This window comes from Peromyscus leucopus, chromosome 9, assembly GCF_004664715.2.
Source record: "Peromyscus leucopus breed LL Stock chromosome 9, UCI_PerLeu_2.1, whole genome shotgun sequence".
NCBI lineage: Eukaryota > Metazoa > Chordata > Mammalia > Rodentia > Cricetidae > Peromyscus > Peromyscus leucopus.
Genome location: NC_051070.1, coordinates 55,978,506 through 56,122,684, shown reverse-complemented (window position 1 = coordinate 56,122,684; position 144,179 = coordinate 55,978,506). Strand labels below are relative to the sequence as shown.

Here is a 144,179-nt window from a genome sequence, read left to right as displayed (position 1 = left end):
CCACTGAACCATCTTCCTACCCCCATTACCAGTTTTTAGTGTTAAAAAAAAGAGACAGTAAAAGAACAAGAAACTAAATCAACAAATGGACAACGGCCTGACCACTTTTCAGAAGACACATAAAATGACCAGTAAATACATGGGGAAGGATGCTCACAAGGTTTAGCCAACTGGAAAATGAAGATCTGCTGAAGTGACATGAGGCCAGGACGTATTTCCTTGGCCAGATGTCATGTTCTTCACATTTATTTATTTATTGAAAAAAGGTTCAATTAGTAAAATGTAAAAAGCTGCTTTTCATCCAGTAGGAAAAAAGCAAACATTACAGACTGCTATCTTACACACTCTGTATTTTGTAATCAAAGCTGTAACAGTGTAAGGTGGCTAAGAATAAAGACTCTACGCCCTGCTTCCGGAACAAGCTGAGTCCTTTGCTGTTCCTCATTTTGGTCTCCGTGGTCTCCTCGACCCCAGTCTTTCACAGGGAGAAGCAAACCAGAACTACACCAAGATTCCAGCTCAACCCAGTCAGAATAACTGTCATAAAACTAAAGAAGCCTCCATATTTGAAGGGGACTGTGGGCTGCCCATGCCCTGACCATTGATACTGCAGGGAGAGAGGGTCAAAAGCTTTCCCCGTGTTTGGAATGTCTGCTCCAGTCCTCGCCAAACTCTTGTGATGTCTGTCTGTCTGTCTGTCTGTCTGTCTGTCTGAGACAGGATTTTTCTGGGTGTAGCCCTGACTGTCTGCAAACCCAGAGACCCACCACTTCTGGATTCCTCGTGCTGGGATTAAAGGCGGGAGCCACCACCGCCTGGCAACTCTGGTGTTTGAACACATCTTCCTTCTCACAACCACATCTGTATCCTGGTTGCTGACATCTGGCTAGGTGAGTGTTTTCTACCAGCGCTGGGCACTGTCCTCAGAAGCTTATGGAAGACATTTGTGGACACCATAGGGACAAAGAATGGACAGGGAAACCACCACACACAGTGAAACCGGAGAAGCTGCCCAGAGCATCATGGGTCAGCTTTTTACTCTACTTAGTAGTTGGCTCAGGGATGGGAGACTCAAGTCAAGATACCATAGCTTGACACCAGCACCTCAGAAGCTATGTCCTGACCCTGTGCCCATCTGCTAGTGCCTGGAATGACCTCAGTGACAAAAAGCTTTGCCACTGATTTTGTTGCTGACTTTTCTGCTACCTCCCCAACAACTGTGCAGTAAACCTTATAGCTAAAAACAAATAACAGCCAGGCAGTGGGGGTGCACGCCTTTAATCCCAGCACTCAGGAGGCAGAGCCAGGAGGATCTCTGTGAGTTTGAGGCCAGCCTGGTCTACAGAGAGAGATCCAGGACAGGCACCAAAACTACACAGAGAAACCCAGTCTCAAAAAAACAAAAGAAACCCCCCCCTTCTCTCTCTCTCTCTCTCTCTCTCTCTCTCTCTCTCTCTCTCTCTCTCTCACACACACACACACACACACACACACACACACACACACACACACACGAATATTATTCATCCCTAAAGAATGAAATTATGTCATATGCAGGAAAAATGGATGGACCTGGAAATCATCATGTTAAATAAGATTAGCCAGATTCAGAAGAACAGGTATTGCCAGGCACAGGGGCACACACTTTTAATGCCAGTATTCAGAAGGCAGGGGCAGGTGGATCTCTGTGAATCTGAGGCCAGCCTAGCTTACATAGTGAGTTTCAGGCCAGTCAGAATTATACAGTGAGAACCTGTCTCAAGATAAAAGAGAAAAATAAAGTGTCATGCTTCCCTTCACATGTGGAACCTGAGAGGGATGAAAGCAGAAGGGACTTGAGGAAGGAGAAGGATGGGAAGGGAAGGGCAGACAAGGAGAGGAAGACACCATCCAAGTCTGTTACAGACAAACAAACATGATCTGTCACACGGAACTCATTATTTTGTACATTTAATGTACACTAATAAAAACAAACTGGTAGTGAGACATGTATGACATTCGGTCTACCATTTTAAGCATGTTTAAGTGTACAATTCAGAGGCATTCAGAACTGTAGAGGGAAAAACAGCTTTCGCTCTACCTTTCACAGTTCTTTTAGTAACTGAGAGGAAAGCAAACAGAAGCTAAACAAGGTGCACCCCTCATGCACACAGGGAGGAGCCCAGTGAAGGAACTAATCACGAAGAGGTAGCTTAGAGGCTTGCCCTCTCGGGACTGAGATACAGCTCAGAGGACCCATTGGGCAGCTCACAACTGCCTAAAACTCCAACTCTAGGGGACACAGCGCCCTCTCCTGGCCTCCACTGGCACTGCACTCACATGTGCGTGCACATGCACACTTAAAAATAAAAAATAATCTTAAAAGAAGAAAATCAGGCTTGAATGGAAGTCAGGAAAGCATACAGAATAGTACAACAGCATGGGAGTCCTTGGTTTCGGTCATGCACACACCCCACTCTGACCTCACAACCTGCAAGCAACCCCACCCACCTTGGGCTGCATGCATGCCAACTGGGAGCAGCAGAGGGAAGGTTTCTCCTTCCCTAATGTCCAGCACTATTCTATTACATCATACTCTGCTTGTGTCTGGTAAGAACACAGGGAAGGGCTGCCATACCCTCTGCATCGGTGTTTTGACCAATTGTCTTTTAGTGATTACATCCCAGTGCATACAGCAGCAGCACCTGGCACATTAGGCACTTAATTATTTAAAAAAAAAAAAAAAAAAAAAAAGGCATGTGAAACTAGTGGTCTAGACTGTGTGAATGAAGGGCAAACCTACACCTGGGCACGACCTACACCTGCTCTACACCTGCCCCCCAGAGGCCGGGCTCCTACGCCAGGCTGGTGCATTGGGGAAGAGCCTGGTCTGTCTGGACCTGAGGAAATCAGACACTCCCTACTTGGGTGTGTCACTTACCTCAGCCTGCTGTGTCACTGGAGGCCAGGCCCTGCCATCCCTGGGTGAGTAACCAAACAGTAACCCGGGGAGGGGTAGCTGAGGAATGCCTTCCTCAGGGACACGTGAGGCCCACTCAGTGCATGCCAGACTGCCCTGCAGCAATGCCACCATCAGCTGCCCGTCTGCTGACTCTGCCAGGTGACCCCTGAGGAGCGCTGGGATGTGGCTGCTGCTTCGGAGCTTCTGCTTTTAGGGAGGGCTCACTGTGTAGCCCAGACAGACTCAAACTCTAGACTCTCCTTCAGCCTCCTCGATGCTGAGATGACAGTGGGTGACTGTGCCTATCCAGCGTAAGCTTTTCACATCACACAATCCCAGCAAAAGAGCCAAGCTACCAGAAACAACAGAATGCTTCCATCGGCTGCTGCTCCATCTTCATGTATTTAACTTGGTACAGTGACAGGTGGCTGTTTTGTTTGTTTGTTTGTTTGTTTGTTTGAGACAGGGTTTCTTTGTGTCGCCCTGACCATCCTGGAATTCATTCTGTAGACCAGGCTGGCCTAGAACCAGAGATTCGCCTGCTTCGAGTGCTGGGACTAAAGGTGTGCGCCACCATCAGCAGGCCAGATGGCAGCTTTCTTAAGAAAGAGCCATCACGGACATGTGACCCCAACACTCAAGAAGCTGAGGCGGGAGGATCATAAATTCTAGGCTAGCCTGAGCTACATAGTAAGACTCTACCCCAAAAAACAAAAACAAGGAGAAGGAAGAGGAGAGGGGAAAAGTGTGGTGCACACTGTAATTCTAGTTCTTGGGAGGCTGAGGGAAGAGGACCATGAGTTCCAGGCCTGCCTGGGCTACATGAGACCTTTCTCAAAAAAAAAAAAAAAAAAGACAAAAAGAAGAATGAGATGCTGACATTGGCTCTGACCTGTCTACAGCCCTGACTCACATCCATGTCTTCCCTATACTCCTGATCCCAGGAATGAATGCCACTCATGTTGGCAGTGGGGGCGCTGAGGAAACACTCCATAGACTACTTGTGGGGTCCTCACAGCCACTGTCCCCAGGGAGCCATCATGAGATGCCAGTCTCCTTTGGCCTGACCTGAGTGTCTCTCTCTTGTGCCACCTGCCAAGTCCTACAGAAGGAGGAATCCAGAGGGCTCTGGAGTGGATGCCAACGCCCTTCCTTTCCCCAAGAGGGTAAAAAGTATGTTTGTGTGGAGACAGAAGGCATGGCCACCTGTAAAGTGCCAGACCCCAGGCCAAGTACGGGGCAGTGTGAGGATCCCCAAGATCGGAACGCCAAGAGAGCAAGGACTGAGTCTGCAGCAGTGACAGGGTCCGGAAGTAAGCATCACAATGACAGCTACTATTTTCTTTTCTTCCTGAGAACCTTGAGTAACCACTTTGTGATAGTGTGATTTATAATGACACATACACCACCCATTCCCAGTACAGCGCTCATAAGATGCTTGGAATTCTCTAAATTATTCATAATAAGCCCTTTCAACCCCAGTGTATGCTAATGAGGTGACTCTTAGGAATATGGAGCTGGGTCCTGGGAAACAAAGTGTGACCAGAAGACTGGAAGGTCCAGCCCCACCCATGACTAGGGAGGTGGAGGCAGGCAGTTGGCGTCAACTTCCAGGGGCCAAGAAGCTCATGACTCATGCCCTGGGACTAAGTCTCCCCAAAGGAGGGGTTCAGCTTCCACAGAGATGAACACATGGGGTGCTGGCAGGGCGGATCCCCAGAGGAGAGGCAGTGCTGTGCCCCTCAACTGCTAAGTAATCATCTTACTGCTGAAGTGGTAATTCCCAGACCTTTCTGAAGAACGATTTTCCATTGTGTGCACACCAGTGGCAGCCAGAAGACAGCTTGTGGGAGTTAGGTCTCTCCTTCAATCATATGGGCCCCAGGACCGAACTCAGGTTGGTCAGCAGGTACCTTTCCTGATAAGCTACATCACCAGTGCCCCTCCCCCACACAGGGTATGAGAAAGAGAGGCAGAGGGGCAGAGAGAGGGGGGGCTTCTCTGAGTTCCGTGGGGGCTCTAGGAACCTCTGATTTGTAGCCAGTCAGTCCGGAGGTGAAACTGAGGCAGCCGTGAAGCTAGGGGCAGACTGCTGGGATCCATGTCAACTCTACGTAGTACGGAGCTGATCTCAATCACAAGTTGGCCACGTGGCACTGGAGAATGGCTCACTGTGGGGAAAACCACCCCACACGGTATCAGAAATTAACTACAGACAGTAGTTGGCACACGACAGAGAGAAACAGGATGTTTCTTCCACGACTTTAAGCACAGCTCTTCTGCAAAGGCTCTGTAAATAGGGCAACATCACCAGCATTACCCACATCACCACCCCCACGCCCCGTGCTGAGGACGGAGCCCATGGCTTCCTCCATGCTAGGCAAGTTCCACCACTGTGTTGCATGCTCAGCCCCACACGGACATCCCTACCCAGCATGTTTCTGAATGAGGTAGTTCGGGTTCACAATCAACCTCAGGAGCCCCTCCCACCTGCTCACCTCCTTTCAGAATGACTTTCGCCACTCCTAGACATCACCAGGATCAAGTCTTGGTTGGCCCAGCGGCTTGCTCAACTTAGGGCAGTGGTTCTCAACCTCTCTAATGCTGCGACCCTTTAATACAGTTCCTCATGTTGTGGTGACCCCCAGCCATAAAATTATTTTCATTGCTACTTGGTGACCGTAATTTTGCTACTGTTATGAATTGTAAATATCTGTGTTTTCTAGATGGTCTTAGGTGACCCCTGTGAAAGGGCCATTCAACACCCCAAAGGGGTCGTGACCCAGAGTTAGAGGACCACTGACTTAGTGGAGGCAGGAGTCAGAACCTTGTGTGACTCCAAATCCCTGGCAACAAGAGGCCTCTTGGTGTCTGGCTTATGCAGCCATGCTGAGGGAAGCGGACGGCATCTAAGGAGACCTGGGAGGCCTGGGGATCAGTGCTGAGGCTTCTGGTGATGACTGATATCTACCGCCAGGCCAGAGTCCTCACTTGTCTTCCCCAGCAGAGATCCCATTGGACAGAGTAGCAGCAAAAGGTCCCAGACCCCAGATATGTGACCACAACGGGGGCTGAGTCATCAAGACTTGGGGGAGGGACTTAGCAGATTGAAGATAAAAAGAATATTTGTTAAAACTGACCCTTCTGTCTACCCAGCTCTGATGAGTTCTTAATATCTTCTACCTGGAATCGCAATCCTTTTCTGCCTTACAATGACTTGTGATCCTTACAGGGCAGGGGCCAGGACCCTAGGAGAGGTGTTACCAGCCAAACTTGGAGAGGTGACAGAAGAAAATGAATCTCACTCACCATTACTATAGCTCTCGGTTCTGGGTGGGAGCCAGACCTACTTAGCATCATTTGGGGAACCTGAGGAGTAGAAAGATAGTGCTTGGTACCTCTGCCACCAGGAAACAGAGTCTCCAGATAAGATTCATAACCCTGGAATAATGATGGTGCACTCAAGACCGTATGCAAATGTATGGGCTGAGTGGATGCTCTATAGCTCACAGATATGCCTGGGGTTATTAGAGAAGGACTGGGGTGGGAGTGGGCCTGGAGCAGGACCCTGAAAATGGAAAGGACTCATTAGAGGGTGTGTGTGGGGGGGGGGTCCCTTAGCGTGGTCATGGAGAGGGCAGAGAAGTACATGTCAGCCTGGCACAAAGCGGGCAGGGCCAGGGTGGGCCCTCCACTGCCGTCTACTTCACCAGGGTGAGGACCTCCACTGCCGTCTACTTCACCAGGGTGGGCCCTCCACTGCCGTTTACTTCACCTGTCCACTGCCGTCTACTTCACCAGGGTGGGCCCTCCACTGCCGTCTACTTCACCAGGGTGAGGACCTCCACTGCCGTCTACTTCACCAGGGTGGGCCCTCCACTGCCGTCTACTTCACCAGGGTGGGGCCCTCCACTGCCGTCTACTTCACCAGGGTGGGCCCTCCACCGCCGTCTACTTCACCAGGGTGGGCCCTCCACTGCCGTCTACTTCACCAGGGTGAGGCCCTCCACTGCCGTCTACTTCACCTGTCCACTGCCGTCTACTTCACCAGGGTGGAGACTCCACTGCCATCTACTTCGCCAGGGTGGGTCCTCCACTGCTGTTTACGTCACCAGGGTGGGGACCTCCACTGCTGTTTACTTTGCCTAACGCTGCCTGGTTCCTGGGGGTGGTCAATGCCCTCAGATCTAACACTAGCAAGGGCTAGTTAAGCTCTAGGGGAAACACAAGACCTCTAGGGAAATGTGTCTGTCACCAAAGCAGGGCCATGAGAGGCAGGAATCAAGGTGAGGCCTGGTCCAGAAGGGCTTTGCCGATGCTTGGTTTAGGAGAAGGTGAACACTGCCACACTGGTGGCTCCATCAAGCAGGCTACCTACCGGCTTCTGTGCACAACTCCATGTCAGCCCCGTAGGAGGCATCTCTTAGCCAATGTGTTTGCTAGTTCACAGAGACACTCTGCTCTTAGGGAAGACCCATGTCAGAAGTTTTTCTGGGAAGCTACATTTCCCCAGTGCTCCTTCTCCACGCCCTTTGCGGGTGCCTGGTCCCCTGACAGCCTGCTCCCGGGTTCTTCCTGTCATTTCACAGTGCCCAGGGGTATGGTGGGGGTGTGCACCCATTACACTACACAGAAATAAAGAACACTCCCACCCACCAACTCTTCAACTCGGGAGGGGCTATTTTAGGCTGCACCTGCCCCAAGGAAAGATCAACAGCCAATGTCCTTATTTACATGTGGAAAGGCTGAGTCAAGGCACTGACTTATCAGGGCATCCTCAACACTCCAGTGACTCAGTGAGGTCAACATGCCACCAAACCCAACAGACAACTTTACGCCTTCAGGCCCTACTGTGTGCACAGTTATGGGGCTTAGCCAGAGCCAACACTTCCCGCTGTGATCCTACATGAATGCAGGCCAGCATCACGAGGTCAATAACGCTGGAATCCTAGCTAAGTGCGGTAGCTCAGGCCTGTAATTACAGTATACAGGTTTAGGCAAGAGGATCTGGAGTTCAGGCAAGCCAGGGCTACTTATCAAGTTCAACGCTAGCCTGAGTTATATGGAGAGACCCTATATTAAAACCAACAAACAAAAAACAGCAAGGGATATGATTTTGCCTGGGATGTTAAATCCTGTGGACACACTGAGAGGCAACCCATGCACGCATGCAGGCATACACACAAGAGGCAGATAGACAGATGATCAAAAGAAAGACAGACAGACAGACAGATACAGACTATATGCAAAGGACTTGCTAATACAAGTTTGTGGATTCTGTGGTTTTATTTCTCTGAGAGACACAGCACCAAGGGAGTCTGTCCATTTTGTTACAGCTGTTAAGTACAACCTTTTTTATGGTGAAGCATCCCTAACAGGGCTCTGTAGAGTTACAAGTGAGTGTTTGCCAAGCATGTAGGAGGCCCTAGCTTCAATCCAGAATATTCTTTTTTTAAAAAAAAAAAAAAAAAAAAAAAAGGTAATTCTGAAGTATCACCAGGTTGAAACTTCCAGTCTCACTGTAGATCCAGCCTGAGAAGGCCAGATCCCCAACCCTAGGTACTAAGGCCAGGCCCAACTCAGACTTGGACATCTGACTACTTGGCTTTCTCATCCCATCACCCAGGACACCACCCCATCCATCCATGTTCACTGCTCAACTCCAGCAGCAGCAGGAATTCAAGCAGCAGCTGTGAAGAGCACTTTAGGTCCCGCAGTGCCCAGAGGCATGCACTGCCCAACTCCCCATGCTTCCTACAAGTCTAGTGTGTGTGTACATCTGTTGAATCTTTCTAAGGCTCGTACTGAGGAATCAGCATTTACTCTTATTGCACGTTTTCTCCCATTCCTTTCCCTTCCATAAATATCTTTAATCTTTCTCTTCCATCTTAATCTGCTCTTTTCTCCCAGCCCCAGTGGGATTAGGGATCAAATGTAGCCTCGTGCATGCTAGGTAAGCACTATCCTGAGCCATATCTCTAGCCTGTCATGTTCATCTTTGCTAGTAGACATCAGGTCACTCTGGAAAGGAGGTAAGAAAGAAATCGAATGAGGGAAGGAAGGAGGGAGTCAGGGAGAGAGACAGAGAGAAAGAACACTATGGACACTGGAAACATACCTAACAATCAAATTACAAAGTTACATTTAACTTCACTCTGGGGTTCCTGCTGTGTAGTTACCAAAAACATTTACATTTTTGCTTTTTTAAAAATTATTATTAAAAACACATCCTGGCTAGTGAGATGGCTGAGCAGGTAAAGGTACCTGCTACCAGGCATGCTGACCCAAGTTCAATTCCCAGAACCCACATGGTTAGAAGGAGCGAACTGACTCCCTCAAGTTGTACACACACACACACACACACACACACACACACACACACACACACCACATAGATAAATGTAATAATAAAAACCTGGAGCATCTGGGTAAAACAGTGGACTGGAAGCTGCCTCCACAGGACCCAACGAAAAGTCACAATGAGTAAAAACAGACCATTCCAAAAAGAGGTGGGACTTTGGAAAAACCACAAAGGTGGCGCCCGAACAGCTGAGAAGTACAAAGAAAAAGATGGGCGAACCAAAGGACAGTGAGCAAGCCAAGCCCAACTCCAGACACAGCTCCCTGGCAGGGGAGAAGTAGAAGCCTCATCCAAGAGGAAAGCCAGGCAGCCCTGATGAAGAGGCTGGTAGTTCACCCTCAGGACAGCCAGCCCCACAAACCTCAGGGCCTATGTGAGTTTTGGTGAGACAATTCCAAATTCCCTCTGGCCAATGGAGCCACAAGTGAAGAGGAATCCCATTCTATGGCCTGGGGCCACCTTGAGAGGCAGTCTACTATTTAAAACTGAGGACCCTGGGGGCTGGAACAAGGAACCACCACAGGTCAGGGAGATGGACTCGAACCTGTCCTAGGGGTTGGGTCAAAAGCCCTGGGAGGCAGGTGTGTGGAGAATGCAGGGCTAGACACCGACAAGCCAACAAGTGCACGCAGCAGGCAGTTCAGCTCAGGCCAGGAAGAGGGAAAGGTGGCCTTGATCTCAGGGCCTGGGAGCATACTCCATCAACTGAGAAGAGCCCTGAGGCTCACAGCCTGAGCCCGAGGCCAGCAGGATTAACCTGTAGAGCCTGACCCCTCTAGCAGGAAGGCCGATATTCAGGAGGTTTGGATACAGGAAGTCAGGTCCTCCATGTGTACACATTACAACATTCTAGCTACCTCCCCCACTCTAAAAAACTTGACAGAGTCCTTCAGCTGTGACATTAGGAACCCAGCAGGTAGGATCCAGAGGTTCAGGACAGACTGATGAGAAGGGAAGCTACCACAGCGAAATCGGCTCTAGCAACCATCAGATGCTGGTCCAGCGCAGGCTCAGCACCACCACAGACCTTGAAAAGGCAAGCGTCCACACAACTTCCTGCCCTCCGTGCCCATCTAACTAGCAGTCTCCCAGTTTCGAGGGTCCAGAAACCTGCTCCAACAATATTAAAAGCTGCAAGAGAAAAACACTATGTCACTGACAAAAGAGAATATAATCTCAGATTTCTAATCAGCAATAATATAAATCAGGAAAGCACGAAGCAGTGGTGCAAGCCTTGAAAGTCAGTACCCATGAGCCACGGCTGACTGTCCAGCAAAGCTACTGCTTACAACGACATGAGACTGACACTCTGCTTGCTGTGCCCAGAGGACAATGATCTTTTTTTTTTTTTTTTTAATATTTTTACTTTTTAAATTTAATTTTGTTTTTTCTTTTTTAAAAAAATATCTATTTATTTATTATGTATACAGTGTTCTGTCTGCACATGAGAAGAGGGCACCAGATCTCATTACAGATGGTTTCGAGCCACTATGTGGTTGCTGGGAATTGAACTCAAGACCTCTGGAAGAACAGCCAGTGCTCTTAACCTCTGAGCCATCTCTCCAGCCCAGGCAATTAGCTTTTACCTGACAGAAGAATAAGGACATGTCAAGGCAAGCACAAACTATGGCAGTTCACGGCCACTAGGTCTGCACTTCAGAGGATACATAAAGGAACAATATACACAGAGGAGCACTATGTAAGGAATCCATCATGTCTAACACAGTAAATCAGCAAACCCTTAATACTAACAGGGAGAAAGAAAAACAAACTAACTAACTAAACCCAACCAACCAGGAAAACAATCAAGAAAATTAAAGCAACTAGTAAACATTTCTCAATAATAACCTTAAGTGTAAACGGCTCAACTTGCCAAGAGACACAGACACTGAGTGGATTGAAAAGCAAGGTCCACCTACTGGGCAGGTCATCCACAGTAAAAATCAACAAAGACCTCATAGTTAAATTACACCATAGGTCACATGGACTAACAGATCCACAAGATGTCCCATCTAACAGATATGGGATATCTATTCTCTAAACAGCCTACAGAACATTCTAAAACAGACCGCAAAGTAAGTTTCAACAAGCACACAACTCCCCCTAGCTTTAGCTACTTAACCTTTAGCAAGGAGTCAAAAACAAAGGGGCGGGGAGCTCTTCAACAAACGGTGCTGGGAGGCTGGGTATTCACCCGAGAAACAAGGAACTAACTAAGTCTGCATCTCTCACAGCGTACAAATATTACTTAAAAATGGATCCAAGACCTTTCTGTGAGATGGGAAACTGCTTGAGGAAGCATCCGTAAAACACAGGCACGGGGTGGGGTGGGAGGTGGGGGGTGGGGTGGGAGGTGGGGGGTAGGGATGGCCGCTCATGTGCTTTGAGGGGTCAGGCCTGGCCACGGGCAGGGAAAGCCACCCCATGAACAACCAGCATCCCCCCTTTTTTGTTCACTGATGAACAGCCAGGGGTCAGAAAGAGGGGCAATGCTATCATTAGACTACCTCCTGTTGAATGGGGGCATCCAAGTCCCCGGGGCAGGCGTGATCTTCAACGTCACGGTGTCACAGGGGGCACAGGCCTCTGGCTCTGTAATAGCAAGTGTTTAAAAGTCTGCCCAGCCTGGTACAAAGCTTCCAGTACAGCCAGACAGGGCTGTTACAAACACACACACACACACACACACACACACACACACACACACACACACACACACAAACTGTCTCCAAAAACCAAAAACCATAGAAGAAAAAAAAAGAAAGAAAAAAGAAAAAGAAAAAGCAAGAAAAGAGAAATCTTTTGGACGTGCTGTTGAAGACATCCAGACAGGAAGTTTATGAGGCAGGGTGAGACTAGTAGGATTAAGGAAAGGAGAATGGGGTTTAAGAAGGGTATGTCCAAGTCCATATTGGACTGCCAACGAGCCACTGGCCAGAGGCATCAAGCTGCTCCTTATGTTTTTGGAGATCCATCTGGAGATGTCAGATCTTGTCTTTTATTATACCTGACTGGTTAACACAGAAGCAACATCCCTCCCTGAGGAAGAGATGAAGACCACCTCTCTCTGTTGTTAGTGAATCCAATCCTCTAGGACTTTGTAGCTCTATGGCCAGTGAGTCTACTTGGCCCTGAAAGGTACGGATGGTCTGAACAACGCATTGGGAACCTGGATGAACTGAGAAGTAAATCAACAGTTTCGCTAGGGTAGTCATCCCGCTGTCCCAGTGTTGACACCAGCAGTTCTATCCAGGACTGCTAGAAAGGGTATGACCTCAACAGCTCATCTGTCACACCATGCTGCTATAAACTCTGTGATGGGAATCAGCAAGGGTTCTCACCTAATATCTAGGTACCACCTCTAGTTTTAGAAAAAGGAATACCAGGGCACAAGTCCCAGATCACCCAGGGGGTAGGAAGTGGTAAATTGAGTGCCATAGAGAATTCGAGGCATTGTGCATGCCTGGGCATAGGGTCTGGTGGTAGTACTAAGGGTTATGGTATTATTACAGTCTGTAGAATCCAGTGTGCCCGGAAGTGTGTTCGTGAAGAGTTAAAGCAGTCTGTGATACCAAAGAGAGAGATGTGGGAGAGATAAGGGATGGTAGTGCTATTTGGCTTAGAGCAATTATGAAGTGTCAAGAAGAGAGTCTACTAAGACAATGAGCAAGGCCACAAATGGTGGTTATGTGTTTGACCTGTAGGGACACACAACCAACATTCTCCAAAGTGACCAGGCAGAGTGTTACTCAATAGGTAATGCTTGGAGGTTAAAGGCTGAAACAAGAGATGGTGTGATGGGAGGTAGTATCAATATCATCTAAAATGGGTACTATGAGGGAGGTAAGGACCATTGAGGAGCTTTGGACCACTTCTACCGTGTCTATACCCAGGGGTTGAGAGTGGGGCATGTACCACCTTTATTTTGATGGTGCTTGATGGGAGGCCATGATAAATGCTATAGTAAAGTTTACCAACGATCCCCATCTCCCATCTGGGGTGCCATGAGTTCTTAATTAGGATATAAAAGATCCCTCACTTTGCATAAATGGTAGAATACTTTCCTGAATATGCATCATGTCTCCTACAGGACCAATAAGGACAGCCTCCACAAGTCTCTGCCAATGTTGACAGTAATCTCTAGACAGAAAGCAAGCGTAGGGGACAGGTGTTTTAGAAGTTGATGTAGATGCTACAGGGACAAGTATCTCCTTTTGGCAACCTGCTGGTGAGCAGTCTCCAGACCCCACCACACAAGCTGTCTGGTTGAACCATTAAATATATTTATGAAATTTTAATATAACAATAGCATAGAGGGTGAAAGAAATCTGAAACATTTTTCATTAACTTAGATCACTTTCTTATACCTTTACAACATACATACCTTAAAACACTAGCTTTTCCATCCTCGGACACTTCTGTAGTCTCCCATCGCTTACTTCAGCGTTCACTTCCCAGACCTTTGTGACCCTTTCTTAGACCCCCAGAGCTTATTTCTGCTTTCATGCTCTCTATCCAACCATTTACCACAGACAGGAGTAGTTATCACCGAGAACAGTCATGACAAAGCAAGTTCTTTCAGATCCTTCTGTCCTCCTCTTTTCTGTCAGTCTGGTGGCCCACGTGACACAGGACCGAGATTGTGCGGCAAACCTTGAAACAAACATGCTTGGGTCTAGAGGAGAGGGAGTCATAACCCAACTCCAGAGCTAGCTTCCCAATAAGGCAGAACAATTTTAATATCACCCTCACTCAAAAGGCATTTGAATCCCTGCGAAACTGAATCTAGTGGCCAGAAAGCCCAGAAGTAAATTTTAAGCCCTTGTCCTAAAAGTAGTCATGGCAAGTGGCATTAGCAGTGATGGCTGGCAGCTAGCAGCATCAGAGGGAAAAAAAAGAAAGAAAAACAATAAATACAGAAGACAGAAAGCTTACACACTCACAGGAGACCAGTCAGAAGCAAAACATGCAGTGGCCATCCATCATCACTCATACATTTAGCTGAGCCTGATCCATTTGCATCTCTGCCCCCCTATTTGTTCCAAGACTTATGGACACACCAGAAAACACAGATTCATTTGCACACACAGACAGACAGGAAAAACTTTGCAAACAACCAGGACCAAGTGGGTGGGTGGCGTCTGCTTTTGCACTGGATGGAGTGAAAAGATTTTGTAGTTGGATGATTTTGTTTGTCTACATGGGGGTGGGGTGGGGTGTCACATACTCGGGGATACACCTGGGAAGGCAGCAAAGGAAAAGGTGTGTTGGATTGTGTGATTTGGAGGAAGAGGAGGAGGGCAAGGGTCGGCAAGCCTGGGGTCCAGTGGAATGGGGGAGTAAAAGAAACAGAGGCTCCTATTTGGGCTGAGAGGTCCCTTTCCAGCAAGGGGACAGGACAGGTTGGCACTACTAGGAAGGAGCGGGTAAGGTGCCAATCCCTAAAGATACAAAACTAAGTGGTAGGATTTGGTGAGGTTGGTAAGCTGTCCCGCTAACCTGACGATAGAGGAACAAGTAGGAGAGGTGCATCCCTAAAACACTGTCAGGACAAGCAGGTGGCCCCAGTGTCCTGTCAGAAATGTCTGCAGTTGGGCCCAGACCCCGTCATCCATGGCCAGACCAGGAAGTTGGCTAAAGGGCGATCTAGGCTTGATGTCCTCACACCACAAGGGACATGGAGGCAGTCAACACCCCAGTGCCTTTCTTGATGTCAGCTTGGACATGGTTCAGGTGGTTAATGGGGGTTTGGTCAGGCCTGGGATCTGTGACACTTCTGACTGCATTTGAAACATGGACCCGGAGGGTCTCAGGTTTGGGCAGGCCAGGGAGCCTAGGCAGTTGCTATAGCCTATTAAAAGGCCTTTGCCAGCATCAGGTATTTTTGTTTGGGGGCTTTTTCATCTCCCCCATGGTACACTTTAAAGGCCACTGCTAAGACTTCTGCCTGTGGAGTGAGGGATCCTTTCTTTAGACATTTAGGTTTGCCCTAATATCAGGGAAACTCGGGGAGAAGTAGCAGGTCATGAGAAGTTCCTTTCCATCCGGGGTCTTGAGATTCAGTTTGATATATATTAAGAGGGCCTTTGTAACTCGGTCTAGGAATTGGATCCGTTTTTCGTGTTTGTCCTGGATGACCTCTTAGATTTTTTTTTTCATAATTAGCACATTAAGCACTGGCCAGGAGGCAAATTATAAATTGGTCTGCAGCTTGAATGCCCTCAGCAGTATTGTCGTTCCACTCCCGGTCCTGGTTGGGACCACCTCAGCAGCACTAGTTTGGCAGATTTCATCTGCGTGTGCCCTAGCCTGGTCCCAGACTCGCTCGCACTCCTTGGGGAGGTTACTGGTGAGAATCGCAGATTGGGAGATGTACTAGAACTCTTTAATGACAGTGATGAGAGAGATCGCCAGATAAGAAAGGAGTATGTACCCTGACCAAGTCGTCCACCCCATCAACACCACAAAGGGCCAGATTGGGGGGGGGGGTCCCATGGTGGGAGGGCTAAGGGCTGCCAGTGGGCTGAAGGTGGGGGCCAGGGAGATTGATTAGGGTGGCCTGTCTGAAGAGGGAGGGGCCGGAGAGAAAGAGCTGTGGTTGACGCAACAGCAAGGAGGCTGAATCCAGAGCGGGTTTGGGCTTCAAGCTGGGAAGTTAGTGGGAACAGGAAGAACAGAGCGGGGGACGTGAAGAGGGTTAAGAGGAAGCTGGAAACACAGGGAAGGGGACTCTTTCCATTTCCCCCACCGTTCACAGTATTTGTAAAGGTCCCAAGTAACACTAGGATCTAGCATGCCATTAGGTGGCCATTTGGATTGATTGTCTAAGGGGTCCTGAGGCCAAATTTGACTGGAAAGATGAGCAAATTTAGAGCCCTTCAGATCGGGTGCTACATGGAGAGGCTGAAAGTTTTCTAAAGGCATCCCAAGGGGGAATGAGAGGGCATGGAGAACCGTTCCCACGGATGAGAAGGGGAAAGAAAAATGTCACTGCAGCCTGTAGTCACTCACAGGTCTCCCCAGGACTCAAGGAGGACTGAAGGAGAACCAAGTTGTTCATGGGTCACCAACACTCAACAGGGGTCAGGAGCTTAGGCTGGCTAAGCCAGAGGAGAGACTCAGCTCCTGGTACCAGGGCTCTGTAGAGGACAGAAGGCCTGGCCAAAAACCAAGCTCTAGGAGGGCGTGTGTGTGCCATTCACAGGAAAGGGTTGGGGAATGGAGTCGCAAAAGCCCTAAGGGTCTGGAGGAGCTGGGGGATTGTGGCAGCTCTGAAGGGAAGGCAGAAAAGGGCAGGAAGGGGAGCAGTAGCTCAGTGAGGCCTAAGGAAACTAGGACTGCAGCTCCAAGGGTGGGGGATGGGGTCAGGTGAAGAGGACCAGCCAATTAACGCCTTCAAGATCTGGCTGGGCTGGGAGTATCTCTGCCCCCAAGAGTACCAGAGGGATGCTGTATGCTCACTGGTCACCTCCTTGGAAATGTTCACACTGACCAAAGTGGAAACTTACCTAATTGCCATTGGTGGATTGGGTGTCGAGTGATTGGTGAGCCAACTTTCTGTTGCAGTGGACTGGAGATGAGGGATAGGGTCCCGGTGCAGCTCAGACCCCAAGGGGGTGTACAAACTCCAGGAGAGCCCATCCAAGTCACAGCAGCAATGTAAGTGTTGCAGCTCTAAAGGGAAAGGTATCCTGGCAGTCGGGAGCCAAGGAATACCACAAAGTCACCACTGCATAACAAACCTCACATAAGAGATGTATTGTACTGAGAGGGGGAAAAAAAACCCAGGAGGGTGGCTGGGTTTGCTTGGGTGAGAAGAAGCAGAGGACTGAGCAGAAGACAGGGTTTATATAGGGTTTCTGGGGAGTGAGGAGTACTTTCCAGAGTGGCCTGAAATTGGAGGGATTATGTGGCCTAATCTTGGGGCAAGTTCAGAGATTGGTGGGACTTCTTTTCTGTAGCGCAGGGTCTGGTCACTCTCCCACCTCAGGGCAAGTGTGTGTGTGGGGGGGGTAGGAACGACCATCAGAGAAGTCTGGAGGGCAGGGCCTGGCCATTGTAGCTCTTCAGGGCAGGGCTGGGCTGCTCACTTTGAGGGGTCAGGCCTGGCCACCAGAGTAGTCTAGGGGTGGAGCCTGGTGGCCAGAGGTCTCTAGGGGCAGGGCTGACAACAGGAGTCTCTGAGCACACTGGCAGGGAAAGCTGTCCTGCTGCCAAGAGTTGTCATGAATAGCCAGCAGACACAGACACTGTCACGTGACCCCAGGAAAACTGATTCACAGTGCTTGCTCTTGAGAGGCTGGTGCCCAGAGAGCTTCTGCTTTCAGCTGCCATCTCAACTCTGACTGATGTGACAGGAGTCCGACAGTTTGAATACAAGTGGCCCCCAAGGCTCCTGGGGTGACTGCCTGGTCCCCAGCTGGCAGCACCGCTCTGGCTGGGGAGAAGTTCGGGCTGATCAAGCAGATCCCCGGGAGACGGCCTCTGAAGCACGATCCCCAGTCCCTTCCTGTCTGCCAGGAAGGGAGCCCCTCCTCTACCATCCTCCACTGGTGATCCCGACTTAATGAACCCAGTCCTGCTCTAGGTCCTTCAGCTGGGAAGCCACCATGCCTGTTACTAATTAACAGCTGCTCCAGTGCACAGGAGGGAGCTCCCCAGCAGGCAGGTTTCTCTCGGGGGCAGTGCAGGGATGCTGACCAACACAAAGTCTGATTCCTTCCACCCCGCACTGTTCACTGAATTCTGTGCAACTCCACACTGCAGGGTCAAAGTTTAGCCACAGGCCCATGCTTCTGTGGGGGTGAGGGAGTGCTGGGGGTTGAATTCAGGACTTTACAGGACCGGCAAATGCTCTCCAATGAGCTACATCTCCGGTTCCACAGTCCCAAGTTTAATGTCGGGCCAGCCCCAATCATATTACAAAAACCAAATGATCACCCACTACCATTTGGCTTGCTATCACTCAAATGCAAAATCCCCACCAGGAAGGCTTGGACAGCCCCACTCCTTGCATAGTCAGGTACTCTGGTCCTAGTGAGTTCTCCATGGGAAGGGTTTCACGTAGAAATTCCACATAGAAAGGCATTTCAGGCAATGAGAGTAACGTCAAAATGATCTACCAACAGGCAGGTTTTGTGAGAGCTTTAATGGCACAAAATGTTTATAGCTACAAGTTACACGTGTTCTGTAAACTGTAAGGAATGACGCAAGTGCTGACGAGACAGACGAAGGATGCTCATCACTCTGGCTCAGTTAACGCCAGGAGTTCCAACAACTGGTTCACGTGAGATCGTCTCACGGCTGAGTCTCCATCTCACTCTTTACTGTATTCGAGGGACTCTGTTGCGCCGTTCTCTGTGCCGCTTTCCTCTTGACTTACAAACATCTGAGCCAGTTTTCATCAAACTTAAAATGAAGCCTGCTTTTCATTCCAAATTGTAAACAGGAATAAAGCTTTTCAAACATTATCTTAAATTTCAACTCCTGGTTGAATTCTGCTTTGCAATAGGACAATCTGTTTTCCCTCAATGAGAATCTGTGTAGGAACAAAAACATCCTGTACGTCAGGGCTGCAAACCAACACCACACAAGCTCACTGGTGGACAATTGTACTGTGACGTGTTCCATGATCTTACTGGTACTGTCACACATGGTAAAACTAAACTCTGCTGTGATGTTGAAACAAAATCCTCAGTGTCCCCGCAGTCCGATGGCACTGCTGAGAAACTGCTACTGCACTCATGAAGAAGGTGACGTCTGCCTGTGAGATCACCTCCTGAGCGACTGTGCCGCTTGCTCACAGACAAGCACTGCCAGTTTAGCTTCAGCAGCCCTGCCAATCTGATCCAGGCTTTTCAAAGACAAACAAACAAACAGACAAACAGGCCACTTTCTTCCTAAAGAAATTCAAATACAAACACTTGAAATAAATAGGCGAGAAGGCAAATCAAGCGTCACCAGGTTTAAGAGCAAGACAGGAAAAGGGCAGAAGATGCCCACAATCCTTTAGACATTAAATGCCAGAAAGAAAATAACTCACAAAAACTATTTTGGATATATTATCTTTCTTAAAGATAAACAGCTATGTTCTTGAAAAACGATAGAAATGTCTTCCTAGCTGTGTTCCTTTCCATTTCCATATAACACACCAATCTTATAACCCTTTATGTGAAAGGGGAGTTAGTTTCTACATGCTAGCAAACCTGGTTGCCATATTGATTCAAGTCAACCTGGTGCACCATGTAGGTTGCTAGCTTTGAAATTCACAAAGGTTCTGCAACTACAGCAAGTCTCCATCATAGACAGTGATTAAGTATACAGAGAACAGACTCCTTCCGAGTCATGCTGTGTTCTGAAATCCAACAACGTCTACTTGAGATCATCTGCGATCCTGATGCTGCCTAACAGTTTGGTCCTAAAGCTTCACATTTTAGAAACAGACAGAAGAAAGTCTGCCATTCAAAGGATTTTCTGAGTACTGCAGAACATTAGAGCTTGACAGAACTGAAAAGACAACTCTGTGAGAAAGTCACCAGGGCCTGGGAGATCCTAGGGACGCATTGAGAAGACCGCAGCCAACGACAGGAAGTAAGGGGCCACAGAGAACGAATGGCATCTTTCCAGAACTTTGTCAACTGTTGCCAAAATCCAGGTCTGCTTTCTGAAGTTACACAAGTGCTTGGAGTACCTCTGAAGTTATTCTTCAGAGTGCAAAGGCTTCAGGGTGTAAGCAAAGCTTCCTAAGACAAGAAGCCTCTAGCAACACCACGAATCAGACTCGTTCCAAGTCTCTTCTTAGAAAAAAAAAGAGAGAGAGAAAAAAGAAACTAGAAAAACAAGTAAAGAAAGTCATGAGAAATTCACATGCAGATAACACATGAAAATACCAAACGCACAAAAATCTCAAAAGCAATTTCATGTATGTCTAGGCCTGAGGCATTCCTTAAAAATAAAGACTCTCTATCATAGAAAAGATAGCACTGCGACCTACTAATGTTAGAACCGGCCAGTATGTTCTAGCCTGCTTTTCCTATCAGTCACTCCTACAGGCGGACCAGGAGGCTAGGAAAACAGTGGCTCCAAAGCTGGTTGGAAGTCATTTTTATTGCCCAGGATATTTTTTCCTTGTGTCTTGCTTTTATTATTATTTTTTTTTTGGTTTTGTTTTCTTTTGTTTTTAATAACTATAAATTCAAGCTTAGGGAAGCTTGTTTTTGTCCTGGAAAACAAAAACTAAACAAAGCTTTTATAGTATTGTTTGCAAACCTGACCTCATTTAGAAAGAGATGTAGTTGCATGGCTAGAATCCAGTTTCTAGCATGGATGACGCAGGTGTGACTCTGGTGGTACTAGAGGAGACGATGGTATTGTTGACAAGATTATCATCTGCTGGTGGCATTGCTGAAAAAAGCCCTTGCAAATTTCTAAATGACAGTAAACTCTGTTAGGAATCTCTAAAGTGTCTGACAGGCCAAAAGGGAACAAGGTTAGTAAAATGCCTCACAGAGCCTGAGGAAAATACTGGATTTGAGAGTTACTGGAATTGGGTATGTAAAAATGGGGTTGTAGGTTGGGGATCATGCTTACAATAGGTCTCAAATTCAAACTACAATACAGCACTTCACAGGCCACGCGCATTTCCAGAGGCTTTTCGTTTCCCTCAGTAGGTGCTGCAGAAGGTGTGCTCAGTCGTTTTCCAATATAGATGCTGAAAGGAAGCAGAGCGTATCATGGCCCATCCATTCCCACAATTCCACCAGCCTGGCCCATAGGTCATCTCTATTGAAAGCCTCAGCCAACACTTCCCAGACTCCCTGAGCCTCCACGCCTCTTCTTCCTTCTATCTGTTAACCAAGCATGCTCCCACTGAGGTACAGCCCACTGACTAGCTCATCCCAGACGGCTTTACAGGGTTCCGTCTACTCATTAAGTCAGGACTGGAAATCACAAGGGCAGTGATGTTAGGACCAGGTCAAGCTAGGAAAAAGAGAGACCCCTTCAAAACCCAAAACAGTCTTCCCCAGCCCTCGGTGTTTCTGTTTGGATAACTGTTCTACTGCTATTTCAGATCTAGAGAGATGGTCATAGAGACAGTGCTTTTAAGATGGGACCTAACGTGTGAGTTTCCAACACCAAGCAAGAAAACGACCCCTTCCACAGCAAAAGCAGAGTGCCGAGGAAACAAGTGGCATAATCCTCAACGTAGTAACAGCAATTTTTAAGACCCTTAAAAACATTCACCTGTAGCAAGAGCTAAACTTAATTAAAGTAACAAAACAGCTTAAAGATACATGAAAGCAAGAAATCCTGCCAGGCTTCAAAACCAAGCTTTTTAAGGTAAATGAACTGAACAGTTGGTAGTAAGCAGGTATTAGTAAGAGTCCTCCCAAGCTCCACAGTGCTCCCACCCTGCTTCCTCCACAAGTGCTCCTACGGCACTGCCTGTAAATACTGGTCCTGTCTTTACCAGCAGATCCTCTACCGAGGAGACAGTAAAAGATGCACATGTGCCCAGGCTCCAGAGCGGGCACTTCCCTCTGCTATGCTGAGCCACTCAGAGCAAGATCAGGAATGATCCACTTTCCATGCATCAGACACAGAAAATGACTCACTGCGCATGCTCACAGTGCGGCAGGTAGGTCTTGGAAAATTAATTAAGCTAATGCTTACAAATTGAAATCCTTCAGAAGTATATTTTCTTAACTATTCAAATCAAGAGCAAAAGCCATTAATTGAAAAAACATGCCACAAGTTAATGAATTAAGGTAAACATGAGGCTGACCTTTGAATAAATGCCACAAAGTTAAAAGAAAAAGACAGTACCTACAGCAGTCTACCAGTGTATTCAAGAATCATCCTCCACAATGGTGTGTTTTACCATCTGGGGGAAAACCATTTTGCATTTACTCCTACATTTATATTGAATAACATAAATTACTCACAATTAGCTAAATTTTAAATAACTCAAAAAAGACAAGTAATCATGGAAGAACCCCCTGGGGCAGTACTACCCAGGGAAGGAAGGAGCGCAGATGGCTCTTTTGATCTGAGCACCTTACTGCCCATTACCAGTAAAGTACTGCACTGGCATCAGGGTACTTACCCCAGCCCCAAAGCCAACACGTGAGAGAGGAAGAGAGACGGGATGAAGACCTTTAGGAACTCGGCAGAGAAAATGCCCCCTTTCTTCATGGCTCCACTCTTCCTCATGCTTAGAGACACAGCACGCTTAGGGTGTCTGAAATGGAACTCTCTGGGGAAGAAGGTGAGACAGAGACTGGGTTCAAAACGCAAGTGCTGTAGATATCCTGGGGACTACCAGCCCCGAAAGACAAGCACATAAAACACACCACCAAGACGCATGCAGGACTTACTTGGGTGGGATGTTTTCAGGTCTACTGGACCAGTCTGATACCCAGTCTGCACTTTTCTTCAAAGCCTCAACTTCTTTCTCTCCTTCAACAACTTCTTCTTCTGACTAAAAGGAATTCAAATAGTGAGAGGAGAGGAACAAGAGAAAAACAGAAAAGGAAGACCAATTCCTTTAAATACAAAAACAAACTAAAAAGTTATGCATTAGTCATTTTTATGTAGGAAACAACCTGTTTTCTGAAAGGGCTCCGAACTGACTTAAGAGCATACCAGAAGAGCAAGTGAGCCTGACAGAGGCTGCACTGAAGGACAGACCGTGACCTGCAAAAGTCCTCATTAGGGGAGCTGACGGCGCCCTGGAGCTGGTGCTGTTGAACCTAACGATGCACACGTAGAGTTCACACTATCTTATTTTCAATTGCATTTAAATTTTTCAGAACTAGAAAAAAATAAAGAGAACACACCAAAAAAAAGATGTGGAAACAAAATAAATCGACGAGAAAGTTGGCAGAGATGTGGTAAATCACGATGCTGCCAAACACCTGAGAGAGGGCAACATCTACTTAAGCTGCTCACATGCACTAATCTTGACCTTGGTCAACCCCCAAACAGAAATTGTGCACTCCATTCTACTGAGGAGGGCAGGGCTTATGTGGAAAAAAAAATGTTTACATTTCCACAAGCTTTTTCTTGTTTTCATTTCTTTGAGAAAGTATCTTGTTCTGTAGCCTAGGCTGACCTGTAATTCATTATGTAGTCCAGGATGGCCTTTCACCTCCCAAGTGCTGGGATTATAGACTTGAGCTACCATGCCTGGAAAGCTCTCCTTTAACAGAAACTAAGGGGATGAGAAACTAAAAATGATACATTAGTTGTATTGACTCGTTTTAAGGAATGTGAGGCTGTGACTGCAAAGTGCAGTCTTAAAACTACTGAACACTCTGATTTTGACTAACAGGTGAAACCACCGGTCCACTCACAGACACTGTCCACAGCTCCACCTGGTCCACTCACAGACACTGTCCACAGCTCCACCCGGTCCACTCACAGACACTGTCCACAGCTCCACCCGGTCCACTCACAGACACTGTCCACAGCTCCCCCTGGTCCACTCAGACACTGTCCACAGCTCTCCCCCGGTCACTCACAGACACTGTCCACAGCTCCACCCCGGTCCACTCACAGACACTGTCCACAGCTCCCCTTCCCTGCGTCCACTCAGACACTGTCCACAGCTCCCCCTGGTCCACTCAGACACTGTCCACAGCTCCCCCTGGTCCACTCAGACACTGTCCACAGCTGCCCCTGGTCCACTCAGACACTGTCCACAGCTCCCCTGTCCACTCAGAACTCACTTGGTCCCAGACACGTCCAGCTCCCCTGTCCACTCAGACACTGTCCACAGCTCCACCCGGTCCACTCACAGACACTGTCCACAGCTCCACCTGGTCCACTCACATACACTGTCCACAGCTCCAGCTCCTAGTGACTCAGCAGTCTGGGAAAGGAGCTTAAGCCTGGCTCTACACATAACGCCAGTTGACCACCAAATCCAGGCCAAAGTGCAGGGATGTTTGCACCCCTTTGTCAGCTCTGTCCTTCTCTAGTCCTGCTGAAGCTGGCAGATTCCACTGAATAACACCACAATGCAGCATTTAGGACGGATGGATGGATGGACGGATGGACGGAGCTTTGTCCAGTAGGCACTGAGATTCCTCAGCATCATGAGCTGGCTCTCTGGAGTAACCCTGAAGTCATCCAGGCAAAAAACAAGTCAGCAGTCACAATGCAAGCACTGAGCAGTCTGGGCTCATCATTGTGAGTCTCCGGCCTGTTCTGATTTGACTTGTGTGGTGCTGTTTAGTTAGGAGGTGGTGCCTGTGCTAGAGCACACACGTGTAGAAGCTGCTTTCCTCCTTCCACCACGTGGGGGCTGGGGCTCCAGTGTGGGGTGGGACTGAGGTGGTCAGGCCATCTCGCTGCCCTCTTCTTACTTTGGTTTGATTTCAGCAATGCTGGAGACTTCAGCCTAGGACCTCCAGCATGCTAACAAGGGCTTTACCTCAGTAACTACTCTCCAGCCTTACAGCAGTTTGTTCTGCTCAGTTCCTCCTCGGGCATCCCAGGATTCTAACTGCTTGCTGGTTTAGTTTAGGAGTTTTTGAACAAATTAGTACTTTATCATTTTCAGAAAAAACAAAGTGAGATTTGTGCTGTGGATTTTCTCCAGGGGAATGAAACAAAGTTACTTTTGGACTCATACAGTTGTTTTAATCCATAGACATATTTCTCTCATTAAACTTACTTTAATGTTTACTAGAGCTCTGCATTTCCTTTATTAATCTTAAACTTGCCAGTCCCAGGTTTAGAGAGAGGGTGGGTGAGACAGCCTCACCAAACACTCAAGGCTAGCCTCAAACTTACTTATAGCCTTGGCTAGCCTTCAGACCTCATGATTCTCAGCTCTGAATTCAGAAACTACGATACAGATCTTAACATCATGTTTGGTCCATGATGTTTTGAGGTTTTGAATCATCTTCCTGTAATTAAAGAATATGGCAAAAGGGCACCTCATCTAACCACACAGGACTTGCTCTTTGCTCATCCCCTCAAACCGTCCTGGTGGGAGGGTTGGTCCTTATTTCATACTCATTTAATTCTGCATTCTCTGGCCCACCTCCAGCTCTCTTAAGGTCTCTAAACAAGGATATTAAACTTCATGCCTGTATCCACGTATAGATAAAGCAGTCTCACAAGACCAAAAAGGAGGCTATTTCCAAAGACAGCAACCCCATGCTGGACCATCCTAAAAAAATAACACAATGCCTTCATGAGACTGTGAGTCTGCATGAGACTGAGTAGATTTCTTGCTACACAATGGAGCCTCATCGATACCATCATCCTTTCAGTAAGAGGAGGAACACTTTGCCCTGGCTGTGCCTGCTTAGGAATCCCCACACAGGGTTCTGCAGACCTCTCAGCTCATGTGCATGCCTAGTCTCCTGGGACTGACTCCCTTCAGAGGTTAGTTTCAGTGGAAGGACTGGAACACAGGCTTAGATTTGCTTTCAGTCCTGGTTCTAACACTGACTTGCTTTGTCATCTTAGGTGATAACCACATGAAGACAAAGTGTCTCTCTCCCCATTTCCCCAGTAGAATAACATTACCCCCCAACCCCCCGACTGGACTAAGAATTTTAGCAACCAGGACAACACATCAGTAAGCACTGGTGTCTTTCCTCATTCTCTGGGTAAAGCTGGAACATGATATCTTATTTAGTCCTCGCAGGCACACATAAGAAAATGAACAGCCTTAGTCAACTGTTCTTAACTTTCTAGAAAAAAAACTTTCTCATTCATGAAATATCATTTGCCTAATCCCTGGTGACTAATTTTTCAATTATTTTTTTTAATCTTAAAACTATAAATGCTTTATATGCAATATAAAGCATCATCTACTAATATCGCTCCCCTATTTTAAAATTCTTACTCCACAGACCCAACACTGTCTTTATAGCATTACACTACCTTGCCAAAACCCATGCTTGTCCTCACTGGCCAGTCCATGGCTTGGCTTATCCCGTTTAAGGTCAATCTCACTGACAACCTATCAGAATCTTACAAGCTCTCTCTCTCTCTCTCTCTCTCTCTCTCTCTCTCTCTCTCTCTCTCTCTCTCTCTCTCTCTCACACACACACACACACACACACACACACACACACACACACACACACACAAAAACACAACAGATTTCTTTCCAGTTTTATGATGGCTGCATTCAGCCCTAAAATCGAAGTTAAACTCAGTGGCCACATGTGAGTCAGGGCTGTACACATCAGTGTTTCACTGAACTAGCAGAAATGCCCAGGAGGGTGGGGCTGGGGCGGGAGGACAGAGCTCTGAAGGCAAATGAGCTTGGGAAAGACTTGGCTTCAGCTGGTGTCTTTCTTTCTTTCTCTGGGCTCCACACAGCCTCCCAAGACAACTCATGGGGCAAGGATGCAGGACTGCCACTTGTTTGACTTCTGAGTGAGTTTATGGAGCTTCCGCACAGAGGACTACTCTTGAAGACACTTTTTGGAAAATGTCTAAGCAAAAGCTATCAGACTGAAGAACATTGTAGCAGAGTACCACTCCTCCCTCTTCTGCCCAGGGGTCTCTTTTTGCCATGAACTTCATGTGCTCTTTCCACACCAGTTACAACATCCTGCACATGGCCAAAAGAGAGTTAACTATTTCGGCCAATTACTACCAAGCTTCTTTATACAACAAAGTACATCACAGAGTAAACTGGTGTTGCAAGTTTCAGCATGTGAGCAGCTAAAGTGAGCTTAAGTAAGCCACTGCTGAGTGCATGGATTTTCCAGCCTCAGAAAATAGCTAAAGGTAGAGCAGTGAGGTGTGGAAAAGCTGTGCCGTCTTCTGGCAGAAGACTAGAACCATGGCACTAGGCACACAGCTCTAGCACAGGGGCCTGGGCTTGTGCAGTGAGAGAACACCACAAATAAGACATCTGCAGGCCTCCCTCAGTTCCACCAGTAACTTTCAGTTGAGCACAATAGAAAGTTCAAGAAACAAGGAATCCCTGCCCTCAGTTTACTGTCTTTATGCCTGCTGTAGCATCAAGGGTCAGCCTTATACAACTGGGACCAGGCCCAACAGTCAAAGGGACAGGTCCATGAGCTCAGAGGTGCTGTTTCCCTCTGTACTCTGGCTAGAAGCACCAATCCTGGTAGAGAAACACTCCAGAGGCTTCAGAATGCAATCAGGCTTGGAGCCCAGCTCCATATTTCAGTCAACAAACTTTAGAGACTCTTGTGTGCTTTCCAAATCCAAGTAGAACACACACCCACCTGAGAGCTATGGTCCCTGCTGGTGTGCATCTCAACATCAAACATGATCTGTCCATCTTCTTGTGGTGAAGGGCTAGGAGAGAGAGCACTCAGTCATTAGTTTGTATTTATTTTTTACACTTTACTTATTTTTCTGGACATGTGTGGCTGCAAATATGTCCTGGTGCACATGTGAAAGTCAGTGGACAACAATTGGGAGTCTATTCTCCCCTCCCACATGTGGGCTCCTGGAACTAGAACTCAGGTCATTGGGCTTGGCAACAATCACCTTTATCAACTGAGCCATCTGGCTAGCCTCATTCAGTAGTTTTAATTCTTGTTCTGTCATATCTTAAGACTTTACTGAAAAACAGAAAATGAAAGTCACAGCAAGATAGCTTTGAAACAGGAACAAATTTAGAGTCTATCTAACACCAAAGAAGCAAATCATATGTTGAGAGTAAGTGGCAAATGTAATGGGGTGATCTTGCAGAGAGCTCAGACTCTGTCGGGGTAATGAATGTCTTCATAGTGACAAGCCACAATACATGGCCTGAAGATGTAGAAGCACCATGCTTTCTTGTTGTGCCACTGTCCAATAATGGTAAAATCACCTCCGAAATCCAAACAGCCTGAGTTCTTTTGTAACACGCCCCCAGACCTTCGCACAACTGACTTCATGCAGGAGGCACCATTCTGACCTTAAAATCCAGCACACAGGCCCCAACACCTGCCAAAGCAGGAGCAAAGACCTAATCCATCAAAAACCCAAACCATAATTCCAGGAACCAAGAAAGCCCTAAATGTACTAACCTTGCTTTTTGGCTCCTGTAGTTTCACTTCTTGCTAACTGAAGTGTGCCAACCAGGATGTGGGTTTTGTGCATAAAAGACAAATGGTGAAGCTTGGGGATGCATGATTTAGGCTGGCTCCCTGTGCAGCTGCTGGCGGGCAATACGAGCTTCCTATTCGGCTTTAAGAGTGTCTATATGTGTTGTCTGATGGAACTACCTCACAGCACTTTCTCTCAACACTGTTGTGCATACACAACTCTTCAACATTTCTCAATCTCTTTAGAGCAGCGTTTCACATCTGGTGGGTTGCAGCCCCCTTCACAGGGGTCACATATCAAATATCCTACATATCAGATATTTACATTAAAAATCATAACATAGCAAAATTACAGTTATGAAGTGGAATAAAAACTATTCTATGGTTGGGGTCACCACAACACAAAGAAATGTGTTAAAGGGTTGCAGCATTAGGAAAGTTGAAAACCACTGCTTTAGAGAATTCTGTAAGGCATGACCTGCTTTCATGGTCCTATCAGATCAGGATTTGTCTTTTTCATTGCCACCCTCTTGTGAGTATACACTACAGCTTTTTATTACGGGGGGAGGGGGGGGACCACATGGAGGACAGAGGGAATATGGAGAGCGAGCTACACTACAGCTTTTAAAGACTACAAGACACACGTGTTGGCTAGTTTCATGTCACTTGACACAGCAAGAGTCATTTTTGAAGAGGGGCCTGTGCACAAGCCTATAGTGAATTTTCCTGATTAATGATCAATGTGGGAGGGCCCAGCTTACTGTGAGCAGTGCCATCCCTGGCTGCTGGTCCTGGATGCCTAAGAAAATAGGCTGAACAAGCCTGGAGGAGCAAGCCAGTAAGCAGCACCTCCTGGCCTCTGCTTTGGTCCATGCCTAGAGTCCTTGCCCTAACTTCCCTAGATGATGGACTATAAGCTGTAAGATGAAACAAACCCTTTCCTCAAATTGTTCTGGGTCATGGTGTTCATCATAGCACAGAAACCTTAAGACAGTATGTGATATCGCCAGATTGAACGAAAAAGTAGATGAGAATATAGATGTCTTGTTGAGCCAGAAATTAGAGATCTGCAAAATTGTAAAACAATTGCTATTATTCATAACATTTTTGGTGATGGAGCTGAGCATGGTGACACACACCTTTAATCCCAGCACCTGGGAGGCAGAGGCAGGTAGATCTCTGTGTGTTTGAGCCCAGCCTGGCCTACATCAATGTTCCAGGGTAGCCAATATTATGAAAACCCCATCTCAAACAAACAAGCAAACAAAAAACGCCAAAAACAAAACAAATCAAAATTTTGTTATAGGAAACAGTTGTTTTTCATCATGAAAGAATTATGTATGGGAGAAAGAATTATGTATGGATCGCTGAAATGGCTCCCGTGGGGAAAGGTACTTCTTACCCGGCAACCTGAGCTTGATTCCTAGAACTTATGTAAAGGTATAGGGAGAGAACCAAATTCAAGAAGTTGCCCTCTGACCTACACACAATAGACTGTAGCATGTATGCTCGAAAAAAAACATATGCATATATATAATCAATTTTTTTCAAAAGGAGTCTTAAATGGGAATAGAAAAGGTTCACATCAAACAAGCATTATGTAAATTTAGAAAATTTTTATCTTGAACAAGCACGTCCAGCTTCAGAAGCGGTAGCACAGAAAACACTCAGGACAAGGAATTCCTGTCTTCAGTTTACTGTCTTTGTGCTGCTAATACTATGGCATCAAGGGCCAGCCCCAGATACCTGTAACAGGCCCGGGGGTCAAAGAGACAGGTCGATGAGCCCACGGAAGTGCTGCTTTCCCTCCGCACTCTGTGCTGTTGACACTAATATTGTTAGAGAAATGCTCCCTTCTTCACTGGTCAGCTGTTCACATCTGGCGATTCAGAATGCCATCAAGCTGGGAGGCCAGCTCCTCTCAGGCTCAACTGGGAGCCTGTAAACACTGTGATGCACTTGTCCTGCACTGATAGCCGAGGGAGGAGCTCCTGGGATAGGTCCACACTGGCTTTTAGAAACTGCCTGGGATGGCAGAACAGAGCACAAGGCAAGGCATGCTGGGACATCTTCTAACCACCACTGCAGTGTCTGTCCTCGGACTCAAAGATCCACCTGCCTCTGTCTCTGGAATGCTGGGATTAAAGATTTGTACCTCCACACCGGCATGGGATAACTTTTAAACTAAACATTTGTAAAACAGGCTAGGCCTGGTGGTGTAGGCCTGAAATCACAGCTATTCTAGACTCTGGGGAAGGGAATTTTCAAGTTCAATGCTTGCCCAGGCTACAGAGCAAGTTTAATCCCAGCCTGTGCCACTCAGCAGGACAGTTCCAAAATCAGAGTCTCAAGAGGGCTAGGGATTCAGAGCAGCTCTTGCCCAGCATGCCAGAGGTACTAGGTTCAGTCCTCAGTACCAAGACAAGAAAGGGAAGAGAAGAGGAAGAAATGTACATCAGCTGAGATTACTATGCAACAATCCTAAGAACCCCTCCACCTCCAAGAAAACACTTCCTGATAACTTCAAGTCAAATGACAGGCATCTTGAAGGCACCTTTTCTGTTGCAGTGCAGTGCTGTGCATGTTTGCTGTACACATGTGTGTGCAGGTGCAAGTGTATGTCCTGTGGAAGCTGAAAGGGACTCTCGCTCCTGCCCTCTGTTGTTCTCTAGCTTACTGTGAGGCAGTGTCTAACTGGACCTGAACCCACTGTCTCAATGAGACCAGATGGCCAGGGAGCCCCTTTGCCCTTCTTCTTCTTCTTCACTCAGGAAGATGAGTTCACAGTCCATCACACATATCACTGCCATCATAAGCTAAACAGGATGCCCAACAAGCTAGTGACTTCTTTGCACCTTGTGAACAATGGGCTCATGGACACATGGTACCAACAATCAGGCTCATGCAGGCACACGTACAAAAATAGGCTACAGAGGACGAAAACCATCAGAAACCCAAACAGAAAGCTCTAGAAATCCTTCAGCAGGTCCCTGGATCTAAAACTTTATTCTGGCCAGGCACGGTGGCACACACCTTTAATCCCAGCACCCAAGAACTCTGTAAGTTCAAGGGCAGCCTGGTGTACATCGAGTTCTAGGACAGCCAGGGCTATGCAGAGACCCTGTCACAAAAACAAACAAAAACACTGAAAGACAGTTCTGCAGCCTCCAGAACTGATGGCAAGTGTTGAGAAAGAACCATGTGTTCACTTCTGCTTGTGACAGGAGAGAGAGACAACACGAAGGTGGCAGGGTGCTCACTGTGCCAAACAGCCAACCAACCTGTCCTCCAGCTGCCTTGGGGACAGAACTCGGTCATAAGACGTGCAGGAAGGTCAGCTGCAGTTTAACTTTCTCTTTTTCTCAAATATTAACCATGTGCTTTAGATAAATTTCCTCCTCCAGACACAACTACCCTGCTGCTCCCATTTTTAAATACCCTCAATCTCCTTCCTGCACACATGCATCTTCAACGTGGTGAATCATCAACTAGCTGCAAATGAACCAGATCATCGAGGCATCCAGCAGTCTATGAGGCTAACATCCTGCTGGGAACTTTTCCCCACTTTTGGAGATGGGTTATCACTATGTACTGTTATGTAGCCCAGGGCAGACCTTCAACTTGTGGCAATCCTCCTGCTCAGCCTCTTGTGTGACGAAGCCATACGTATGTCTTACCTATATCCAGCTTACAACTGTTAATGTTATTTAATACCTAGTCTCTCTGGAAGGGAAGGAAAAAAGGCTCAGATGCAAATGAAGTAACCGCCTGTTTTCCTCTCCTTCCCACATCTTTCTGTATGTTTACTCCTCACCCTAACAGTCCACAGTGACTGGAATCAGCTCTCCAGAAGGAAACAGTCATGCAGTGAGATGGAAGTAGCCGTTCCTCTGAGAGGATCTACGGCCTTCAGCACACTGTTTATTGAGTGCCACACAGACATGGCTGGAACCTCTATCAACTTGCAGGTGCTGTGAGCAGAGCATTTACTGAACGCCTCATGTGTGCCAGCCTGTTACTGTGAAGGGTGCAAAAAGGCCACATGGTCCCTGCCTCTGGCTGCCCAGAGAGATAGAATGTTACTGTGACTCATAACAGGCAAAAAAAAAAAAAAAAAAAAAAAGGAAAATAGAAAACTCACATTAACTCTGTAAGTTTACATCAATGGTGCTAAATTTTATTTTCATTTTAAAATTGCATTTAGTTTGTGTGTGTAGACACCTATACATGTGTGGCTGTGCATGTGGAGGCCAGAGGACAACTTGAGGAAATCCGTTCTTTCCTTCCACCACGTGGGACCCAAGATGAACTGCAGGTCAACAAAGCTTAGCAGCAAGTGCCTTCATCAGCTTGACCAGCTTGCTGGCCTGCTACTCAATTTGAAACACCTGAAAATAATTCAGTCTGAGAATAAAAATAACAATGCGGGGAGGGGACAACAGCGAGCACTCTGGTGCCAATCCATTAGCTTTTCAGTTTTTAATTTTTCTTGAGACACCATCTCACCATAAGCCACGACTAGCCTGGAACTCGAGATGTATGTAGACCATGCTGGCCTCAAACTCACAGGCTGCCTCTGCCTCCCAAGTGCTGAGATTAAAGGTGTGCACCACCATGCCTGGCTTAGCTGTCTAGTTTAAACATGTATGTTACAATAAATCTGGAGGCCTATTCTCTTAATGACTATTCAAGCAAACGAGCCCTCTCCTAATGAGAATTACCTTCATAACTATTCAACTCCTGACTTACAGCACACAGGGCCTTCACATACCTGTCACAGTGAGAACTGCCTCTTGAGCTGCTCTGTCCTGACTCATGCTGTGCATCCAGAAGGATCTTCTCCATGTCTCCATTGTGGATTGAGGATGAGGAAGGGACGTGCTCCAGCCCCCCATTCTTGCCGTTGCCATTCTCATTGCCATTGCTGCTGTTCATGGGGAGCTCCACCCAGGAACCTGTTGGACGGGTCAGATAACAAGTCAGAACCACAGTGGGGCTGAAATCCCTCCTGTGCACACAGATGGCCATATGCTGAGTTCAGATAAGAATTCTGACTTGGCTCAAACTGAAGCCAAAGTATTCTGAAGAAAATAAACACACAGAAAATCCGAATCCATGTTGTTCTGCTCCCAAAGGAACTCATTCATTAAATCCACTCGGAAGGTAGAAATCTAAAACTAAAGAAGACGTGCTTGCCGGCCACTTTCCTGTCTGGTTAAATCTTCATTTATGTCCACTCAATGCTTCAGTGAAAACTCAGGCTGTTCTTCAAACACTGTAGGCCTCTTCCTTTACTACACAGGCCATTACCTTCAACGTTTCAGTTACACACAAACATACTGCCATCGGTGCCACGGGGTCTGCACCAAATTAAACCAACACATGACTTAGAGACATCACACAGCTCATCTCAACAGGGTATCAGCTGTCTCCTAACTAACACAAACTGAAAAGCTCCTGGAGTAGAAATCTGAATGTAATCACAAAGCTCTCAATTTGTTCCCAAACCCAGAGCATGCATTAAAGCAGCTGGTCCTTAATAAACAAAATGAAATTAAAAACAGGGATGTGGGGAGCATCGGCTCCGTTCCACCGATGTGTGTCTCCTTTCCTTCCTGCCACACTTTCAAGTCTTTCTCTTCCACACTGAACGTACCTTATCAGGTGGTTCCTTCCCTTTTCTCTCCCAAGACCTCTACTTTCTAGGGTTTTCATTAAGTCCTGATTGTATGCAGGAGGGAGAAGCCACTGCAGATGGGCTACAGGCAGAGAAGTTTGGATAAATAGTTAAAGGAGGTGGGGCCACAGGAAAAGGGGATTGGCCTTTGTAATCTGCATGTTCTTGAAAATTCTTATTGGCCCAATAAGCTGAATGACTAAGGCGCTTAAATTTTAATAGGAATCAGTAACAGTGGCCAATCATTCAACTTCACAAAAAAGAAATGATCTACATTCCCTTCTGCACAGTACTTCGCTTTAGGAAATGTGACCAACAGCCAGATAGAGTGCTCACATCTGCACTCGGGAGCCTGAGGCAGGATGAGTGATGATCAAGAGTGAGTCTGAGCCTGGCTTGGACTACAGAGTAAAGCCCTATCTCAAAAGAAAATGAAAAAACAAACAAAATTCCCCAAAACTAAAACCCTACAACCTCCAAAATGTAACCAATCAGGTCAGCAGAGCCAAATCTCTAAATTTTTAGCAGATCAAACCAAATCACCCAAAGAATGCCTCAAACCCTAAAATGCACTCCAAATGAGGCAATGACACCAGATCCAGCATAAGGGTGAGCTCCCCTAAGGGAGAAGCTCATCTGCCTAGGAATGGGACTCCAGCACTTAACCCCTTCTGTCCTCCATCTCAACAGAGCTGGTGGCAGAGGGGACCTACTTCCCAGAGCTGCCAGAACTAACCAGCGACATCAACACCAGCAAACAGCTTCCACACTAAGGAGTTTGCATCTGTTACTAAAGAGTTAGCCTGTCCTCTCAATCAAAGGCAGCCTATCCCCCAGCAGTCCTGAAATCACCAATGAATCCCAAACAAGACAGGAACACAACAGCACCTGGCCTCATTCTACATCTATGTGAAGATGGGCATGGATGAGACCCCAGGAAGAGGAGCAAATAAAGCCAGTATCGCTAAGAGAGATCTAGTTTAATTAACTATTCAGAGTGCCGTGGAGTGGGGACAAACGTGCCAGAGCACGTCTAAATTTAGATCTCTGTAAACTATTCTAGAGGGAGGACGAAGAGAACAATCTTTCCCCTATTCCCACTGCTTGTAGGGTTTTCAAATGTCTGTTAAAACCAATGGGATTGGTTCTTGTAGACAGCCCAATGTGCAAAATAAACAAAAGCTTTAAACAAAGCCCAGGGCTGCTCTGGCAGGAGTACTAGGGACCCAGGGCTCCAGACAGGTCTTGAGACAATCACCATGTGCTCAGAGAATTTAATCAAAGAATGCCCACAGAACTGGGTTTCTGCTCTTCACTTTACTGAAGGACTTCTAAGCCACCAGTCAACTCTATTTTCTGCATTAAACACACATGGCCACTACCCTAACATTAGGAACTTGAGAAGACACACCTAGAAAAGCTTAAAAATGACCCCTGCTGTGGCCTCAACAGACTGGAGCACACTGCCTCCATTCCCATCTTAAGGTAGAAGGTATTCACATGGCATATACCAGCACCACAGTTAACAGCACAGACTGAAACCATACCCTGTGCTAACACAGCTTATACCAGGACAGGTGCCTTAACCTCTGTGTCTCAGTTTCCTTATCTGTAAACAGGGATAATAGCCATATCTATTTCAGAATTATTAGGAGAGCAAAAATAAAGCACACAGAAAATTACAGAGAAATGCCACATACAGGTCAGTCACTATGATAAGTATATTCTATATGTCTTCAAAATCATTGGATTGCAAAAGTATGTTCCTTGAATAGAGAAATGTCAGTACACAAAACTAAGAATCAGGACTAGAGAAATGGCTCAGCAGTTAAAAGCACTGGCTGCTCTTGCAGAAGACAAGGGTTTAATTCCCAGCACCCACATGGTGGTTCACAGCCATCTATTACTTCAGTTCCAAAGGATCCCCTACTTCCTTTCTGGAATCCTTGGACACTAGGCACATGCAAGCAAAACACTTACACATTTAATTTTTTTTTTTTAAATCTTAAAAACAAAGTCCTAATAATTCTTCTCTCCTCCCATCCTAGTGCTTAGTTTTGTTGTTTGTTTTTGTGGGACTGAGGACTGAACACAGGTACAACAGGCCTAGGACGCAGGTGCTCTACCTCTGTATAACCAAAGCTTTGATTTTTAGTTTCTGGAAACTGTTTCATTATAGCCCAGGTGTATCTCGGAATCTTAACATTTTATGTGCTAGGATTATAGGAATGTACACCACTACACCTAGGATTATAGGAATGCACACCACTACACCTGGGATTATAGGAATGCACACCACTACACCTGGTTCCCATTCCTACTTCCAGAGGAAATCACTTTAAATGGTTTCACATGGAAATTTCTCCAAGTTTATTGTTTTTCTTATGAAATATTTTTTTCAGAGCTGGAGAGATGGCTCAGCAAGTGGTTAAGAGCACTGGCTGCTCTTTCAGAGGATCTGGGTTCAATTCCCAGCACCCACCTGGCAGCTCGTAGTGTCTGTAACCCCAGTTCCAGGAGATCCAACACCCTCACACAAACATACATGTAGGCAGAACACCAATGTACATAAAATAAAAAAATAAAGAAAAATTATTTATTTTTCTTATCTTTTTTTTAGACAGGTCTTCTCTGTGTACCCCTGGCTGTCTTAGAACTTACTCTATAGACCAGACTGGCCTCAAAAGAAAAAAAAATTTTTTTTTTTTTTTTTTTTTTTTTGAGACAGGATTTCTCTGTGTAACAGTACTGGCTATCCTGGAACTCGATTTGTACATCAGGCTGGCCTGAAACTCATAGAGAATCACCTGCCTGTGGTGACATATTGTGTACCCTAGTAAAATTTTCCTGAAGGTCAGAAGACAGAGCAAGCCACCAGATTAAACATAGAAGCCAGGCAGTGGTGGCACACGCCTTTAATCCTAGCACTTGGGAAGCAGAGATCCATCTGGATCTCTGTGAGTTCAAAGCAACTCTGGACTACATGAGATTGATTCAGTCTAGAAGAGAAACAGAGTGAGGCAGTGGTGGCAGATAACTTTAACCCCAGTATTTGGGAACCACACCTTTAATCCCACCAAGAAAGGTATATAAGGCATGAGGAGACAGGAACCAGAAGCTTTTTCAGGCTGAGGAGTCCTAGAGATAAGAGGTGGCTGTGGCTTGTTCCTTTGTCTCTCTGATCTTTCAGCATTTACCCCAATATCTGGCCCCGGGTTTTTTATCAAAAGATCTTTTAGAATTTGTGTTACATCTGCCTCTGCCTCTGCCTCCGCCTCCTAAGTGCTGGGATTAAATGAATGTGCCACTGTTGCCCAGCTGAAAGACAAGTTTTTAAATAAAGAAATGGAACTGTATTTTATATATATATATTTCTTTAAGTCACAATTCTCAACCTGTGGTCATACCCCATTGGGGTCACATATCAGATATCCTGCATATCAGATATTTGCATTATGATTCATAATAGTAGCAAAATTACAATTATGAAGTAGCAAGGAAGTAATTTTATGGCTGGGTCACCACAACATGAGGAACTGTGTTAAAGGGTCACAGCATTAGGAAGGTTGAGAACCACTAGTCTAAGTACTGATTTTCAACTAAAACTCTGATATGTCTTTCAGTGCTAGTATGTGCTTTCTTTTGAATACCCTGAATCTCACTTTTAAAATTTATTTTACAACTTCATGCATATGAGTGTTTGGCCTGCATGATGTCTGTGTACCACATGGATGCCCAATGCCTGTGAAGGCCAGAAGAGAGGGTCAGAAGGCCTGGAACTGGAGTTATCAGTTATGAGCTGCCATGTGGGTGCTAGGAATAAAACCTGAGACCTTTTAAGAGCAGTCAGTGCTCTTAACCAATGAATACTCTCTCCAGCTACCTGGAACCTCACTTTTTATAAGGACACAGCACACTTTAACCATTATCCAATGACAATGGTTAGCAATTACCCAGAAGACTATATTCCCCATATTTTATTACACTGAGGGCTTCAGTAAACACTCTGAAAGGTTATCTGGCAATATGTAACAAGAGCCTTTAAAAGTTAGATTATTGCTGGGAAGTGGTGGTGCACGCCTTTAATCCCAGCACTCAGGAGGCAGAGCCAGGTGGATCTCTGTGAGTTCAAGGCCAGCCTGGTCTACAGAGTGAGATCCAGGACAGGCACCAAAACTACACGGTGAAACCCTGTCTCGGAGGAAAAAAAAAATATCCTTAACTCAGCAACTGTCTTTTCGAGATAATCTAAGTATGTGTACATGTGTATCTGTGTAACTACATGTGTGTATGGAGGTCAGAGGTCACCCTCAGGTAGTTCCTCAAGAGCCATCCTCATTTTCTGTGACAGGATGTCTCATTGGCCTGGAAGTTGGTAATGATGGTGGCTAGCCAGAGAGCCCTGGGGATCTCCCATCTCTGCTTCCCCAGTGCCAGGATTCCAATGTAGACTATGGCGCCTGGCTTTTTCTAGACCCCAGGAAACTCAAATCCTCATTTTGTAGGCATTTTAATGATGGCGCCATCTCCCCGACCCCAGAAATATTCTCTTTGGAAGCATGCAGTGCCACAGGGAAAGCTAGGCAACAATCCTTACAAGGAAACCCATCAGACAGGTGTGGTAGCTCACACCTGTAATCTTGGCCGTGGGAATCTGAGGCAGGAGGGCTGCTACAAACCCACGGTCATCCTGCGCCATACAATGAGACCAAGTCTTACAGCAAAACTAAATAATCTGGTGTCGATAAGAGAAATAGAAACTTTTAAAACACGAACTTTATCTCCTGAGTATGACTACAAGCCTAGGCTGCCCTGGACCTCACTCATTATGCCACCTAGGTTACCTCAGGCCACCATCTTGCCTCAGCCTTCCCAGTGCTAGAATTATGTCTTAACAGACAAACGCCCCACCTAAATCACTCATTTGCAGTCTCGGGTCCTCTTAATGTGCTAACTCTGCCAATCCTCACAAAGTCCCCTCTTACTTGGAAAGGAAACTCGGCAAAGATTTCATGTCATACCAGAAACACATGGAGAACCACCTCCAAGTCCGTTCTCTTCCTAACAAGCAAGCTTTCAAGAAAGAGCTGAAGCTGTTACTGTCAGGACTGTTTACATGTGGGAGTTGTTCCTTTGTGCTAGTTTGTACAAAGCCACGGTGACTTATCTTCTGGAATGGCAGGAGTGGGCATCCAAGTTCCGGCCCGTAACTGATCACACTTCTGCAGCTTACAGACCCTAAGCTTCCACCAACAATGAAATCCTCTAAAAGGTCACAGGAAACATTTCTTATTTCCTCCCAACTTTTCAGGGCTTCCCATCCTCAGAGTCTTTCTGTCTGCTTATGTACAGGTACTGGATGTAGTTGTGGGCAATGCTGGGACCCCAGATCACCCTGCAACAGTCCCTCGAACCCTTCTGCACAGTGGTCACAACACACTAGTGACTCCGAAGCAGTGGTATTTCGTGTGCCACAGCCAGAACCACTTACCAGTGGGGAAAGCAAGGGCACACACAGTCTGTGAAGAGCTGTCAAAAGGAAAGGCAGTAACTCCAATTACACAAGAGTTACGATACTCTGATCTTCCTTATGCCATTTCTGCAGTCTCCTATGCTTCTTATTCATCTCTTGAGAAACTTCGATTCCCAGCCCCCTTATTTGGTTGTATTCCAGGTCTCAAGGACCTAATGCCCTCTTCTGGCCTCTATGGGTATCTGCACTCAAGTGAACATATTCTGATAGATATAGATATTTAATTTAATAATCTTTAAGAATTTTGCTATTAAAACTCTGGTGTGGGGCTGGAGAGATGGCTCAACAGTTAAGCACAGAGTCTTAACTTCCAGAGGACCTGGGTTTGATTCCAGCATGACAGAGATGCTCACAATCACCTGTAACTCCAGTTCCAGGGGATCTAATGCCCTCTTCTGGCCCCGGTGGGCACTAGGCAAGAACACAGTGTACATACATACATGCAGGCACACACATACACAAACCTCTCTGCCATGATCCTTCAACTAAATATAAAAATCTCAAGCCCGAGATAATCCGCATTCATTTCGGCTCCTGTTTTCCAGTCAGTGTAACTGCAGCCAGCAAAGTACTTGGACTTATCAGGAATTCAGATAGTATTAGATGCCTGAATAAGTTGTTTTGCTCAGTGGGAAAAAAAAAATCACTTGGAGGAATCAATAAGGCTTGTTTTGTTCAACTCAGGGCTGTGTGAAGAGCTTTAGAAAGCAAACAAAGTAAGAGGCAAGGCCAGTAGTTAAACCTGGCATCATCTAACAGCTTTTCGGTGACTTTTCCAAGTGCAGCCTAGCCCAAGTACAATGCTTTCTATCTAGCAGACGTCCCAAAGCAACATCTGGTATCACATGTAGGCCGAAGGTTTGTCTGCTTCTGGAAGAGCCACTAAAAATGAAGCAGAAGTTGACTGGCCCATGACAAACACCTCGAAGATCTGTCAGACTTTGGGATAAAGAGTCCAAGGAATGTGAAAATCCCTTTGTATTCTGTGAAACCACATACCCACACCACACTGACCAGACATTTAAGTATAAGAAGACTCTGAACACAATTGACTCAGAAGGGACCAGGCAGAAAGTACACACATAAATAAGCATGCCCACCACAAGAGAAGGCTCCTGAAAGCACCATGGGAACTCAAAGCAGAACCACCGCATCTAGAAATAACACAGAACAGGTATCTCTTTAGTCTAATCATTTCTAAAAGTGTATGCTAAAGATGGACAAAAAAAAAATTTAATTCCGTATTATGTGATATGAGTAACATTTAAGGACATATTGACTAAATCTTTTTAAAAACCAGCGTCTAGAAACGTGGCTTATCAAAAGATAGGGCAGAGGCAGAGCACCTTAAAATATCTGAATTCTTTTTATTTACTTATTTTTTGGTTTTGTTGTTTTCTGAGACAGTCTTACTCTGGGGCCCAGGCTGGCCTCTACTTCGACAGTGCTGGGGAATGACAGGTATGTGCCACCACAACGGGCTAAAACACCCAAATGCCCTTCCCATCCGGGAGGCTGGGCAACAGCTCTTCACCAAACTGTTCTGGCCACGCTGGAAGCACACACACACACACACACACACCCCTTCTGAAAGACACCGCCTGACCTTAAGGCATCCAAATGGCCTTTAAAGAACTTCGACTCGCCATATGCCAACTGCCCCCACTACCTCTTTCATAAGACACGAAGTACATAGAGAAAGGTTGGGCAAGAATGTCGGTCGATCTCCCAACAGGGGACAGACACTGGGGACATGATGTCTGTTAGGAGTGCACTACATTTGACTGCAACTCTAACCTGACCATCAACTTCCAACTTCCAGTGCCTGTGCCCTGGATCTGTTGTGTTGTTTACTGCCTAGACTGGATGGTGGGTGTGATGTGAGGGGATGTGCTGGGCACTCGATCCATTTAACACAAGAAACAGCACTTGAAAAGCCCCGGGTATGGTGGCCTACGCCTGTCATCCCAGAACTTGGGAGGTGGAAGGCAGGAAGATCAGAGCATCATCAGCTAAGTTCGAGGCCAGCGTGGGCTACACGAGACTGTCTCAAAAAAGAAAAAGTAGAACAATAAAATAATTCAAGGTTAACACCAGCAATGAAAAACTCACTTAAGGAACTTGGAAATTTTTCAGAAAAAAAAAAAAAAAAAAGGTAGGTAAATGCCAGGAGCGGAACAAGCACCCCAGCACAAAACTCCAGTGATCCTGGACTGGCATGTGGTAGCAGGCGAGCCCCGCACACCTGCGCTGTTGCACGTCCACCCGCCACGCCCGGACGCCCGCGTCCATCTCCCGGCGTCCCCGCCGCACGTTCCCCTGTCCCGCTCCGCCCGCCAGCTCCGGCCCGCCGCCCCCAGCTGCGCGCGCCGCCGGCCTCGACGCCCGCCGCGACCCTAAGCCTCGGCGCCCAGAGCGCAGGCCGCGAGCCAGCGCCGAGCGCCCGCTCCTGACCGGAGCGCGCCGCTGTCAGTCACACGCGCAGCCTCGGCCCAGACCAATGGGCTGCCGTCTGCTCCCGCCCCCCCCGCCCGCACAGTGGCGGCGGCGGCGGCGGCGGCGGCCGAACGGCTCCACCTCCCCCATCCCTCCGCCGAGCCCGGCGGCCCCGCGCTCACTGTTGAGGCCGGCGGGCGGCGGCAGGGACTGCTCCCCTTCCTCGCAGTTGTTGTTGTTGTTGTGCAGGGGTGGCGGCGGCTCAACTAAGTGAGACATGGTCGGGAGACTGGGAGCGGCGCGGCCGCGGCACGACAGTATCCGGCTCTCGGGCAGCAACACAACAAGTCGAGTCCCCCCGCCCCCTTTTCTGCGCCTGCGCAGTCCCTCCCCGCGTGACATCAGGCCCCTCCCGAACCACGTGATGACAACACAGGCGGCAGGGGGTGGGGTCTGAGCGCAGAGGGGGCGTGCCCAGGCTGAGCTGGGGCGTGGCATTCGAGGGCTGGTCCGGACGTGCGGGTGTCAGAGCAGCGCTCTGACTCGGGAGCCAGGAACGAATTCCAGAGAGTCAATCGCACTAGCCAGAGTGCAGCCCGGAAGCGCGGGGCGTGAACGGAGCCCCTCCCACGCCTGCATCGTACACGTAAGAACTCAACCCTGGCTTTAAAGAAGCAGAAAACCCCAGTTCCTCCCCTTGGTGAAACATCCATCCGTGTGAGGACACCGTGTGAGGTACCTTGGAGCTAATCACCATGTCGGAATTTCTGAAATTTTGATTGCAAAGGTGACATGCAATCCCAGTGAAGAAGAATCAGTAATGGCTGGGCGTGGCGCACACCTGTCATCCCAGCTCTCCCGCAGGAGGATGAGTTCCCTGAATCCTAGGCTATAGAGCAAGCCTTTGCCTTCAAAGACAAATTTCAAAACAAAACAAAAAACGATTTACCCAAACCTTGACACTTATCTATCTCTTGAAATGACCTACCTCTTGTGTGCTTCTGACTCTGTTACTTAATGTTCCTAAATACTCCTACATCGTATCTTTGCCAAGTTTCCTTGACCTGATTTTGTATAGGGAAAGTCTCTCGATACGGTACTTGTCTTTTGTTTCAGTCTGCAGAAGCTGAAGATGTTCGTGTACTTGTCCTTTTTTTTTTTTTTTTCATATGGTCTGGGAGTGTCCACACACCGAGCCATTATTCTAGGACCAGCCAGTGAGATGGCTCAGCTGGTAAAAGTGCTTGCTGTGCAGACCTCGTGACTGAGTTCGTTCCCAGAACTCAGGCTAGATGGAAAGTTAACACCACAAAGTTGTCCTCTGACCTCCACATATGCACTGTGGCATGCACCTTCCCCCTATAGATAGATAGATCTCTCTCTCTCTCTCTCTCTCTCTCTCTCTCTCTCTCTCTCTCTCTCTCTCACACACACACACACACACACACAAAATTTAAGATTTATTTTTAATTAAACGCGTGTGGTGTCTGTGTGTGTGTTTCTGTGTGTCTGTGTCTGTGTGTGTTAGGGCCAAGGTGCCTTTACAGGCCAGAGGTATCAGATCGCTCTAGTGCTCCTTTTTGGAAGTTGTGAGCCACCCGAAATGGGTGCTGAAAATCGAATTCAGGTCCTTGGCAAGAGCAGTCACATGCTCTAAACTGCTCAACCATCTCTCCTGCCCACTAATAATAAACTTTTTAAAGATTATTAATTTATTGTAAAACTCTAATTCTCAGGCTTAGTTTCACATTAGATGCTCCCTTAATTCTCCTAAAATTAACTTTCATGTTGTAAACTGTCTTTGATTCTTTCCAACTTTGTACCAACCCAATGATATATATCTACTGATGTATTTCATTTACTGGCCTTTTTGAGACAGTCTCACTTTGTAACCCACGCTGGTCTGGAACGCACTACCAAGTCCAGTCTGATCTCCAGCCTGGGCGACTTTCCCTCAGCCTCCTATGTGTGAGCTTTTTCTCTCTCTTAGATACAAAAGACTGAATATGACACTCTGGCTTACCCTAACCACTCAGTTCTTCGCTATTTGAGATAACTCCATTACAATTCAATCTATATAAGAAAGCAAAATATCACCAGGTGTGGTGGCACATGCCTTTAAACCCCTAACTCAGGAGGCAGAGGCAGGTAGATGTCTGTGAGTTTGAAGCCATCCTGATCAATATAGTGAGTTCCAGGAAAGCCAGAGCTACATAGTGACACCCTGTCTCAAAACAAGCAAACACAAATGTTTGCATGAAGGCAAACATACAACCCCAGGTTTGTTCCTCAGCATTGTGGAAAAGAACTCAAAATAATGCTAATATACGTTTTCAAAAACTATATAAAGGTATATAAAGAAACTTACACAGTTGGATATATACTTTTCTGAGTGCCTCTCTTTGGTGTCTAAATCTACTGAAAACTATTTTTAAAAATTATGAATATATATACATGTCTGAGTATGGGTTTGTGCATGTGAGGGCAGTACCCATGGAAGCCAGAAGGCATCAGGCACCTTTGGATCTGGAATTACAGGCAGTTGCAAGCCATCCCTCCTAGGTGCTGAGAACTGAATGTGGATCCTCTACAAGAGCAACCAGTGTGCTTAACTCCTGAACCATCTCTCCAGCCTCCATGAGAAAAAAAAAAAATCTATGAATAACCCCCAACTCTGCAAAGAAAAAAAAGGGAGCCTAAACTAGCAAAACAACTTTAAAAAAATTATTCACATATACTACTTTATTTCCAGATTTATTTACTATAGTAATCAAGGCAATATAATGCTGGGGAAAACAAAGACCTGTATATTAATGGAATATACATTAGTTCAGAATATATATTAGTTCAGAAATAGACTCACAGGCAGATAGTCAATTGAATTTCAAGAACATTGTGAAGAAAATTATTCTCTACAACTTTCCTCAAACTTTTTGTTTTATACAACACCTCAAAAAAAAAAAAAAAAAAAAACTCAAATGAGTCCTAGACCTAAATATAAACCTAAAAAGTACTAAAAATTGGTCTTTACCGCTTTGAATTCGGCAAATTTTTAAATTAAAAGACAGCAAAAAACACAGTCCATAAGAAAAAAATGCATATAAACCATGAAATTTAAGAACTACTTTCAGGGCCTGGAGGGATGGCTCAGGAGTTAAGCACAACAGATGCCCTAGCAGAGGACTCAATTTGTTTTAAAACACCCACAGGATGGCTCAGAGGGGATTCAATGCTGGCTTCTGGCTTCTGCGGGCATGAGACACACACATGGTGCACAGACATACTTGCAAACACTTACATGCATTTAAAAACAAAACCAAACCCTGCTCGGAGGGTAAAGATGCTTGCTACCTAGACTTATTACCCGAGTGCAATCCCCAGGGTCCACATAGTAAATGGAGAGAACCCACTCCCACAGCATCCTTAGTCCTCCACATGTCCACATGTCCACTGTGATGTTCACATACACAAACAAAGTGCAATAAAAATCAACTCCAAGGTCTCTTTTCTAGATAGTGTTATATTTATAAAAGAATTATTCCGGTATAAAAACATTCCTTTGGGTTTTCTCGTTGTGGACAAATTTCATTTTGTTTAAAATTTGTATGCATCTGAGACTTACTTAACATATATTTCAGAACAGCCACCCTCACCTTGTTTTCTGACCTCCACAGGCATGTGCTTCCCTCAAATAAATAAATGTAATAAATTAGAATAAAGGCCTACTTTTTTTTTTTTTTTTTTGGTTTTGGTTTTTCGAGGTAGGGTTTTTCTGTGTAACAGTCCTGGCTGTCATGGAACTCACTTTGTAGACCAGGCTGGCTTCGAACTCACAGAGATCCGCCTGCCTCTGCCTCCCAAGTGCTGGGATTAAAGGCAAGGCCCACTCTTCAAAAGACCCCATTAGGAATAAAAACAAACAAGACTTGGGTGGAGAGATGGCCCAGTGGTTAAGAGCACTGGCTGTTCTTCCAGAGGACCCGGGTTCAATTCCCAGCACCCACATGGCAGCTCACAACTGTCTGTAACTCCAGTTCCAGGGGATCTGACGCTGTCACACAGACATACATGTGGACAAAACACCAACACATAAAGTAAAAATAAATTCTTTAAAAAAAAAAAAAAACAAGCCTCATACTGAGAGAATGTACTTTACGAAGCACACCCTATAAAGGTCTTACGTCTAGACTGCAGACACTGGGAATACACAAAGAGAGTTACATTGTTTTCTTTCTTTCTTTTGAAAGATTTTGTGAACAAGTGTTTTGCTTATATGTATGTATATATAGCATGTGTATGCTTTGCTCCCTCCAAGGCAAGAAGAGGGCATTGGATTCCTCTGGAACTGGGATCACAGATGGTTATGATACACTATGTAGGTGCCAGAAGCTGAACCAAGTCCTCTGGAAGAGCAACAAATACTCTTAACAGCTGAGCCATCACTCCAGCCCTCACCCCACCCCTTTTCTGATAGTGTCTCCTGTAGTCCAGCCTGGCCTGGAACCTATATAAGATGAGGATGACTTTGAACTCCTGATCATCCTTCCTCTTTCCAAGGCTGCTGTGATTACAGGTGTGCACCACTACACCCAATTTAGGTCACCATTTTATTTTTTCAAATTGATAAAAATGAAAACACAGGTGTTTGTGCAGTTAATGGATATGAAAACACAGTGATATAATAATTATGATCCAAGTCTTTGATATTTTGGAAATTATTTTTGCCAACATGTCCCAGATCTTAAATGGCTGTTTCCTATAAGGTACTAATTCTGTCTCTAGTACAGTATCCTAATAGTTTAAACACTGAAACTGGCATGCTTATTATTCCAATATTTTCTACCTGCAAAATAAAAACAGAAACCAATCAAAAGGAACTGGCCATAGAGCAATGCATACAAGTGAGGCTATGCAGACAAGAAAATTCTGTTTATAGAAAATACTTGAAAGTCAGGCGTGATGGCACACACCTGTAATCCCAGCACTTAGAAGACAAAGCAGCAAGATCATGAGCTCAAGACCACCCTGTCTCAAAACAAAACCCTCAATATGCAAATCTGCTCAAGAGGTCAGGTGGAGAAATAGGAAGACATTACGATTATACTGGATGATTCCAGTCCCTATTAAAAAAAAAAAAAAAAAAAAAAAAGCCAAAGAACATGAGTGAAGGCCCTCTCTGCTTAAGTGTTTTTTAATTGTCCAAAGAGTCAAATTTACACACATTGCCATTAACTCAGCACAAAGGTGCATGAAGGTTCTGGCCTTGGAACAGGGTACATAGGATCTGCCTTTGCAAGAGACAAAGTAAGCTCTTTCCCAGTGAGGCTGATACATTCCAAACACGGGGTGGTTTTAGGTTGTCTCTCACGAGTATCACTGGTCTTCACTCACTGCAGGATGGCATTGAATAGGGGACTAACCTGGACACAAGCATGTTTTAAAATTGCCCTTCATTTGATCTGATTTGGGTTTTTTTGTTTTGTTTTGTTTTGTCCTTTTGGTTTCTCCAGACAAGGTTTCTCTGTGTAGCTTTGCGCCTTTCCTGGAACTCACTCTGTAGCCCAGGTGGGCCTTGAACACACAGAAATCCGCCGGCCTCTGGGATTAAAGGCATGTGCCACCAGTGTGTGGCCTGATTTGCGTTTTAAGGGGGCTCTCCCAGATCAGAAACCTAACTCTCCTGTTTATGTAGTTTAAGAAAAAATACCACAAAGACTGGTCAAGATTTAACTACTGCCCCCTAGTGGGAAATTACCCAAATAACCTGCTGCTGGCCCCATTTAAGTCTTTTTTTTTTTTTTTTGGTTTTGGTTTTTTCGAGACAGGGTTTCTCTGTGTAGCTTTGTGCCTTTCCTCGAACTCACTCTGTAGACCAGGCTGGCCTCAAACTCAGAGATCCGCCTGGCTGTGCCTCCCAAGTGCTGGGATTAAAGCGTGTGCCACCACTGCCCGGTTCCCATTTAAGTCTTTATAGCTGTTTAATTAACTTCCTGCTTGGATAATTCTTTGTGGTTTTCTATGTGAGAAGCAAGGTTTATGGAGGGACATTTTATGTTAACTTCAAGTCTGTAAAGTGTCTAATTCAAACACTGGGTTAGTGGCTCACACAGCCTAATACCACCATAAGAAACACTGCAACTCAAATTACCCAGTATCTTAAGCATGTGAGAACACTGACAGGCTCTATGGAGTCACTAGACACTTTACCTAACAGCTCGATGCAACATTTCTAATCACATACACAGATACAAATGAAGTAGGCAGTTGCCAAGAGTTGATTAAGAGTGAAATGTAAGCAATTGAGCCTGTATGATGAGTATTCAGACGGGTAATGCCTGGGGGGCACTCACCAACCTAAGACAGAGCACCTGTGTGGCCTGGGCAGGTGTCTCCATGACCGGTAAGGTGACCTGCTGACGTCCCACGCAACCCAAGTCAGAAGCTCATTTTTTAATAAAAGGGGGACCTGTAGGGCCCTGGCCCCCAGATTGGGTAACTGTTGCTTTGCTTGCGGACCTTGACCTTGATATCCTCCCTATGCTAATTCCCTGCCAGGTTCCACCCTCCTGAATGCTTAAGGGAAGTTCCTTGTCTGTGTATCCTGAATAATGGGCGTTAACAGCTTAGATGCAAGATTGTCAAACATCAGTAGCGAACTTCTGCCCTCAGGGTCCTCCCATTGTGCTGTAAGCCTGTATTTAAGACCTCCTCCCCACTTCAAGAAATGACATTCGGAATTTAAAATTAAAAAAAAAATAATTATATATATAATATATATATTATAAATATAATATATAAATATATAAGATGAATACTGCAAATGTAATCTATGAATACCACAAATGTGATTAATATCATGAGTGTAATTAATGAATATCATGAGTGTAATTTAAAAAATAAGAATGTGATGTAAGAAACTGTTACCTGGCTTCAACTCACCATCTTGACACCTCAAATAAGTTCTCAAATAGTGAAGAAAACTAAGAAGATTCTTCATTAAAAAGCAAAACAAAACCAGGGTCTCCACATGTAGTTCTGGAACCTATGTAGACTAGGCTGGCCTTGAACTCAAGAGATTAGCCTGCCTCTCATCTAGTGGAACTGAAAGTGTGGTGCACCACACCACACCCCCAAATATGTGTTTTTTACAGTTAATGTGGGTCAAAGAATGAACAAGCAGCTGTGAAGGTCACAGGACAACTGAGTCACTTCTGTTATGTAGGTTCTCAGATGAGGTTGAGCTCAAATCAGGTTTGGTTCTGAATGCCTTTACCCACTGAGCTATCCTGACATGCCCAGTAGGACATTTCCTTTCTAGGGCTGGGGAGATAGTGCATATAACTTGAAATCATGTCAGGTAGAAAAGGTGGTTATTTCTAAATAACAAATGGTTTAAATTTCACTAAAATGCTTTTGCTAGTACTTAGCTCTACATGCACACAATTGTCTAAAAATACACATTAATATCATAAAAGTTACATTCGACTGTTTGCATTTCTCTAGTCTTTGTGGGATGGTCTGTTCAAGCCTGATGACCTGCAGTTTGATCCCACGAATCCATAGTGGAAGAGAGGCAATTCCTGCAAGCTGTTCTCTGACCTCCACATGTATGCTGTGCCAAATTGACACTCACACACCATACCTACATCTAATTAAAAACAAAAAAACCTCTAGCCATGACTAAGTCTCATGTATAAGAAAGATCTAGTGGTTAAAAAACCTTTAACAGGAAAAAAAAGTTCATGGATACTTCAATTCTGAGGGTTATACCACTTAATACCTGGAAATTAGTTGTTATATAAACGTACTATCGCTTTATAAATTGTTATCTTCTTACTGCCCAGCCACCAAGTGAAGACTGACATTTAACAGAATGAGAGCTCTCCCATCCTAGCATCAAAAACATTGAAAAAGGATAAAATGTATGTACTGATTTTAAGAGATTAGGAAAATACAATCAAGTTGACAAGACTAAGTTTATTCTATAATTTTTATTAATAAAAGTTGACGATATAAAATGAGTGGCTGGGCTTATAGTTTGCTACACCAAAGAAATGTAAAAACCACTTAAGATGTTACAATAGCTTATGACAGAAATCCTGATAGAAGCATCTTAAGCTTGGCAGGTAGGTTTCCTTTGACTATATAAAACTAACCCTTATAGTTATGAATGTGAATCATTAAAACTACCATTTGAATTAAAAAAAAAATGATTTATAAGATCTGCTTGGTGGCTTCAAAGCCAAACTGTAAAGAATCCACCGTCTGGAAAGTTACCCAATCAAAAATAGCTGATCCTTCTGGATGGACAACTATGCAAGCCAAAGGAATAACAGACTAGGAATGCACCCAAGATCCCCAAATAAATTAGTAAAAGTGCCATTAAGAATCAGACATATCATCATTGTTTAAATACAAATTCAAGTCCAAAAGATACAGTAACTTTATTACATAAAATTTCCCCTGTGTGCTAAAAATGTTAACGTACAAGACATATTTGTGTAAGTGTAGAGGGAATTGTGGTGGTGTTGTTTAATCATTTTTCATTGCTGAAGAACAATAGGCAGTGGAAATATATAAGCACGCAGAGTCCTCTAAATTCAACATTGTTATATTCCTGTTCAACCAAAATATACTACCATTCTCATATAAATGCCTGCTCATTCATCTTTTAAAAATAAAGTCCGTTCTCTCTCCATAAAGCTTCCTGCAGGACTGACCAAGGTCAGTCCCACGCTAACTGGGGCACTCTCCATCTTTGGCTAGGGCCTCAGCACTGGGACAATGTGGGTCAACACACATCTGGTGCTTATGCAGCTGTTGCAGTCCGTGCAGCACTGTACCTTTAAAAGCTTGTCCAGAATGTACCTTTGGAAAGCCAAAAGAAAAGATGTATCTATGGCAAAGTACAATGCATCCTGATTCCAGAGCAATCAGAACAAGACAGCTCTTTAGTGCAGCTGGGGTTTCATCTACCAAGTTACTTCCAGATGGAATTCCACTCTGCTGTGCTCGAACAACAAGAAGTCAGCTCGTCTACTTGGTATTTCCTAAGGCAAAAATGAAATTAAGCACTGGAAGAAGACTCCAGAGTGAAGCTCTACAACCGTGGTTCTCATTTACAGCAAATTCATTAACAGATGAATTAAGTACAGACACAAAACACAGAGCCCTCTAGCATCTCTAGACCGTGAACCCTTAACAATAACATATGTTTAACGCATGGGCGCACAGAACCACACCTCTCTGAGGCTCCATGGAAAAGAACACTTGTTAAAAATAGTTCATAAAAATACCAAGGAGACAATTGAACCCATTTCATTTCATTGCACCCAAGAATATGACACAAAATATTGGTTTAAAGAGGTAGATGAAAAAGAAAAAGAAAACCAGATTCTCCATTCTTTGTCACTTTTATTCAGTAGTAGGTTTTTTTTCCTTATTTTCAGTGCCAGACATGGCAAGGAGTGATTACAGCCAACTGTTATTAAAACATTTGTTCGCAACATATACCCCCATTACCACTGACCCCAAACTGACTCATTTTGTGTGCTTTCGTTCTTCCATTTTTTAATATGCCACCACCGAGACCAGGTGGAAAGGGCAAGGGTAAGAGATGGAGGGGAAGAGTCCAGGAGGTCAGAGAGGAGGAATGCTACAAGCCACAGTAAGAATGAGCTGTATTTAATTTAAAAAAGAGAGGAGGGGTGTACCCACAAATGATACAGTAATGAGGATACACAAATCCCATAGCATGACTGAAGGCGTTCACTGTGTTTGACGTCATCACAATGGAAGGCATAAAAAGTGGAGTACATCAATGCTGACACAGTCCAGTCCAGTCCATCAGGCAAGATGGTGCAAGAAGTCATTAAATTAAAAGTGCCCTGCCCTTCCCTAATGGCTAGCAGACATGGAGAACAGCCCGGGATGCATCCACACAGCTTTCTCCATGTGGCTATCAAATGTGTTGTCGAATGGCACACTGTCAAACACTGGAAAGGGGTGCCACAATGGACCGCTCTCTTATAGGTATGAATGCTAGATTCAACTATCTCACTAAGCAGGAAGTGGCTCCTCTGCTAGGATTGCCAGCCTAATTCACTTTGTCTTGAAATATGTACAGATTGTTTGTAGTCGCTACAGCAATGATGTTCTCCTTGGGGTGCCAGGCTGTATGAAGGATTTTCTTGTTGAAGTCTAGGCTGTCAACACTTATTTCATCTTTCTTTCGCTTGCCGCTTGCACAGACTTTACGTGGCTTCAAAACCGTGCGGGGCTTATTGTTTTCCCGTGATGCTTCTAGAGTTATATCCCGCTTTGTGTTCCTGTCGAACATTCTGAAGAAATTATTGTAGGATCCAGTCATGACAACACTGTAAAGGTAGAACACCCAATCAAACTGTTAACCAGAGACTGTTTACTGTAACAAGTCAGTGACCAACCTGGCCTAGCACTCTGCAGGAAGTAACTTTTTTAAGCTTATGTGAATTAAGACATAGAGGCTATTGATACCGAACCAAACACTCGAATCCCGCCCCCCCCCCAAAAAAAAACCCCAAATTTACAAAACTGAACAAAGCTGATAGCACCCAAGTACATTTCTCTTCTTGGTATGAATTACCTTCATTTGAGTAATTTTTGCAACTGTAGGCCATGTAACCAACCAAACTAGGGAGCTTCTAGAAGTAGCAACCTATGGAGTTCATTCTAACCTCCTCTAAAATGGGGAGGAAAAAAAAAAGGTTGTTGCTATGTTTCATGATGTAAATTATGACTTATTTTACTTGCCCAGATAATCTTTTTTTTTTTTTTTTTGGAGATTAAGTCTCATTATACAGCCCAGATTGGCCTCAGAATCATAACCCCCCTGTGTCAATATTCCTAGTACAGGGATTATAGGCATGTATTTACCAGCCCTAGTTCAGATAATGTTTTATGACATTATCTTACAATATGACAATTATGACATTAGCTTACAATAGACCTTACTCAAGGAAATAACACAGTATCTTCATTAACAAAAAAAAATTATTGTACCTGTAACACAAAACAATTTTTTTTTTTGATTCTCATGCAGCCCATGAAGGTCTCAAAAGTCACTATGTAGTATAGGATGACCTTTTGTCCTAAATGCTGTGGTTTCGAGTTGTGTGCCAGGAGACCTATTTTCCAAACACACCTTAACTAGTCACTTGCTCAACTTTCACTAAATATCTTCGAAAGCCAATTTTGACATCTGAAACCTTTCTACTTGAGTCACAGAGTCTCTATAATGGCTGTGCATAAGATAAACTAGGGACTGGTCAGCTAATATATGGTGTGTCACAAAGGATTCGGAGCATTCAGAATGTCAGTCCCTCAAAGAACAACTGACTAAATATCAATCCAATTCAGGGCGGTGCATATCTGACAACAAAACTCTGTTTCTTTAAAAAACGATGTCATAAATTAAGCTGGTGGTGCCCCCCCATCCAGCTTTGTAAAGTTTGTATAGAACCTATATGCAATGAGGAAATGCAATGCTCACACTGAGAAACCATCTATAAAACAACTTATTTTGTAACAGAAAATTCTCAGGTTATGAAAGACAAGAAAGAACTGAAGAACTCTTTTAGAATAAACAAATCATGACACCATGTCACTTTAGGACATGAGCAGGGTTCTTCCTGCCATGAAGGGACTGAGACCACCTGGTGGCTCACTGAGTTCTGGACAGCACAGACCAAAGCCGGCTTTGAAGCCGGAGCTGGGCAGATGGGGTCTCTGTCCTTTAGGAAGTGGTGTGGGGGCTGAGAGGGTTTAGTGGTTAACAACACTTTCTGTTTTTACAAAGACCCAGGTTTCTGTTCCCAGCAACCCACGGTGGCTCATGACCATCTGTTACTCCAGTTCCAGAAGATCCACTCCTCTTTTTTTGGCCTCTACAGGCACCAGGCACAAACATGCTACACATATATGCAGGCAAACATTTATACACATAAAATTAAGATAAACAATCAAAAGTTTGAAAAATAATTTTTCAACATATAATTTAAAAGGAATTATTCCAGAAATCTTTCTCGTGATTGTGTGTGAGAGAGAGACAAGTGGAGGTCAGAAGACAACCTTCAGGGCTTGGTTCTTCCTTCTACTGTGGGTTCGAGGAATCCAACTCAGGTTGTTGGGCTTGGAAGCCTTTTTGCTGTGTCCCTCACCCTGCCTGCCCTCAGAAAGTATTCTGAATTTGAAAATCACTTCCTTGATGATGGAAGGGAACTGAGACCTGCTAACCACACAGCTCCCAGCCATGGGGAACTGGCTGTACAGATGCCACACCTATACACCATTATGTTCTCTTCACATCTGTCCTCCCTGCCTCACATTTAGTAATGACATCATAGGCGCTTACCACTATAGCTATCTGAGTAGGTAATCAGCCCCTTATTGGGCCTCATGTGAAACTCAGGTAATTATAACTTAAAAGCCAGATTAAAAGACAAGCATCCCAAGTTCCAGGGCTCTCTGTAATGGCTAACACCAAGCAATCTGAATCATATCAAGCTTTTTAAATTCGACTACTACCTAAAGTACCTGTAACTGCTTTAGATATAGCCTGAAGTAACTTCAAAACTATGCTTTGCTTTAATCAGAATACAGTAAGCAGTAAGTGTTTACAATAACATACAAATGATTGCTTCTGCGAAGTGATTGGTTTATTTTATTTGACGTGCATGTGAAGATGCCCTGGAATGTGAGTTACAGACAGTTGTGAGCTGCCATGTGGGTGCTGGGAATTGAGCCCAGGTCCTCTGGAAGAGCAGCCAGTGCTCTGACCTGCAGCCTGCATGAGTGGAGTGCTAACAGGCACTCCAGTACAGCACTGCGTCAGTCCCCGCTCCGGAAACAGTTCTCCAAACAGCAGAGACAGTCAGACAAACCCGCCACGTGAACTAACTGCTGGCACATCAGGTGTGACTGGTGTCTTCAATGTTTCTGGAAACCTGGTCTGTGCGACTCAGGCTGTCATCAGACTCCTGAGCTCAAACACTCCTCCTGCTGCAGCTGCCCAAGGAGGTGAACTGCAAACATACTGTATTTGGCTAGCCATGTTATTAATGTGACTCATAAAAAGAGGGGGCAAGATTTTAAAATGGTAATTTAAATACCTATAACTTATTGTTATAGATCTCTTAGGCTTTGCTTTTACTTCCAAAGTCAGTGCTTTGGTTTTGTCACTACAGCTCTGTGATGACTAGGTTTATTTCACAAGTACCTGGAAGAAAAATGAATGACGCCTAACTTTGGTCAAGAAAAAAAAAAAAAAAATCAGTCATATTTTTACCTAGTGTGACAAGAGGGATGAAATAGCAAGTTTCTTTCCTTACCTGTCAGACCCATTCCAACAACATTCAAATTTGTCAAATATGCAGTCATTTTCATACAGCGAACAAAGTTTACTTCTGAGGTATTCATGTACCTGAGGAGAAAACACATACTCAGTTTATTTCAGCTTATTTTCTTCTCAAATCAGGAAAATAACCAAAAATCCATTTAAAGAGTGTATATCCAGAATCACACACCCTCTAATCTTACTTCTCCTAGTCCTTTAGGTACAACTGAGGAAAACCACCTTTCTGGGCATTTCGATGTACCGTGACAAGCCTAACTAAAACATCTGATTATTCAAATAAGAATGCACACCCCTCCATAGATTCATATAGCTCAATGTTTGGTCCACAGTTGGTGGTCAATTTAGGAAAGATTGGGTAGTGTGCATTTTGGAAGAGGTGGTCACTAGGGTGGGCTTTGAGGTTTAAAAAGCCCAAGGCAGCCCCGTCTACCTCTGCCTCCTGCCTGTGAATCATATGTAAGCTCTCGGCTACTCTTCCACCACTATGTCTGCCTGCCTGCCGCCCACATTCCCCACCATGATGAAACTCTTAAGAAAGCCTCCCTTTAAATGCTCCCCACCTTTCCTCCCAGAGACAGGGTTTCTCTGTGTAGCACTGGCTGCCCTCAAACTCAGAGATCCATCTGCCTCTGCCTCCCAAGTTAAAGGCCTGTACCACCACCACCCATCTTACATGTTTTCTTTTATAAATTGCCCTGCTCATGGTATCTCTTCACATAAATAAAACAGGAACTGAGACATGTAAGCCAGAAGGTAATTGAAGATGGCAGATAACAGACTAACAAAAGAATGTTGCAACAGAATTTAAATTTCACTTCACACTCAGTCCATTACTGCTGATAAGAATGTTGCAGCCGGGCGGTGGTAGCGCATGCCTTTAATCCCAGCACTCAGGAAGCAGAAGCAGGTGGATCTCTTGTGAATTCGAGGCCAGCCTGGTCTACAGAGCCAAGTTCCAGGACAGGCTCCAAAACTACACAGAGAAAACCTGTCTCAAAAAAACAAACAAAAAAAGAATGTTGCTTCCTTTCCTTTAAGTACCATTTTCTGAGCACAAATTTAACTTTGGTCTATTATTTTAAATTAAATATACAGTATGGCAAGGCTTTGGCTTAGTGACAAACTGATTTCTCTCAGCTGTCTGTCCCCATCTCCTCACTCATTTACCCACATCATTTGAAAATTCAATAATGGGCTATGAAATGGCTTGGTGGGTAAATATACTTGCCACCAAGCCTGAGTTTCATTCCCAAGATAAGCACATTAGAGAGAACTGAATCCTGAAAGTTATTCTCCCAAATGTGTGCTACGCATGCACATACCACACTCACATACAAAGTATAATAAAATATTTGAGTGTTGCTTCCTATTATTTATTCAATATATAAAAAAAGCCAACAAAGAAGTATCTCTTCTTGAGTTGTAATTCTACATTTACTAATATTTCAAAAAAAGGGGGGTAATTTTGGAAATTAAGTTGGATAAACTAGAAAATAAGTAAATCTACTCTTTAAAAGAAGCATGGGACATTTCCACACAGACAGTGCTTATAGGCATTTCCCAGTTCCTATGGGATGTGTTTCTGTATGTTGTGAATAAATAAAACGCTGATTGGCCAGTAGCCAGCAGGAAATATAGGATAAGCGGGACAAACAGAGAGGAGAGGCTGGGAAGTGGAAGGCTGAGGCAGGGAGACACTGCCATCTGCCACTATGAAAAGCTAGATAGAAGGTACTGGTTAGCCACAAGCCATGCGGCAACTTATAGACTAATAGATATGGGTTAATTTAAGATATAAGAACTAGATAACAAGAAGCCTGCTGCAGCCATACAGTTTGTACATAATATAAGCATCTGTATGTTTATTTTATAATTGGGCTATGGGACTGCCGGGGCTTGGCAGGACCCAGAGAGAAAAACTCTAGCTACACCCAGTGTTTGCTGAGATTGGAGAAAAAAGAAGTGTCAGTCGTCAGCCATTTCCTTTTTGTTGATAAGAACCTAAAAAAGTGACAGCCACCAGTACACACCTTCTACTTGTCTGTTTACTTATGCTGCCCAGGTTGGTCTCAAACTTGGGGACTCTATAACAATCCCCCTGCCTCATGTTCCAGGGTTTTGGGACTTATGTGTGCATTAGCAAGCTCAATGTAAATGTTCACTTTACTTGATGTAAGTACCAATAGATTCCAGCCATGTCTATGACATTAGGTAAAAATTTCTAACACTCAGAAATTGCAACTGATACAGAATTAGGACAGGATTGGTGGAAAGAAAAGCAGACATCAGAAATAGCCTCCCAGTCTCACAGAGGACAGCAAGATGCTCTGCCATAATGTGGCATCTTCCTCAATAGATAATCCAATTCTACAGGCAGAACAGCAAGTCAAGTAACATGTAAGGCAGGCACCAAATCCAGCATTTACAATGGTGCAGGACCTCTCCCCAAACAAGAGCAGACTATGAAGCTAGGGTCTCAGTGTTATGCATAGGGAAGACAGCTAGAAGATGTAGCTCTCCTGGATATTGCCAACACTTTGAAAACAAAACACTATTATTTCACTCTTTGATTTTGTTTCAATATAACATTTATTTTGAAATTTGAAAAGTTAGAATTCACAGAGATCACTGCCTCCTGAGGGATGGGATTAAAGGTGTGCACTGCCACCACCCAGCTGAAAAGTTAGATTCTTGAGGGCTGTGTGTTTGTCCTAATTTTGTAAGTACCGTGCATTTCCTAAGTCTGCTCCACAACACTGCTTTCCACACCCGGGTCCACAGGCTCTGCTGGGCTGGCTTGTGCTGCACTGCGAACCTCAGTCTCACTTGGGTCAAGGATAGTAGCTATCTGACATGGAGAGAATACTGAACTTACATTCTGCACTGAAGAGGTAACTCCTAAAGCCATCAGCTGAGAACTCGGGCCATTTTAAACTAGAAACGATTAGCCAAAAGGTAGATGAGTCATACAATTGCCGGGTCAAATTTAAGCCCTGGTTCACTCTATTCCACGCTGTCTATCTGCTGAGAGTGTTGCCCACACTTCTCACTTCCATGTACAAAGCAGCATACCAAGTAGCCAATATTAAACCCCATGAGTTAACAAAATTAAGTTTACCTGCAATCCTGAACAGACAACATACACTTTATAGACAACAGTAAATACATTCATGGCTCTCTGAGAGAAATGGATCATTCCCAACACCCTGGAGGAAGCACCTCTATACACTGTCCACAAGTATACACCCTTCAAAAGAAACACACTGCAAATACCTGGTATGTCTCCACAGGCCTGTTTTCCATATTCAAGTCCCAAATTTTGACTGACAAATAGTCTCTAGTCATCATATAGCGACCACTATGGCTGAATTTTACATCAGAAATAGAGGAGATGATTTCAGAAAAAAATGACCTGTTGCTGGGATCTTCGGGCTCTTCAAACACTGAAAACAAAGAAGAAAAGTTTAATATTTCCTAAAATAACCATTTAAGTGAGGGGGGAAAAAAATCACAGACTGGGGCTGGGGAGATGGATCAGCAGTTTAGAGCAATGACTGCTCTTCCAGAGGACCTGGGTTCAATTCCCAGTGCCTACATGGCAGCTCACAGCTGTCTGTAATCCCAGTTCCAGGGGATCTGACACCTTCACACCAATGCACATAAAATAAAGTTTAAAAAATCCTTATTTAAAAAAAAATCAGACTGATCCAGAAAAAATAAAACATTTTGCCAGCCTTGGAAACACGTTTCTTCACAAAATCTTTTCAGAAAAATGATGACTACGAAGTACAGAGCCCTGATAATATAGGGTCTGATTTGCACAGGATTCACATGGGACTTTTTACATTAGTGCACAATCTGCCTCTCTTATTGGTACTCTGGAAACTCCTCCGTCTCACCCATCCAAATCTCCATCCGCCCCGCCCCACCCCCATATAAGGATTTTGTTAACTGGAATGTATCTGAATTTTTTAATGTAACCAAAGGCAAGAAAATAATTTTACAACTTCATCCTTTTATTTTAGATGTATGATGTATATATATGCTCACGTATGTAAGTGTACTATGTGTGTGCAGTGTCTAAGGAGGCCAGAAAAAGGTGTCAAACTCCCTGGAACTAGAGCCACACACATTCATAGTTTTGAGCTGCCATGTTCTTAAACTGATGAGCCTTCTCTCCAGCCTCACTCACTTTAATGCCAGTGTTTCCCCAATATTTTATAAGGATAAGAGAATCTTTTGTGGGGGGGACAGGGGCTTTTAGTAAGTTCAAAAGGTTAAGAAAGGAAGGATAAGAAAGGAAGAGAAGACTCAACCACACCTCCATCCCCACCAGACACTCCCACCCCAAGTGCTTCCTGTGGAGTAAGCAAAGACTCAGATGGTGTTGGGCAGTTACCCACAGGCACACAGGCCAGGTTGAGTCTGAGTAGAGCACTTTAAAGACAGGGCAGAAACAGACTTACATTTAGAATGCCTGTCACAGAGCGCAGATGCCCTCATGTCACATAACCGAATAGTTCCTTTACTGCTGCTGTACACGAATGTGTTACAGCTGTTGGGATGGAATTCTGCTGCTGTAATCACCTCTGTGAGCTCTTCCATATTGGCAGGCTTGATATCCACAATATCTAGACAGCATTTCATTAAGGAATCTCCACTCAGAAAAGGGCAAATAACTATTTCTTCTTAATGACACTCTACCCCCTTTTATGAGCAAACCCCAGAAATGTTAAACGGTGTCTGTTTCTTCTTCTTTTTTTATTGAGAGTCTTACCATATATATAGCCTATGCTGGCCTGGAACTCTTGTTCATCCAGCCTCAACCCACTCAATGCTAGGATTGTTAAGACAGCACTAGTACACACATGCAGTAATAAATCTTTAAACCAGTTTCATGTTCCAACGTTAATGAGAATATTTTTGTAATTACTATCTTAAATATATTAAAAATACAGGAAAACACTTGATTTCAATTTTCTTAGGCACAAAAGAAATTCCCTAGAACTCCATAGATTCTATTTTGGGATTAGCTCATATGATACTTATTTTTATTTTCTCATTATGCTAACTTTTTCTCAGTTTTAATTACTTAGTGGGGAGGTGCCACAAAGACAGAAAGTCATTACAAAGCAAAGGACTCAGATACATGGAAAGAGAAGATAAATCTAATATGGACACAATATTTCTTTACCAAACACCAAATTAAACAAATCAAATGGATACTAAAACTCCTGTCTGTAATTTCCAGATGCCAGAGATTAATCCGCAAATCATCCGCTGATAAGTAGGTTTCGTAATCACTATTGATAGAAATTGAGTTGATGTGGTAGGTATGAGCATTGGCAAATATTCTCCGTGGACTGGCCTCCACCATTAGATCCATGGGCCTAAACACTGGCACCTGTCAACAAAAATGAAAATGCAGATTCACAAGACCATTACTCTACTTCTGAGAATACAAAACATAGGAGAATTAAGAATGAGGTGTTTTTTTGTTTATTTGTTTGTTTGTTTGTTTTAAAGCCACTGATGTTGGTTCTGTTTAAGCACCAAAATGGGAGAAAGAAAAATAATCTGAACAACTACCTTCTTCTTCAGGAAGAAACAATACTAGCTTACAAATCATAGTTCTGGTATAAAACTAGTACATGTTTATGGTTTGAATTAACAAGGCTAAAAAGAAACCCAGTTTCTTATTCTTAGCATCTTTAGCATAAACTGTAAGATTCTGTCCATTTCCACTTTCTGAGCTCCAAAGAAGCTTACACTGTAACGACTAAGACTCCAACTCTGAAAGTCAAAACAGAGATAGAATAGTACGAAACAGTCTATGTGCCGCCCAGCTCTGTCCCCAGCAGCAGTTGAGACTTCTCCATAGATGTTTTCTGTTTCAATGAGAAAGAGACAGTATCCCATAAAGAACTGTCCACCCGTGGGGCTGGAAACAGAGCCCCAATGGCATCTGCTTGGTAGCCAGGCTACACAAATACTGACAAAAATCCAATCCAATGCAGTTTTCTTTCTTTGAAGCCGGGGTCTTTCTAGCCCTGACTGTCCTGGAACACACACTATGAAGAGCAGACTGGCCTCAAATTCAGAGACCTACCTTCCTTTGCCCTGCTGTGCTAGAACTGAGTCGTTTTTATTAAGTGCTTACCCGTAAGGTAGTGACTGTAGTAGGATCTCTATACCTTCCATCTTCCTCTTTCAAGTTATAACCTTCTGGTCTTTTGTCTCTTTCACTGATTTTCCATAATTTTATTGTTTTATCTGGGGAAAGAATGAAGAAAGTCTTAAAAAATGGCAGGAAAAAATAATTGATAGAAAAGCTATTTTAAAATCCTTTTATGCCATATAATATTTCACATAAAGAATCTTCACTCCCCCACCCTCTCTTTTGACAAGGTTTCAGTGGGTAGCCTTGACTATCCTAGAACTTGCTATACAGACCAGGCCAGCTTCAAACTCACAAAGATCTTCCTATCTTTTGTCTTCCAAATGCTGGGATTAAAGGCATAGGCAATCATAGCAGGCTTTTTGTTTTGTTTGTACACAGGGTTTCACTCTGTAAACCAGGCTTCCCTTTTGCTGGGATTAAGAGTCCCCCCCACCCCCCACCCCGGTTAACAACAACAAAAAGAATTCATGTGCCTTTTCATCATCAAGTCTAACTACGGTTTCCAACTTTCAAAAGTAAATGTATATGTATAAACACATGTCTATGTGCACAAGCATGTGTGTGCATACTTGCCCAGCATTCAATGTTAAAGGTAGAAAATACGCAATGGATTCAGCACTTCCTATTACTGAGTTCAACTGGCAAGGCCCAGCTCCTTGGATCCCATCCCAATATATCTTATGGAAGACCAGAATCCTTGATAGCATAGGATGATTTCTTTGAATTTGCCCATTCTCCTCTTGGATCAGTGATTCCCTAAATACAAAACAGGGACCCGAAAAACGGTGATTAAAAGTAAATGCTGACTGGGCGATGGTGGCACATGCCTGTAATCCGAGCATTTAGGAGGCAGAGGAAGGCCTATCTTTGTGAGTTCAAGGCCAATCTGGTCTACAAATCAAAGTTCCAGGACAGCCAGAGCTGCTACACAGAGAAACTCTGCCTTGTGTTTGTGTGTGTGTGTAAATCCTTAACGCCTTCAAGACAATAATCCCTATAAGGGATTATACAATAGCCCACTTAAATATATATATATATAAAACCTTGGAATAAATTTAGACTTACAGAAAGATTCAAAGATAGGTATATTCTCATATACATTTTACCCAGTCTCTCTAATGTCAACATCTTAAGCAACAATGACATACTTGTCAAAACCATGTATAATACTAGCGAAACTAAGGTATCCCTGAGATTTGAGTAAGTTTCCTACTAACGCCCCTTTTCTGTCCCAGGATCCAAATACCACAGCATTTAGCCATCAAGCCTCTTCAGTCTTTGAATCTGTCTCTCAGACTTTGATCATTTGTTTTTATCTAGACAGCTGTGAGCAGTGGTTTCTGAATGTTACTCTTTGGAGTTTGGAAGAACACAATGGTGAAGTGATCTCTAAGCTTATTATACAAGAGTACAGACTCTGTCAGCATAACTTATGGTTGGCGGCTGATGCTGCCAGGCTTCTCCACTGCACAGTTGTACACATGCTCACATGATTCTTTGAAAATAAAATCAAAATCTACCCATGTGTTATTTGTAATTATTTACTATGGATTCATATATGATTATACTTAGTTATAGTTCTAAAATGGTATTTTTTTTCCAAAAGCAAGACATCTCTAATGTTCTTACACACGCAAAATTGAATATCCTAGTTTTAAATAGCTCGGAAGCCATTTTACAAGTGGAACAAAACAACTGCTCCAGGGAGACATCAGTGACAGTGTGGCCATTTCTACTGCCTGCTTACGACACTTGATACAAGATGAAATGGAAACATAAAAACTGCTAGCTTTACTGGTGACTTATGATCCACTTCTAAGCTCTAGTGTAGATCTTGTTTGTAATTCTCTCTTGTAGCTGAGTTATGTGCTTCCTGTGCACTACTTAGTTTATAAACAGATGATTAAGAAATACATGCTCAGATACGAGCCATATGACTATTTTTTTTTTTTTTGCCTTCAGAAGATGTAAACATCTGCTTAGAAATCTCCTTCCGAGGTTAATGAGGATGATAGGTGCCTCACCACCTCAGCTGTCTTCAGCCTACTGAAATTCATCAACTATATAAAAAGTCCAGATAGGAAACCACAACATACTTAACCAAAGTTTCAGATGGGATGAATTAGTTAATGGTGTTTTTTACATTTACAAGAGAAAACAAGAAAAAGCCCTCTAAAGCAAACAAACCATCCTGAAAAACTTGGATATTCTTTTTAGGCATATTTTCTTCTTAACTGTGAAGCTTGTGGCTCAAGAATTAAAACAAATTTTGTTTCAGTGATAAAATACATAATACTTAAGTACTAGGACAGCTACATGATCTCAGTGTAGTGCTTTGGGGAGCAGTCAGACAGGAAATACATCATCACATGAAAATTCATTTTACCTATTGTTTCTGCTCCATAGCAGGTATTATGTGAGAATGACCAACTCCACAGAACCACACAATGGAGCGTGATTTTATACCTCGCTGGAAATGACCATTCATTTCTCAAGCTCTCTTCTTTCTGAAATGTCTACTCTGCTATTTCCCTAAACTGCCAACAAATAACTCAAGTGTTCCACCAATCCAAAGGTCTCTGTAATTCTCCTGCTACAAGCAGAGGGTCAGAATAAGGAAAACCATGTGGCAAAGTTTGTTTTATGGAAATACAGCTTTATGTGTGTTTTAAAACTTCTTGCCAAAAGCTGTGAGAACAACCTATTTACTAGGGGCTCAGTGTCCTGGGTGTAGAAGAATTACCAGGACTCAGGTTTTTTGTCTTTAAATTTGCATTTAATTTTATGTGTATGGATTTTGTCTACATGCATATTATGTGAACCATGTATATTTCTGGTACCCACAGACTCCAGAAGAGGGTGTTGGATCCCCTGGGACTGGAGTAAGATATGGTATGAGTGCTAGAAACCAAACTTGGAGGCTCTTAACCAGTAAATCATCTTTCCGACCCAAGGATTTTGTTTGTTTTTAAAGAACACTCAAGAATATAGACTTGATGCAGTTATCCCAAGTAATATCTTTTTATTGGTATAAAGACCAATGTTGGGGGAGGGCTATGATGCTGTATCTCACAGTTAAAGAACCATACTATAGATGCTGACATTTCCCAAATGTTTTCTCTCCCTCAAAGTGTTGGGTGTATAGCTTAAGTCCTACTCTTCCTATACCTCCTCTATCCCCACTTCATACTCAGACACAACAGTTTATGCTGACCTTTTTTTTTAACTTTATTTTTATTTTATGTGCATTTTTTTTCTGCATGTCTGTGTGACGGTACCAGATCCCCTGGAACTGGAGTTGCAGATAGTTGTGAGCTGCCATGTGGGTGCTGGGAGTTGAACCCAGGTCCTCTGGAAGAGCAGTCAGTGCTTTTAACCACAGAGCCATCTCTCCAGCCCATAAAATGCTGACCTTTTTTTAATACTGTCATATTGAACCCTATTTTCAAATACATACACATAACTTTCTGAGGTATCACTTAGTCCTATCTTATTTAGAAATCAGCAATAACAACAAAAAAATTGCAATCTGTTCTATCAGGCCTATAGTGGTTTGAATAATCATGGCCCTTATAGGCTCATTTATTTGAATGCTTAGTCACCAGGGAATGGTAGTGTTTGAAAGGATTAGGAGGTGAGGCCTCATTGGAAGAGGTGTGTCACTGGGGGTAGGCTATGAGGTTTCAAAATCCCATGCTCATTCTCAGTTTCTCTTCCACCCCACCCCCACCCCAACTCCCAGCTTGCAGATCGGTATGTAGTTCTCAAATACTTTTCTGGCACCATACCATACCTGCCGTCATGGTTCCCACCATAATAGGGTAACCCTCTGAAACTGTAAGCAAAGCCCAATTAAATGCTTTCTTTTGTAAAAGTTGCCTTGGTCTTGGCATCATAGCAGAACTAAGACAAGGCCCTTAAATAATATGTAGAAGTAGTCAATATTTTCAAATGTAGGCACCCAGTATTGAGAGATATTATCTACTGTCTACAGATAAAGACTACAGACTTGTAGACCCCTGGCCTAGTCATGGGAATTCCTAGTAGCCTCACCTCGCAAACAGCCCTAAGTGCTCAGTGCCTAAATTAAGGCTCATCACAGTTGGGCAGTGACTTACACCTATAAAACCCATCTCAAAGCCAAACAAAGGCAACACTTATTTGGTGACTTTTGCTAGAAGAGCACGACAAGGCAGTCTACAGAAGCTGCATCTGGACATACATAAGTGAATGATAACTAATTATTTGCAATGAGGAAGGGAAGGGAGACTTGAGCACCCATTGACCCTCATTACACTACTGTCTCTACTTAAACTCTTGAAGACCTGTACTCTCCCTTTAGAAAAAGTAAAAATATGAACTGCCATGAGGTCTTATGGCCCAAGCTTGCAATCCCAGCCTGCCTGGGTAATCTAAGGCTAGTTTGGGCTAAAATGTAAGACTGTCTCATTATCTCCCTTGCCTCACATTTACAAAGTACTATTTGTATGAAAAAAAGAGGAAGATGGGGAGTTAAAAAAAATATATAATTGGGAGAAAAATAGGGCCCTGAGAAGGCAAATTCATGAAATCAGGAGTGGCAATATTTTATGGACTGCATATAGACCCCAAAATTCAATACAACAGACTACAGGGTATAGAGTGGATGAGGAGGGCTCTAGTTATCTGCAACTGTGTTTGTCACCCTAAGAAGTCATGAGTCTACACTCTGCAAACAGAAAGGTGTAAGTGCTAAGATCTGCTTCTATTAATAGTTAGATGAGAAAACATGAGATTTCTGCTACCATGTATCAGCCTCAAAAAAGTTTTCATCTAAACTTTTCTAGACCATGCCACCCAGATCTCTAAGTACCACGCTCATCTCTTTAATCTCAAAGTCCCAGTGACTTGGGGGGGGTGGGGAGGAGAGATCACTCAACTCTAATTTGTCATACAGGACTTCAAATTTTGACCTCCATCTCACACAGCTTCAAGCCTCAATAACAACTTTCCATGCATAGTACAGTTAGTATAAGAAGAATCTTCTTCCAGCATGAGGCTTTATTGAGAAGAAAGTGATATGCTAATGGAAGTCAAAGAAAAATACTCTCCTAGAGATCATTCTGGCACAGAAACCATCCTCTGCCCAGTTTAGAAATGAAAAGGAAGGGAAATGAACATTTTCTGAACACTGGTTCTGCATGCATGCCAAGGTACCGCATTACTATGTATTCATAACAGTACTGCAATACAGACACTGCTGTCTCCATGTCTGCTGCAAAGAAAGAGTCAAACTCCGTATTCTGGATCAGCCCAAGGCCACAAGGCTGAAAGGAGGCAGGAATAAAACCAGCCTAAATAGAAATTGGTACCCTAGAATCTGAGACTTGCAAGTCAACAATAAAAGAAGCAAAAGTAGTAGACTTTACATTCTGTACAAGGAAGGGGCTGTATCCTCTACAGGACACGTGCCCATGTGGGTGCCTAAGAACAGAAGATGCACACTTACCATTGGTAGACAATAAAAACTGGGCAGCATTTTTCTGGGGTAACCACCTAATTTTGTTGATCTTCTCTTCTATTTCTAAGCTTTTCAAGTAGTCAAATTCTGGCTCATGGCTCTGGAAGGTGCTGTAAACATTGTATTCTCCTCTGCTATGAGACTGGATTTTGTTCTACAACAGAAAAGAAAATATTTGGACTATGTTGAAATATGTATCTAACCATAATCAACTCCAACAGACTTTGGAATTGTCGGTGAGCCCATCAGGCAGCTCTATCTTACATGTTATTATACCATTTCCTGTACTTAAAGTCCTTCAAGGAGCAAGAAAGCTTTACAAAGAATAAACAAGAAACACTTCAAACAGTGGACCAAATACAGACTAATTTGATTAACTTGCATACTAAATAGCATGGCTATACCGTTAAGAAATCTGAACACCCACAAAATGGATACATCTAAAATGTAAAAGTTAAGGAGACAATGCTCAGAAACAGCTGGCTGGAGCACGTTTTTTCTGCCTTGTTATCTAAGTGATGATTGGTATTATTCTGAGGCCTCCTTTCTGTATTTTACTGTTGAAAACCCCTTAAGAAAGGTGCTCTCATAAATCCAACACCACCATGTGACTCTTACGACCCATCCTGAAAACACTATTAGAGAGAACTCTGCTACCAATCAAGTATGTATCAGCACCCTGGTGATGCCTGCCTGAACCTCTGCTACACAGCTTACTCTACCGAATTCTGATCACAGGAACCTTGCACACTGATGCTTACTTAGTTCACTTAGTGTCAGTCTGCTGAAATATACTGGTTCAGCTGAAGGGATTAATATGAACAGTACTTGTGAAGGGTTTCAGTTAACACCAGTACCCCAGCAAGTACAAACTATAATCAAACAATCAGAAACACTTTCATGAAAAATACTGTTGAAAAATCTTATTCAAAACAGAACTATTGGAAACTTGGGAAAATAGTTTAAATAAAAATGTAATTTTACAGATAGACCTAATCGTTTTAATGAAAACTGAGTTATCAATTCAAACGTTTACAGCTGTAACCTGTTCCCCATTCATATCAGAAGAAAACTGTTCAACTATCTTGGAAACATACACTTTGGTTTGTTTTTCTAACAGGGTCCCCCAGGACTGTTATAACTGTCAGTTATTCTTGGACACACCAATTATCAGTGAGCGGGTCTGCCAATGTTAAGAATGAAGAGCGTACCAATAACATACCCAATTTTGGGGGTATGCTGATGTGAAAGCCAATTTTTGTCTTTGTCCCACTGCCACACTCATATGCCAAATTCCATAAGGACTCAAGTATCATGTTAGAATGAATGCTGTCAAACTTCCACCTAAATTTATCCAACCAGCCTCACATGAAATAATAAATGGAACTATAATTACTATAGTGAATACTGTTTTAGCCTTTTTTATATCCTATTTAAAAAAGGAACAATTGTATATAGTACTATGATTATCTAAGGCTTAAAAGGGATAGTTAACAGAATCCTGTGTCACAAGTATACACACTTCAAGTACAGTGTATAGAATAAAGAGAAACTACACACTGTATTTATTAATAAAAAATGAAAACCCATGAAATCAAAATTCTCAGAAACAGAACCAAAATACCATCCTACAGACTCCTCAAGAATCACACAAGGTTCACACATGACCTATTACAAGCTCCCAAAACAAAATCAAGGAGGAGTCTGGTAGCTACAGACTGTAAGTACCTTTTCCAAGGGAAAAAATTTCCCACAGAGAAAACTGTATCTAAAAGTTAAAAGAAGCCACATACCACTACACTACAGAAGAACAGTGAAGAACAAGGTTAACAGGCAAAATGGCCTAGCACTACTAACAAAAAGATATCTCAGACTACAGAAATGAGCTTGCAGCCAGTCCTGACCTTTCCTCCAACACAAGAACCTGTGCTTAGATTAAGTGACCACGGCAGCAGTATTCTCTAATGATAGTGAACAAGTACGAAAAATAAGCAAGTCTTACATCTTCAACATAGATCAAAGTCAGAAAAAGGCTTTCTGGGTTTCACTAAAACAGCAACAACAACAAAACATCAGCTCCCCTATATCAGAGAATTATGATGCATTCTAAAATGTATTATGCTTGGGTTTTCTTCCATTGCCTTTCTTTTCACATCCCCTTTTTCTTAGTTTGCCTTTGATCACAAGAAATCTATTCTTCATCAGATGCTCTATTTGTGTGAAATCTTCTGTAACAAATGTACAGGTGGTTTATCCTCAACAGTAGCAGCCAGAAGAATGAATAAAGGGGATGCTTGGGGCAGAAAAGGGGGCTCAGAAGTGCACAAGCCACAACGAGCCACAGAGAAAGAGCTTCTGAGGGAAGCGCCAAGACCTACTTAGATTCACTCCACGCAGCACATTCCCAAGAGTGACAACAGAAGAGAGACAAGACAAGAGAAGAAGCACCTGTCCTAACAAGACTCAGAGTACAGTGAGGAAGGCAGAGCCACACTCAACAGAGACAAGGAGAGACACAAACAAGGCACACACGCCAAGAGGGGGCCAGGCTTGGATTCTGACCATGAGAGCCTTGCTGTGCAGCATCCACTGGCAACCAGGCCCCTATCTCAAGCCAAAAAACACATTACAAGACACAAAGGTGAGTGAGCAACCATAATTTGAAGACACTCTGTTTTCTACCTGCCACATGTGAAGCACTGGCCACACACTGAACACCTAAAATATGGCTACTATAATCAAAGGGAAATTCACTCACTCCTTCATTCACTCCAGTTTTGCTATATAAACCAGGATTGCTTCAGACCTGTGATTTTCCCCTATCAGCCTCCCCTGTGCTGGATTACAGGTATGCACCACAATTCTTTGATGGGATTACTGTCTTGCTAGTTCATTCATTTTCCAGCTTTTAAGATGGGTTTATCAGTTACTTGCGTGAACAACTCACCACTGAAAAGTCCAACCCCCATCCATTTTTGCATCTTCCATACTTCAGCATTTCGAAGATGGCATCCCATTGTAGCAGGAGAGCAAAGTGCCAAGAGTCTCAGGTAGAGGCCTTGGGAATATCAGCAGCCTCATTACCACAGCTCTAACTATCGTATGGTATTTTCTCTTCACTTCCTTACCACGACTACAGGGAGCTGGCTCATCTATTCTCTCTCTCTCTTTTTTTGGTTTTACAAGACAGGGTTTCTCTGTGTAGCTCTGTGCCTTTCCCAGATCTCCCTCTGTCGACCAGGCTGGCCTCAAACTCACAAATATCCACCTGCCTCTGCCTCCCAAGTGCTGGGATTAAAGGCATGCGCCACCACCGCCCGGCTGGCTTATCTATTCTTTAATAAACTGAACTGTAAATGGCCACATGACCAGTGGCTACACACTAAACAATATAGCTCTAAGTCACCATGGGAGTATCATCCAGGATCTTGTGGCAGAAAAGTATTTCCAATTGAATTCATATTAATAACCTGTTTATAGAAATATACCATCTAGAAAAAGAAAAGGAAAGCCAAACCATGGGACACACTGTCAACTAATGTACTTTACGATGAGTTCTTGTATAAAGTATACAAAGCCCATAAATCATTAAAAAAAAAAAAAAAAAAAAGACAGCCCCAAAAGCTTACTGGAGTTTTTAAAACCGTTTACTCAAGATGATATCCAAAATTCACTAAATACGTTAAGTCTCCCAGGTGCTGAGATAGGTATGTGACACTATGCTTGTCTCTCAACCTCAATGCACCAGCAACAGTGCTGCAGTAATATATATTACACACAGAGATATCAGCCACCTCTCATATACTCCCTCTCTTATCCCTGTATCACTTCTTTCTTTCATCCTTATGCCATCTTTTTACTTAATTGCAACTTTCCACAGATTTAATAATCTTTAAAATCTGTAGACCCTAACATTATCCCAACTTTCATTTTTTCTTCAAAGTCAATCTAATATTTATTTCTTATGCTTGCTCACCCTATTACTCCTAATCTTATTAAGTAAAAATCTAAGTGTAATTAATCCACACTATTCCTGATTACTCACCTTCCAAAAGCTATTAAAGTAAAAGAGGCCATTATTACTATCACCATAAAGCTGTGGTTCAACTCCCAGTTAGTCCTGCTTGTGGAATAGCCCAGCTCTTAAACCAGGCACCCCGAACTCCTAGAGTGAACACACTCAACTCTACCACATTCAAGTCCCATTTGCAGAACTCCTCCAAAACTTAGTCATTGTAATGGCACCTAATGAGAATAAATCAGATGTAATCCCAGACAAAGAATTCAAAATAGTGTTCAAAGGCACAATCAAACAGTTGAATGAAATAAGGAAGGCAATGGATAGGAGCCAAGAATTCAAAGAGAAACACTGATGAAAAACTAATCTCAAATTCGGGAAATAAAGTCCCATGAAGTCTCAGCAATAGAACAGATCAAAGAAGACAGGGTATCTGAGTTTCTTGAATACAGGGTGGAAGAATCAGAACATCCCAACTATGAAAAGGATAAAATAATGAAGTACCAGTGAGAATTACAAGACACACATGGCACTCTGAAAAGAGCCAAGTCTAAGGCCATACTTAGAGAAGAACCTTGTTCTAAAGGCACAGAAAATATTTTTAAAAGATCAGAGAAATTCTCAGAAAGAAGTGGCACAGGAGGCATTCAGGACACAGACAATCAAAGAACATCCCTCATCAAACCATCATTCAAACACCAAATACACAAAACAAAGAAAGTAATCTCAAAAGCAGCAAGAGCAGAACAGCAACTGAAACTTGCAAAACCAGAAGGTCTCAGCTCTGAAAGTAACAAATGCCATCCAGCAAGCTATCTGACATAACAGAAGGAAAAACAAAAATTTCCCACAATGAAAATAAAAGTTGGGCTGGAGAGGTGGCTCAGAGGTTAAGAGCACTTCTAGAGGTCCTGCACTTAATTCCCAGCAACCACATAGTGGCTCACAACCATCTACAATGAGATATGGTACTCTCTTCTGTATGCAGGTATATAATAAAATACATAATAGATAAATCTTTTCTAAAAACAGAAAAAGACTAAAGCAACTTATGACCATGAGGTCAGCTTTACAGAAGATATCTAAAGGGACAGAAAAGCAAACCCATCTACAAGGCCACAAGACGACTAAACAATAGTAGAGTAATAGTTAAAATGAGATGAAGAAGCCAGGCCGTGGTGGCGCACGCCTTTAATCCTAGCACTCAGGAGGCAGAGCCAGGTGGATCTCTGTGAGTTCGAGGCCAGCCTGGTCTACAGAGTGAGTTCCAGGAAAGGCGCAAAGCTACACAGAGAAACCCTGTCTCCAAAAAAAAAATAAAATAAAATAAAAATAAAAAATAAAAAAAAAATGAGATGAAGCCGGGCGGTGGTGGCGCACGCCTTTAATCCCAGCACTCGGGAGGCAGAGGCAGGCGGATCTCTGTGAGTTCGAGGCCAGCCTGGGCTACCAAGTGAGTTCCAGGAAAGGCGCAAAGCTACACAGAGAAACCCTGTCTCGAAAAAACCAAAAAAAAAAAAAAAAGATGAAGAAAACACCAAACACTACAAAAATCAACAAAATACATACCTTTCCACAACAACCCTGAATATTAATTATCTCAATTCTCCAATCAAAAGCCACAGATTACAACTGGATCAAAAAACAGGTGTCATCTATTTGTTGACCACAAGAAATGCAACTCACCACAAAAAAGAACTCCCTTAAGGTGAAAGAATGGAAAAAGGTATTCCAAACACTTAACATAAGAAGCAAGCAGGTGCCACGAACAGCTGATAAAAAACAGGCTTCAAACCACAGCTACTGAGAAAAGAGAAAAGGCCATGTCACAGTGACTGGGGAGACAATCTATCAACGGACAGTGTGATTCTAAAATCGTATGTCCCAAACACAATTGCACACCCAATTTCATAAAAAACTACTAGATAAGCCGGGCGGGGGTGGGGGCGCACATCTTTAATCCCAGCACTCAGGAGGCACAGGCAGGTGGATCTCTGTGAGTTCGAGGCCAGCCTGGGCTACAGAGTGAGTTCCAGGACAGCCAGGGCTACACAAGAGAAACACTGTCTAAAAAACCAAAAAAAAAAAAAAAAAACTCCAAAAACAAAACAAAACCCTACTAGATATAAAGTCACAGACTAGCCACAGTACAACAGTAGTGGGTGACTTCAATACCCCAGTTTAGGTCACCCAGATAAGAAAATAGAGAAAGATTTAAAAATCAAATGACATCACAGGTCAAATGAACTTAATAGACACCTACAAAGCATTCCTTCCATCCAAACACTATAGAATACACTTTCTTAGGAGCTCATGGAACTTTCTCCGAAAACTGATCACATCTGTTTCAGACAGGAAGCATGTCTTAAACCCAGGAAAACAAAAACAATTCATTGCATTCTATTTGATCACAATAGAGTAAGACACAAAGTTAACAGCAAGATAAACTCATGAGCATACACAACCTCATGGAGATTAAACAACACACTAAAATCAAGAAGGAAAGAAAAACACTTCTAGGGTCAAATAAAAATGAAAGTATTAACATATCCAATCCTATGTGTTATGATGAAGGCAGTGGGGGGGGGCAGTTTAGAGCTCTAGGCACCTGCAGTAACAAGTTAAGAGAAATCACTCAATAACACACTGGAGAGAAAAAAAACAAACAACAAACAAATCAGCAGGTGGGAAGAGACGGTAAAGAACAGAGTATAGCCGGGCGGTGGTGGTGCACGCCTTTAATCCCAGCACTCGGGAGGCAGAGCCAGGCGGATCTCTGTGAGTTCGAGGCCAGCCTGGGCTACCAAGTGAGCTCCAGGAAAGGCGCAAAGCTACACAGAGAAACCCTGTCTCGAAAAACCAAAAAAAAAAAAAAAAAAAGAACAAGAGTATAAATTAGCAAAACGGAAACCAAACAACAATCAATCAACCACAGAGCTAGTTCTTTGAGAAGGAAAACAAGATAGACAAACCCCCTAGCCAAACTCACCAAAAGTGAGAGAAGATCCAAATCAATAAAATTAGAAATGAAAAGGAATCCATTACAGTGGATACCAATGAAATTCAGAAACCTATTAAGTCTTACCTAAGAAAACACATAGTCAATAACTTAGGAAAGTTGCAAAGAAATGGATGAATTTTTAGACAACTGTTCTACCAAATCAAGATGAGATAAATTTAAACACATCTACAAGGAGCAGTGAGATTGAAGCAGTAATTAAAAATCCCCCAACCTGCTGGGCAGTAGTGGTGCACGTCTTTAATTCCAGCACTTGGGAAACAGAGCCAAAAGGATCTCTGTGAGTCTGAGGCCAGCCTGGTCTACAGAACGAGATCCAGGACAAGCACCAAAACTACACGGAGGGAAAAAAAAAAAAAAAAGCCCCCAACCAGGGACTAGGAGAAAACTCCCTCAAGTTGTCCCCTGACCTCCATAAGTGCACATGGCATGTATACATACACACCCAAAAACATATAAACAGACTATAATTTTGGCACATACCTTCAAGTAGGCAGAGATGGACAGGCTACATAGTGATACCTATTTTTTGTTAAGGTATTTAAAAAAAAAAAAAAAGTCTCCCGATCAACCTAAGTCCAGGGCCAGATGGATTGATTTATTGGAGAACATTACTAGACATTCAAAGCACACCAATGCTTCTCCAGCTCTTCCATAAAATAGAGAAGGAAGGCAGGTTACCCTAGTCTTTTTATTATGCTAGTATCACCTTGACACCAAGACCAGACAAAGATGCAACAAAATTGTAACCCAGACCAACTACCCTGAGGAACTTAGAAGCAAAATTCTAAAACAAAGAAAAACTACATCTTGCTGCCTGAACTCAGGAACACAAACAGATCACACATGAAATTGGTTTCACTCCAGAGATGCAGAGGTGGATGGTTCAACATACGTAAATCAGTAAATGTTATAAATTGGACAAATGGACTAAAGGACAGAAATCATGTGGCCATCAAAATAGATACAGAAAGGGCATTTGACTAACTTCAACATCCCTTCATACTAAAAGTCCTAGATAGAAAGAATATATCTCAACATAATACAGGCTATATAATACACACCTATAACCAACACTAAATGGGAAAAACCTCAAAGCATTTACAATAAAATCAGGAATAAGAAACTCCTATTCAATATACAGTGATGGAATGAATTCTTAGCTAGGACATAAGACACAACAGAACCAGGGACTCAGTGGTTAACACTGGCTGCTCTCCTAAAGGACCCACATCGAACCCTCAGCTCTGTAACTCCAAATCCAGGAAATCTAATGCCTTCTTCTGAGCTCCACAGGAACCAGGTATACACATGATGCACAAACATGTGCAAACTACCCATAAACATAAACTTTAAGAAAAGACAAGAGAGGGGCTGGAGAGTGGTTAAGAGCACTAGCTGTCCTTCCACAGGTCCTGAGTTCAATTTCCCAGCACCCACATGATGGCTCAGAACCATCCATAATGGGATCTGACGCCCTCTTCTGGTGTGCAGGTGTACATGCAGACAGAGAACTCATAAATAAATGAATAAACTTCAAAGAAATGTAGAAAAAAGCGTTAAAAGGGAAGAGAATGAAATAAAAGGAATATAAAAAGACAGGAAGAGCCGGGCGGTGGTGGCGCACGCCTTTAATCCCAGCACTCGGGAGGCAGAGCCAGGCGGATCTCTGTGAGTTCGAGGCCAGCCTGGACTACCAAGTGAGTGCCAGGAAAAGGCGCAAAGCTACACAGAGAAACCCTGTCTCAAAAAAAAAAAAAAAAAAAAGACAGGAAGAAGTCAAAGTATCTCTATTTGCAGCTGATATGATTCTGTATCTAAGAATGCAAAAACACTGCCCCAGAACTCTCTGATCTGATACTCTGTGCAAAGTGACAGGATACTAAATTAACATATACCAATTAGTATCCTTCCTATACATCAATGACAAACATACTGAGAAAGAAATCAGGGAAGCAATCCCCCTCAATCGCTAACACCAAGGACGTATGAAAAAGCCTTCCAGAACTACTCTGTAAGCTAATTTAAAAATATTTTTAATCAAGAATGAGTTTGAAGGACATTACCATGCATAAATGAACAATGCTGCTCTCAGAAGATACAGGCTTTGAAATGAAAATCTCAGTTCACGGACTAGGTTATCTCCCTATAAGTCATTGGTCAGGTAGGCAAAAACAACACAGGCTATTGTCATTGCTCTTGGCTATTCACCATAACTAGATGGAAAGATTCTATTGCCAAAACACCACAGACTAATTACAGGATAGAGAAACGATCTGGAACTGATAGAGAAACTTCCCTGCTGGCTAGCTTTCATCCAGGAGAGGTGCTACACAGGCAGCTGGGGAATAAAAGACATCAGTGTTCATATCCAGCATGGGCCTTGCATGCTACAACACCAACCTGAACAAGCAAGATGTGCCCACTTACCACAATGACATGGCTGTTACAGAAGTAACTAACTACTTTGTAGTTGAATTTAAAGGTCTGTGCCACAGGAGGTAATTCATGTCTGGTTCTGTAAACTTGGTCAGAGAAGGTCACAGGTTAAAGGTAGGAGTGGGAGGTCAAGGGGGGGTTCTACTATGCTACTTTGCTAAATGCCCATGCTGTCAAAGTGCCTTCTAAATGTTTGTGTTTAGGCTCATAGATTTGTTACACTCTCAACTTTGGTCTGAGAAGCTTCTTTCAGCAGTGGGCAGAAGTTAATAATACAGAGACTAGCTGTTGTGGAATATTAGTGTTACATTTGTTTAATAATGCAAAGACATGTTGCATTCTTTTCTGTTGCATTTGTTTAACTCTGTGAAGCTGTGTTACTCTACCTGTAATAACACCTGATTGGTATAATAAAGAGCTGGATAGCCAATAGCTTGGCAGGAGAAAGGATAGGCGGGGCTGACAGGCAGAGAATAAATGGGAGAAGAAATCTGAAAAAGAGGAAGGAGTGAGAGAAGGAGGATTCAAGAGGTCAGCCACCCAGCTACACAGCCAGCCAAGGAGTAAGAAGATAAGTATACAGAAATAGTGTAAGATAAAAGCCCAGAGGCAAAAGGTAGATGGGATAATTAAAGTTAAGAAAAGCTGGCAAGAAACAAACCAAGCTAAGGCCAGGCATTCCTAAGTAAGCGTGACTCCATGTGTTTGGGAGCTGGGTGGCGGGGGCCCCCCCAAAAAAGAAAAAAGAGTAAAAAAACAAAACCAAACAACTACAACTAGTAACTGATCATCAAAGCGACTGTAAGCTTCAACCCTAAATATATTAACTCCCCACCCCTATCCTTGCCTCAGTAAACATCCCAGAAATGATGCAAAGAATTTAAGAGCCAGAAGTTGGGGAAGAATGCCAGAAAATGTTTGTTTTGTGGACAAGATCCGGCCGTTGTACCAGTAAATTCACAGCAGAGTGGTTACCAGCACAAGATTTAAACAAGTCAGCCAGCATTTTAGCAGAGATGGGAGAGGGGACTTATGCTCCATCCTTAGCTGAAGATCTACTGGCAACTGGTGAATACCGGGGGAAGGAGGAGTCATTTTTCTTTCAGGATACAGCCAGTGGTAGGTTGCCCAGAGTCTGGTGGATGGCCCTACACCCTTGTGTACATATGGACACACTAGCTGGACTATGTCAAAGAAGGGAAGGAGGAGAAAGGAAGAGAAAGAGACGGGGAGGGTTAAAGGGAGCTTCAGTGAGGAGTGCAAGATAGCAATGTTCAAAAACATGTATGCAAAAATGAAATTCTCAAGGAATAAACAAAAATACTGGTTAAAAAAAAAGGAAGCAGCAAGGTGTGCACACATTTAATCCCAGCACTTGGGATGCAGAGGCAGAAGGATCTTTGTGAGTTCAAGGACAGCCTGGTCTACAGCTAGGTCAGTTAGGGTGACAGTTAAGACCCTGTCTCAAAAAAAAAAGCACGAAACCAGGTATTTCAATATTTACCACCTCACCTGAGCATCCACAGAAACAACAAAACTCATTACAAAGCAAATGGCAGCTGACCAACCTTGGAAGACCTGTACTGTGATCATCACAAAGGGAAACTTTTCAGGTATTTCCTTTGTTGTCAAAACAAAATAGCAAGATGGGTCATCTATTTCAGGATACACCCAAGAATTTATTTACACACACCATGGCTGTGATCCTCAGGGAAATCTCTTTACTGTGTGCCTCAATTTCCCTACTAAAATAAGCAATATAGCCTTGTTATGGAACTTTTGGGAATTTAACCTAAAAATTAGAAAAAAAATCATCTTACTTTCACCAATATAAATGTGTATCCCTCAGCTCTTGCACACACATTCATAAACACTCACACAGACCCAAAGTTACCCCTTAAGACACAGCTAAAAGCATACAAAATTAATTGGCAGAAGTACCTTGATTAATTCCAACAAGATAAAGTTTCAGAGGGGAAATCATCACTGTTACTTAACCTATAACTTAAAAACACATTTTATACTAAGTAATTCTAAAAATAATGCATATAAACAAATTCTTTTCTTATCAGGGGTCATTATCAAAAATTAGCCATTCTGCTTATTTCTTCGTAGGACAGTACTTATTTCAAACAGCACTTTAGAATCTTCAGAGAAATTTCACAAAATAAGAAACTATTCTTTTTTAAAAGAACATTAGCTGGGCAGTGGTGGCGCACGCCTTTAATCCCAGCACTCGGGAGGCAGAACCAGGCAAATCTCTGCGAGTTCAAGGCCAGCCTGGTTTACAAAGACGGGTTCCAGGAAAGGCACAAAGCTACACAGAGAAACCCTGTCTCGAAAAACAAACAAAAGAACATTATTCATTTCTTTCTTCTGGGGAGTATGCCACATAAAAAAGCTAGAGGAAACTGTAGGTGTCTTCTCCTGTCACGTGAGTCCTAAGGTTCAAACTATCAGTCATCAGGCTTGGCTGAAGAACCTCTACCCACTGACCTGTCTCACAAGGCTGAAACTACTCTCTAATATGGATTATTGGGCTATTTCTAACAAACTTACATTATTTAAACAATTTCTCTTAAGTATGTCAGGTTTTCATTACCAATCACTATTGCTGGGTCTTTTAGAAAGATTTCAGAATACTTTGAAAACTAACAAACTCACATAAAAGCAATCATTTACCCCATTTAGCCCTATATTCCCACCCCTTTTTGCATCTGATTTAATAGCAATTTAACACTTACAGAAGGTGGAAATGATTTCATTCTCATGCAAAATATTTCCAAGTTAGCTTTTTGCTGACAACTTCCACTTTAAAATAGCAATGACAGGGTGACTTCAGTGAGGAACCTGAACCCCAGACTGAAAAGCCTATATGCATTACCCTTTGCTTTCTAGATTAAACACAGTAATTGGAACTGATTTTGAAGTTTCTCTTTAAACCAATATAGTGGCACACAGCCAAATTCCAGGACTTAGAAAGTAGAGCCAGAAGACCCAAGGTCAAATTCTCTGCCAAATTCATTGTTGGCCTAGGCTGTATGACACACTATCTCAAACAAACAAACAAACAAACAAACAAAGCTTTAAGAGCAGAGAATGTCTAAAGTCTTAAGTAATAAAAGTAACACATTTTGGATGATCTAACACAAAAAGGCAAGGGGGAAATTGAAAAGATACACCAGAAGTACTATGGCCATTCTGTTTCTAACTTGATATTTTTGTTTGTAAAAAAAAGGAAGCAAGTCCATTTCACCTCTAAGTATTTAAGGATAATTATGGTCAAGTTTTTAGCTATTTGAAACTAGAACAATGGGCTGCGGATGTGGTTCAGCTGGCACACTGCTTGCCTAGCATTATAAAGTCCTGGGTTCAATCCCCAGCAAAACTAAAACTGGGCATGGTGGTATAGGCCCATAATCCCAGCACCCCCGAAGAGGAGGCAAGGTTATCAGAAGTTCAAAGCCGTCCTTGGATAAATTTAAGGCCAGTCTGAGCTACCTGACACCCTGCCTCAAAACAAAACCAGAAACAGAAAACTGATTCAGCCTCCCTTCCCACCAAGATCACTCTCTGTCAGGCAAAGGTTCTGGAGTCTTTTCTTACTTTCTTCCAACCAAGGAAAAAAAAGAGATTAAATTTAAAAAGAAATAAAAGGAGACATTTAGTGTTTGTGCATCTTCTATTCAGACACTATTAATCATTTCTTTTAAAATTAAATTACCTACCTCACGGGGGTGTTGTGAGGATTAATTCATTAGTGTTTCTAAAGCACTTTGAGATCCTCAGGTCAAAGGCGCTATAGAAGTGCAAAGTAGTAGTATTATTACTAGATTCTTTGCTTATTTAAGGAATTTCACAATCCTTTCAAACCTTACCCTGTGTTTTGATTTAGACATTTATCAATATTAACTTCTTTTGAGTATGTTATAGACAGACAGGCAGGGATAGATGTCTCAAAGCCAACTAACTGTCTTAGAAGTTAAGTTACACCTTGACCTAAAATGACTGCAGCAAGCTTGGAAATAGCCAGGATGACAAACTGCATCCATACAAAATTTTTATGAGAAATCCTGTCAAATCAGATTTACAAGTGTGCTTAAGTTGTAAGAAAAACAAAACTGAAATATACTTAACCACAGACTCTGTATTAAAAATGTAATTCATAAAAGAGGAAAGGAAACAGCATCCAACTTATTTTAAAAGCTAGCACTGTGTCATACATTAATTCCATGCACACGTGTGCAAGTGCAACACAGACATCTACGGCCTAGCAACAGTTTTTGTATAAACTGACAGTAAAATAACGTGCTGATTTCTCCCAGTCAACCTCACCCTCAATTACAGCAGCTAAGCCTTGAGAGAAAGTCAACTTATCACTGAGGGTAAAGGCTTCAAATCTGGTTAAATCTTGGATTAATCAACTAATTCCTACCCTCTTCTCTAACCAAAGGTTTGTACAATTAAAATGGGTTTTCAAATAAAAACAACAAAGGCATACATTCACACACAAAAAGCTAAGGAAACCATGAGTTATCTGCATACAGAATATTTACTCAGGGTTTTAAAGCTTCACCACCCTGAGGGATTTCTACAGCACAAATTCCAGTTTCAATATCAAACTGAAAAGGAAACACAACTTTCACCACTTACCTCCTGCTCTTGTTGAAAGATGACAACTCTCCCACCTTTATCTCCTGTTGCTAGTAATTCTCCAGAATGATTAAACTCTACTGTAGAAATTATATCTGCTGTATAATTGAAACAGAAACAAAAAGACATCAGTTTTTGTCCCCCAATTCACTTAGGGTGTTCCTAACAACACTCTAGATCTAGGCATCACTCTGGCATCAGAAACAAAGAGATTCGAGGTCCTTTTGTGAACACTTTCATTGGGGGGGGGGGGGGGGGGAGAGAATTCCCCCAGATAAACCAAAACAAAACCATTCCACCAATCAGGAACATAATAATAAATGCCAGATTGCAAATATTTCTCTTTATTTGTGAATGCAGAGAAATCCACCACATATCTGTGGGATCTTGTTTTGTTTGTCAGGTTTATTATCGCCACGAGTATGTGTGACTTGCAGGGGAATGAACATGCCAACGCGTGCATGTGGTGTTCAGAGGACAACTCTGTGCACAGGCTTCCTTCCATCTGCACACAGATTCCAGGAACTGGATTTAGGTGTCCAGGCTTGCTCTACGAGCACTTTCCCACTGAGCCATCTTGAAAGCTCAGGGAGGGTTTTTTGGAAAGAGTCACTTGCAGCAGGATAACTTATTTTCCTTCCTGCACTTCTTGAAGTATTTGGTGATAACACCATTGAACAGTGATCATTTTGTGAATTTTCTAACTTAAATACTGTTTGTTGGTTTGGTTTTTCAAGATTAGCTGAGTAGCTCAAGCTGGCCTCACACTTGCTATCCTACTCCGAGCTTCTTGAGCACTGGAGTTACTACAGACAAATGCCACCACACGTGGCTTTATTCAGACTGCTGAGGAGCACGATGACATTTTTGCTTCTGTTATGTTGGAGGGGTTTACTATGGATCAACTCTCAAGACTCAAGTACTCTAAGCAAGTGCCCGTCTCTGCTGCTAGAATTGTTTATACAAACCCAAAGCCTTCAAAATTAAGGCAGAAAGAGGCCAATATGGTAGTGCAAGCCAGCAATCCCAATATTGGGAGTCAGAGGCAACAGGGTCAGTCAGGACTTCAAGACCAACCTTGACTGCATGAGACCCCCATCTCAAAAACAAACAAAAAACCAACAAAATTCTAAGACAGATATTATGGGAGCGAGCATTTTTGATGTAAAAATAATTTAAGATGGAATTCTAGTAGCCATAAATCTAAATCGTATTCCCAAATATCAGTAACACACTCTTGAACACAAAGAAATTAAACATGTTTATTAGAATACACACCATTACGACAAAGAATTATTTCATGAAAGCTACCAACATGGGGGATACCTTTAAGATTTTTAAACTAACGATTCCATGTTTCATAAAAATGAAAACACTGTCAGAATCACTATATTAAATGTGATATATAGTCCAGTACAAAATATTGTTATGTTCTCATAAATAAGAAATTGTAAAGACCAAAATACTCTTTTAAATGGAAAGGAGTCTTTCTAAGGACAATAAAAATGTTATTTTACAATAAAGACTGTCTTACTAATCTTATAATATGGCTAGTTAAAAGGGAGCCCTCCAAACATTCATCAACTTAACACACAGCAAACTTTAGGCACACAGATTTTCAAATTATTCAACAAAAGGAATTCTTGAAAAGGCATCACTGGTTTGTACATCAACTCAAGCTGAGGAGTTCTATGCACACAGCAACTCCTCGTCCAGGTTTGCCCTTTGCAAATGAAACGAGCACTTCTTTGGGAGTGGAATGCAGTGGGTGGGACTAAGAGCAGAGCATTAGTGGCCTATTTTGACCTGGCCAGTTCTTGTTGTGTCATTTACTTCCAGAAGGTCTTGTGTGACATAATAAACAGATAAGATGATCAGACAGCCAAGAATTCAAAAGTTTTTACACTCAAAGGAAAACATCCACTATAGCTTCTGTAAACTGTAAAATTAGTGACAACTGCGGCACATTAATGGACCAAATTTTCAGCCTTATCATTTTTTAAATATTTCAGCTCTGAGTTGTGAAGCAATTCAGTCACTTGCTGGTTTTATCATTTTAAATGAGAATGACTTTGCAAAGAAGTAATTGGAAGGAAATCAACCACTGCAGACATAAGATTTCTGAAACGGGAGAAGGCTGCACATATTTTAAATACCCAATAAATAAGAGATTCAAAGGCACTTCTAGTCCCAGGGTGGAAACTATGGCCCACCAATGTCTTTATAAGCACATTTAATGACCGGAGCCCAGTACTAAATACTAAAATCTAAAGCTGTTTAGCATCAAGCCATTTTCAGAGAATGTCTGACAACTCTAGTTCTTGTATAAGAAGAACTGGATACTTAATAACATTAACAAAACAAGCACAACTTATTTATACAAAATAACACCAAAACGTATTAACAGACACAGATACATGGAACTGCAAAGTGCCAAGTGAGCATTGAATGATGTTCATTTCCTATTCATAGCACTATTGTATCGTTTCTCATTTTCCATGTCTAGAAGAACAAAGGGAAACTCTAGAGATCAGGTATGTTAGGGAGTGGTGCTACATGTAAGTATCAAGTGTCAAAGCCAGGATTCAAATTCAGCAGCCATATGGTTACAGTAGCAGTTCAGGATTCTGTAAATCATGGAATAAATGTAAAGGAATACTGTCTAAGTATTTATAGTTTGTTTGTTGCCCCCACCCCCAAAGCTCCTGTATTCACCAAAGCACCTAGAACCAAACAAATCAACTTCAGACCTTAGTAATGACTAAGTGATAACTAAGCACTTAATGCAGCACCTGCTACAGTCAAGGTACTGAGGATACTGAGTGATTACACATTCTAAATTCCACCTCTGCAAGAAAGGAGAACACAAGAATGTATTCATAAGGAAGAAAAAACGGGCAGGCAGGCAGGCAGGCAGGCACCCACCCCTGCTGGGAATGACTGATTGATAAATAAAACACTGATTGGCCAGTAGCCAGGCAGGAAGTATAGGCGGGACAAAGAGAGAAGTCTGGGAAGTAAAAGGCTGAGAGGAGAAAACGCCAGCCTGCCGTCCAGAGAGCAGCACGTAAAGGCAGCAGGTAAAGCCACGGAACACACGGTGACATATAGATTAACAGAAATGGGCTGAGTTTAAGTGTAAGAGCTAGACAGTGGTAGGCTAATGACCGAGCAGTTTAATTAATATGAGCTTCTGAATGATTATTTTTTTATAAGCAGTTGTAGGGTCCGTGGGGCTGGGCAGGACTTAGAAAACTCCAGCTACACACCCCCACACCAAGGAGTTAGAAGGATGGCTCAGTGGGTCAAATGCCTGTCTAAATGAGCTCTAGGTTCAGTGAGAAAATCCCATCTCAAAAATAAGGCAGAGTGACAAGGCTATCAACATTGACCTCTGGCTTACACATGCACATGCCACATACATGCCACACACCACATACATGTACACGTGTACACACACACACACACACACACACACACACACACACACACACCACACACACAGCCACGCATAGCAGAACAGTTTATAACCCAGGCCTCAGAAGGTAAAAAGCAGGAGGACTGTCCTGTTTAAAATCAGCTTGGTCTACCATAGGGAGCTCTAGGCTAGCAAAAGTTACACAGCTACCCTATTAAAAGTAATAAAGAAAGCCAACGGAGAAAGATCAAAGACAAAATTAATCCTAGCACATAAAGACCAAATAAATATGTTGAGATGCCTCTTCATTTTAAACTTATACAGGACTGAGGGTAGCTCAGAGGTAGAGAATATTCTTAGCACCCAGGAGCCTGTTTCACTCCCAGAAACAACAGGTAAAAAGTACAAAAAGCCAGGCAGTGATGGCACACGCCTTAATCCCAGCACTCAGGAGGCAGAGCCAGGTGGATCTGAGTTTGAGGCCAGCCTGGTCTACAGAGTAAGTTCCAGAACAGCCGGGGCTACAGAGAAAAACCCTGTCTTGAAAAAATTAAAATAAATAAATAAATAAATAAATAAATAGCCAGGTGGTGGTGGTGGTGCGCGGCGGCGGCGCGGCGGTGGCGGGGGGGGCGGCGCACGCCTTTAATCCCAGCACTCGGGAGGCAGAGGTAGGTGGATCTCTGTGAGTTCGAGGCCAGCCTGGGCTACAGAGTGAGTTCCAGGAAAGGCATCAAAGCTATACAGAGAAACCCTGTCTCGAAGAAGGGGGGGGGGGAGAGGAGGGAGGACGGACAAATAAGGGAAGACGACTCATCTTGGATAAATTGCTGAAGTGTGTCTAACCATCTGGGTTGTAGGGTCTGGCAAGCTGTACTTCAAAATACAAAATAAAGGCCAAGCTCATGCTGAGCCATGTTCCCAAATGCTACACATGTACTTTCAAACGTCATAAAATTCAAGGAAGATAAATTTTAATCCTACTTCAGAGAACTACTATTACTTTAGTATCTCAGCAAAGAATATTGTTGTGACTACACGAGCTCAGTACCAAAAGGCAAGTATGTATCCTAAAGCTGCTTTTAATACCAATTTCCTAAACGTTACAAAGTAGGTGTGATGCTGTTTGGACAAATAAAGACAATCAGGAAACTGGGAAACCAATGACCAGAGCTTAGATAGGGAGGCAGGTAACAGATATGAAGACTATTACTGTATCCTTTCCCACAGAAAGGCCAGAATACCTCTACACACTACTCCCATGACCAAACGGTCAGCACTTACATACTGCACAGGAACGCAACACTGCAAACCCACAGGGGTGCATCTCTTCATCACTGTGATGGTGAGTCTGCAGTGTCAACCTGACCAAATTTGGAAACCTCTAGGAAACATACCTCCCAATGTCTGTGTTTTCAGATTAGTTTAGCTGAGGAGGCAAAACTCACAGGTGGCAATCATCTCAGGGACTGTGGTCCCACGCTGAATAAAACCAGGGGAAGGGCAATGTGGAGTGTGGACAGCCACCATTGCCTTCCCCAGCATGAGACTATATCTCCTCAAACCATGAGCCAAATCAAACTCTTTATCACCCCTAAATTGCTTGTCAGCTATGAGAAAACTAATACAAATGCCTAAGGTTAAAATTGTTATCATGCACTGGGTACTTACTTATCCAAGCAAAATGAAAACTAAAAAAACCGGGACATCCGTGCTCAGAGGCTTTGTGATCACTGAAAACTGGACACAACTCAATGACCTTAGCCGGGGTAGGTTTACACCCAGACATGAAATGTCACTAATCAGCAAGAAAGCACTACTGATAGAAGTAACAGCATGGATACATCTCAGGATGCACTGGGCTAGTGAACAAAGCTAGATGCTAATGGCACAGCAGAGGCTGAACTAACAACAGAGCAGCAGTTGAGTGCTAGGGTCAGGGATGGGAGACATACTACAGGGCCTGGAGCTTTTGGAGTGACTCAACTACTTGGTGTATGGTGACTGTGACTGTTTTTCTCAAAGCTTGAAGTACTGTGTAACTAAAAGGTTAAGTTCACCATGTGAAAACAAGTTTGTCACAGGAAAGTAGCAAAATCCAAACACTAGAATCTTTTCCCAGGCATTCTATAATCCTAACCAGGCCTTTCACTTACTTGTTACCAAGCTTTCTGGATTTAAAGCCTTCAAGGGTACATTAACGGATTACAGCATTCCCCAAGTACTGCATGGCATTCAAAACTTTACATCACTCATGTTTTCAGTAATACATACAAATGCTCATTATCATCTGCCTCCCTAAAGGGCTACAACAACCAGAGCTAGCTAGCTGTCCTAACCTTGGCTACTAGGCTTTCTCACTGTCCTGAAAGCTTCCTCCTTCCCTTCACCAATCTCAATGGCCCCTTGTGTAACAGTCCTGGAACTCACTTTGTAGACCAAACTGGCCTCGAAATCACTGAGATCCACCTGCCTCTCTCTGCTTCCCAAGTGCTGGGATTAAGGGTAAGCCACCACCACCTGGCCATTAGACAGCTTCTAATGCAGAAAATTAAAGGCCCGAAAGAACCACAAATCTGCACAACTGCCTAGTTTTCCCTAGACCCATGGCCTTCTGCTGGAGAACCTGGAGTCCAACTACACTGATTTAGGGTCTCACACAACCTTGGTTAGCCTCTTCTAAGAGTTGACAACAAGGACCCAGATCCACGGTTCACTTTTCACATGGTTATATTTGTGGACCATGGAGCCAGAACATGAACCCAGAAAGACAAACTACATTCAAACTACCACAGGCTTTCCCTCGCTTTGCTACAGAAGAGCCTGCTGTTGCTCAACTGTAAGTAATAATATACTGACTTCTAACAAGTGATTCACTTCTCAAACATTTAACAAATACTAACTGCATAAAGTTGACAAAGACCAAGCCTCTTTCAGAAACTTGTTCTAGTTTTAAATTTACAGAAGGTCTCAAAGATGATACAGGGAGTTCCTATATATACCTTACCTAGTTTCCACCATTGTTTACACTTGCACTGCTAGGGTACACTTGTCACAGATAAGGAAGCAGCTTGGCATATTTGAAATGAACTTGACAGTGCTGTTATTCAGAATTGCCCCCTTGTGCCTCTTCAGTTCCCAAACCTCACCAGGTTACCATTACAGTGTCATGTCTCCCTAGCTTCCCTGACCTATGGGTTTCCCAAACTACCTTGTCTTTGATGAACTTAACAATTCGAGCATCCTAGGCAGTATACAGCAGGATACCTCTCAATCCGAAATTGAAATGCATTTTTATTTTTTCATGGTTGATGCTACAATTGTGGGTTTCTGCAGGAAGATTACAGATTACTAGTGACCATTTATGTCACAGTGTTACTATGGTATATCCTCCTTGTGGTCGGAGTGGAAAACGTCCCTAACAGGCTTAAGTATTTGAACATATGGTCCCCAATTGGTGGCACTGTTTGCAGGACAAAGTATGTCACTGTGGGTGGGATTTGACAGTTCAGTCTCACATCACTTCATTCTCTCTACCTGGGGTAGTATCTAAGTTGAGGATATGATGCTCTCTCAGCTTCCTGACCCAGCCATTTGACACTTATCACAGACATTTATCACATCAACAGAAAGGGAACTAACCCAATCCTATTAGCATGATTTACTGATGACAGCCCATACGTCCTGGGTTTGACATTCAGCACCACATAAAAGTGAACATGATGGCAGACACCTGCAATCCCAGCACTAGGAGGTAGAGACAGGAAGGTTCTGGGACTCACTGGCCAGCCAGTCCAAATTGGCAAGCTCAAGTTCAGTGGAAAACTACCTCAAAAACTAAGGTGGGAAGCAACAGAAGACCACACTTGACCCCAATCATTGGCCTCCTAAGCACACATACACACACACAAAGAAAAACTTTTATTCAACCCATCAGTACAAAATTAACGTTTCATTTTATAGCTGCATTTTTAAAGAAATGAATCCACACCAGTTCTGCAAAGAGGAGTAGACAAAGAATAAAAAAGGGGACTATAATAAAGGCTATAAAAGCTATGCACCTCAGAACACCTGACCATTGCTAACACTATTGTCCTTTGAGCAAACAGCTCAGCAGTCAGCTAGGCAATTAGACATAAGCCTATACCTTGCTCATCATCCTGTTCATCTTCCAGTACTTGTTCTTTCCAGATGTTGGAGAGGTGGGGTGAGTACATCAGGCAAACAGATTATCTGTTTCTCTGTTCGTTTTACTAGTCTATTTAAAACAGAAGTCCAATTCTTGATCTGCTTGTTATATACTTATATCCCAATTAAAAAGCATGATCCATTTTCACCATCTGTTTTTTCATTGGCTCCACATAGCTATTTAGTCATGACTAACCCAAATTTTTCAGAAAGACTCCTTTTTCCCTTATATAAACAAACACTCAGACTAGAATGACGTTAAGTTAGCATATGTGAGACTTTTTGCCCTGTGTGATCCCTAACACCAGAAGAGAAGGATAATGTATTCATAAAGCAGTAACTTCTTGCTTAAAAAGGAAGGCTAACTTCAGGTTTCTTTCCCTAAAGAACTTTAGGAGGCTCCTTTTTGACTGTTGTCCTCTAGAGGGAGCTCAAAGTCCTCAATATTTTCCCAAGGTAGGCCATTAAACCCTCCACATATCCGGTTTGTTGGAGCAATGTCTCCTACACCTTGCAGAGCAAACTAAACGTAATACTGTCCTTTGAAAAACTCTTCTCTCAAAAATAAAAAGGCTTGGCCTACTCACAGACCCCCATGAAACAGCATTTCCATTGCCTTCATGTCAGGGCATGAGCAGGATGAGATGGCTGGTGTAAGATATAGTAGCTACTTGTGTCTTCCTAGGTCCTACTCAGAAAAACGACTCAATGGTTGAGATACCCTCATCTATGACACCTTTTCAGGGCCACATTCATATGGAACAGGCATAAGAAATGCCCCAAAAGTTAAGACTGTCTAATTCCTACTTTGCCATTAGCTGTATGACGTACAGGTGGTAACAGCCTCTTAGAGACTCTTTAACCCCAGCACGCAGAAGACAAAGGCAGGAAGACATGAGTTCTAGGCCAGCTTGCTCTACCTAGAGTTCTAGCCCAGCCAAGGTTACACAGTGAGACGTTTTATAAAATAGTAAAATAAAACAAAACATTAGCTGTTCCTGGGTGTTAAGGTCAACACAGTGTGACCTATGTTTTCCAAATGGTCTACTTTAGGTGACTGAAGTCTAAGTCTAAAGCCCAAGCAAGTAACAGTATTTCAACTGCCTTGCTCTGCTGCCTCTTTGTACACATACAGAAGCCTGGGGCTATACCAAGCTGATCATGGTCATGTTTCCAAATGCCTTTTGGCTAAAATACCCCAAGTTCTCTGTGATTTCCAACTAGGTAATGGAGAAATCTGCACGGAACAAAGTGTCCAGAACTTTCCTCAATCCAACTTATTAAAAAGGATTGTTTTGTTATAAGCTCAACAAAAACCACTGCCTGTCCATGCTCACAGAAAACCTACACTGTAATGTTCCCATGAAAACTAGGGTCCAGAATGTGTTTTCCAGAGATGCAATCTGGAACCAGTCTCCCTTTATAACTTGTTCCTGGATAAAATCTGGCATCATGTTTGGCTGAACAAAATGCTGTTGGGGAATATTATTTTAAGGTGTGTTACTTTTGTTTATTTTGTTACTTAACTCTGTGAAGCGGTGATACTTTGCCTATCTAAAACACCTGACGATCTAATAAAGAACTGAACAGCAAATAGCAAGTCAGGAGAAAAGATAGGCGGGGCTGGCAGACAGAGAGAATATATAGAAGGAAAAAGACTCCAGGGGCCAGCCACTCAGCTACACAGCAAATCAGAGTAAGAATAAGATTTACAGAAGTAAGAGAATGGGAAAAGCCCAGAGGCAAAAGATAGACGGGATAATTTAACGTTAAGGAATGTTGGCAAGAAACAAGCCAACCTAAGGCCAGGCATTTATAAGTAAGAATAATCCTCCGTATGTGATTTATTTGGGAGCTGAGTGGCAGGCCACCAAAGAACAGAAGAATAAAAAGCAAATAACAGAATGCAACTACATAACCTCCTGAAACAAAGAGAGATAAACAGTTGTTAATACATTAGCCTCCAGGTATGATTTTAACAGGTAAGCTTCAGTGTGAAATTGCTGTGTAAGTTAAAAGAGCTATAAAATGACCATTCTAAACCTAAAGTTAGATACTATCTTTACTAGATATCCAGTAACTTTGAACTGGTTCATAATTAGCTCCACACATTACATTATTCCAGTTGCCTAATGCAAACCATGAGTGATGGCTCATACCTTAATCTCAGCACCAAAAATGGGTGCTGCAAATTTGTAGCCAGCCTGGTCTACATAGCAAATTCCACGCCTGCCAGGACTACTGAGTGAGACCCAGTCTCAAATCATCAGTAATATCGATGATGTCGATATTCTGGTGTCTATGCAAACAAACCACACTCTACCTCTATGGATATCTTAGCCACCAGCCACTTTTGAGACAGGGTCTCATTGTATAGTACTGGCTGTCCTGGAACTCACTAAACAGATCAGACTGGCATTGAACACAAGAAATCTTCCTGCCTCTGCCAGGATTAAAGCCATGTGCCACCATATCTCATACCTCATAGGTTTAAAATTTGAAATTTAAAAAAAAAAAAATCTTTTAAGGCTGAAGATGGCTCTGAGGACCCACAAACATGCATAATTCCAGTTCCAAGGGATCCAACACTCCTGACTTCCATGGGCACCTGAAAGCATGTTGGTGCACACACATACATACACTCAAGCATACACATAAAAATTTTTTCAATGGGTGGTGGTGTAGTGGTGGCATACGCCTTTAATCCCAGCACTCTGGAGGAAGAGGTAGGCGGATCTCTGAGCTTATGGCCAGCCTGGTCTACAGAGTGAGTTCCAGAACATAGAGGGCTACACAAAGAAAACGGGGTGGGGGGCACCACAACATTGTTTTCAAAGTAAGTTCTTTTTTAATCAGAATTGATTTCTATTGATGTCTATAGAGAAGCTTTACAAACTAATCAGAACACACTACACTGTCCATTTGTCGCAACAGTCATTTGTAATTCAAATCTGCTTTCTTATAGGTTACAGACAGACAAAATATTTAAAAGAAAAAACTAAGGAGATTTTTAGGTGTATTACAGACCTTATTCTGATGCTCCAAGACAACACATTTAGTGTTAACTAAAAACAACCCAGTCAGCTGTGCACCCTGGATTACTCAAACTGCATCACAGAAGATTGGGATTGAACAGGAAGGTGAGCAGATAGGAAAACTGGAGACCAAAGCAGATATGCTTCAGAAATCCTAGTAAGCAACCTTGGACTCAGGGCCAGTGTAGTGCAGTACTGGTGCTGCTGTAAGCCACATGCAATGAACTAGCATTTAATCCTTACCACAAACATGTAAACTTGTTTACATTAATACACAGGCTTAACAAATGAAAAAATTAAAGCCAAGAGGGCAGATATGAACAAATCTTCAATCAAACGTATATAAAAAATAAAAATAAACATCAAGAAAAATGTCAAGGTCTTCCTGCAGGCTCAATGGACCTCATCACTAATAGGCAAGTATGTACCTCACAAGCTTCATTTAACAGCATCTAAAGGGCAGAGAAAACTTTTAAGGAAAAAAAAAAGCAACTGGATAACTAATCCAAAAGATTACACCACTGATTTCCTCAAAAACCCTTAACTAAAAGGAACACCATACATACTTTTATAGGAAGAGCAATTGAAGAGTAACATGGTGGCAACCTACAATCCCAATACTTAGAGAGGTGGAGGCAGGGGATCAGGAGTTCAATTTCCCGTAAAGAATGTTCTAGGCCAGTTTGACACACCCAAGAGCCAAACAAAAGGAAAAAAAATAGCAATTTCATTCAAGTGAATTCTTTCTGCTTATATCTTTTTTAAAACTCCCCCTGACCTCAAACTCTACTATAGAGCTATAGTAATAAAAACAGCTTGGTACTGGTATAAAAACCACATACGGACCAATGGAATCGAATTGAAGACCCTGACATTAATCCATGCACATATGAACACCTGGTTTTTGACAAAGGAGCCAAAACTATACAATGGAAAAAAAAATATCTTCAACAAATGGTGCTGGCATAACTGGATCTCAATATGTAAAAGATTACAAATAGATCCATATCTGTCACCATGCACAAAACTCAAGTCCAAGTGGATCAAAGACCTAAATAAATCCAGTTACACTAAACTTAATAGAAAAGAAAGTAGGAAGCACTCTTGAACGCATTGGCACCGGAGACCATTTCCTAAATAAAACACCAACAGCACAGACCCTGAGCACAACAATTAATAAATGGGACCTCTCGAAACTGAGAAGCTTTTGCAGGGCAAAAGACACAGTCAATAAGACAAAAAGACAGCCAACAGAATGGGAAAAGATCTTCACCAACCCCACATCTGACAGAGGATTGATCTCCACAGTATATAAAGAACTCAAGAAACTAGACATCAAAATACTGAACAGTCCAATTAAAAAATGGGCTAAAGAGCTAAACAGAGAATTCACAAAACAAGAACACAAATGGCTGAAAGACATTTAAAGAAATGCTCAACATCCTTAATCATCAGAGAAATGCAAATCAAAACGACTCTGAGATACCACCTTACACCTGTCAGAATGGCTACGATCAAAAACACCAATGACAACCAATGTTGGAGAGGATGTGGAGCAAAGGGAACACTCCTCCACTGTTGGTGGGAATGTAAACTTGTACAACCACTGTGGAAATCAGTATGGCGGTTTCTCAGAAAATTAGGAATCGAACTACCTCAAGACCCAGCCATCCCACTCTTGGGCATATACCCAAGGAATGCTGATTCATACCATAAAGATACATGCTCAGCTATGTTCATAGCAGCACTATTTGTAATAGCCAGAACCTGGAAACAACCTAGATGCCCATCAACGGAAGAATGGATGAAAAAAATGTGGTACATATACACAATGGAGTACTACTCAGCAGAGAAAAACAATGAAAGCATGAAATTTGCAGGCAAATGGATGGAACTAGAAAAAATCATCCTGAGTGAGGTAACCCAAACCCAGAAAGACAGTCATGGTATGTACTCACTCATAAGTGGATTCTAGATATAAAATAAAGAACAATCAGACCACAACCCATAGAACCATAGGCTATATATATAGCATGGAGGTCCCTAGGACGACTGTGGCTTATAATAAATTTCAGTTTTACTCAATTATTGAAAAAAAATAGCCAAATGAATGGAAACACATGAACTATGAACCAAAGGCTGAGGGGCCCCCAGCTGGATCAGGCCCTCTGAATAGGTGAGACAGTTGATTGGCTTGATCAGTTTGGGAGGCAACTAGGCAGTGGGACCAAGTCCTGTGCTCATTGCATGAGTTGGCTGTTTGAAACCTGGAGCTTATGCAGGGACACTTGGCTCAGTCTGGGAGGAAGGGACTGGACCTGCCTGGACTGAGTCTACCAGGTTGATCGCAGTCCTCGGGGGAGGATTTGCCTGGAGGAGGTGGGAATGAGGGGTAGGCTGGGGGTAAGGGGAGGGGTGGGAGGGGGGAGAATAGGGGAACCCGTGGCTGATATGTAAACTGAATGGTATTGTAAAATAAAATAAAAAAAAAAATCTCCCTTTCTTCTCAATTTTGGTAGATAAAACATCAGGTAGCTATTTTTGACCTGGTCTGAAGCTGTATTTAAATTCAATTCCTATCTTCATTACACTTCTAAAAGGAAGTTATGTTTTCAAGGGATGATAACTGTGTGAATGTGTTCTTACTAAGCAAGTAATAAGAAGAATCAGAGCATGCTGGCAGCCAGAGAAGAATGCATTCTGAAGGCAGGAAGCACTGTCAGAAACAGGATGGATGGATGGACCAAAGGACAGTACCAAGGTTGTGAAAACACACCCAGCAAGAGAAAAACAGAAAAGAGCTGGAGTCCATTGCACATCTTTGATTGGACATTTGAGCAGAATGTCATATAGTCAACTAGAATGATTTGGCAGTAAGAGTTTTCAGAATGCATTTAAAGTCATGTAACATTTCAAGGTAACTTCTTTGTGGGTAGGCAAAGAAAACCAGGGTTGTGGGCTTAGAGCCTTGAGGATCTCCTATCCCTGGCAGCTGAGCAGGAACCACGGAAGAATGAGATGACGGGACTGGGGTTGCTGGTAAGGTGGGATGTTTCTCCAGAAGCCAGGCAGACAGGGTTTTGGAAAGGCAGTGATGGCTGTGAATTAACTTTAGGTTTGGTGGTGTCTTCAAAATACAAACCGTTGTTTCTTGTGGCTTTACCTTTTGGTTGTCAGGAGAGAGGATGTTCCCAAGGTAAAACTATGTAAGTGTCAGCCACAGACTCATTCCCATGACTGCTGTCAGGCATCAGTTTTCCTGGATGCTGGCCTGAGATACCAACCAGTTTTTGCCACATGGATTCCAGAAAAGTTCACAATAAAGGTAGCTGGTTTCCCCACAAAGAAAACAAAAGAGAGCCCAAACCTTTTTGGTAATAATCTATCATATCAAGGGAAGAGGCTTACACAAGGACCAGAACATCAGGCAGTCTCCACTGGAGCCATCTTGGGGGCTGCCCACTACAGTTCCTTGGTCAGCACAGAAAAAGCAGTAAGAACCGTCTAACCAGGCGGCAATGCTGCAAGCCAAAGAGAGAAGCCTGGAATAATTTCAACTAAGCTTCAAGGTTAAGATTCTTTCCAGCCCTAGCTGTCTCGCTGCAGGCCCCACTCCGCGTGTGCGTGTATATGTGTGTGTATACAGGCATGCCTGTAGGGGAGGGGGCAGGCTTGTGTATGCATTGCTGTTGTTTGCAGTACTGAAGACCTAACACAGGGCCTTGCAGGACCTCACAGGACCTGTGAGACAGGCACTTTACCCTTTAGTTATAGCCCCAGATATCAAGCTATTTGGTTTTTTGTTTTTTTTTTTTTTGTTTGTTTGTTTTTTTTTTTTTGTTTTTCGAGACAGGGTTTCTCTGTGTAGCTTTGCTCCTTTCCTGGAACTCACTTGGTAGCCCAGGCTGGCCTCGAACTCACAGAGATCCGCCTGGCTCTGCCTCCCGAGTGCTGGGATTAAAGGCGTGCGCCACCACCGCCCGGCGCTATTTGGTTTTTAATCCCTGCTTCAAAAGACAAAATTACCCAGTTAACCTAACCACCTGCCCTAGAGGCCACCGGTCATTTCTACTCCAGCCACTCACACCGGCCCTTCTTCTACTCTCCGGCTCTCAATCCTGTGAACAAACACTAAGGCAGTCAGCAATGTCACTCCTCTCGGCTGCTGGTGTGTACCTGCAGGTCTGTACCGGTTCCTGCCAAGGGCTTCCTTCTCACAGCTTAGTTAGGGCACTCTTCCAGGGTTTCCAAGGACACTGAACTCTCCCCATTATGCTTGTTGGGACATTTCAGAGTGTTTGTTTTAACACAGGAGTTTAGATCACCATTCACCACTCAAGTCAACAGAGCTATTTGCTTAAATAAGGTACTTTGCACGTTCTTTCAAAAATGAAAGAAAACGTGTATTGGTTTTCCTACCTGGATAGTCTAATTCTACTGTTGAACTAAACAATGATATTTTCACCTACATCAGCAATTTCCAGGAAATTTTCTTCTATGGTAATTTGAACAACTACTGCTGAATTCTGGGAAAAAAAAACAAAACTTCAGCATCACCAAACTCAATTAAAAACATTAATTTAGGCCAGATGTGGTAGCACACAGGTATAACTCTAGTACCCAATAGTCTAAGGCAGAATTACAAATCACAGGCAGCCTAGGTACATAAAGAAACTATGTAGCCTACAAAACTACCAAATAAAAAAAAAGCTGCAAAGCAATTTAAACTTGGTTTATTTATTTATTTATTTTTTTCCTAAGACAGAGTTTTACAATGTATCCCTGGCTGGCCTAGTACTCATTATCTTTCCATATAACCAACAGTAGCCTTGAACTTTGCAGCAATCCTGTCTAGGCCTCTTGAGTGCTGAGTTTTCTTCTTTTTTTTTTTTTTTTTTTGGTTTTTCGAGACAGGGTTTCTCTGCGTAGCTTTGCGCCTTTCCTGGAGCTCACTTGGTAGCCCAGGCTGGCCTCGAACTCACAGAGATCCGCCTGCTTCTGCCTCCCGAGTGCTGGGATTAAAGGCGTGCGCCACCACCGCCCGGCGAGTGCTGAGTTTTATTGTTTCTTTTTAATTAAAAAAATAATTGTGAGCCAGGACTACACAGTAAAACCCTGTACCGATAAAAAAAAATGATGATGATGATAATAGTGTGTGTGAGTGTTTTGCCTGCATGTATGTCTGTACACCTCATGCATACAGTTCCCTCAGAGGCCAGAAGAGGGCACCAGATCCCTGGGACTGGAGTTACAGATTGTTGAATGCTGAACTACTGATACTGGGTGGGGATCCAATGCCGGTCCAGGGTAACCACTGAGCCATCATTCTAGTCCCCATAAAGTGAATTCTAAAATTGTGAGTTACAACTCAGTAAGTTCAGTCACACTTCAACAGTGTACCCACAGTCATAAAAGGAACTAGAGACATAACTGCTCAGCAGGATACATAAATCATCCACTGCTGAACATAAGTCCTTGCAATAATATGCTCAGTGATGGGGATTCCTAGTGCTATACAATGTGCAAATACTTAATCAGAGACAAACTTACATTCCGATAGTATTCTAGTTCACAAAACAAAATAATTAGGGTTTAATAAATGAAAAGCTTCCCTGTAGTACTGAGGCCTCTACCTCAGGCCTCAGTATCCTAAAGCTAATTTAGATATACATTCTACCTTCTGAGAGTGGAGATTAAGAAGGGAAGGTGAGGCAAAGTATGGTAGTGCACACCTTTGATCCTGGCACTCATAGGCAAAGGCAGGTGGATTTCTGTAAGTTCAAGGCCAACCTGGTCTACAGAGTGAGTTCCAGGACAGCCAGAGCCACAGTGAGACCCTTTTTCAAACAAAAGGAAGGTGGGGGGAGGGGGTATGAAAGTCAGCCGGTCAAGTGGCAACAGGCACAAAACGTATGGCCTATTCTTTGTCTCCTGACGGTGGGTATTTAGGAAACAGCATTAAGGAGGATGCTAATACAAAGACAGTAAGCTGGAACAGAGCTATCACATGGCTGCATAGGATCTACTCCACAAGCAGCTATCCTGTACAGTACAGTGCCCAAGAAATTAGCTTCATCTCTCCAGAACCCCAGGGTTAAAAGAGGATTCTCAAGTATTTTAACACCCCACTTAAGCAGCAACAGTGCTGCTCCATGAAGTTAAAGAATACAAAATCAATACACAAAAATCTGGCATGTTAGTTACTACAGTCTGACAATGAACAACCGGAAAAGGAAATTAAAACAACTCCATTCACAACAGCACAAAAAGAAACTAAGTACTTGGGAAAGAGCTTGTGCAAGGAAGCAGACTACTTCAACACTGTTAAAAAGAACAGGAAGACAGCCAGGCATAGGAGCTCATGTCTTCAATCCCAGCACTTGGAAGGCGGAGGCAGGTGGGTGTCTATGAGGCCAGCCTGGTCTACATAAGCAAGTTCCAGGACAGCCAGAGCTACACAGTAAAACCCTGTCCAAAAAACAAAAACAAGCCGGGCGGTGGTGGCGCACGCCTTTAATCCCAGCACTCGGGAGGCAGAGGCAGGCGGATCTCTGTGAGTTCGAGGCCAGCCTGGGCTACCAAGTGAGTTCCAGGAATGGCGCAAAGCTACACAGAGAAACCCTGTCTCGAAAAAAAACAAAAAAAAAAACAACAAAACCTTATATGCATTTTACTCCAAGATTGTTACGTCACATAAAAAAAAAGTAAATACAGGCTACTTCATTGGTTTCACGTTATTAAAGATTCAGATTCTGTTTACACTCTAACAAAAGACAGCACAGAGCTGACTAGGCATTTCTATATAATAGAGAGAAAGATATAAATACAGACTAGGAAGGTAAAGGAAGAACCACGTAGAGCTGGATCTAACTGAGTCAGTATAAACTGCCGTTTTATTAACTTTTGTGTTAAAGAGCACTTCAACTATCTGGAAAAGTAGGAAGAAGAGCAGAGAATAATGAATTCCATGCAGCTGTGCTGGTTGAGCTGTGTCAACTTGACACAAATCTAGAGATCTGGGAAAAGGGAATAGAACTGTTGCCATCTACAAAGTCCACTTGACAACAACACACACAGAAACCTCAGTCTGTGGTGGAGCCCCCGTTCACAACCACTGCACCCCGAGGGCTACAGATTGGACACGCCTGGCTAGCTTTTCCAGGTCAGCATGGTGCGCAGCCAGGCTCAGCTTCTGGAGGATACTGCTTCTGTCTGCGTGCTGCTGCTATGCAGTTGAGGAGCAGAGGGTCTCGGTTGCTATCCTATTGCTCATGTCTTCCTTTCTGAGGGGATGTTATTCTTGTGTAATTTATTGAGATGGTGGTACACACTGGACCTTCTCATCCTGTCAGGTAATCTCTTTTCTCCTTTCTCGCCCATTTGTTCTTTCTGGAGACCCTTGGACATGGCTGTTGGGACTCTGTACTGATCTGACCCCTCCTCCCACTTCCCCTTTTTCTGTTCTACATTTTGGGAGAATGTAGAACAATTTTTAGTAAGGACTATTAATTCCTTTGGTGTTTGCTTCCTGATTCGGATAGTTGTGTGAATGTTATTAAATCCTAATTAAAAAAATATTTTTATTATGTGAAACAATCAGGAATTTGACTTTGAACTTAAATCTGCTAATAGGATGAGAGTCCATTAGCAGTAGTTCCTGCTGAATGAAGTATTTGTGGGTAGAATAATCCAATGTCTGAGTATTGCATGAAATAATATTATAGCCTGTAAGCGAGGGAAGATTGCTATGAATTTAAAATGTCAAAAGTACTTATTTTATTTGATAAATACGATGATTGATTGTGAAAAAGAGCTATTATGACACATACTTTACAAATATGAAAACAACAGAAGCAAACACTTTAAAAGTCTGAGGACATTCCAGAGAAGGATAGGTCAAAACCAAATTGTTCATCTAGACTATGTACACCAAGAAAACCAACCAAACGAAATCTAAATTTAGATGATCTGAGAAAGAAACCAGAGATAGAAAAGGTTCCCAATGAACAAGTAACAGAAAATCATCAAGATGTAAATAAAAGAGTAGGCATGTAGGCCAGGCATTGTGGCTTACACTTGTAATTCTAGGACCTAAGAGGCTGAGAAAGGAAGACTGTCAAAAGGTCCAGGACAACCTGGGCTAGTGAGTTCTGGGCTATACTGTGCTATAGGGATATTCTGTCTTTCCTTTTTTTTTTTTTGGTTTTTTTCAGACAGGGTTTTCTCTGTGTAGATCTGGTTGTCCTGGAACTCTCTTTGGAGACCAGGCTGGCCTCGAACTCAGAGATCGGTCTGACTCTGCCTCCCAAGTACTGGGACTTAAGGCATGAGACGCCACCACTTTAGTCTTAACTAAACAAACAATGTCTGATCATAAAAGCAACCCCAATTATAAACTCAATGAGTCACAAAAACAAACAAAAAGACATGAAAATAAAAAGCTGGACTCCCTGGGAAGGAAGGATTGAACAGAATGGGATGAGAAGATAATGGGAAAAATACTTCATCTATCTTCATGAAATTGTGAAAGGATAAGTAAGATTAAAGGGCTGAAGAGAAGATTTTATTTCTTAAGTTCATTCTCATAACATTGGGAGACAATCTAGAATCTAGCATAAGCAAACTTAACTAAACAAACAGCAAGATCCAGCCTCAACTAAACTTGAGTTTAATCTAGAAATGGATACACAATCTAATGCTCACTGCTCTTCTAAGACCAGTACAAAGCTCCCACCCCAAGTCTGTTTATGTTTTTATTTTGTGTTTAACATCTAGCACAGAGCTCCCTGGCAATATTTATTTATGGAACAATTTTTGGCATAATGAATCCACTCAGGAACAAAGTAAAGAGTTATTTCCGTACTTGAGCCCCCTTCCCTTAAAAAAAAAAAAAAAAAACACCCTGAGCCATCTTGTCTATCACAATGCAGTCTCCCTGCAATGTTAGAATTGCACAATCCTTGACCTAGATGAGGAATCAAAGGCTGAATCTTACCAAGATCCTACCCAGCACACCCACATAAAGCTAAAGACTCTAGAAAAATCAACATGCTCTAAATAGGAAGGGAGGAAGGGAGCGTGCAAGCAAGAAGGCTAACTCACTGGCAATATAATTTGTTTTCCACTCTCTTCAAACACCTATAGAATTTCTAAGGAAATTGACTACATTCACCTGTCTAGGCAAGTTCTAGAAAAGACCTGAGATATGCACAAAACATCTGAAAGAAAAAGAGAACGTTTGCCATTTACACTATTCTCTTGAGTAGCAAGGGAAGTTACAGGCAAGGCTTTTTAAAGCTGAAACAAGTGGGGTCAATACCATGCCTTCAGGTGCTCCCAACTCCCCACATTCAACCGCTGCTGTGAGCAACTGACCCTAGCCTGTTCTAAGTGGGCGCCATCCTCACCCGATTCCATTACTCCTGCCAGAGGTATGGAGAATACATGACAGGAAAGAACAAACACTAGAGGAGACTGAGAAAAGAAGAAAAAGAAGATGAACTTTCATTACTAAACAATTTTAAATTACTCAAACGCCAAAGGACCACTCACTCCACTGCCTAACCTCAACTGTGATAAACCAACATTCTCGCCTGGCTTTCCCCATCTCCTAACCCACCCAAAGCAAGCAATGTTCATTTCATCAGAGCATTTCCTGACCACCCCATGAGCTCCAAATTGTCAAAAAACCAAGTGACCTTGATTTGAGGAGTAGAAAGACTTAAGATTCTCCTATTATGAAGCTAAAAAGAAGACCCAGTAGACTCTTCCAAATGACCAGGTTTCAAGTCCTAGCACCCACATAGTGGTGCACAATTATCTGTAACTCCACTTCCAAGAGACCAGACATCCTCTTCTGGCACATGGTAGAAGACAAACATGCAAACAAAGTACTCATAAAATGAAAAAAACAAAATCTTAACAAACAACAAACCACTAGAAGATTGTTCTGTTTGATGGTAGTCTGTTAATGTTGCTGATGGAACTGCAACTGAACTTCCTAATTGCTCAGCACGTGCCTACACTAGGCATTCCTTGGACTAGTAAGGCCAAGTGTTTGTTCCCTATCACTGCCTTCCTTTCTTCCTATCCAAAAACTACACACACACACACACACACACACACACACACACACACACACACACACAGAGGCACTTGTGTGCCACAGATGAATGGCAGTAAAAACGACAACCTTCAGAATCTATTCTCTCCCTCTACTGGTCCCAGGGATTGAACTCACGTCTTCAGGCTTGGTGATAAGAGTCTTTACTAATCAACCCACTTTGCTAGTTCTATTTTATTCTTATAGGAGAACATGACTCACAGAGACTGAAGTGACAATCACAGACCCTGTATGGGTCTGAGCTAGTCCTCTGTATATATGTTATGGTTGTGCAGCTTAGTGTTCTTGTGGGACTCCTAAGAGTGGGAGTGGGGGTGTCTCACACTCTTTTGCCAGCTCTTGGAACCCTTTTTCTCCTGCTAGGTTGCCTTGTCCAGCCTTGATATGTAGGTATGTGTCTAGTATTGTAACTTGTATGCCATGTTGGGTTGACATCCCTAGGAGGCCTGCTCTTTTCTGAAGGGAACCAGAAGTAGATGGGGGAGGGGGGGTTGGAGGGCTGGGAGGAGTGAAGGAGGGGAAGTTCAATCAGGATGTAATATATACGAGGGAAGAATAAATTAAAAATAAATTAGGAAATTATTTTTCTTCTTAGGCAAAGTGACACATGCCTATATTTCCAGCACTCTCCATGATAAGGGAAGAGGATCCTGAGTCCACCAACCTGTGCTCAAAATGACATGGAAGAAAGGGGATTGTTTTCCTTTTGTTTCAATTTTTTTGTGTCAGGGTCTCATTATGAAAGCTGACCTCAAACCTAATGAGATCCTCCTGCCTCTGCTTCTACTTCTCAACATGCTGCCTCAAAATTAAATAAATCACGGCTGGGCAGTGGTGGCGCACGCCTTTAATCCCAGCACTCGGGAGGCAGAGGCAGGAGGATCTCTGTGAAGTTCGAGGGCCAGCCTGGGCTAGAGTGAGTTCCAGGAAAGGTGCAAAACTACAGAGAAACCCTGTCTCGAAAAACCAAAAAATAAATAAGTAAATCACAAAAGAAAAAAATTGTTTTTAAAAAGATTTATTTTCTTTCATGTATTATTGTTTTGTACATGTGCACCACATGTGTGCTGCTGCACAAGGAGGTCAAATAAGGGCATTGGATCCCCTGAAATTTGAGTTATAGATGGTTGTGAGTCACATGGGTACTGAGAACTGAACCCTGGTCCTCTGCAAGAACAAATGCTCTTAACTCCTGAGATATCTCTCTAGCCTCCCTCAGCTAGAAGAAAACAAAACAAAATACAAAAAACTTAGGACTATCATATTACTGGGTCGCATGAATTTATGTAGCTTTATTCTCAGCCACCCAAGAAGTATAACACATTTTAGCATTTTCAACAATGCTTTAGAAACTGACCAAGTAGGGGCTAGAATGACAGTCCAACTATTAAGAGCACTCAACTCTTCTTGCAGAGGTTCCCAGCACCCACATGGCAGCTCACAACTGTCCCTAACTCCAATTTCAGGGCATCTGACAACCTGTTTTCACCTCCACAGGCACCAACACATAGTCTTGCTGTGCATGCAAAACACTCATAAATATAACAGCAAGTATTTTTAAAGTCTTAATTTAGAATGACAATCAAGTTTAATGATACACATATGAATGAAGATGCCATAATGATCTGGGAATGGAAGTCCATGCCTGTAATCCCAGAATTTAGAGGTATAAAAACAGGAGGATCAAGAAACTGGAGGCCAACACTGATCTATAGAAGTTCAGTATTGGAGAGTGAAACTGGTCTTAAGGTTTGCTAGGCACTTGTACTGAGTTTAAGCCTAGCCCCATGACAGTTTTAAATGTGTAGTCAAACAGTAAGCTCCAAATTCAGTGAGAGACCCTGTCCCAAAGGTAAGGTGGAGACTGGCTTGGTTTTGAACACCTTTAAGCCCATCTTTTGGAAGACAACAAGAGGCCGGCAGATCTCTTGCTTAGCAGGCCAACCTGACCTGAATTAGAGTTCCAGGCCAGCCAGGATTACATTGTTAAGACCTATCTCTAAATAAGAAAATAAATAAGTGATAAAAAAAAACAAGGTAATAGAGTGAATGAGAAAGGAAAAAAAAACATCTGGCCTCTAGGCATACAGGCGCAGGCTCCTGCATATACTCAGACACTATACATATTCCACCTTCAGAGACTAAGCAAATGCTAGGCATATTCTATGGACAGGACAGTATCTGAGACCAAAAAAGCTTTACATTTTAAAGTATTTTTCTTGTGGTAATAAGCTCTACATAGTATCAAAGATGTTATGGAGAGACTACAGGGCCGAGGATGTGGCTCTGCTGGCAGAGTGCCTGCCTAGCATGCTTGAAGCCCTGGGTTCAATCCCCTGCATGTCATAAACAAGGTGTGGTGGCACATATCTGTAATATCAATATTTGGTAGTTTGAGGCAAGAGGATCGAGTTCATGACCAGTCTCATAAAGAAAGGAGGGGAGAGGGAGAGGGGAGGGAAGAGGGGAGGGGAGGGAAGAGGGAGGGGAGGGGCGAGGGAGAGGTAAAGGTATTCAAGCCAAAGTAATCAGTAGTTACTACTCTGTCAAGAGTATTCAAGTAGAACTGGTCAGTTCTATCTTAGCATAGTGGTGCACACCTTTACTCCTAGCACCTGGGAGGCAGAGGTAGGTGGACTTCTGTGGTCTGTGAGTTCAAGTACAGCCAAGACTTCAGTACAGCCAAGACTACATAAAGAGACCCTGTCTCAATAATAATAAAAGGAGGAGGACTGTTCTCACCGGCTAGTGTGTGTTTCGAGGATTACTGTGACCATTAGCAATGCGGTGCCATTGCACCAATTAATATGCCTGTGGGCTGACCCATGTGGCTTTCTCACCATTGCTATAAATGGCAACACAGTGTAAAAGGCAAATTCATTGTAGTATCTATCATTATGAAAAAACTTTGAATTCATAAACATTTCAGTGAGTTCACAGGTTGCCAGATCATATACTGAGAACAAAGGGACTAAGTGACAATTATTTTCAGTGGTTATAAACTCTGACAAGCAAAATGCCTTTGTATAAACACACACAATGCAAAATTGCAAAACATTAAAAGCATCACAAAGCATTCTAACCCATCTATATATAGTTCATATCTCAGTTTCAAAATGGCATTGGCAGAAAAAATCAGTAAATCTCCAAACAGAAATAATATTAAAACAAAATACCTACTCACTCATAAGTGGATTCTAGACATAAAATAAAGAACAATCAGACCGCAACCCATAGGAAAAAAAAAAAAAATACGGGCAGTAGAATGCTCGCCTCGTACATGCAAGGTCCTCAGTTCTAGGTTCCATTACCGGAACTAGCTTCCCCTAAAATAAAGCATATTGTAAACATAAAGCAAAAAGACCAGTTGTCATGGTGGCATGTAATCCTAGTACTTGGGAGGTAGACGCCCAAGAATGGACTTCAAAGTCCACCTCTATCTTGGCTAAACAAAAATTAAACAAAACAAACAAAAACACTGCAAAATACCTTTATCTGAATTAAAATAAGAGAAACAGTATCTTGCTCTATATCCCACACTGGCCTCAAACTCATGGTCCTCTTGCCTCAGCCTCCAGAAAGCTGTGATTACAGGTAGAGCCACAGAGCTCAGGTTGGAGATCAGCATTTGAAATCAAATTGCATTAGGAAAATGAAGGCAAGATAAGCATCTTAGTGGCTCCACTTGCACAAGATTACAGTTAATACATTAACCTTCTCAACAAGGTCTGCTTACTTCACAGGGTTTATGGAGATTAGTGAACAAATACACACAAAGCAATGGTCTAGGAGTAGCGATTCAGGCCAGTCATCTCAGCACTTTGGGAGGTTGAGGCAGGAAGCAGACTGCTGTGAGTTCTGGGCCAGTCTGTGCAATAGAGTAAGAAAGCATCTCCACATACAAAAAAGTAAGATAGACCAGTGAGATGTCTCAGTGGTTAAGACTCTTCTGACGGATGATGTGTGTTCAATCCCCAAGGACTTACATTAGCAGAACACTGACTGATCCCAAGTTCTCTATCTCCCACCATGTGGGTCATCATCACACAATATATACATAAATGCAATCTTAAAAATAAACAATAAGATGAAACAAAAAGCACACCACATGAAAGTGTGTATTCTATAAATGCTCAATAATGCTAGCAGCTGTTCATTACGTAACAGCCAGACAACTCTTCTACACACTTGGCCCAGACAGAAAACTCTAATCTGTGTCCAGGTTTTTATTTATTTCCTTCTATTAAGGAAGCAACTTGGAACTCCTTAATGACTTAATTATAATTTCTATCTTCACCTCAGGTAAGACAAGGGAAACAACACAACTGAAAATACTAGCCAAATACCTATCTTCAATATTCCAATTTCCCCATAAAGAAGCTAACTTACACAGTCATCTTTCTTCTTACAACTAACCAACCCTGAAGATGAACCAGGCAAGCACACATCAGCAAATAAGGCAACCTGTCTACTCATTCAAGCAATCTTTCATCTCTCACAATTTTAACTTATTCCACAATTCCCAAGGACTTCACTGATTTTAAATTGATTATAAAATTACTATTAGAGTATTAAATAATGTTTAATTTCCAATTTATTTTCAAAACTTGAGACAAATGCCAGATAACTCACTTTTAATAATCATTATTTCTTACAGGTTTTTATCACTAAACGTATTTAAAAAAAAAAAAACTTACTACCTTAAAATATAACCAAGAAATTGTCTGATACTACAGACTGCCATTAAGGTTATTTACTGGGCAAATTTACATACATTGAGTGACAGCCCTTGCCATGAATTGACTCGATCCGTCAGTAGCAAAGCTAGTGCTGAAAGGTATCCCATGTCAAAGAAAGAATACTAAATAAGACCATTGCTATTAGTTTTAGAATATGGCCCATGGGTCAATCAATGCTTTAAAAGCCTGCAAAACAAGCTTCTACCATTTTTTTCTAACTTACCTTCATGCCTAAACTTAAACACATATACTACTATAAGGAACAGAGACTGTATTAAAGTCTACCATTAACCATACAGAATAGATTTTTAAAACATGATTTGGTATACCCTAAAGACTGGTTATTTCTCCAGAGTTTTATGTCCTTATTTGGTACATATTTAGACCATTTCCATTTAAGAAGTATTTTCCAAGAACCAGTTCACAAGTCTAAACCCTACCAAAACAGGAAGCAAAGAACTGAAAAGATACAATGCATTTTAATTCAGGTTTCATAAAATCAAGTTTTATGTACCAAAATCCTATCCTAAAATAATTTCTTATAACACAAAACTTAAGACTGTCAAATATGCAAATCAGCAAAAATATAAAGTGAAAAATCATATTAAAAAAATTAAATAAACAGGGTGTAGTAGTGCACTCCTGACATCCTACCATTTGTGAGGTTGAAGCCAAAGGATCACAAATTCCAAAGGATTCTCTGATACTCAGTGAGTTTGGGAGTTTGAGTTTAGGAGTGCTATATAAGGAGTTTTGAGGCCAGCCTGAGCTACATGAGATCCTGTCTCAAAGAGTGAATGGAAGGAGGGAGAATCCCTGTTGTTTTACTGTTTTCTATCTTGTTAAATTCATACTTTAAAAACAATAGATGGGAAAAGATGAAGTGGTGCGAGCATAAAAATGGGACAGTGAGTGGGGCAGTAGTGGTGCACACCTTCAATTCCACTACTCTGAAGAGACAGGAGGATCTCTGAGTTCAAGGCCAGCGTGGTCTACGGAGTGAGTTCCAGAACAGTCAGGGCAACAGAGATACCCTAAAAAAAAAGGGACAGCTTGTGGCCCTCTGTTGATGCATTGGGTGGTACAAGCTCATCATACTACTCCACACACTTTCTGTAAAGCTCAGAACCTGTGTAATCCCATTTTAAGTGGCAAAAAGATGCAGACAGATACACACACACAAAAAAAAACGGACAGTCAATAATTAGGAAAAATGAAGCAAGTGATAGCATGGAGCCCCACTGGTTCAATAGTAAACACGAACATGGTGCTAACTATGCAAGCAGACTCCCAAATGAACCACACATGTGCTACAGCATCATGGCACTCACATGGCACTGAGGGCAAAGAGATGGGGCTCATAATGGAAACAGCTTAGTCTTCATCTACAAGAAAGAAACTGAGTTGGAAGCATACAAAATTAATACAGATATATCATTTTCCTATGGGTATCTATTATTTTACAAGAAGAGTTAACACTTGATCTCAGGATCACAGACCAGAGAGCGAGGCCAGTACTACATTTCACCTAAAGCCATTAGCAGAGCACTGGATTCAAAAAACAAACAAACCTATATGCACATGCCACCTTCCCCAAATAACACACTACATTTTAAAAGTCAAAATAGAGCCGGGCGGTGGTGGGCGGGAGGCAGAGCCAGGCGGATCTCTGTGAGTTCCAGGCAGCCTGGTCTACAAAGTGAAAGGTGGAGGAAGGAGGGAAGGAGGGAGGGAGGAGGGAGGGAGGGAGGAGGGAGGGAGGGAGGGAGGAGGAAGGAAGGAAAGAAAGAAAAAAGAAAAGAAAGAAAGAAAGAAAGAAAGAAAGAAAGAAAGAAAGAAAGAAAGAAAGAAAGAAAGAAAAGAAAGAAAGAAAAGAAAGAAAGAAAGAAAGAAAGAAAGAAAGAGAAAGAAAATGTCAGCCGGGTGGTGGTGTGGTGGTGGTGGTGGTGCAGCACACCTTTAATTCCAGCACTCAGGAGCAGAGCTAGGCGGATCTCTGTGAGTTCGAGGCCAGCCTGTTCTACAGAGTGAGATCCAGGACAGGCACCAAAACTACACAGAGAAACCAAAAAAAAAAAAAAAGTCCAAGTCAATAAAAAATAACAGACACCTATCTATATACCAACCTGCTTAAGGCACCCTGACCTCATGAGAACTCCCTCCCATCTGCTTAGAGAGGCTGCTTTTATGCTAATTAATAGCTTCTTTTTGTGATCTTACTAGGTTCATATTTTTCTCTATAATCTGTTTGTTTAGACTTTGCTAGGGCAAGTAAAGAATGTGTATAGTGAAGGGAGCAAATAAGAGCAAAGTACAATGTTACATACACAGGAAGATGTCATAAAGTCATTACACTAACTACAGAATTCTTTAAAAGCCCAAGCACAGTGACACTGGCCGATAACCCCAGTACTTGGGAGGTGGAAGCAAGAGGATCAGAAGTTTAAGGCCATCCACAGCTGTACAGAGTTTGAGGTTCCACACATAACATTTACCATGCCTTCACTTTGGCCAACAAAGCTTTAGTAGCTATTTTAAAGACCATATATACTCTCTGGCTATAGAGATGTCTCAGGAGAAAAGAACAATGGCTACTCTTCCAGAGAACCTCAGTCCAAATACCAGCACCCACATGGCAGCTCACAACTGTCTGCAACTGCAAGTCTAGATCATCTGACCTCCATAGGTTAAAGCACACACATAGTACAAAGATGTATGTGCAGGCAAAACATACACACATAAAATAGTAAAACAATCTCACAGTTTCCTCACACTCTAATTATCCCTTACTTGCTCTAAGCACTGAAGTGACAATAAATCTTTACAAGGCTCTCAAGAAGGGCACACTCATGTACACCTGTAATACCAGCAATACCAGCACTGAGGCGGGGAGATCTTGAGCTCCATGCCTGCATAGGTTACACCACATAAGAGTACCAGGCCACAAGAGACCCAGTCTGAAAAAACAGGCCAGGTATGACAGAGGTAGGTAGAGGTGGATCTCTGTGAGTTCAAGGCCAGCAAGCAAGTTCCAGGTCAGCCAGAGCTACATGTGAGACCATGTCTCAACAACAAAACAACAACTCTGCCTATTCTCATAAGCAAGACAGTGTTCTTTCTGTTTTGTAGGTATAAGTTCATTTAAACATCAAACTAACACTAAGTCAGGGTTTACAACAAGTCTTTTACAATGGAGCAAAAGCATGGGTGAACTGATGGGCCCCACACCACAGTGGTGTTACCAGTCCAGGAAAATCCAAGACTTCAAGTGCAATAGTGTTACAGTGACCTTAGAGACTCTGAGAACTCCATGCTAGGAGAAAATCAGAAGGACAAATTTCAGTGCTTCAACTTCCTCTCAAACAAGAAGCTGTTCCAAAGGTAAAGCACAAAAGCTGCATGCCTGCAGACCCATGTAGACAGAACAGTATCGCAGCATGGATGTTGTTCTACCTCGGCCCCATTTAGGACCAAACACAGCAAGAGCCTGTGGCCAAGTGTCAAGCTTGTTTCTGTACTTAAAACTCCTGAGCCTTGAGAAGTCAGTCCAGTTACAACTTATTATTAATTAAGGCCCCTACTGAGTCAGCACCGTAAAACATATCCGTAGTAATAATATGGGGCTACCTCCTTCTAACATCTTTGGGAACTACAAGAACAGAAAATAAGAAACAGCAGAAATCACTTCATCTAGTTCTTGCCATTTTTATGTCTAAGTACAGGAACCCAGAAGGGCTTTAACCTCTCATTTATGTTGGAGCAAGGGCTCCTGCTTTCCCTGTTAAAAAGCTGCAAACTAGAATAAAAAGGCTGCCAAGTAAATCAAATGTGAGTGCCAGAAGTTCACCCCAACTATCCTACCTTCTACCTCTTTTCTTCCCCTTTCAAAAACCTAGCAACAGTAACACTGACTTTTACTCAAGATATTCGATGCCTACTGTGTGCCAGGCTCTGTTCTAGGCAGAGCAGTTTACACAGAACATTTGCAGAGAAACAAAGATCAGTCTGGCACTAGGCTTACAGTGTAACAGTAGAGGTTCAAGGCACTAAATATAGTATCTATTTAATAAAGTGCTGTAAAAGAGATTTTAAAAATGATTTCCACAAGAGGTAATTAAAAGGTTATAGGTGTGACTGAGGATGAGCAGGATTCTGATAAGAGAACAATTATAGGAGGATATCAGACATACCAGTATGGGATCAGCAAGCTGGAGATGTACCTGAGTGAACAGCAATTGCCTAGCATGCACAAGGCTCTGGGTTCAACCTCCCCCCCCTCAAAAATCACAAGTACAGTGCATAGGGTTTGATTGTACAGTTCAGTGGCCTCATTAGCTTAAGAGGAACCATATTGAATAAATGTCAAACTTGGCCAGCTGAAATTTAGCTTTTTAATCCAATAGATCCAATGATCCACTAAAGATTTCCAAGAAAGCTGGGCGGTGGTGGCACATGCCTTTAATCCCAGCACTCCAGGGAGGCAAAGCCAGGTGGATCTCTATGATCTGTGAGTTCGAGGACAGCCTGCTCTATACAGCAAGATCTAGGATAGGCACCAAAACTACAGAGAAACCCTGTCAAAAAAAAAAAAAAAAAAAAAAAAAAAAAAGATTCCCGAGAATAATGACAAATCAGGATTGTTTAAAATTAACTCAGAAGTAAAACACAGAAAGAAAATGGGACTTATTTAAGAAGTTAACTACAGCAGGGCGTGGCAGCCACACCTTTAATCTCAGCACTGGTGAGGAAGCAGGTGGAGCTCTTTGAGTTCAAGGCCAGCCTGGTCTATGGAGGTAGCTTCAGGACAACCTGATCTCAAGAGAAACCCTATCTTGAAAAACCAAAAACCAAGCCAAAACAAAAAACCTACAATGCAGACAGCAGATTGGATCAAAAGTGGACAAATGGGAAGGCAGGCACAGAAGCTGAAAGCATTACACAAGTACATCAGCATGCCCTGGCGGCGGCCGGCTGGCCGGCTGGCTTCAAGGAGACAGTCACACATCGCAAGCCACTGACAGCAAAGAAATTACAAAGGATCCTTAAAAGAAAGCAGGCAATCTAAAGGTGGAGCTAGAGGCAACCATTTAAAGACTGTAATCTATATCTATAGGCCATGCATAATAATCATATTCCACATTAGAAAAAAAAGCAAAACTTCCCCTTGATGAACATAATAGACAAAGATATACAAACTACAGTTTCCAAGAATCTGCCAATCAAAGCAGAATAACTTGAAAACAATGCTATCTATGTACTTATGAAGACATGATACTAGAACAAGTCCTGTTCTTCCTGAAGCACACACTCCAAGTCCTGACATTTTAAGATGTTAAGAATGTGTTGTCAGGCGGGCGGCAGAGGCGCACACCTTTAATCCCAGCACTCGGGAGGCAGAGGCAGGCGGATCTCTGTGAGTTCGAGGCCAGCCTGGTCTACAAAGCGAGTCCCAGGAAAGGCGCAAAGCTACACAGAGAAACCCTGTCTCGAAGAAGAAGAGAAAAAAAAGAATGTGTTGTCACTATAGTATGTAATCTAGAAAGCTATTTAATGAATCAAGAGCAAAGTGAAGCTATTTTCACTAACAAACAAGAACTAAAACTGATCCATCATATATATTTTGTGTGTGCAATCACAAGCTATCACTTGTTTCAGGTAAGTGATTGATGTTCAGCTTAGAAAATCAATTTCTGATTGAGTGAAGTCTTCTGCCCCATGATTAACAAGCAAACTGAGTTTCTTAAGGGTAGACAGCTTATGTTCTGGACACCACACACCCCAGTTCTCAGTATTCAGGAGACCTTTGATAAGGGGAATAAACAGAAAGCAACCAAGGAATGTTTTCCAAGTACAGAGTACTTTCATAATGTGGTGAGTATTACACAACACAGAACTAAAGATCCAATATCTGAGTGCCTGCTACTCAACAGGTAATAGAGTTACAAAATCAGTAATACTTGACTCCTCCCTTGAACACAGTATTTATTTCTTTAAATGAGTTCAAGAGAAAACCAGCACACACTGATTTTGTGACCATCACTGAGTCACCCTCTCAAATTCTTTAATTCTTCCAAGTTTCTGGTTTCTCATCTGAAGAAGGGATGAGAACCCACCAAAAAACAATGGTGGGAGTGTCTGTAAAATATGATAATTACACCAGTGACTTTCTATAGGACTCACCACACTTAGTACACATCGGTGACAAATGTCACCACACAAACATCTGGCCAGTCAACAGTCTTTGCCCTACCACCACCTGAAAAAAATCCTCACAACAGCACTCCAAGGACAGCACATTGGGGGGGGGGGGAGAGACACAGACGGACAACCACAACCTCACAGGGAAAGGTACAAGCTAGAGAAAGGGTCATACATTTTCAGACAGAGGCAGGAAGATCTCTGACGTCAAGGCCAGCCAGGAATATTGTTGTGTGTGTGTGTGTGTGTGTGTGTGCACACACACACGCGCGCGCCCCAATCCCACAAACTAAATTTTTCTGAGCGGGTTGGGGATTTAGCTCAGTGGTAGAGCGCTTGCCTAGCAAGCCCAAGGCCCTGAGTTCGATCCTCAGCTCAAAAAAAAAAAATTTCTGAGCTAAGAAATAATGTAACCATCCTTTTAGAGATTATCTGTCTCTACCACAAAAGATCATCTCAAAATGAGTGCAAGACCTTCACATTCCAAAACTTCAGAGAAGTTCTGAAATAAATCAGCAAGCTTCTATCTCGAAAAGTCCCCTAGAAAAGTGATTTATATCTTATCTATCTTAACCACACATGAATCCCTGCAAGATAAAGTGAATTGGAGCCAGCATTTTTTTCAACAAACATGTTAACCAACACTATAATTCCAAAGTAGTTAAGTTCAAAAGAATCTCAGTCTCCCCATAGAGTAAAGGATGCTGTAGGAACATTTCTGAGCTAAGTGTTGCTGGCATCTATTGCTACTTAATTATCTAACGACAAAACACAAACATCAAAGTCCAGTTATTTGCATGTAGAATTTATATAACAAGGAAACCTTATTACACAAACCTCCCAGAGCACTTACTGCTCACCATTTACTTCATTAACTCAATGAAAAAAATAAACAAGACATAAAAAGATAAAGACTTTTTCAGAAAGGTGATTTTTAAACCTATTGTTACACCTTTTGGACAACATACACAAAACACTCTCCAAGTGTAATAGGCTCAGTTTAGTTCATGTTTCTTCAGTACCCAAGACTTCCACGACACTATCGGTTGTCACTGTTAAACTTTCTTACCTTCTGCTACATCATCATCGACTGCTCCTTTCACCTGAGAAAAACACCACTGAATATCATTCCCTCCTCCAGCTCCTAGAAGAAGAAAACACAGCAATTAAAACTGAGTTCTGTTCTGTTTACTCGCATAAACATGGAGATGGTATCTGAGACTAGCATGACACTCCCCACATACACAGCCACCACTAAGTCCATGGATTTGGAACCAAATGAGGCTCCAATACTTGGTAGAGCATTCAAAACAAAACTGCAGGTATGAAATATTCAAAGGCATACAGTCTATCAATCATTATCATCGTACAGATATTCAAAGCCTCATTTCCACTTCCCCTTCCCCTTGAAGACAGTCAGAGCCTTTCAAGTAAGACCTACCAGGAAAAAAAAGTAAATAGCAAAAGTTAGTTTCCTTTAAATGTACAAAAGGCCTACAGAAGAGTTATAAGGCTAAACTACCATGAAATATAGAACGAAGAGAAAACTTCGGGAACATTACTGCCCGAGAGGAGGGATGATTCATGTGAACTCTACCACCGAAGCATGGACACAGCAAACACAACACCCAACTGCATTCATTAGGAGCAAATCACTGGCTGCAGACACAGGAAAAGGGGTGGCGATGAATGCTTGGGACAAGATAGTCCAAGGCTGCTTCTGCCTCCCTTCACCTAACCAGAGAACCCAGAGGGCCGGAAAGAGCAACTCTGCTAATTTCTCATCTCCTACAAGACAGTTCCAATCATCATTTCACAGCAAGGTCAAAGGGCTGCTTGTTTGTATAGCAAACTGTAAACCAGCCCAACGTAACTTCTTAAAAGTCCTGTTATCTATGCAAACATTGAAAAAGACAAGGAAAATTGGTTTAATCTCAGACACTGCCCAGAACTGAGGAGGAAATGGGGCTGGAGGGAGGACGACTCCTGGATTTCTGGAAAAGAAACCGAATCTCAATCTAGAATTACTCTACTAGCTGAAGGGATTCAAGACCAAAATGTACAGAGATAACTGACCCTCAAAGGCCATTAACCCTCGCTTTTCCTTTACCTATTCCTTGCTAAATTATTCCCAATCGGGTTTTCTCCGTGCTTTTTCACCCCCGCAAGCTTTTATGAAATCTCTCTCTCTCTCTCTCTCTGGCTATTTATATCACTGAACTCCACAACTATTTTAACTCCGAGAAACCCTTCTGGGAAAAGGACATCTGCACAAATGATCCTGTGCAAAATGCAAAGTTTATATTACCTGTTCCTCCCCCCTCCAACACACACACAAACACACACCAATCTTTAACAACTTCTATTAAAGGCCTAGCACCCGTGAGTGACAACGAGTAAGAAGTCACGGAAGGGAGCACCATCGTCACGAAATTCAGGGTTACACCCTCAAAAAACCTGACCTACCCATAATGTGTGTGCATTGCTGGGGGGGGGGGCGGGGAGGGGGAGAGGCATATGACTCCATTGTATTTTAACTTGCAAAGCGCTCTTCCTTCCATCAGGGCAGAGTGTGTCTCTACAGGAAGGCGGGCGGCAGACCGGGAAGAGCGGAATGAGTATGTGCAGAGGGAGCAGGGTGCAGAGGGGAGATCCATCTGCACTCCGGCACCCGCCCCACCCACGCAGTCCCCCGCCCCACCCCACCCGTGCCCGTGTTCGTGCGGTGCCAGGCCCGGGGCCCAGCCTCCAGGCCCCACCATCCCAGCCAGCCCAAGTGCCAGGCCCGCCCGCCCGCCCGCCCCGCACTCGGCCAGCGCCCCAGGCCAAGGCCCCGCCGCCACGGTCGCTAGGGGGTGACGGAGAGCGCCTAGAGGAAGCGGCACCCTGTCAGCCGGCCGAGGGCCGTTTCTCCTTTACCTGCCATGTCGCGCTGCAAATGATGGCCCTGCCGGGCTCCTCGGGGTCTCCGCGGCCGGGGCTCAGCCCCCTCACCTGGGGATGAGGGGATCGAGGGCGCGGATGGAGGCGGATGGCACCTGAGGGGGGAGGGGACGGGGACCGGGGCGGAAGGGAAGCGGCCCGGGCAAAGCGGACGGCAGGATGGTGGCTTTCACTCGGGGGCGTCCCCTCTCGTGCTCCTTCTCCTGCGGCGGCGGCGGCGGCAGCAGCGGCGGCGGTGGCGGCGGCGGCGGCGGCTACGACAGCGACGGCGGCCGCGGCGGCAGGGGCAGGCGACTCCACTTTCAAAATGGCGCCCGCTGGCTGGCCGGTGACGTCACTCTAGGGGGCGGAGCGCCCCTGGGGTGGGCTGCGCCGTGCTGGTCACGCCTCCTTCCTGCCGCGCTCTGGCTCCGCCCCCGCCCGCTGCGACCCTGCGGAGTGCCCTGCGCTGCGCTGGGGCGGTGGTTAGCTGCTCTGGCTGTGGGCTGTGCCAAGTTGGCCCACGGTGCCCAAGTGGGCCGCGGCCTGGCCTCTCTGCGCCGCACACGGTCCCAAGCCCTTGCCCCAGGGCCGGGACTCTGGGATGGTCTCATCTGTCTACTGGAGAGCACCCCTTTTGATGCTCCAATGACACTGTGGGTGAGCAACCAGGGACACCAAAATAAAGGCACAGTGATGCATACTCGCTGCCTAGCCAAGGTGAGAGTTCACGGAGCCCAAAGGGACACAACTGGGCTGCTTCCATCTGGGTGAATTAGATTACCTTCTCATGGATGAGAGTTCTTGGCTACTTACTGCAAGCAGTTTTAAGAATAGCCCGGCAGGCGGTGGCACACGCCTTTAATCCCAGCACTCGGGAGGCAGAGCCAGGCGGATCTCTGTGAGTTCAAGGCCAGCCTCGTCTACAGAGCGAGATCCAGGACAAGTATCAAAACTACACAGAGAAACCCTGTCTCAAAAAAAAAAAAGAAAGAAAGGAAAGAAAGAGAGAGAGAGAGAGAGAGAGAGAGAGAGAGAGAGAGAGAGAGAGAGAAAGAAAGAAAGAAAGAAAGAAAGAAAGAAAGAAAGAAAGAAAGAAAGAAAGAAAGAAAGAAAAAGAAAAAAGAATGGCTCCCGACAGAAAGTTGAATGTGTTGTGAATGGCACAAAAAGTGGCCGAAGTCTGTTCAAATAAAAGTGGTAAAATCAATGATTAAGAAGCTGTGTTCTGGGCTGGAGAGATGGCTCAGCCGTGAAAGGCTAGGCTCACAACCAAAAATATAAGAAGCTGTGTTCTGCTGGCTGTGGTGACACCCGCCTATAATCTCAACAGCACTTTGTGAGGTAATGTAAGAGGCTCCAAATTTCAAGCATAGCTGAACTAGATATTGAGTTTGAGGCTATCTATATGAGACCCTGCCGCACATACACACATCACACACAAAAATTAAACCGAATCTATTTAAATGTAGCCTCTTGCAGTCAGACTTCCCTGCCAGTTTCCCCCATTTGCTTGTCTCCTTTAACTAGATTGAATGTCCTTGTTTCATAGCGGTGGCACACTCCTTTAATCACAGAGCTCTGGAGGCAGAGGCAGGCAGATCTCTGTGAGTATGTATGAGGCCAGCCTGGTCTACTGAGCTAGTTCTGAGGGGAGGGGGAGAGGGGAACGGGGAGGGGGGGCAGGGCGGGGAAGGCACACAGAAATACTGTCAGCTCCAAAGGAAACTCCCAATTCCCCAAACTCCAAAGGGCAGTCCAGATATCCAGAAATGAGCTCAACCTGGACAATAGGAGGATTTCTAGCAGTTAGATTTAAAAAACAAAAAACAAAAACCCACCATTCCTTAGGAACTTGTGAAGTCAGTTCCCTTTACCAAAAATAAAAAAAAAAAAAGAGTCATTTCCTCACCTGTGGTGGAAAGGACACATGGCGACCTGTGGTGCCAATTAGCATATTAAAGCGCATGCTGGTATGTATCACTAGTACCTGTTACACATTTCAAAGTCCATGCTGGCATCCCAGCCCTTCTCCCCTCCCCTTCCCTCAACCCCCTCCAGCTCTCAGGCTTTCCTCACCCAGCTACTCCTTCTCCTCACAACCCTGTTGTTCTCACTGTGTCTTCTCTAACCTCTATCCTCTGCCAATCTTCCTTCTCTGGCCATGCCCGGTCAACTTCTTTCTCTTTCTTCCCTGGACTCTTCCAAATGCCTCTGGCTGCTCTCTCTCCTCTGTAATAAAACCCTCCCCTTCACCGTACTATGAAGTGGTCATGTTGTCAGTTTATACAAATAGTCTCATAAAGTATAAGGCACTTTTCTGTTTTTAAACCACATTAAAATGATCTCAGTCGGTGTCTGTTATTACACTGAATTCTTTGAGGCTAGGAAGTATGTTACTCACCTCCCTATCACCAGCCACATAATTCATGGGATTAATGGATGAATAAATAAGTCTTTCTGACTTGGGAAGAAAAACCATTTCAATGTTGGCCCCTTAAGGTCACTATATTTAAGTGTTTTCACTCAGTCAGTTTTTTTTTTAATTTTTTAAGTTTTAATTTTATCCTATGTGTGTGCGTGTTCTGCCTGCATGTGTGCCTGTGCACCATGGGCATGCCTAGTGCCCTCAGAAGTCAGAAGAGTGTCAGACCCCCTGCAACTGGAGTTACAGACAGTTGTGAACTATCATGCGAATGCTGGGAATCGAACCCTGTTCCTCTGCAAGAGCAACAAATACTCGTAACTGCTGAGCTAACTCTCACTCTTTTTATTTATTTATTTGCTTATTTATTTATTTATTATTGATTGATTGATTGTCATGGTGAAGCAAATCAAACCCAGGGTCTAATGAATGCTAAGCAAGTGCTCCTCAGCTGGCTATCTCTCACTCTTAACTTTGGAAGGAAGAGGCATTTGTGATCTTACCTACAATGATTGATTGATTGATTGATTGATTGATTGATTGATTGATTTAGGCTTTTCGTGTAGTTGTGGTGCTTGTCCTGGATCTCACTCTGTAGACCAGGCTGACCTCAAACTCACAGAGATTTGCCTGGCTCTGCCCCCAGAGTGCTGGGATCAAAGGTGTGCGCCACCGCGGACGGCTCACCTACATTTACTAAACAACAGTTTGGTAAATAGGTAAATTGCCTGTGCATTTGCTCTAACTACTTCCCACATACCTTTAAACCTGATTACATACCACTCGAGATAGTGCAATAGGATAATGTTCCCTTATCTATACATGAACTTGGAATTTTTGTTTGTTTTGGTTTTGAGTTTTGTTTTGTTTTGAAATGGGGTGAGGTGTCTCACTCTGTAGCCTTGACCTAGAGCTCTGTAGATAAGGCTGCCCTTGAACTCGGTGATCTATCTGCCTTTGCCTCCCAAATTCCAGGATTACAAGCAGATCACACTTGGCTACAGGCGTTTTATCATGTGAGCCTTTGGCCTCAATGTAACTCTTGATCACATGGTCACACACATGATGACAGGGCCTTGCAGAATTGAGCTCATTTGGGTAAAAGAAGAGGAAAACTCTCTCTCAGTTTTTCTGGTGAAATTCTAGAAAACTTAGGATTTTTCTGCTTCAAGTCTGAGTCAAGAAACACTACAAGAGTTATAGAATTGTGAGCATATTAGGGCTGACTGAATAAGTCTCACCCTAGGTGACTGTTAGGTGGCTTTTAAAAATATATTACATAATGTCTTAGGGTTTCTATGGCTGACTAGAATTTACCCACAATCTTCTGGGTTCCTCCAAAGGGCTTGGGTCACCTCTCCAGCTCTGCCTTCTGCAGCACACACAGCTTATCTTCTGAGTTCGGGCAGGCTCCACTCCACTGCTGCTGCTCTTCCTGGTGGTCTTCCCATGGCACTGGCATGTCCAAAACGCTGGGGTCTTGTGCTGCAACTGGGCTGCACTTTCACCAACGGCCTCTCCTGGGCTCTCTACGGGGACTCCAGCCCTGCCACACAGAGCCACACTCAGCCACTCTCCGTGACCCCTTCACACCTTTAAAAACAGCATCACCTGGGTGACTCTTACACTACTAAATGCAGCTGCCAGCACAAGGTACAATCTTGGCCATGTCTAGAACAAAGCTCCTGTGTGCTGACTCTCAGGAAACACTTTCCAGAAGACTTCACCTGAACGATGCTGGTCTGGTCTGGTCTTTTCTTTTCTTTTCTTTCTTTCGTCGTCTTTTTTTTTTTTTTTCACTTTGGTTTTTGGTTTTTGTTTTTTTGAGACAGGGCTTCTCTGTGTAACAGCCCTGGCTGGCCTGGAACTCACAAAGATCCACCTGCCTATGCCTCCGGAGTACTAGAATTAAAAGCATGCGCCACCATGCCTACCTTTAAGAGACTGTGGCCTCTACTTAATCATGGCTAATTTCTCAGCTACAGCTGACAAGCAGAGTATCCCAACAAAACAAAGATTTCACTTTAGTAGTTTTTGTTTGTTTGTTTGTTTGTTTGTTTGTTTTCCGAGACAGGGTTTCTCTGTGTAGCTTTGCGCCTTTCCTGGAACTCACTTGGTAGCCCAGGCTGGCCTCGAACTCACAGAGATCCACCTGCCTCTGCCTCCCGAGTGCTGGGATTAAAGGCATGTGCTGCCACCACCGCCCGGCTTTAGTAGTTCTTGTATCTTGCTAAGCACAGCTGATTGTTCAGCCCCAAAAAAACCGGAACCACAGATTCTTCACACAAATAGCCCAATAGAGTCTTTGCTTCCCTTTGAAATTTGATGTCAGACCTCCATCATCTTGCACATCTCTCAACATTCTTATTTTCCAAGCTCCTCTCTCAACATACAATGGCCTTTTTAGCCCCAGGTTCCAAAGTCCTCCCACAATCCTCCCCAAAACACTGTCAGGTCTGTAATATCCCACTCTGCTGGTACCAGTTTGTTTCAGTTGGGGTTTTAATTGCTGTGATAAAACACCATGACTCAAAAGCAAGTTGGAGAGAAAAGAGTTTATTTGGCTTAAGCTTCCCACATCACAGCTCATCACCAAAGGAAGTCAGAACACCAAGCAGGGCAGGATCCTGAAGGCAGGGGCTAATAAAGAGGGCATGGAGGGGTGCTGCTTGCTAGCTTGCTCCATATGGCTTGTTCAGCCTGCTTTCTTATAGGACTCAGGACCACCAGCTCAGGGATGGCGCTGCCCACAATGGGCTGGACCCACCCCATCAGTACTAATTAAGAAAATGCCTTGAAGCATTTTCTCAATTGAGGTTCCCTTCTCACTGATGACTCTAGCTTGTGTCAAGTTGACATAAAACTATACAGCGCACATGACAAGAGGAGAATCATTTAAGAGTTATTCCTTTACCTGATGAAACAGATTTGGATTGGGATTAATACAAATCCTTCCTCTTTAAAAAAAAAAAAAAGTGGGGGTGGGGCTCGGGAATTTAGAGCACTAGCTGCTCTTCCAGAAGACCCTGGTTCAATTCCCAGCACCCACATGGCAGCTCATAACTCTCTATCACACAGACATACATGCAGGCAAAACACCAATGCACATAAATGAAATATCAAAAAACAAAGAAGAAATGGTATCCTTTGGCATCCTCTGTCCTCCAGAGGTTACATAAAGTGTTCAAGTAAGACCATTAATGTAAGGATAAGAGCAGACATCCCAGACAACTACTAGAACAGTCTTGAGCTCCAGACCAGCCTAAGCAACAAGTGAAGACCTCCATCTTTTGATAGGAAATAAAGACATTAATCTGTTTTAAACCAAACCTAGCAGGGCATACTTGTAATCCTAATGCTTGGTAGGTGGAGGCAGGAAGATCAGAAGTTCCGAGTCATCTTTGACTACAGGCTGGACTACATGAGATCCTGTCTAGTGGAAAAATGAATGTAAAGAGAGGGTAGGGGAGTAAAGGAAAGAAAAGAATAATAGGGAAGAGGTAGGGAGGGAAGGATGAGAAGAAAGAAAAGGGGATGGGAGGCAGAGCCAGGTGAATCTTTGTGAGTTCGAGTCCGGCCTGGTCTACAGAGTGAGTTCCAGGACAGGTTCCAAAGCTACACAGAGAAACCCTGTCTCAAAAAATAAAAAGAAAAGAAAGAAAAGGGGAAAGATGGGGAGTGAAGAAATTACCAGGGCCAGGGAGACGGCGCAGTGGATAAAGTGTTTGCCAAGCAAGCATGAGACCCTGAGTCAGCATCCCCAGCATCTACCTTTGCAAAGGCCAGGCATGGCAACAGCTGGCATGCATCTCTAACTGTGGCACTGGGAGGTTAGATACAAACGGAAGCTTACTGGCCAGCAGTCTAGCTGTACTGGTGAGTCTAGGTTCAGTGAGAGAGCCTGCTTCAAAAAATAAAGCAGAGTTGGGTTGGGGATTTAGCTCAGTGATAAAGCGCTTGCCTAGCAAGCACAAGGCCCTGGGTTCGGTCCTCAGCTCCGGAAAAAAATAAATAAATAAAGCAGGACAACTGAGAAAGATACTCAGTGCTGACCTGCCTCCATTGTGTCTCCCTCCCTGGTTCCCTCCTTCCTTCCCTCCTTCCTCTTTCCTTCCTTCTCTCCCTCCTTCTCCCCTCCACAGGCGCACAAATTAACAAAGCTTAGAATGCTGGCCAAGCCAAACTTAGGCTTTCAAGGCCTGAAACAATTGCTAGGTCTTTACAGGAAACAGTATCAACTTTTCACGTCTTTGCTACAAACTGGGCCTGGAAGGTGAGCTCCCAAAGCTAGGAGTCTCCGCTGTAACAGTGATTCATGCCAAGGGATTCCAAACATAGAATTCACTTTTTTAAAACCACAGGTATTCTACACAGAAAAGCGTTTAACAAAAACAATAGTGAATCTATCAGGTGGATTATTATGTAGTCAAATACTTGTTTAAAAAAATACCAAAACAAGCCGGGCGGTGGTGGCGCACGCCTTTAATCCCAGCACTTGGGAGGCAGAGCCAGGTGGATCTCTGTGAGTTCGAGGCCAGCCTGGGCTACCAAGTGAGTTCCAGGAGAGGCGCAAAGCTACACAGAGAAACCCTGTCTCGAAAAACCAAAAACAAAAAAAAACAAAAACAAAAAAAAAAAATTAAAAAAAGAAGTTGCTGAGACTCAGAATACAGAATTCGTCTACAACATGACTCCCCAGTATGTATAACCAACTCAAAATCTGTAGATTCCATACAGGAAGTAAATTCTCCACGGTGATCACAACAATGTCTCTAGACATGGACATGGTGGGTGGTCATTTCCTCCTTAGCCAGTTGGGTTTCTCTAAATAATGTGTATTTAACATATATCAATGAGAAAAAAAGGATCTTAATTTTTAAAGTTCATTCTAGGACAACAAGATGGTTCCTGTAGTAAAGGTCCTTGCCACCTAGCCTGATGACCTAACTTCTACCCTCAGACACACATGGTGGAAAGAAGGTAAGTCCTGTGAGTTAACCACTGACCTCCATACATGTATCATACCATGAGCACACACACACCTGCACACACATACACTCACACACAACACACACATCATGCACACAACACACACATCACACACATCACACACACACACACACACACACACATTTTAAAATAAAAAAATAGATCTTCAAAAAGAGAGAGAGGGAGCCTATTCTTATAGTCCTAATATTTCTGTTGACCTTCCAATTATGGTGTCCACTTTCTACATAATGAGTTCAAAAGTCCTCTTTTAGAATATGTATTAAAGTAGACCTCTACATTAGATAGGAGGCGTTTTTATTGTGATGTCAAGCTAGTATACAAGTAGATAGGAAATATTTACCAACCAGCGTGAAAACAAGGGTGTGCTCCCTGACAAAGGTTATCTCTGAGTGTGATAGGAGAAATTTAAATGCGCTGAAGGCTGCTGCTTGTTATTTCCATGTAGACTGCGAGACAGCCCTCGCTGCCACATCTTCCCCAAAAGGCACTCTCCAGTTCAGCTCCAGTGTTTGATAATGCATCGCAGGACTTACTTAACTATTGTTTGTGTGTTTGACCTATTTTTGGACATTCACTGCATTGGTCCTATTTTCATTCAGATCTAGCTTGGGGCATTCTGTAGCTTCTATCCATGCAAACAACTCCCCGTGCCTGGAGTGCCTCCCTTATTCTTCACAGTCCCATTAGGTTGATTGACAAGCACTCACAAAGCAAAATATTTCTGTGAGTTCTAAGATATTATCTCTCCACATTCATAGCCATGGGGCATTTAGCCTAAATACTGGATCCTTGATATGCTTTTTTTTCCTAGACTTTCTTTACAACTGTTTTACAATAGCTTTTGGGTCTTCTGGACTCAAGAATTCAGAAATCTGGCTGGGGATGTGGCACAGTTGGTAGAGTGCTTGCCTAGCATGTACAAAGCCCCGGGTTCTAGCCCCAGCATTGTATAAACCATGTATACTGGTGCATACCAGAATCCCAGGCAGGACTTGGGAGGTGAAGGAAGGAGAATCAGGAGTTCAAAGTCATCCTTGGCTACCTAGCAAGTTTGAGACCAACCTGGGGTACATGAGACTCATTCTCAAAAATGCAAAACAAAACAAGAAGCTGCCCAGGCAGTGGTGGCGCACACCTTTAATCCCAGCACTCGGGAGGCAGAGGCAGGCGGATCTCTGTGAGTTCAAGGTCAGCCTGGTCTACAGAGTGAGTTCCAGGACAGGCATCAAAACTACACAGAGAAACCCTGACTTGAAAAACCGAAAAAAGCAAACAAACAACAAAAACAAAAACAAAAAACAAGGAGCTGAAGAACTGGTTCAGTGGTTGAGAGCACTTACCACTTTCCCAGAAGACCCCAGTTTGGTTCCCAGCACCCATATCTGGCAGCTCACAACCACCTGGAACTCCAGTTCCGGGGATCCACGGACCTTTGGTCTCTGAGTGTGCCAATACACATGTGGTATACATACACTCATACACACATGCAGGCACACATAGATACACACAAATAAAAACCCAAATCTTCAAAGTATAAAAAACAAACAGACAAGAGCCTTTGAACATTGATGACTCCATCCTGGTCTACCATATCCTTGAGACTTCTAGTCCCTTTACACTCTAAAGTTTAGAGTGATAAACAGTTTGCTTTTCATTTATTCAAATAGAAAATAGCCACTGGTATTGACTCACATTTTTGTGGGAGACAGGAGGGGTAACACTTTGTACTCTGTATTATAAAAACAGAATTGTACTTCATATTATTTGGCGGAATTTGCATGTATATCTTATACTAGCTAAATGTGTACATGTTATTCATGGTTTATTTGTTCTGAGTTAACCCCTTTAATAGGTTTCTGTAACTCGATAATAGGTTTCTCTGCCAAGGCAGTAAGCCAGATTAAGCCGACTTGAAAAAGTGAAAGAACAGGTATATTTGAGCAAGTCAACTCCCAGGTGAGCCCTCCAGCCCGCCCCTATGTTCCATCTGCCTATGCAGCCAAACTAAAGCAGGGAGCTCATATATGCTGTAGGTGAGGGGATGATGCAGTATCCTCCACAGCTGGGTTTGTGCCCAAGTATGGGCCAAAGCTGACCACTTTAGGCGGGATCTTGGGTTACTGGCATCTTCAGGGGAGAAGCTCCCAGAGCTGCCAAGAATGTGGAACTGGGTTGTTGGGCACCTTTTCTTTTTTGAAGATTCTCTGGGAGGGCAGGGTTTGGTGAGAGAGAGATATGGGGCTTTCCAGATCAAGCAGGAGTGAGCTGGAGGTTTCAGTGGAACACCCTTCCCAGCCAGTGTGGCCTGTGGCTTTTCAGTATTACAAGATTGATAGCCAGGTCCAAAGGAAACTCCATTTCCACAAATTCCAAACAGCAGAAGGGACAAATGACTATCTGAGGTGCCCATTACCACAACAAGTGCATGCTGGCCTCCAGGCTCTCTTTGTATCACAAGTGCCTGCTACATACTTCAGAGTCCCAGCTCTTCTCACCTCCTCCCCTCCCTTAAAACTCCCTCCAGCGCACCCCCCCTTCTCCTTATAACACTGCTATTTTGGTTATGCTTGATCACACTTTCTCTCTTTCTGCCCCCATCTCTCGACTCTGTCCCTGTTTCTCTCATGGTCAGGTCTAGTCTGCTGGCTATGTTCAGTCAACTGCTTCCTCTCTCTGCTCTGGACTCTTCCAGATAGATGCCTCTGGCTGTCCGTTCTCTCATATCTACAATAAAAAGCATCCCCTTAAACATACCATGAGGTGGTCATGTCATCAGCTTATACAGATACCGGCAGAAACAAATTTGACCCAGCATTTTAAGAAGCACCTGAGTCCAGACATCCACAGAATAAGAGTAGAACTCAAGGGATGAGAACCAGAGAGACACAAGACATTGATCGCTGAGTCTCAGAAATGTGGCTGACCATCACCACCTGCCCAGAGGGGCAAGACTGAGCCCCAGAATGACTGTCTCTCTTTGTCCCCACCTCACCCACACTCCCTACAAAGCTTGCTGACTAGAGATGAAATGGAAGGTCATGTTTGGGGGGCTTAGTAGGATACTGATTGGCTGCCTTCTGAGATCACTGGCTCTCTGAGTACCACACAGCTTTAAAGATTCAGGTCCTGTCTCACTGCTCCTTAGCCTTTGTGGTGGCAGGCACCAGGAGCTCATGGACTCTGGTTACAACTTCACAAAGCATTTCTCAGCAATAGGACTTCTGAAGACAAACCCGGGTCCAATACTGAGCCCTAGCACTGGCTCAGAGAACACAGGGTACAGGAGACAGTCTTTCTCTACTCTCTGAGATTTCAAGGGAACCAAAGCCTGCTGATTTCCATTTTTACCACAATCCGTGGTTCAAGGATCATCAGATTATTTCAGACAACAAAACCAGCTAGCATATTCTGCATTTGGATAGCTCATTAACTTTGTCAGGGATGTTATCTTAAAAATCTTCCTAAAGGAAAGGAGCAAACTGAGGAGATTAAGGCATTTGTTGCATGGTGAGGATAGCTTGCTGGAGGTCACCCAGCTAGTTAGAGGAGAAGCTAGTTAGTTGAGCAAGGACCTGTTTGGGACCCTCCATCCACTCAGGCAAGTGCTTCCTGTAGTAGAATTTTTTTTTTTTTTCCAGAACTGAGAACCGAACCCAGGGCCTTGCGCTTGCTAGGCAAGCGCTCTACATCCTGTAGTAGAATATTTTAGGATGTGTTACTTTTGTTTATATTGTATTTGTTTAACTCTGTGAAGCTGTGTTACTGTGCCTGATGGTTTAATAAAGTACTGGCCAATAGCAAGGCAGGAGAAAAGATAGGCGGGGCTGGCAGGCGGAAAGTATACATAGAAGGAGAAAACTGGGAGGAGAGATCTAAGATCTAACAGCCAGAGAAAGAGGACCGCTCCAGGGGCCCAACCACCCAGTTACACAGCATGGAGTAAGATTAATATTTACAGAAGTTAGAGAAAAGGGCGGGGCGGTGTTGGCGCACACCTTTAATCCCAGCACTCGGGAGGCAGAGCCAGGCGGATCTCTGTGAGTTCGAGGCCAGCCTGGGCTACAGAGCAAGTTCCAGGACAGGCTCCAAAGCTATACAGAGAAACCCTGTCTCAAAAAACCAACCAACCAACCAAACAAACAAACAAAAAAAAAAAAAAAAAAAAAAAAAAAGGAAAGGAAAAGCCCAGAGGTAGAAGGTAGTTGGGATAATTGAAGCTAAGGAAAGCTGTCTAGAAACCAAGCCAAGCTAAGGCTGGTCAGTTCATAATTAAGAATAAGAGCCGGGCGGTGGTGGCGCACGCCTTTAATCCCAGCACTTGGGAGGCAGAGGCAGGCAGATCTCTGTGAGTTCGAGGCCAGCCTGGGCTACCAAGTGAGTTCCAGGAAAGGTGCAAAGCTACACAGAAAAACCCTGTCTCGAAAAACCAAAAAAAAAATTAAGAATAAGCCTCTGTGTGTAATTTATTTGGGAGTTGAGTGGTGCCCCCCCCAGAAGAGCAAAAGGCCCCCAACAACAATAGCTTCCTTTATTATTCTACCAAGCTGTGTGTTTCTGTAGCATTTGTCATTGTATTCCCCTCTGATCCAGTGCACTTCAAGGAGATACATGCTTAAACTCATTTTGAAAATAATAGTGGGAGCCAGCAAAATGGCTCCATGGTTGAGGTGCTTGCTACCAAGGCTGGCAACTTGAGTTCGATGCTCTCCAGAACAGAGTAAAAAGAGAGAACCAACACCCTCAAGTTGTCCAGTGACCCCATATATGTGCATCTGCATTTTTGTGCACATACATACACACACCTACAACAAATAAATAACTACTTTATTTATTAAAAAACAACAACAACAACAAAACTATTGGGCAATTTAGCAAGACCCTGTCTCAAGGTAGAAAAACAAGGACTGGTTCTTGCTCAGCATTCATGAAGCCCTGCATCCCATTCCAGCACCAGATAAACTGTACGTGGAGGTACTCACCTGTGTCCCAGGACTCCAGAGGTGGAGGCAGGAGGATGAGAAGCTCCAGGTCATCCTCAGCCTTAACTACACTGGGAGTTCAAGGCTAACCTGGGTTCCTGGAAACCCCATCTCCAAACAAACAATAAATAGGTACATGAGTAAATAAATAAAGGAGCTGTGGATAGAGAGCTCTGTGGTACCATCCTTATCTAGCAACACATAAGGCCCTAAATTCAATCTCCAGCACTACCAAGAAGAAAACAATCCATCAATAACTGCCAGGATAAAAAAAAAAAAAAATCCTTGAGCCAGGCGGTGGTGGCGCACACCTTTAATCCCAGCACTCAGGAGGCAGAGGCAGGCGGATCTCTGTGAGTTCGAGGCCAGCCTGGGCTACCAAGTGAGCTCCAGGAAAGGCGCAAAGCTACACAGAGAAACCCTGTCTCGAAAAAAACCAAAAAAAAAAAAAAAAAAAAAAGATCCTTGAGAATAAAACATGTAAACTTACTTATGAGCCACAAACATGTCCTGGTATATGGCTTTACCATATGCCTCTTTTTTTTTTTTTTTTTTAGTTTTTTGAGACAAGGTTTCTGTGTATCACTTTGTGCCTTTCCTGGAACTCACTTTGTGCCCAGGCTGGCTTTGAACTCACAGAGATCTACCTGGCTTTGCCTCCCGAGTGCTGGGACTAAAGGTGTGCACCACCACCACCACCACCTGGCTCATGCCTCGTCTTTAGAACAGATTCCCCAGTCACATGGGGGAAAGGTGATATCTACAAACATTTCAAAATGACTGTAGAGAAAGTTAGAAGCTTAATGAGTCAAATCCGGCTTACGTTTAATAGACCAGCAAAAAGTAAAAACCTCTGCCATGGCAGCTTATGTTGGTAGCGCTGCAATAACAAATTAAATTACTAACTTCTAATTTGGAAGACAATAAACCTGCAACAAAAGTGAAACTTCAGATTGCTTTCAGCAAGGAGAATGAGACAAGGCACAACCTGCAGACGCTATTTGAAGTACCGCCTCCACCATTTAACCTCCTCCACCATATCAAAGGTCGAAGCCCCTACTAAGTATAATGTGTGACTTCTTTGGAGGGTCACACGAGGACGCTGTGAAGTTCCACTCGGAAGTCCCTGGCAGAGCTCTTTCCAAACCTAGGATTTGGCTCAGGCACAAGTGCCCACCCCCACGGCGCGTCTTCCCTGGTCAACGCAGGCTTCACGGTCTCAAGCAAGCGCACAGGGGAACCCGGGCTTTGCCCCTGGGAGAGTCATAGAAATCAAGACAACAGGCTTGAGAGAGGACTGTGTCCAAGGTCCTGACTCGTGTATGAATAAAAGGATATAAGCAAGAGCCTTAGAGAACGACCAACCAACAGAGAAGTGCCCACGTTGGTGAGCCTCTGGGAATTCAGATAACTGGATTAACCAACTGGCCTGTAGAAAGTCTGAAACAAGGCAGAAGCAGCTGAGTGGACAGTGGGATACTGATAACTGTCTATAAATTTTACTTACTTATTTATTTGTTTCATTTGATGCAGGGTCTCTCTATGTAACTCTGGCTGTCCTAGAACTCTCCATGTAGACCAGGCTGACGTTGAATTTACAGAGATCCACCTGCCTCTGCCTCCTGAATGTTGGGATTAAAGGTGTGAACCATCAGTCCTGATCCTGTGTATGCATTTAGTAGTGCTTGGGTAACCCTGACTGTCTCCTGTTCTCTTGCTGTCTCTGTCTCTCTACATACATCTATCTCTACAACCCAAGCTGGCCTTCAATTTACAGTCCTCCTGTCTCTGCCTCCCAGTCTTCCAACTTTGTATCTTGTTCTCAGTTTGTCCTGATTGTGAGTAGAAATAGAGTTAGGGCTAGGGGTGTAGCTTAGTTGGTGGTGTTTGTGTGAAGCCTTGGGTTCACTTCCCAGGACCACATAAACTGGGGGCATGATAGCACATGATTCTAATCCTTGCACTTGGGAGTTGGAATTGGGAGGATCAGAAGGCTAAGGCCATCTTAGGCTACATAGTGAGTCCAAGGTCAGCCTGGACTGCATTGAGACCCTGTTTCAAAAATAAAATAAAAATGCCCCAAGAGTTTATTGACAAGTATTTTGAAATCCCCAGTTAGTGGGTATTTGATTCGGCCAAATCAAGTTGAATTAAAAGTCCAGGTTTAATGAGCAAAGCATCCCCCGGGTGACCTTGGGGGTGGGGGGTGGGGAGGAGAAATCATGTGGTAGTTCTACAGACCGGAGCTTAAATACCTGTCCGCACAGTCTTGGGGAGCTCTGGGGGAGGAGCCGCTGCTTGGCGGGCTTTCTTAGGGGCAGAGTTTGGAGAGGGAGGAGGGGGCTAAGGTGGAGCTTCCCAGCTAAACATTTATAGTAAGAATTCAATGTGGAGAGACTCAAATAGGATTGCCCCTATCTCGGAGCCCGGAAAGAGACATTCTGTCCTCAGAAGATCCCGGAAGTAAATTTCTGAACGTGAAAACACAAGAACAACACCTACAGATGCTAGAAAAGCCAGCCACAGTGGCTTATGCCTGTAATCCCAACATCTAGGTGGTTGAACCAGAAAAAAAATTAAGGCATTTAAGGCCAGTCTTGGCAATAGTAAGGTAAAGACAAGCCTTTAGATGACATGGATGGGAGAGGACACTCAAGACACCAAGCTGGGGTTGGGGATTTAGCTCAGTGGTAGAGCACTTGCCTAGCAAGTGCAAGGCCCTGGGTTCGGTCCTTAGCTCCGGAAAAAGAGAAAAAAAAAGTAAAAGGGGAAAAAAAAAAAAGACACTAAGCCAAGCCTGGTCCAAGATCCCAAGCAGGGACCTCACCAAACTGGCTTTCTCACCTGTAAAAAGAATGACAAGTCACCAGAGACAAATCAGTGGTCTACTCTAGCTGGGAAACTGTCGCCACAGGAGAAAACTTCTTAATTTTATTCTCATTTTCTTCCTCCAGTCAAGAAGGGAGCATCTGCCCTTAGATGTTCAGCCTGATCTCTTCTGGGCTTCTTTCCTGAGCAGATTTCATTGAGTCCTCTACTACTCCAAGTCAACATGCAGCTGCTGCTCTGCTCCTTCCCTTCCCTCTCTCCTTCTCCCTCTTTTCCCTCGCTTCCTCCTCCCCCTGCCTCCTCCTGCCTCCTCCTCCCCCTGCCTCCTCCTGCCTCCTCCTCCCCCTGCCTCCTCCTTCCTCCTTCTCCCCCTGCCTCCTCCTTCCTCCTCCCCCTCCTGCCTCCTCCTCCACCTCCTCCTTCTCCTCCTGCCTCCTCCTCCTGTCTCCTCCTCCCCCTGCTTCCTCCTCCTCCTCTTCTTCCTGTCTCTTCCTCCTCCTGTTTTCTCTTCTGGTATCGCACAGCCATGCAGTTGGACAGGTTTTAATAACTGAAGATAACTTCTGCCCTGCTTCTGCTTCTGTCCCTCTCCATCATAACTTCTGAGTTAAAGGTTTTCTGAAGGGCTGGTTGAGCAATACACTCTTCACGACATAGTAAATAGCAGGAGGTGAAAGCCAATTATTAACTGAAAGAAGACTAGGGTATACCCACACAGGAAAGTGTCAGAAAGGGAATATGGGGGATTGTAAATGGCTGGATTGCCCAGGTAGAGGCTTCATTATCATCTTTGAAAAATGCTGAGCTTGATGACACATACTCCCCCCCCCCCCAGACAGGGTTTCTCTGTGTAGTTTTGGTGCCTATCCTGGATCTACTCTGTAGACCAGGCTGGCCTTGAACTCACAGATATCTGCCTGGCTCTGCCCCCAGAGTGCTAGGATTAAAGGTGTGCGCCACCACCGCCCAGTTGATGGCACACACTTTAATCCCAGCACTTGGGAGGCAGTCAGGCTGATCTCTGTGAGTTCGAGACCAGCCTGGTCTGCAAAGTGAGTTCCAGGACAGCCAGGGCTACACAGAGAAACCCTGTCTGGAAAGAGAGAGAAAGAGAGGGAGAGGGGGAGGGAGAGGGAGAGAGAAAGAGAGAGAGAGAGAAAGTGTGTGTGTGTGTGTGTGTGTGTGTGCCTGAGTGTATGTTCACCATGAGTGTATGTCCACCACATACATGCAGGAACCTGTGGAGGACAGAAGAAGCATCAGCTTTCCTAGAACTAATGTTACAAGTAGCTGTGGGCCACTCTGTGGGTGCTGGGAACTGAACCCAGGTCCTTCGCAAAAGCACTAAGTGCTCTTAACCACTGAGTCATGTCTCCAGCTCCAGCCCCTCCCTTCCTTAAATTGCTTTTGTCAATTTACAAGTAATGAATACAGAGATCTGGCTGGTACATAAAGAGTCAAAGAGAAAGGATTAGAGGTTAATAACCCCGCCTGGTTTCTGCCAGGGTTCTCTGTTTCCTGGTCATCCAAGACATGAGTAGTCTCATCCAATCTCACGTGAACACCTACAAATTTTCCTCACTGACTATACCCTTTCAAACCATGAGCCAAAATAACGTCCCCCTCCCTGAAGTTGCTTCTTTTTCAGGTGCTTGGTCTCAGCAATGAGAAAATAATAACTGCAGAGGGGTCCAAGTCATTTGGGGAGCTCAAAATGCCAAGGATAGTTTGAAATGAGGATGGCTTGCTCTCACCCTCTAGAGATTCTCATAGAGTCAATCAGGGTGTGGTTGGGGCCTGGAGAGTTTTGAAAAACCTCCATGTGATTCTAGTATATGGGCCATGACAGGGAAATACTGCAGGAGGAGAAGTTAAAAATAATAATGAGAATAATTGGATCCCGAAGTTCATCATACGAAGACGTGGCCCTGGAACTTGGCATTTGAAACTGTCACCATGGAGACAAGCCTCGAAGAATTTTGGAAAGAAGCTTCTGTTCCAGAACTTTCTTTTTTTAATTTTCTCATGTCTACAAGCAGGGGAATCTTAAATTGAGGTCAGTGAAATATATTACATACAACGAGTGTGTGTGTGTGTGTGTGTGTGTGTGTGTGTGTGTAAATGTAGTCTGTCATCTATTCCAAGTTGAAGACCAAACAGTTTGTAATTAATAATAATCCTCTGTGTGTTTATTTGGAACCAAGCAGCTGCGAGACACAGGAAAACTTCTGGCTGCAAAAGGTATGCACCTGAGTTTTGAAGGGGGTCCGTGTCCATAACCCAAAATCTTAGGCAAGAAAGGTATAATATGAGATGATTTATTTGATATACTTATAGTACTGACCTTGTAAGGTCCCTTGAGAGATCAGTTCTCATAGCTGGAATGTCTCTTGTCATTTGAACCGGAAATGTGCCCTATAGGCTCACATTTTGAATGATCAGTCTCCAGTTTGTGGTGCTCTTGGGTCTTGTTTGTTTTGCTTCTGAGACAAAGTTTTACTGTATAGCCCTGGCTGGCCTGAAACTCACAAAGCTTCTCTTGCAGGGATGAAAGGCATATGCCACCTCACCCAACTGTGTGCTATTTTGGAGTTTTTGGAAACTTTAGGAATTTGGTCCTTGCCAAAGTGGAGGAAGTAACCACTTCTTCTAGTCCCACATAAACTTCTGTTGCTGACGTGAGCATCATCACCATGTCATATCTATCCCATCGTGATGGACTGAAATCCCTTTGAAACTGTGAACCAAAGTAAAACTTTCCTCCCATAGATGATGTCTGTCAGGGATTTGTCACGGAAGTGGCAAAGTGAGTCATAACAAGTGCCATTGGCAATGAGCTGTCGTGGTTTTGTAAGACATGGGGCCTTTCTGTCCATAGATGTTTTGCATCTGCCAGCTTCGCCAGTTTCTATTCTGAGGCTAAATGAGTCAGGGTTTTCGGAGGGCATGATGACGGCAGCGACACTAACAGCAGTGAACGCCCACCTTGCACTCACTAATAGTGCCAGGCACTGAGCTGAACCCTGGACAGGCACAGTTGAGTGTGAATTAATAATGGGGAGCTTTCTGAGAAGGGCAGTGTGAGGTGCTTCTGTGCTCCAATCAATATAGCAGAATGCACTTAGACAAGCCTCGATGATACTGATCAACCAATTGATTGGGTGCAATCAAGAGATTCAGCCTCAAGGTATGGCGGTATAGGCCTGTAATCCCAGCCACCTGGGTGCTGACAAGGAGGATCTTATGTTCAAAGCCTAAGGCTAATAGAGTAGGTTCAAGGCTGACCTTGGCAAGTGAGCGAGACCTGATCTTAAAGTGAAAAATATGAAAAGGGACTGATGATATAGCTCAGTGGTAGAGATTAGCATGTGTGAAGACCTAGTCTCCATCCCCAGTAACACACACACATGTGCGCTCACAGTGATGTAGTAAACATGAAAGGTGATAAGGCCATACTGTTTTACTGTCATTTAAATTTAAAAATAATTCACTTTAAAAATACTTATTCTACTTTATGTGTGTGGCTGTTTTGCCTGCATATATGTGTGTGCCCCATGTGTGTGCCTGTTTGATCCTCTAGAACTGTGGTTACAGCTGGTTGTGAGTGCCATGTGGGTACTGGGAATTGAACTCCGATCTTCTGCAAGAGCAGCAAGTGCTCTTAACCTCTGAGCCATCTCTCCAGCCCCTGTCTTTATTTGTTTAACAATAGGAGTACATTCTAAAACAAAGATAAAATATAACAAAGGAATAGACCAGTTACATAGTCCTTTATAAACCTCATCAAATATTACATACTATGTGTAACTGTATGTGCTATGATGCATAAAGTTTATTTTTATTTATGTGTGTGTGTGTGTGTGTGTGTGTGTGTGTGTGTGTGTGTGTGTGAATACAGACACATCCGTGTCACAACACATGTACGGAGGTTCCGGGGATCAAACTCAGGTCATCAGGCATATACAGCAAGTTTTTTTTTTTTTTTTTTAAACTCTGAGCCATATTGCTGGCCCGAGCTGTACAATTGGCACAAGGAAATAGTCTTGCATCACTACAAACAAGAGAGGAAGGTATTGTGTTCATTGTTTGGGACAGGGTCTCACTCTGTAGTGCAGGCTCGCATAGAACTCACTATGTAGCCCAGTCTGGTTTCATACTGTTGGTGATCCTCCTGCCTCAGCCTCCTGAGTGCTGGGATTATAAGAGTGCACAACTCCTGGATGAGTAAGGATTATGCCCAAATATTGTCAAGGCCCACTGTCACTAGGTGATAGAAACTTAGCAGCTGTTTTAATCGTCATGTGGTCCACGTCTGAATTAACTCATTCATACCTCTCTCTCAATAACTCTTGGGTAGATGCACTGTTACCTCTATGGGTTTTTTTGTTTTTTTTTGTTTGTTTTTGTTTTTCGAGACAGGTTTCTCCTTGTAGTTTTGGTGCCTGTTCTGGATCTCGCTCTGTAGACCAGTCTGGCCTCGAACTCACAGAGATCCACTTGGCTCTGCCACCTGAGTGCTGGGATTAAAGGTGTGTGCCACCGCCACCCAGCCTGTTACCTTTATGTTACAAGCAAATTCTCTCCTCTAATGCGCATCAGAGTTAAGATCCAAACCCAGACATTCTGATGCCAGGGTTCATCTTCTACTAAGCACTCTGAAAAGAGGGGCAGGCTGGCCAAGGAATAGTGAATGTCTCGAAGACGACGGCATTGAGTATCAGTTTCCATCCTCCTTCCAATTATCCGCGGGCGGGAAATTCAGGTCAAAAATAACTGAATGTGACAGCATGGCCGTTACATGGTAGAGGGACTGGAGTCGGGCAATGCCACAAGCTTTGGTTCTTTCGCTCACAGAAGGGTTCAGCTCACTAAAAATTGCTGCTGAGAACACACATTCTCTCTTAAAACACCCATGGAAGAAACTCTTAAATATAATATTTAATTTTTCTTTATCTTCTGAGGACATCACATATGTATACAATGTATTTCAGTTGTATCCACTCTCACTCCCACCAAAAAACTCCTCCTGGACCCCCTCATTCCCACATCTCTAGAAACTGTGTGGTTTTTTTTTTTATTACATTTAATTAATTAATTAATTAATGTGTGTTAGTGTAGCTGCACGCATGTCACTGTGAGCATGTGGAGGTCAAAGGACAACAATTTTTTTCTCCTTCCATCAGGTGTGTCCCGGGGATTGAACTCAGGCAGGTAGTGAGGCTTGTCTGCAAGTGCCTTTACCCACTGAGCCGTCTTCTCGTCCCCTAGACGTACTTCTGAAGAAAAGCAGGACTGGGACAGGAGTTGGCTCCTTGGAGGAAGTAAGGGCAAGACCCATGGTGGATCATGAACTAGTCATAAACACGTCGCCCGTTACCACTCAGACTGGATGAGTGACCAGACGTCACCTCTCTTGGTGGCCATTAATCACTCCCTGGTTATCATTCCAGCTCCCTGGTTAAGTTCACCAAGATGAGAGAAAGGCTCACTGACTATCAAATAATTTGTATCACTATTATCACTTCAAACCCTTCAAACCCTGGCTTACTTAGAAGATTTGTCCATGCCTTTGTGACCCTCCTGAGTCTCTCTGTAGAAGTCTGAAAAGGCTGCAGGACAGTATGTTCTTCTTGCCCTCATTAGCGCGTCAGTAAACGCCATGCTAAGCATGAGCCTCACTCCTTTGGCTGGTCTTTGTTTCCGGAGGGTTTGAAATAAGAGTCTCCACACGTGCATCACTGGATACACTGGAACTCTCTGTGTAGATCAGGCAGGGCCTCAAACTGGTAATACTCTTCCTGCTTCTGCCTTGGGAGTGTTGGGACTCTGTGAGCTTGTGCTACTGTGCCCAGCTTGTTGCGAAGCTCTGGATCTCTAAGGACTTTGTTCTTTGTGGTAAATATCTGGCCCTTCCAGAGAAATAGAATCTCTGACCAAATTCACAATAACTCTTACTGCCATCAGTTACGCAAGTTCCTAAAAACAGATAAATGGGTCCACTGTAGCTTTGCATTTCAACACTTGGTGGTTAAATCCAGAACCTTCTCCAGCTGAAGGGCACCATTTGCTTTGCCAGTGACTCACTAGAGTCCTCTCTCCGGGACCCTGTTGGAGTAGTGTGGAAGGATGCACCTATTGGTGAAATTATGAAGGAATAGCTCTACCCACTACATGCACCCTTTACAGCCACCCAGCACAATATCCTGGGAGACCTTTCAGTCACATTATTGATTTTGTCTGGCTGCACTGGCACCAGAAGTCACGTGGTGACGTGAATAAAGCACAAGGGATGACAGCCATGGAGCACCTCACTGTCTCAGAGGGCTTGGACCTGTTTCTGAAGGCCTCAGACACATGCACGCCGAAGCTGTCAGTTTGTTTACATTGCTGCTGTGCCGTGAAACACCCAGGCTGAAACAGTCTGGATCTAGCTCAGTTGGTAGAAGGCTTGCTTAGCACACACGAGACCTAGCACAGCCTAAACTGTGGTGGCTCGGGTCTGTACATCCCAGCACTGAGAGGTAAGGGCAGAAGGATCAGACATTCAAGGGCATCTTTAGCTTTGCAGCAACTTGCAGCAAGTTCAAGGCCAGACTGGGCTACACTTGTCAGAGAGAGGGGAGGGGACGGGGGGACGGGGACAGAGAGAGAGAGAGAGAGAGAGAGAGAGAGAGAGAGAGAGAGAGAGAGAGAGAGAGAGAGAGAGAACAAAAGATAGCTGAACACGCTAGTATAAAGACCCAACAAGTCCGGGCGGTGGCAGCACATGCCTTTAATCCCAGCACTCCGGAGGCAGAGGCAAGAAGATCTCTGTGAGTTTCGAAGCCAGCCTGGTCTACATAGCTAGTTCTGGAATAGCCAGGGCTACACAGTGAAATCTTGTCTTAGAAAAACAAAATGAAAGAAAGAAAGAAAATTAAACTACCCGGTCCTCCCACTAACTAACTCTACTAAGTATATAATTGGGCTTATTGTTTCTAAAGTTTTAATCCCTCCCCTTTCTCTTTTCCAAGACAGGGTTTCTCTGTGTAGCCCTGGCTGTCCTAGAACTTGCTCTGTAGATCAGGCTGGCATTGAACTCAGAGATCTGCTTGCCTCTGCCTCTGCCTCCTGAGTGCTAGGAGCAAAGGCTTGCACTTCTACTGTCCAGCATATTTTAATTCTTTAAAATTATATTTATTTGCGTGTGTGTGTGTGTGTGTGTGTGTGTGTGTGTGTGTGTGTGCAACAAAGCATGTGTGTATGTTGTATCGTCACTCTTGTGGAGGTCAGAGGACATCTTGCAGGAATCAGTTCCTTCCTTCCACCATGTGGGTTCTGGGAATGGAACCCTGGTTGTTAGGCTTGGTAGAAAGAGCCTTTATAAGCTGAGCTATTTCCGTAGCTCCATTGTTTCTTATTCTGTTTGTTTCTATTGTTTGGTTTTGAGACAGGATGTGCAGCTCTGTCTGGAGACTAATACATTCAGTGATGCTCCCACGCTGTTGAACCTGGAGCTCACTGATTGGTTTAGATTGTTTGGCCAATGAACCCTGGCATCCTTGTGTCTCAGCTGCCCAGTACTGGCCTGAAACTCACTGGGTTGACCAGGCTGGCCTGAAACTCACAGAGATCTGCCTGCCTCTGTCTACCTCTGTGTCCTAAATGTTGGGATTAAAAGAGCATGCAACTATATCTGAATCATATCCAGCTTTCACTTGGATGCTGGGACCTGAACTCAGATGCTCATGCTTGCAAAGTTTGCCTTTTACCTAATGAGCTGCCTCCCGGGCCCCCAGTATTTTGCCTGTAGGGACTAAGTCCATCATTGGCCAAAAGAGACCAACATTTACTAGTTCAGTAACTGGTCCAAGTAATTCAATAGACATCAGGAAGCTACATTCTGGAGATATAAATAGAAAGGAGGGATTGGATCTACCTTCAAGAAGCTTCTAGTTCCAGGTGTGATGGCTCAACCCTTTAATCTTAGCACTCAGGAGGCTGTGGCAGAAGGATCTCTGTGAGTTCCAGGCCAGCCTGATCTACATAGTGAGTTCCAGGACAGCCAGGGCTACACAGTGAAAGCCTGTCTCAAAAGAAGAGGAAAAGGATGAAACAGAAGCAGCAGCAGCAGCAGCAGCAGCAGCAGCACCACCACCACCACCACCACCACCACCGCCACCACCACCCTCTAGTAAGACATGGCGTCTCCCATCTGTAACCCCAGCCCTCTGGAGGCTAAGGCAGGGGAACTGATATAACTTTGAGGCCAGCTTGGGCTACCCAGTGAGTTCCAGGGAAGGCTGGGCTACAGAGCGAGACACTGTCTCAAAAACAAGCAAACAAACAAACAACTAAAATAATCACAATAAACCTAAAAAAAAAAAAGGTTTCTATTCTAGTGAAAAAACGATAGAAACATAATCACAATCCAAACACCACAATAAGCAGGCTAGAGGATAGAAAAACAGAGGACTGCAGGCTTGCTCAGTGCTGATCATGTGCACGGAACCTTATTCTTTATTTCACTAAGTTTTATCATCTTGTTAGCATTGCATCTAGTGATTCTGAAGGCTACGGAGGAAGAGTCAGACTGGAAAAATGTCAGCATTTGATGTCATGGAAGGACATACAACACACAGCATTAAAATTAGGTAAAGGGGGTGGGGAGAGAGAACTTGTTGTTCTTGCACAGGACCCACATGGCAGCCAAGACCCCCTCGACTCCAGTTCCAGGGGATCCAGTGCTCTCTTCTGACCTCCGCAGACACCAGGCATGCATGTGCAACACAAACATACATGTAGGCAAAGCACCCAAACATGTAAAATTAAAAATAATAAATATTAAAAATAAATAAAGCAAGCGGGGGGGGGGGGAGTGGTGGTGACACGCACCTTTAATCCCAGCACTCAGGAGGCAGAGGCAAGAGGATCTCTGTGAGTTCGAGGCCAGCCTGGGCTACAGAGCGAGTTCCAGGACAGCCAGGGCTACACAGAGAAACCCTGTCTCAAAAAACAAAAACAAGACAATAATAAATAAATTAATTAATTAAGTTGTTCCCATTGTTTTCTAGCCGACCCTGGCATTTCCTGGCTCTTGGCGTCTTTATTAAAAAACCAAAGGGGCTGAAGCAATGGCTCAGCAGTTATGAGTGTGTGTTGCTTTGCAAAGACCAGAGTTCCGCTCCCAGAACCCACATCAGATGGCTCACACCTGCCTGTAACTCCAAAACTCCAGCTCCCGGAGATGATCTGACACCCTCTTTTGGCCTCTGAGACCCCACTCCCAGATAATTTAAACTAAACACACACACACACACACACACACACACACACACACACACACACACACGAAGTGCACACACATAGAGCAAAGAAGCCAGACTAACAGACTGACTCCAGCTCTATGATATATACTCTGAATTTGATGACTGACTGCTGACTGGAAGGTGCACTTGAGGGGAACTGGAGCCATGCAGCACGCCCTAAGCCTCACGTGGAGCTTGCCAAGGCATGCTGGACACCAGAGCTCAGGCAGGGGAGAATCTTACACAGGGATCCCAGCTCCTGCAGCAAGATTGCCGAGGAAGGACAAGTGGCTGCTGCATTGGCTGGCTCCATTCAAGCAGGAACGTGTCACTTCCTCCCCGGCTCCTATATAATTTCTCTTCAGAGGAAGAGGGGGTGGAAAGGATGGGAGCCTGGAAAGAATTTAGAATGGGCCTGGGAAGGGGGAGGGGAAGGGCAGGCCAGTGTGAAAAGCCAGTCTGAGTGGAAGAGTAGGATTTACCCAGCTGTGGCTACACCCAGTTTAAAATCCCCAGCATATTTTTATTTCTTGGCTCCTTCTCAGCCTCCCTTTTAACTGCACCCTCATCCTTTTTTAATTCAGTGCTGAGAGCTCGGCTCCTTCGCTCCTCCCCCACTGCCTTCTCATCCAAAATCTCACCCCTCTCTCTTGGTTGGATGGATTTTTTTTTTTCTTTCCCTGCAAAGCTGAGAAACATCAAGAGCAGGCTGAATGTTTTCCTCTCTCTACCCACCAAAGACAGAGTCCTTGCCTCATCTAACAGCAACACACTCATGCACGTTCACGAGTACACAGACCTCTCTCTCTCTCTCTCTCTCTCTCTCTCTCTCTCTCTCTCTCTCACACACACACACACACACACACACACACACACACCTACATAATTCCCAGGGGGTGGCTATTTTAGAGTACTGATTTATCCACCAGCTTTCTTCTCTGTGGTCTCAGGCAAGTAATGGAAGAAAAGGAGAACGGAGGTCTGTGGTTCATCTGCTGGACTCAGAAGGGGAAGAGCCCATGGTGTCTAGTGCTTCCCTGTCGGAGAGGAGAAGACAGAGGGTCTGCAGAGATTAGGATCCTGCTATCTAAGAACAGCACCCAGGCTAGAGCTGAGATGACTTCAGTGGGCTTGGCCTGGTTGTCAGGGACCTGCCACGGTTGGTTCTCTGGGCCCCCAGGTACACCCTGGTACTGCCAGGGCTTCTGGGATAGTCAAAGGTCTTCCCTGAAAGCCACCTCTGGTGAGATCTCTGTTCCAGCCGGTATGTCCCTCAAGTGCATTTTGAGTGTTGCACTTAGACACTCCTCTGACCTTGTGCATTTGACACCGCCTAGACATGGGCCGTTTCCTTATTTGCCCTGTTCCTGATCTGGAAGCTGCCGAGCTTTCCCCACAAGTCGTGACAATTCTCATTGGCAAGGTGTGTGTCAACAGTTCTAACCTCCCAGGCCAGTCAGCATGCGCGGCAAATTGTTCACCTCTCAGAGCAGTTCCAGAAAAGATACCAACTCCCTTCCCATCGCTCACCCGATACCGAACACACCCAGCCCAGGGGATCAGGAGAGCTTGTGCAAGGACAATTTCCTTTTGTGCTGATTCATCTCCTGCCACGAGATGGGAGGCAAGCTTACATTTTCTTTTCCAGCTTAAGAAGGGAAGTGCGAGTCTTTTAAATTCAGATCTCTCTGAGGAGAGGCCAAGTGTGGGCAGCTCCTGGCACTTAGTAGGACTATATGAAGTAATATTAAAGGCATGGAGGATGGCCCTATGAACCAGCTAGTAGTAAACATGTGGGTGGAGGCTTCAGGGCTGTCTGGGAGTGGAATAGAGCTGGCCTGGACGGTGGCATGCAAGGATGTACTTTGTGGGCCAGCAGCGACACAGCACTCAGACATTGATCTCACATCTGTTCTCTTGGCCAAGCCTGAATCCAGGGGAGCATGATGCAGATCAGGGAAGAAGAAATCAATAGCCTTCTGCTGCAAAGATGGAAATTTAGAAATTTAGAAACGTTAAAGAAGAAAGAAAAAAAGGCAACAAAAACACCCAGGAAGCAGAAGCAGGCAGATCTCTGTGAGTTTGAGGCCAATCTGGTCTACAGAGCAAGTTCCAGGACCACCAGAGCTGCACAGAGCAACACTGTCTCCACACGTCCTCTCCCCAAAAAGGTCAATTGGGATGTAGCTCAGTTGTAGAATGCTTACCTAACTTGAATGAGTTCCAAGTACTGAAACAAAACAAAACAATAACAACAAAAAAACAGAGATAGAAAAAGAAAATAAAATTTGTGCATTTCAGTATATATCAGCTTTAGCTTAAACTAGTTAAAATAATGTTTTGGTGGGAAATGAAGGCCCATTATAATATTCTGCTATGTCCGGAATTTTTCACAACAGTATTTTAAAAAGTTAAAAAAAAAAACTTGTCTTTTATTTAAAAAAAATCCCAATGCCCTATTGACACATTAGTTATAAAAAGCTCATGATTACTTTGTCATGGTAAAGATTAATAATATGGGCATAAAATTATTTTGAAACTGGGCGGGGGGTGGGGGGTGGGGGTGGTGGTGGTGGTGGTGGTGGTGGTGGTGGTGGTGCACACCTTTAATCCCAGCACTTGGGAGGTAGAGGCAGGAGGACTTTTGTGAGTTCAAGGCCAGCCTGCTCTACACAGTGTTCCAGGACAGCCAGGCTGCACAGGGAAACCTTGTCTCAAAAAAAAAAAAAAAAAAAAAAAAAAAAGGCGGGGCCAGGCGGTGGTGGCACATGCCTTTAATCCCAGCACCCGGGTGGCAGAGCCAGGCGGATCTCTGTGAGTTCAAGGCCAGCCTGGGCTACCAAGTGAGTTCCAGAAAAAGGCGCAAAGCTACACAGAGAAACCCTGTCTCGAAAAACAAAAACAAAAACAAAAAGTCAAACTACACGCCAAACAAGATTTCAACAAATTTAGTTCAAGGCTCTAGTTGGCTTTTAAATTTTCTTTTTTTGTTTTTTCTTTCTTTTCTTTTTTTTTAATGCTAGGCATTGAACTCAGGGTTTCATACACAATAGGCAAGGTGTTTTGTTTTGTTTTGTTTTGTTTTTACCACTGACACACAGCAGCAGCCCTTGTTTTTGTGGCTGTTGTTTCAATCTTTTGTTACATTGTATTTATTTCTTTGTGCCTGTGCAGATGGGGATGTGGGAGGGCTGTGGAGGTCAGAGGACTACTCGCGGGAGTCAGTTCTCTCCTTCCTCCGAGCGTGCAGGTCCTAGGCCTCAGGCTCGGGTTGTCACGCTTGGCAACAGGTGTCTTGACCCACCCACCGAGCCATCTTTGTGAAAGCCTTGTTTTTATTTTTCATTTATTTGGATGTTGGTGTGTAACCCAGGCTGCCTTTGAACTGGCTGTCTCATTCTCCACCCTTCTGTCTCACCTACTCGGTGCTGAAGAGTTCAAGTGTGGATGGACCACCCTTGGGTTTGAGACCCTTCTTTGAGGTTCTTGCCTCACCACTGCAAGACCAGAATGGAGGGGGCTATCACAGGGGAAAGGAACCAGGAGGATTTTATTTACACGGGAGCCGAGATCTGGACATGAACGTGGGTGCTTTAAAACCCTCGTCGGTGGCAATATGCCAGCCCAGGGGCTGGTGGGATGGCCCAGTAGGTAACCACGCTTTGCCACCTTGCCTCACCACCTGAGCTCAGTCCCGAGGAACCATATAGTGGGAGGAAAGAACAGGTTCTCTCAGGTTGACCTTTGACACTGTGACGTCCTGATTTTGAGGCAAGGTACTGTTCTTAGTCACTCCTTTACTGCTCCACTCTGAGACAAGCTGCTCCCACAAGATCTT

The 144,179-nt window shown here is 43.7% G+C and overlaps 2 protein-coding genes across 4 annotated transcripts; both read right to left on the bottom strand.

Annotated features, from left to right (window-relative positions):
- Positions 1–18,431: 18,431 nt before the first annotated feature.
- On the bottom strand, positions 18,432–42,356 carry Bnip3l (BCL2 interacting protein 3 like). Of its 2 annotated transcripts, none has more exons than XM_028889996.2 (6): positions 42,168–42,356; positions 33,111–33,294; positions 27,530–27,602; positions 22,679–22,782; positions 22,408–22,557; positions 18,432–21,012 (listed from the first exon to the last, which is right to left on the bottom strand). In XM_028889996.2, exons 1-6 carry the CDS (start codon positions 42,262–42,264, stop codon positions 20,805–20,807), a joined length of 816 nt encoding a protein of 271 aa, XP_028745829.1. In that variant the 5' UTR covers positions 42,265–42,356; the 3' UTR covers positions 18,432–20,804. The 2 variants fall into 2 exon arrangements, with proteins under 2 accessions (XP_028745829.1, XP_028745830.1); XM_028889997.2 differs by lacking the exon at positions 42,168–42,356 and adding an exon at positions 33,996–34,112.
- A 9,023-nt stretch (positions 42,357–51,379) lies between these two features.
- Positions 51,380–116,166, bottom strand: Ppp2r2a (protein phosphatase 2 regulatory subunit Balpha). Of its 2 annotated transcripts, XM_028890033.2 has the most exons (11): positions 115,809–116,166; positions 113,959–114,033; positions 81,189–81,286; positions 80,264–80,334; positions 67,048–67,213; positions 61,539–61,651; positions 60,605–60,782; positions 59,845–60,009; positions 58,652–58,821; positions 55,353–55,444; positions 51,380–52,361 (listed from the first exon to the last, which is right to left on the bottom strand). In XM_028890033.2, the coding sequence occupies exons 7-11, from the start codon at positions 60,762–60,764 to the stop codon at positions 52,082–52,084; spliced, it is 867 nt and encodes a 288-aa protein (XP_028745866.1). In that variant the 5' UTR covers positions 60,765–60,782; positions 61,539–61,651; positions 67,048–67,213; positions 80,264–80,334; positions 81,189–81,286; positions 113,959–114,033; positions 115,809–116,166; the 3' UTR covers positions 51,380–52,081. The 2 variants fall into 2 exon arrangements, with proteins under 2 accessions (XP_028745866.1, XP_028745865.1); XM_028890032.2 differs by lacking the exon at positions 80,264–80,334.
- Between the last annotated feature and the right edge of the window lie 28,013 nt (positions 116,167–144,179).

Coding starts and splice junctions, on each gene's coding strand:
- Bnip3l (XM_028889996.2), bottom strand. CDS start 42,264: ATGTCTCACTTAGTTGAGCCGCCGCCACCCCTGCACAACAACAACAAC. Junction 22,558..22,678: donor CCTGAAAACATCCCACCCAA/GTAAGTCCTGCA, acceptor CTTCTTCCCCAG/AGAGTTCCATTTCAGACACC. Junction 21,013..22,407: donor GTGTTGGCTTTGGGGCTGGG/GTAAGTACCCTG, acceptor GCTTCCTTTCAG/CATCTATATTGGAAAACGAC.
- Ppp2r2a (XM_028890032.2), bottom strand. Junction 81,287..113,958: donor CGATGATGATGTAGCAGAAG/GTAAGAAAGTTT, acceptor TCAATTATACAG/CAGATATAATTTCTACAGTA. Junction 55,445..58,651: donor GGCCTGTGGAGACATACCAG/GTATTTGCAGTG, acceptor TTTTCTCCTCAG/GTACATGAATACCTCAGAAG.